The sequence below is a fragment of the Saccopteryx leptura genome, chromosome 3 (assembly GCF_036850995.1).
Source record: "Saccopteryx leptura isolate mSacLep1 chromosome 3, mSacLep1_pri_phased_curated, whole genome shotgun sequence".
In the NCBI taxonomy this organism is placed as follows: Eukaryota; Metazoa; Chordata; class Mammalia; order Chiroptera; family Emballonuridae; genus Saccopteryx; species Saccopteryx leptura.
The window spans coordinates 33295269-33439447 of NC_089505.1; the positions used below are offsets into that span (position 1 = coordinate 33295269).

A 144179-nucleotide genomic window follows, 5' to 3' on the forward strand; every position below is an offset into this window, starting at 1 on the left:
TGATTTTTGGGGGAGATTTATCGGTATCGCTTCCTACCCCGCCATTACTCTGACCTATTTTTTTATTTTTTTTTACAGAGACAAAGAGTGAGTCAGAGAGAGGGATAGACAGGGACAGACAGACAGGAAGGGAGAGAGATGAGAAGCATCAATCATCAGTTCTTCATTGCGCATTGCATCACCTTAGTTGTTCATTGATTGCCCCCTCATATGTGCCTTGACCGCGGGCCCCCAGCAGACCGAGTAACCCCTTGCTGGAGCCAGCGACCTTGGGCTCAAGCTGGTGGGCCCCTGCTCAAACCAGATGAGCCCACGCTAAAGCTGGCAACCTCAGGGTCTCAAACTCGGGCCCTCCGGATCCCAGTCCGATGCTCCATCCACTGAGCCACTGCCTGGTCAGGTGTTTCCATAAATCTTTAAGGGCCAGTTCCCTGAACTGGTTTTACATTATCTGGAATTGATTTTCTGATATGATTAGATATAGAATCATTAATGACCCCACTCTCAGTGATAACAGTTAATCAAGTGCAGCAATGAACTCAAGCTTATGGGATTCACTAGCATGATTACATCTTTTTTTATCCGAAATCAGTCAACCTGATGAAATGCTAAGAATGGCTTTTTAAAAACTCAGTTATGAATGGCAACATGAGAGCTGAGGTACTATTCTCCAGGATATGATATATGCTCTAAATCAATAACCAGTAAGTAGAGCCATTTCTTCTATAGCAAAGATGCATAGTCTGAAAACCAAAAGGCTAGAAATGGAATAGCTCTTCTCACTAGAGACTGACTAGTGAAATTTGCTTCCTATATTCATGACTTATAATAATCTGATAATCTCAGACATTTTAGTTTCTGAGTAAGAAATGCTTCTATTAGACAACATAGCACTGTTTTCACAAAACCAAAAACTGACACTGCCATTGACATTTTTAGGTAACTTGTGCCAGAAAATCACCAGAGAAAAAAGAGGTTACTGTACTTACAGGTTAAAAGTAACCTGTAAGAGGTTACTTGATCTGGATTCTTAAGGGGAAATTAGGTTGCTCTACACAAAGGTACTCAAGAAGAGTATGTCTGGGATGCTGGAGATCTCAGTGGGTGCCTCGTCAGTACTCTCATATTCTATGACTAATTCAATGAAAAACTACATCAACTAAATTCAGGCAGTGCTGATAAAGGCCCAGACCCTTCAGGAATGAAGGTTTGGGTTACCTCACAAGACAATGAATCATGACCATCTGCTGTGCTTGCTGAGGGCAAAGAAAATTGGGGAGAAGAAGATAATATAAGGTCTACCAGAAAGTTCTGTCCGTTTCTATCACAAGTTTCGACACATAAGCACATGTTTATTTGGCGCATGTGTGCCTCTCTATTTTTATCACTTAATGTATACAAACTGACGTAGCAAATTAACTAAAACAAAGTTGATTCACATTAATCTTATGTGTGAAGCGATAGTGTATCCATGACTACTGATAAAGTTCATTTACGCCACTGTAATTTTTCTGAATTTCAACATGGAAGAAATGCTACAGAAGCATGTAGAAATTTATTGAAAGTGTTCGGTGAAGGAATAATACTGACCATCACATGTTTTTGTCCTTACAAAATTTTTTGAAGGGCAAAAAATTCAAACATGAAGAAGATATCAAACAAGCACTGGTTCAATTTTTCGCATCAAAAGATAAAACATTTTTCAAAAATGGGATATACAAATTGCCCTCATGTTGGCAAGAAATCATTAATAATAATGGCAATTATGTTATTTAGTAAAGTTTATTAACAGTAAAAAAAATTTGTATTTTGTCTTATTCCAAAAACAGACAGAACTTTCCGGTAGACCTTATAGATTAAATCACCAACTATGACCACATGACCAGTTACAAAGAATGTCATAATTTGAGCATTTCTTCCTTATTTTGATATAAAAGATATATATTTGTCTTCACACTGTCCCAATCTTCTAACATCTAACATATAATAATAGAAGCTAACTTGATAATTTAGTATTTAAGTCACAGGATATCAAGAGGCAGTGTAACTCAGCTAGAAGAAGAATGTGCACCACCTAAAGATGGATCAACAGACTCAATATTTTCTTTGGGGGAGAGGGTTATGAAGTTTCAGTTATATGAGGAAATTGTTACCTTATGTTACACGTGACCATGATCTTGTCTATATTTGTAGGTTTGGTTAATGGAAGTGGGTATAGGTGGTCAGTTGGCAATGGGTAGAATGTAGAAGATTCATATTATATGAACTTAGCTGAGCTGAGACTACATTTCCCAAGATTCCTTTCTTTGCATAGTACCATTTTAGTAAGAGATGTTTTGCACAAGATTGGAAGGCAGAAGAGGGAAACATATTTTTTTAACTCTCAGAAGGTAAGTGTAGAGGCACCAAGTACTGTTACGGCCTACACACCTTGAGACTTATACATTGGCTCTCCTTGTTTGCCCGGGGCAACAAGAGACATGGAGCTGCTCCACTGTATTTCCTTCACTTTCTCTAACTGCTAGGTCAGGTTTGTGTTTAGCTCAGTCACAGTAAAATGCATCATCATCCATTTCAAGGCTTGCAGGTGCTGAGTAAGCAATATGGGTTCCAGTTCACCTGGATTCCAGTTTGAGCTTCTGGGTTCCAGCTTGTCTTCTCTTTCTCTTGCTTACCTCACATTATCTTTCCCTTCACAACTGTTTGTCCTACATTGACATCAAAGTTTAGCTCAGATATAAGAAGAACAGATTTACTTAGCCTATTTAGCCAGCTCTGGTAAATGTGTAAGGTCAAATATACATACTTATATATGATCACTAGAAGTATATGTGTGTGTATATATACTTATACACATATATAAATAATTGCAAATATGGCACCCACACATAATTAAAACCACCAGCATTAGCATAACAAGTGACAGACACTTAAAGCACATGTGCTGACCTGAGTATATTGAATAGAATTGAAAAGATAGTCTGTGTAAACATTCTTGACATTTTAAAACAATAAGATATGATCTCACAGTTCTGTCCCGTGGTTAGAAGTCCCGTGGGCTTGGCTGATTTCTCCCTTCAGAGATAAGATGGGCCTTAACTATAAGAGTGATGGTAGAAATTAACAAATGGCAATGCGTTCCAGAAATATGGGGAAAGTAAAGCTGCTAGGGGTTGGATGCGGACAGTAGGGGAGAAGAAAAGGAAGTGCTCTCAGGTGATTTCTGCATTTCTGGCTGCAGGAAGGTAACTAAGAGCGTGATGGTGGTCCTGAGACATGGAACCAGGGAGGCAGGCTGGTCCTGGAGGGATAGAAAGGCCATGAGAGCTTCCAATTTGGACAGAGGGGCTAATGTACTTGAGATTTATGGGAGAGATACAAATGTGTGCATGCGCACGTGTGCACGTGTGTGTGTGTGTGTGTGTGTGTGTGTGTGTGTGTAAAAAGAATTTTTTTAACATGGTTGTGGGGTAACAGTTTGGAAAAGAGCAAGGAGAAGATTTATTGTAGTGCTCTACTACTGGGAAATAAACAGACAGACAAAAAAATCAATAACCCTAAAATCAGTTTGTACAAATCTCATACCGATTATTGGCTGCCACTTTGTAATTAATAATGCTTAATCAGTTAGTGGGTTACAGAAATTTCAGGATGCAAATTTCATGTGCATATATTATCAAACTCTATTCAGGTGTGTTCAGCTTTCTGATGTTCATGGAGAACACTTACCTGCTCACAACTTAAATATACAGGTACTAGAAGTTAAAGGGGAGACAAAGAAGTTACTCAGCAGATAAAGAAACGGGCCATTCTTCTCTCAATACACCATATCCACCTCAGCTTCAAGGCCCTCATTTTTTTCTTTTCTGGCATTCAGAGTGTTCCATATAAAGAAAAACAGAAACTTGGCAAGGAGATTTAAAGGAAACCCACACAGCATGAACTACTGGTAGATGAGTTACAAAATTAAAAGGCAGCTGTAAAATCCCGGTACCATTACCCGTCGGCAGCTTCCTCTGAAGCAGAAAATGAATGGCAGCAGTCAAACCCCACCTTTTCCACACAGCATGATGTGTTTAATACATTTTTTGGAATTAGAATAGAAAGTGCATGTAACTTAATTAAAAACTTAATTGCAATATGAATTAATCATGTTGCATATACTGGACTTCCCTGCTGTTAAAGGCATGGTCAGAAACTTCAAGTTTTCTTGCTTTGTGCATTTTGATAACTCAGAATCAATTGTGCTATTTCAATAAAGGAAAATCTCGTAAGAATCATTGCCTCTTAACTATTTTTTCCCCCAGAAAGTTAAATAGATCATGACTATGTTATATACGGTGCACACAGTCACACACATATGCCATATGAAAGGTTTCCATGCCGACAGCATCCATTTAACCTTAACTGAGCGCAACACCTATCTCTTAATCATCAGAGAAATAAACATTTCATTGTATTTTTCCAATTTAAATTCTTATTTTTTTATTAGTCAGAAAAATTTCAATTACTACTATTAAAAATAAGCGACAAGAAAGAGTTTTACTGTGGACCAAAATGGGAAGTGATCTACTGCATTAAACATGAAACCACGAGGTGTAGTCACAGCTTGGGAGAACAGTCCAGTTCCTTTGTCCATTAACTGAAGGACTGCTGATGTGCGGTGAACAAGACCTTCGGCCAGCTGCAGGTTTTCCAACGCCTCATTAGCACTGCTACCACCCGTCCCGGGCCCTCATTATCTCTCACCTGGACTGCTGTAATAGCCTTCTAACTGTTCTCCAAATCAGTCCCCTCCTGGACCTGTGCCTTTAAAGCATCCCTGCAAGATTTGTTTTCCTTATATTTATACATTGTGCTGAGCATGTCACATGGGGTCAGAAGCCTTCATGTTCCCCCACCACAGCTCAGATTAAACCCAAGCTCCTCAGCCTGCTACTGTAATACCTGTCACAGCAATGTCCTTCCTTCCTCTTCCGGAATCCTCTCTCACTTCTCTTTACCTCTAGATATCAATCAGACTCGATCTTCTTCCTGCTCATTGAACCACCACCAATCCCTTTTTTGCCTCCATAACTGCTGTTTCTTTTCTATCAGTTGCTCTCCCTTCTTGACTCATGACAATTTTTGTTTGTCAAAAAAAAACCCCAAAAAAACAAACAAAAAAAGAAAGCTACCAGCCATGCAAAATGTCATCTCACCACAGTGACCTCTTTCCTTAAGATGATTTTTCTGTCCATCTCCTTCTTGTTCTTGAGCCAGATGAAATCTTCTGTTTATGCCCCTTTGTGGCACTTATTCTGCTTTATATAGAGTTATTTGTTCTTTCAGAAAAATGTCTCAATTTCTTCAATCCATTCCTCCCTTTTGGAAAAAAAAATCCAATACTCTCATTTTAACATTTTTGGGATTTCAAAAAAAATAAATTATCATGACTAACAAAAAAAAAATCAAAGTAATTTTAATATTGATTATGCTTTTTTAAGCTATTATGTTCCAGACAGAATCTCTCCATTAGTTGTTAATTATAACTCAGTCTAAACACTGGATTATCCTGAATGTGTATATAAAAGCTAAGCACAACACCTGTCACACAGTACACGGGCAGTATATGTCAGCAACTTTTATGATTATGATTAGCTCCTTGAGTGTACAACTGTCAGCTCCTGGTTTCAATATTCACAACTGGCTGGCTCATTAAGTGATACAATTTTTATTTCATGGCAAATTTAAAATCATGTCTTCTCCCTAATGATAATCAATAGTAACAATCCACTCCGCATTTTCTATGACATGGCTTATGAACTTGAAGAATAATGAAACAGTGGCCGAGAGGAAACGCTGGTATTAGTGCTGTGTGGGCAGTACAGTATGGCTAAGTTGATTTTAGGCATTTCTAGGCATCACTGTGGGTTCAGAATCAGATTGTTTTCACCCTGAGAGAAGTAGGTAAGATACTCTGATCAATAGTTCAGCCAGTTAAGCAAACAGTCATTCAGAACTTTAAATTGTTCAATCACTGATGTGTCATCTCAGGGCTTGGATAGGAAGTCTGTCATATGATTCAAGTAACTTGTTCAACCCACACAAGAGAAAATATCTCATTGTTTCCAACTCAGTAATTTCAAATGGGGGTTATGTAACAAAAGGGCAAGTTAATGATGTCAGACACCCATTTTAACTTAGGGGAAAAATCATCTATGGTAAAATATTTATGAGCCTAGAATCATCCAAAACATAGATTTTCTGAAATTTCCAGTTATAATTATTAGGAGAGAAGGCTAAGAGGTTGAGTCAACATTAAAAGATAAGGTTGGAGACTAAACTTAATCCCTTTTTTTGAAAAAAGCTTTAGCATTTCCTGGTCAGATAGCTTAGAAGAGCATGGTCACACAAAGCACATCATTAAATGCTGATGGAAATGCCATCGAACATTCTAGAAAATATTCCATTGTCCCATAAAATTAATTTCATTATTTGTTATTAAAAAACCAAACCAAATGCATTCTCCAAGAAACAAGCAAACAATGTAGGAGTAGCCTTTAAGTCAATGTAAAGATTAACATGGTTATGGAGCTAAATAAAGAACTAAGAGTTCAAAGCATCACATTAATTGGGTTTTGAATCTTATCAAAAAATTGAGTCCTCTACATCAATTTTTACTCCCTTATCATTAGATTGCAAAATAGTATAATAAACAACTTTCATTAGCTGGGTTAAAACTTGGCATCAAATACTCAAGGCTCTCAGAAATTTTACAATGTGTTGTCTGCATTTATGCTCTGCCCACAGAGCTGGTGGGTAATGCCTTTGTGACAACAGGCTGAGTTTGTAAAGACAGCCTCCCTTCTATGCTCTGCTCACGGAGGAGGCAATCCCGAGGTCTCTGGTTCAGAAGAATTAGCCAGGGATCTGCAGGATCAAGGAGGACTTCCAGGGGAAGAGGACCTGTGGGCTGGGGTCTCCTTGGTGCACAGGTGTGAGGGGAGAGGAGGCAGTGAAGGGTTCCCTCTGAGGAGGAAGCATGGGGAGCAGGAGGCCTGACAGGAGGCTGGTCATGAGGCTGGAAAGTGACGCAGAATCTCTCTTTTGCCAACTTTAGAGAGGCTCCACTGGCCCTCTTCTTGACTCGTCCTTGACCTGGCCTCCCTCTCCTTAGTCCTATCTGTGGCCTGGCTGGCCCATTTTCAGCAAAAATCCTGCTAAGTCAGTTTAGAAAGAATCTCCCACCTTTGCTATCTGACCACCCTGCCCACTTTCAGCAAGACTCCTGTTAAGTCGGTTGAGCAACAACCACCCCCACATCCGACTTGAATATATTTTCTTAGTCATTTTCCATCACTGACCTTCTCACTCGGCATGTTGGTGATAAATTCTCGCGGTCCTTGTTGTCCTAAAAGTTGAGGCAATCTACCGTGATATTTTATATAGTCCCCTAAAATGAATTGCATATTGGGACCTACACAATGAAGGCTGCCCCAGGGCCAGGCCCACATCACAAAGGTAAACTTACATGAGCCTGTTTCCTTGTGGGAAACACCAGTCAAGGAAAGCTATCCTATGCCAATCACAATCTCTAACTCAGCTTTAGCTAGTTTACCCTAGAAAATCGGACTTGCTAGCCTTAAATGGAAATTCCCAACCTCCTAGCCAATCATGATGTGTTTCCATGTTGCCATTTCTAATATTCATTCTATAGATTTTGCCATTGCCTAAAATCCCTTGGGAAGAGTGCTCCCCTGCTTATGAGTCACTGTGCTCTTCAATGCATGGATTGTTTTCCCTTGAATGAAAAACATCAAACTATTACTAAATTTTTAAGTTTTGTCATTTGATATACCTATTGTAATAGTCCTGAATAAAGTCTTCCTTGCCAATATAACAAGTCTCAGATCATATTTTCAGCCAGGAGTGGGAGAGCAGTGAGTTGGGGGTGGGGAGTGAGGACAGAAGCAGAGGGGAACTGGGGGAGGCAACCCAGGCCAGATCTGGCAGGGACTCCTGGGCCCTGTTAAAGATTTCGGTCTCTAATAAAAGATAACGGAAAAGCACTGAAGAGGATTAAGCCACAAAGTGACATGATCAGATATGTAGTTTTGAAAATCATGTTGGCCTGTCATAAAAAGAGCAATAATACTTGTTTAAAAATTCTTTACAATATGTTAAGGGACAGGGAGGGAAAATTAGCTTATTTATACATATGCAAATCTGGACCACAAGAGGCAAGGATTTGAACTCCTTGTCAGCCCACAGTTATTCTTGTTCCTCAAGTCCATGTTCCCTGACTTCAGTCCACCTGCAGCTAAAAGATGTTAGGAGTGATTGGCCGTGACCATCCCGGCCATAAAATTCTTTTACAGGCTGGGGGGTTGTGCTGTGGGGTGTTTGTGGTTACTCCAGCAGCCCCCCTGAGACTTGTGTGGGGGCTTAGAGGGACAGTGCTTGTTCATAGGACAATATACCCCCAGATTCTATTTTAAGATATGGTGACATTAAGATATTATTTTGAGAAAGCACTTGTTTAACTGCAAGTCAAATACCTAGTGGTAGAGGGGGTAGGGAGACAGGATGCAATAACACAGTGAAAGGACCATTAACTCTTTAGGCTAAATAGGTTCCTTGTGGTTAGCAAGATAAGAATATTTGTTGAGAAAAATAGAAGAGAAAAATCAAGTTTTGGGTGAATAAAAATAAGTTTTGGATCTAAGATGTTTCATATTATGAAACATATAAACAGGTAGGAGATGGGATGAGAGCATGCAGGTATCCAAGTAAATTCATCATGTTCATGGCTTCTTTCTGCTTTTCTTTCTTCCTTCCTTCCTTCCTTCCTCCCTCCCTCCCTCCCTCCCTCCCTCCCTCCCTCCCTTCCTTCCTTCCTTCCTTCCTTCCTTCCTTCCTTCCTTCCTTCCTTCCTTCCTTCCTTCCTCCCTCCCTTTCTCCCTCCCTCCCTCCCTCCCTCTTTCTTCCTTCCTTCCTTCCTTCCTTCCTTCCTTCCTTCCTTCCTTCCTTCCTTCCTTCCTTCCTTCCTTCCTTCCTTCCTCCCTTTCTCCCTCCCTCCCTCTTTCTTTCTTTCTTTCTTTCTTTCTTTCTTTCTTTCTTTCTTTCTTTCTTTCTTTCTTTCTTTCTTTCTTTCTTTCTTTCTTCCTTCCTTCCTTCCTTCCTTCCTTCCTTCCTTCCTTCCTTCCTTCCTTCCTTCCTCCCTCCCTTTCTCCCTCCCTCTCTCCCTCCCTCCCTCTTTCTTTCTTTCTTTCTTTCTTTCTTTCTTTCTTTCTTTCTTTCTTTCTTCCTTCCTTCCTTCCTTCCTTCCTTCCTTCCTTCCTTCCTTCCTTCCTTCCTTCCTTCCTTCCTTCCTTCCTTCCTTTCTTTCTTTCTTTCTTTCTTTCTTTCTTTCTTTCTTTCTTTCTTTCTTTCTTTTCCTTCTTTCTTTCTTTTTAAATCAAGTAATAGCAGAGGAAGAAAAGATAGACTTCCATGCCACTGACAGGGATCTACCCAGCAAGTCCCCTATGGGGAGATAGTATGCCCATCTGGGGCATTGCTTTGTTGATCTGGCAACTGAGCTATTTTTTTTTAGCAACTAAGGTAGAGGCCACAGAACCATCCTAAGTGGGTGGGGCCAACTTGCTCAAGCCAATTGAGCCATGACTGCAGGAGTAGAAGAGAGAGAGAGAGAAGGGGGAGGGAAAAGGGTGGCATATGATTGCTTCTCCTTTGTACCCTGACTGCGAATTGAACTTGGGACATCCACACACCGGATGGATATTCTACCATTCAGTGAACTGCCAGGGCTTCTTTCTGCTTTTCATAGAGCACTTTCAAGTCAATTTTTTTCTGATGTGTGGAATTTGCCTCAAAACCAATACTATCTCATTAACTAAACTTGACTCACCAACAACTACGTTTGTCTCTGATTAAGAAAATATATATGTAATCTTCCATTATGCTGTATGAGGTATTCCCATCCTCTGCTAAGTTGTGGAATGTTTCTATTTCATTCATGGTCAGCTCATTAGCTGACCAGGTAAAATTTCTAGCATGAAAAATAGGTATCTGGAGGGAAGCATTTGGTTTGATGATTTGGTTGCCAGGTCCTTTAAGATTTTAGTGTTTTATGATTTGACTGTGGTATAAAATCTTGCTCCATAAGTGTTTGAAAATAGGATTGAAATTTGACAGGCAGAAACATGAATTGTTTCTGACAATGCTTTTGCAGTGAGCACTGGATGCCTTTTAAGAAACGAAACTGGATGTACTCTCTCTGTATGACTAACTATGATAACGGCAACAAACAAAAGGACTTGCTGTCCTGTAGCTACAATCCAATATCACATTATAGCAGCTAAAAAGGCACAGTCGCTTCCAATCCATTACATAAAAATGGGCTGCAATCAAGACCTCCTGGTGTAGTCATCACATAGACACAGGTATTTTAAAAAGCTATAAAACTAGGCAATACCAGCATCACATGAATTCTTTTCCCTCCCATCACTTTTTCTGTGGGTGGCAATCAGCAGCAGATATTATTGAGCAATTGACCTTTATATAAATGAATGAGCATTAGACTGGAGCATTGATTGGTAAGAATTTTTTTATTAAGCAGTAGGAATTGTAGGTTTCCATTTGGGTCAGAAAAGCTTGATGCAATTAAGAGTTTTAATTAGAGATATGCTGGCCTTAATTACCTGTTTGTCACTCTTGTTTGATGTCAATGAAAATGGTTCTACTTTTAATTCACAGTTCCTAGTTCTACCTCCAACCTACCCGTTATGGCCAATTAAATTGTTTGGACTAAAATCTAGAACATCTAGTATTGGAAAAATATTTTAATAATAGACTGTCATAGGCTAAAAACCCAAATATTTTAATAATAGACTGTCATAGGCTAAAAACCCAGGTAATTATACCACAGATTTCAGAAAACCATCTCTTTTTGTGGGAAGTGGCTATTCTGAAGCATCGAAGGTGTCCTTTTCTGGTCCCACAGGTAGTTAGACAATAAAGTTGACTTGCACAAAGCAGAACCAGTTCCATTTCGCCACCTGGTCCCCAAATGCAGCAAGTTTCTCTCTCACTGCCTCCCAAGTTGTACTCCCTCAACCCCACCTCTCTTGAAAGTGGCATTCTTTCTGCAGTTGTTTGTAACTGTTCTTGCTCTCTCTCACTCTATGTATTTAAAATCTGTGGTTTTGAATAATGGAATTGAAGTGTACTGGTCTAAATGCATTTGTCCCTTTTACTCACGTTAAGCCATGCAAGTTAGAGCCCTGTTTTAACACTGCTCACAGAGTCTACGAGTATCAGTTAGACTGTGTTGGGCTATAAGGAACTGAATACCCAAAGCTTAAACCCATCAGGGCTTTGTCTTCCCTAGCAGGGAGACAATAGCTCAGAGATGCTATAAGGGCCCATATTCCTACTGGTTCTTCTTCCTTTCTTCAAGTATAGCCTTGGCCTCAAGATAGCAAGAGCACCACTATACCTCTCATCTGGAAGTCCATGTCTCAGATAGAAGGGAGAGGAGCCAAAGGATGGGAAAGAATGCGAGCTTTCTGTCTCTTTTATAACATTTTCCTAAAGCAGTTCTTAGTGGCTCTGCCTGAATTTCACTGGCTAGCAGTAGATCATTTTGTCAGTCCAGGTAGAAGAGAGTCTGGGGAGGTGAGTGGTATAGTTTTCTGGATTCTTGTGGTGGGGGAAAAGTAGGAAAGGTGGTCGTGAATGCAGTAGCGTCTATATTAGCATGCTCCAGGTGTCCTTTAGGGGAAATTTTTATTGAGAAAAGGGAACCCTCCTGCACTGCTGGTGGGAATGCAGACTGGTACAGCCACTGTGGAGAACTGTATGGAGTTACCTCAAAAAATTAAAAATCAAACTGCCTTTTGACCCAGCTATCCCACTTTTAGGAATGTATTACCCCAAGAACCATAGCACTGTTCCAAAAGGAGAAATTCACCCCCATGTTTATGGCAGCATTATTCACAATAGCGAAGATCTGGAAACAGCCCATGTGTCTGTCAGTGGACGAGTTGATTAAAAAGCTTTGGTACATATATACTATAAAATACAACTCAGCCATAAGAAATGATGACATCGGATCATTTACAATAACATGGATGGACCTTGATAACATTATACTGAGTGAAATAAGTAAATCAGAAAAAACTAAGAACTATAAGATTCCATACATAGATGGGACATAAAAATGAGACTCAGAGACATGGACAAGAATGTGATAGTAATGGGGGGGGGGGAAGGGAGGGGGGATGGGAGGGACACAAAGAAAACCAGATAGAAGGTGACAGAAGACAATTTGACTTTGGGTGAGGGGTATGCAACATAATCAAATGTCAAAATAATCTGGAGATGTTTTCTCTGAACATATGTACCCTGATTTATTAATGTCACCTCATTAAAATTAATTTTTTTAAAAATCTTTATTGAGACAGAGTTGCTCTGATGATGAATTCTGCCTGCATCATAGGTTTCCTGGAAAAGTTAACATTTAATTATGATTGACACAGAAGTGAGAAATTTGACAGAATCACAATCTGATGAATTAGGGAAAAGTAGAGTATATTTATACTAGAACAATATCCCTAATAAAATTTCATTTTTATCATTATTATATATTATGGCAACACAAATGGAAAAACACAGATTTAAGAACAACAAGATACAAAAGTTTTCCAGATTTATTCTTTAATTTCACACAAGAGAAAACAAACCAGAACAGGGATGGTAGGATTTTCCTGAGATTAACCCATTAGTGAGTGATACAAAAGGGCAGGCATCCAAAGCGCCTTGTCCTACCTCAAGCCACCTCATCATTAGCCCCACGAATCAGCAGTTAGAACTGCGGGGCTCCATGTCTTGTCCAGGGCCCTGCCCAGGAAGCTACAGAAAGAATGGTTAATACAATTTCAGTCTTTCCTTTCCTTCACACCAGAAACAATTCCATGCAACTATTCTTACTTATATTTTTATAAATGTAAATTTGACTTTAAGGAGAAAAAATTCTAAACTGAAAGGAAATTCCAGTGTGTGTCTGTCTGTCTTGATGACAGCTAAAATAAACTCCATAAATACTTGTTAAAAATATAAGTAGGAACATCTTGTGTCAGAGAAATGGTGCCATGAGGAGTGATACCAATAAATCTCCCCCAAATTTTAACAAATTCTTCAACCAGAGACAGAAAAATCTATCCTTGAAGTGTCTAGAAGTCCCACACACTGAACACAAAGGTATGATCGAGTGAAAAATTGACTAAATATATAATCAACTCCGAAGGAAATAAGATGGAGAAAGGAACACTCTGCCTTCCTCACTAACCTAAGCAAGGGCTGCTTTCACTTGGAACTGAGATAGAAGGCTAAGGATGTGGAGAGAACCGGGCGCTGCACAGATGTCCCAGCCAGGCTGCGGCACAGATATCCGAGCCAGGCTGCGGCACAGACATCCAAGCTGAGGAAAGAGTGTGCCTACGGAGACTCAGTCAACACGAGCTAACGCCTGCCCTGGACCCTGGCAAAGACGGGTGAGTGGCGGCCACCATTAGCCCCGATATCCTGGTCGGCGAGCGTGGATAGTGTGCGAGAGGTTCCTCCTAGCGCCCCGGGAGTGGGCGCCCGTGTTCCCAGATAGAGGGGCAGAGTCAGAGGCCTTGTGTGGGCTGTAACCAGAGTCTCAATGTGGTCCCTGCACCCTGAACAGAGGCACACAGGGAGGGCACGAAAGCGAACTTCCCCACGCCCGAACTTCTCCGAGCAGACGGGCGCCTCACCCAACCATTCAAGCTAACAGCCCTGGGAAGGGGAAAAAAAAAATACAAAGGTGTTGGGAGGAGGGGTGTGCAAGCAGCTTGCAGTCTGACTCAGGAGCAGATCTGCGGATCCAATCACTGAAATTAGCTTAACCCACAGTCTGCTCGCCTCCCAACTGACCTATGTGGCTCTAATTGACAAGATCTTTCTCAGTTCAGCGATCTAAGACAAGAGGCATGATATTTTTTAGTGCCTCTTGCTATGCACGTACGGGGGGGGGGGGGCAGAGCTTTCATACTCAGGGCTATACATTTAAAAGAGGGATTTGGCAGCTTGTAAGACCTCCTGTTTTGCAAACAGCGACTAGGGCATCTTCTACCCAGCCAAAACAGGTTACAAAGTGCAAAAAGCCTGGGGAGAGTGGTCCCACAGAGTGCTGAGGCATACTGGACACGCCTGGAGGTGCATAGAAAGGCACCTCGAGAGCAATTGGCTCCCAGCCCTGCCTGATTATGCTGGCAGCTCTGACTGACAAAGCCTTACCCAGAGCCCTGTGCTGAGTGGGGATAGAGTGGGGATTTGCCAGCTCTTTGAGCCTCTTACTCTCCAGGCAGAGGCAGCAGCAACCCCATAGCTGAATCATCAGGCTGCTAATTCAGGAAGGAGAGACTAGGAGAGAGGCTCCAGGAAAACAAATTCTCTCATTGTCAGAGCCTGCAAATGCTAACGAGCCTCGACTGCCAACGAGACTGAAGCCTAATATATGACATCACCATAGAGACTTATCAATTGCAAATCTCTACCTATGCATGCCACAGGGGCAAAGCTGGGGTACAGAGTCACCGACCAGGAAGAAGGAGAGGAAAAAAAAAGGAAGAAGATAGCCTCTCAAAATCAAGAAAAATCCACAGACTTTATAACTTTTTCCATTTTTTTTTTGTTTGTTTCTTTCATCTTCTTGTCTTGATTATTTTCTTCTTCTTCCACTTTGGTCATTTTATTCTCTGCCCATCTTAGTCTTATTCTTTCCTCTTCTTGAACTACACTACCCATAAGTATTACATTTCCAATTTTCTTTCCTTTCTTCTTCCTTTCTCTCTATGAGGGTTGCACTCCAAAACCCTTAACTCTCTATCTATCTCTTTTTGTTCTTTTTTCTTTTTTTTTGTTTTTTCCTCTTTCTTTTCTTCTTCCTTTATATTAGTTTCTTCTTTTCTCCTTTACTTTTCCTCTCATTCAATCCTCAATCACAAACAAATTATTTTATTTGGGACTCAAATTTTTTCTTTGTGGTACTTTGGGTGCTTTTTACTTCACTTTTTAACTCATTAGCATTCTTACCAACCCTGGCTCGCCATTCTATCTAGTTTTTGCTCCATTTAATACAATAGTAATTTTTTTTCCTTTTTCCTGTTTCCACTCTTATCCCTCTCATTATATCTCTTAGTCGACCATCACTTACAAGCAAATCATTTTATTCTTGACCCAGATTTTTTCCATTTTTGCATTATGTGGGTCCCTACATCCGTTTTTGCCCCTTTATCACTTCTCCCCAACTCAGGCCCTCCATTATAGGTAGTTTTTGTTCCATTTAGCACAATATAATTCAAAGTTCATCACAATTTTTTCTCAAGGAGGAGGGGAAAGGAGAGGAGAAAAAAAAGTGAAATAATATATTTTTTTCATTTTTTAAAACTTTTTATTCTTTATTAATTCTCATTAGTACTATCAACAAAACCACCCTCAGATGCCATTAAGGAAAAGGAAATTAAATATCATGGATACAAAAGACAGAGATTTAGCACAGATAGATGAGGAAAAATCTATGAAGAAAAAATTTAATATATTAGAAACCTTAAAGCTAAATGACAGAGAATTTAAAATAGAAATCCTAAAAATACTTAGAGATATACAAGAAAACACAGAAAGGCAATTTAGGGAGCTCAGAAAACAACTCAATGAACACAAAGAATATATTTCCAAGGAAATTGGAACTGTAAAAACAAATCAAAGAGATGAAAAACTCAATTCATGATCTGAAAAACAAGGTAACAAGCTTAGCTAATAGAACAGACCAGATAGAAGGTAGGATTAGTGAAATAGAAGACAAGCAACTTGAAGCACAACCAAGAGAAGAAGAAAGAGACTCAAAAATTAAAAAAAATGAGAAAGCCCTACAGGAATTGTCTGACTCCATCAAAAAGAATAACATAAGAAAAATAGATATATCAGATCATTTACAACAAAATGGTTGGATCTTGATAACATTATATAGAGTGAAATAAGTAAATCAGAAAAAACTAAGAACTGCATGATTCCATACACAGGTGGGACATAAAAACGAGATTAAAAGACATGGACAAGAGTGTGTTGGTTATGGGGGAGGGAGGAGCGGGGAAGGGGGTGGGATGGAGAGGGGAGGGGAGAGGAGGAGGGACACAAAGAAAACTAGATAGAAGGTGACGGAGGACAATCTGACTTTGGGTGATGGGCATGCAACATAATTGATTGACAAGATAACCTGGACATATTCTCTTTGAACATATGTACCCTGATTTATTGATGTGACCCCATTAAAATTAATAAAAATTTTAAAAAGAAGAATAAATGAGCAGTCACATCCTGCTCACACTGTAAAAGAACATCTTGAGATGAGTGTTTATTTTTAAATAAAAAATTGAAGATGATAATATCTTCGGTGAACCACAAAATTAACACAATTTTACTGAGTAATGTTGGCATAGTAAGTTTGGATTCAGGTTCTCATATGCTTGGATTTTTTTTCTAATAACTTTTATTGTTGACTTTTTAAAAGAAAGTGAAATTTAACACCTGTGTGACATACCATCCATCTAGCTTCCTGTCAGATATTAAACAAATAATCATAACAGTTACATATTTTCTAAAATAATGCTCCAAGCAGTGTCAAAGTACTAATGACTGCTTTGCCACATTTTTTTTTAAGCAGGCTGATTTGAAAGTCCGTAATTTAAAATATGGTTATAATCATTGTTTAAAAAAAATAGTGAAACTATAGAAGTCAGTAAGACAAGTCCTAGTTTTGTGTCTGCCAGTATGGCTATGTGACCTCAGTGATGGTGTGACATCAGTTTCCTTGTCTATAAATGAGATTGGTGGAATAGATTACCTCACAGCCATGTGATGCTCAGAGTCAGTGCTCCAAAGAGAATATCTGACTTGTATTGTTTTCTTGGTCCTGACTACTGTTCTCACTGAATCGATCCAGAAAGCAAATCCATAAGAGTTACGAGACAATTGATTGCTTTCAGGAATTTGACCTTGCACATGTGTGGGGAAGGAGAGGGCACAGGACAACTGATGGTCTCCTAAGGCTGTCGGAGGGACACCAGAGTGGCTGGCCCTTCGATGTGAGAAGTCAAAGCCATGCAGCCACAAAAGAAGCAAGCAAAGGGGGAACTCATGGAGAAGTCTACAGGAGAAGCCTGTGGGTCCATGCCAAGTGTCTAGAGATAGACTGAGGGACACTATTGGACAACAGGCTCCAAAGTCAGGAGATAGAGTTGAAAGAAGCAGAGGAGAGTCAGTTGAAATGGGAACCGCCTGCCATCTCTGACCACAGCCTTCCTGGAGAGAGGCTGCTGCTTCACTCTGCTTCCCAAATCTTGTGTAAGGTTCTCTTTTGGCCAAGTCTAACCTGGAATATAAAGGCAACTTAATTAAGTTGATAATAAAGTAATTCAGTGCAAACCCAACCCAACAACATAGTGAGATAATTGTTCTGATTCCTTCTATATTTTGAATCCTTCTACATTCTATGAATCTTCATACTCTCAAATTAAGAAAGTTAGGGAAGAAACACTTTTTTTTTTTTTTGTATTTTTCTGAAGCTGGAAACGGGGAGAGACAGTCAGACAGACTCCCGCATGCGCCCGACCGGGATCCACCCGGCACGCCCACCAGGGGGCGATGCTCTGCCCCTCCGGGGCGTCGCTCTGACGCGACCAGAGCCACTCAAGCGCCTGGGGCAGAGGCCAAGGAGCCATCCCCAGCGCCCAGGCCATCTTTGTTCCAATGGAGCCTTGGCTGCGGGAGGGGAAGAGAGAGACAGAGAGGAAGGAGGGGATGGGGGTGGAGAAGCAAATGGGCGCTTCTCCTATGTGCCCTGGCCGGGAATCGAACCTGGGTCCCCCGCACGCCAGGCCAACGCTCTACCGCTGAGCCAACCGGCCAGGGCCGGGAAGAAACACTTTTAAACGTGTATGAAAACATCTGAGGATTTAGGGACTATGCAGACAATCTTAAGGTGAAGCTTAACCTGACTGCCTGCTCGCACCAGCTCCTCCTCCTACAGATGCCTGGGCCATGGGAGGAATAGTAGGAGGTTTCGCAGAAATGAGCCAGAAGGGCAGGGCAGGAAGTGGGCAGAAGTGGCAGGTGGAGAGACAATATCAAGAAAGACAAAGAGAAAGGAGTTGGGAGAAGGGAATAAGAGTAACAAAGGAATGGGGTTTGGAAGCAAGAACAATGAAAGTGGAGAGAAAACCCTAAATGTACATCTGGCAGATCATAAGAATTATCTTGGAAACTTTTGTTTTTAATTACAATGATATATTTTCTATATCCTAAGGAATACAGGTAATACATATTTAAAAATTGCTGTATTATAGTCATATCAAGTACCCACCATACTCAGCTTATGGAAAAGAGTGTTGCCCACTGTCGACGCTCCTTGGATCTAGTCTCCGACTGCCTTTCTTGTTCTAGGAAGATAATCTCTATCCTGAACTTAAAGCCCAGAAATGTGAGGTTCTTTTTTATAATAAATGCACAGGAGAGTAAGCGGTGTGGATGAACAAAGAAACATCAGGAGTTTCCTGTGTACTCTGACCATAACCAAGCTTCTCAGTGCTGCTGAGGCCACCTGGGTGGTCTCTGGGCGTATAGATAAGGTCTTTGTGGGCTGGCAGGGGTGATTGTTCTTACTCAGACTCTAGAATGTTACACTTTAATGTCTTTTGAATATTTCCCTCCAGGCAAATTCTAGTCCTATGAGTATCACGCTTAAACTAGAACAGTAACCATATCTGCAAATAGGGGCTTACTACAAATAAGAGACATTAACTGAGATAGTTTTTGTATATAGAAATTCAATATCTAATAGGCCTACTGAAAGCTGTTACTTTGTAAATGATAAATTAGCAGAACCTTCCAATAAAGAAGCATATTGTTCTGTTGATTTTTCCAGGATTTCTAGATTGGTCTCTTTGGTCCTTTTAGCTTCGTAGGTTATAAGCAGCCAATAAAAAGAAGTAAATCATAAGGAAGATTTTTTTTTTTAAAGCAGGCAGGGAAGAAGTACACTGCAGAGAGAAGGGTGAAGGGGGCAGAGGCTGTGACTGAGGAAGAAATGGTCTTATCCGAGTTTGAAACCTTCCCTGTGTATTGTATTTTGCCTGACACGGAACCATTTGTTGACTTGTTGAGTTGAAAAGCGACCATTATCATTGTCAGCAAAGCCTCCACAGCTTCTCGTTTAATCATCGTTTCTATCATCGACTTGGATTCCAACAACAGTTTTTCAGAACTCCGAGCTGAATTGAAATCCACAGAGAAATCTCGCCAGCGTCAGTGCGTCTGCCAAATGTGGTGGTGACTCAGGAGTGGCTACCTACCAGCCAATCATCGTCCTTCAAGCCTGGGAGTGTAAATGCCCTCTAAGAGTCAGATTTAGGTGGGCATTTTCATTCCTTTATCTCTGCACTTAGGTTGTCAAAATGCTCTAGTAAACTTCTGAAACTGAGCCCACGAGGGTTGGGGAGAGTGGTAAGCAGGCACCATGGACAGGTTTGAGTCAAGGGGAAACTATAAACTAAAGTCCATGTTCTGAGTTTTGGACCCAGGTCTGACTAGGTCAGTGGCAATGGGGCAGGTTAGCTCAACCTTCGCACCATGGTGCTTTTGAACCAAATCCGCCTTTGTCATTGAGGGCAGTCCCATGCATTGTAGCACATCTACCAACATCTTTGACTTCTACCCTTACCAAACTGTGACAGTTCAAACACCTTCAGGCATTGACAAATGCTTCCTGGAGGCAAATTTATTCCCCCTCCCAATGGAGAACTGCAGTAATAGAGAATGCATCTAAAGAAGTTTTTCTCAAAACATCATTCTTATATCAGAAATGCCCTATGTGCTCATTAAAATACAGAATCCTAGAGGCCACTCCAGAATCACTGGGATGTAGCATTTGTGTGTTTGATGAGCAGCCTAAGAAATTCTTACACATAAGAAGTTTGCAACCCGTGGCTTTTGCTGGGTGCTGTGTGCCTGGTTAATTCTTGGAAGGGGCTTATGTTATCAGAGTCTTGGACGTGGTAGTTAGAGGGAATGTAGTACCCAGACATTCCTCTGGGCATTGGAAGATTGAACCTTTTCAATAAGATGTGGAATAATAGAGACAAAAGGTTAACAGAACCTGCCTTAAAATTTTTCTTAAGGCTGATTCTGCCAATAACAACAGATATTTGTAATGCACTTTCTGCATGTTTAATGGGCCTTACCTCATGTCATCTCCTCAACAGTGCTAGGAGGAAGGCACTCCATTGGAGAGGGGAAAACTCAAGTGTACAGGCAGAACCATGACTTGAACGCAGGACTCCCTTCCCTAACCCATGCTCTTACACAATGAGCTGCCTAAATTCCAAAAAAATTCAACTTGAAAATAGTCTCTCAGGGGACAAAGATTCCCAGGCCTAGCAGCTAATCTATAGCAATTTGGGCTTCTATTGTATCAGCGTCATACCCTTCTGCCATTTTGGAAGGCTGTTTGATGAAGAAGCAGAGCAGTCCTAAGGCAGGGATCAGAGGGACATAGATGGAGGGACTGGGCCATCCCCAGCAACCCAGCAGGAGAGGAAGAGCCCCCTTGCTCTGGGGGACCGGAACGGCAGTTCTCCCGGGTGGGGCAAATGTGTACTGGGGCACTTTAAACAGTTCAGCGTCATTGATTTCTTTTTCTATACTCTGTCCTTCTGCTGCATACTCCCATTCATGCTTTTTTTTTTCCCCTCCAAGACATTCTTTTTCATCTGAAGTCATTCACTTAAAAATAAAAGGGAGGTGAGAAGGATGAGTCCAAGTGATTTTTCCAGCTCTGCATCCCTATGGGGAAGATTGAGGTGCCAGAACTCTGCAGAGACCAGGAGGAGTCTGTCACCATGAGGGAGAGAGAGAGAGGGTCGGGGTTGGAAGAAAGGTAGTTTCAGAGCTGAGAATCCGAGGAAAAGAGTCAGCAAACTGGCTTTATTTAAATCAGAGAAGAGAGAGGCATAGCATTCTGATGTGATCTTAATGTCCAATCTTCTCATCATTAAGACTAATATAATCTTAATGTCCAATCACGTGTGTTAGTATCAGAATTTCTTTGTATTAACCTATTCTGTGTTTCCATGATTCTACCATCGTTGACATCTTTCCTTTTTATTTCTTCCCTTCTCACTTGGTCTGGAAAACACGGTGCCTCTGGAGGCAGAATCGAAGGCTGTGATGATGTGATTTTTAACAGCTGTTTGCACATTTTATTTGCTTATGTGTTTCCCCTAAATTCACGTTCCCAAGTCACACAGAAACTGCTGATTAAAACATAAAATTGAGCTATAGTTTGTCTTCAAACCGTATCATGCCCCTGCAGCAGGACATGCCCCCTGGGGGGAGCTAGCACTTGTCCTCAGGCCGGGCCTCAGACAAAGTGACCAGGGAATGGGACCCCCGGTTCTCCTTCTTTCCCTTCTCTCTGCTCAAGGTCATCCTGGAAGCTGTCTGCAAATCTAAGATGCTGTGACTGAGGGCTGTTTTTGGACTTACATCAAGCTGGTGCACTTAAATTCATCCTTGGGGATGAATAGGCTCTAAGTGAACCATTTAACACCTGTTTTGGCTGCGCAGGGGCAGGTCAATGGAGAGAGTGAGGCTTTCCATCCAAGATCACTGAGTTCTGTGTGTTGTAAGCGCTCCACTCCAACAACTGTTGTGTCTTTGTGCTCCTGTGTTTGGGACAGAGAAATACCCATTGCACAACAAGAAAAATGCTCAAAGTTGAATAAAAATAAAGGAAGCAGACCTCCTTTTGTTTCCACCCCAAAAGACTCATTTTACAGACACACAGACCAAACTGGACCAGTGATGTCAAGAAAGCCAAATTTCCATTCACCAGTAGAGAGTGGCTACCACTAGCCACCCAGACTCTGTAGCTGGCTTTCATAAATTTGTATGGTTTTAAAGAATCAAGCCAATCATGTCTATTTTAAAGGCTTCCCCAGAGGAATGTCCACTCTCAGAATAGCCACCTCAAAGGTAAAGGGTTCTCTGTAAGAGAATTGAGGTAATTATATTCATGTCTAATTCAAGTGATTCCTTTCATCATGATGACAGTGGGTTTTGAAATCAGTCTGAGATACTTTGGGGATTTTCCTCAATATGAACCTAAAAACAGAACAGAGAAGGAGACCTAATTACCATGTCTCAATGTTGGCAGGTTTTTTTGTTAATTCCCATCATACTCTCCCCCCCCCCAACCTTATATTAAAAACATTAAAAGAAATAAATAAAACAACTTAACTATTCAAATTTTGGAAAAAGTAATAGGGACGCAAGTAGAATTCATTCTGTTTGGTCCCACTTTTATATCTGGAGATAGCCACTGTCTCTCTACATTTAAGGAATATAGTAGAAAACGTTCAGAAGATTGGATGTATGCAACCTAAGAAAGTACTGTTTGAAACTGTGCCTTTTGGCTGGCAATAAGGCTTTTCCTACCCGGGTTTTGCAGTGTATGCCCTGAGCAGACGGGGTATAAAGATGCCTCCTGGGTGCTCAGCTTCCTGAACCTGTCTCTTCTGCACCCACCAGGCAACAGGTAGGAATCCTTCTGAACTGAGCGGGCAGCTATCATCATAGGACAAGGTAAGATTTGGTGTCCACAGCTGTGTGACCCTACTGAGTGGCCAGTCAGAGATTAGGGACTTCAGTCTGTCCATACACTTCCTCCTCTCTGTCCCCACCACACCTTTTCTTGCCTCCTTTCCCAGCGATGATAAGAACCAGTTTCTAGGAGGGCAATGTACCATTCTGCAGTACCATTCTACTTCCCGCAAAGGAGAAAGACCAGGCCAGTGTTGTGCATAGGAAGGATGAAAGATGCCTCTACGGCATGATTTTTTTTTAAGCCTATGAGAGCTAACATGTTAAAGTTTATTAGTCTGCTGTGTTCATTGGATATTTTAAAAGACCCGCAGGATGAAAAGCACTTAAAGGAATGCAACAGGGGTACAAATGCTGTTAATTCAAGGCTGCCAAGAACCTATCATTTTCCCATAGGCTATCTTTCAAAAAGGCTTTCTTCCACCTTCGAATCCACCTAGCTGTAAGACAGTCTGCCCCCTTCCATTATTCCTGGGACTCTCTCTAGGAAAATCTTGGTTTCTGGTACAATATTTATTACTTCTGATGAAGACAGAAAAGATCAGAGATATTTCCTCATTTACTGTTCACTCTAGGACTTTATTAATTTTAATGAAATTCAGGTGCTTTAACTTGATGTCAGTTCAACTTGATTAATATCTCTGTTTTGAAGACTATGTACGGCTATACTTAATAATTATTTTCGTTTTCCTTGAGGGAGTTATACTTAGACTTCCTCAGTCTATTTCCAGGTAGATGTGACTGCGATGCATTATGTATACTTGACATTATTATAAATGTTTGATGTAACCAGGAGCTTTTTCAGTCGGCAAAAACTATTTGGATCTTAAAGCCTGGTGACCTGGAACCAAGAAACAGGTTGGGTAGGAACGCCTTTGTAAAGGTTCAATTGTCTGGATGCAGATTAATAGTTGAAAGTGATGAGTTGGTATTCTAACATCAGCAATGAGAAATTTATGACTGAAGCTTATCATTTCTGGATTACCCTACCATGGGAGACCAGCCAGTGTCGTAGTGCAAAAATAAATATTACAGTTGCCATGGAAACTGAGATCACCTTGGAGATGATTAATACCAGTAGGGCTAACAGTGGAGGTTGAAATCACATCATCTGGACAAATTAATCGTGATCAAACAAAGAGCAGCAAACATTTTTATAATGACACATGAGCCAAAATCCTCTGCTCCAAACCATTTAAGAATTGTCCTCACATTTTTTTTTGTACAAATAGTCTCTCTTTTTTCTTCTTCTTCTTCTTTTTTTCCACAGAGACAGAGAGAGAGAGAGAGTCAGAGAGAGGGATAGATAGGCTCAGACAGACAGGAACGGAGAGAGATGAGAAGCATCAACCATCAGTTTTTCATTGTGATACCTTAATTGTTCATTGATTGCTTTCTCATATACGCCTTGACTGTGGGCCTTCAGCAGACCGAGCAACCCCTTGCTCGAGCCAGTGACCTTGGGTCCAATCTGGTGAGCTTTGCTCAAACCAGATGAGCCCACGCTCAAGCTGACGACCTCGGGGTTTCGAACCTGGGTCCTCCGCATCCCAGTCCAACGCTCTATCCACTGCACCACCGCCTGGTCAGGCTAGTCTCTTATTAAATAGTTACATTTTCATTTACTGAACAACATTTTACTAGCTAAGTTATAAGGTGCATTGAATGACTCTTTCAGAGAGAAGAAAGAAAGGTTGAATGATAAAATACCTCATAAAGAAAAACACAAGCAATTTTTAAATTATTTTTTAAATTTCTTTATCTTTTGAGAATGTGATGGCTCTACATTATTATAATCTTTGAGGTTTTAGATGATTGTGGCTTTTATAGGGATTACCTCACTTGAGAACTTTGCCAAACCATCAAATACATGATGTTATCAATAAAGTCTATAATTGGACAGGAAGAAATTATTATTACTTAAACAAAAGAGTTCTTAATGGAATGTCGAGGCAATAAAAAAATCTTTGTTACCTGACATTGTTGGTTGGAGATTAAAGTTGTACTGGTTTTAAAAGACAATAAAAGCATTATCAACAAGACATTTCCAGTCACATATTTCTCTCAGAAATTTTAGAATCAGACAGAGACATAATAACAGAAATAGTTATGCTTTTTAAGTAAAGAGGGCTACATTATCAAAATATTAAAAGTTGATAATGTATGCCTGAACAGGTGGTGGTGCAGTTGATAGAGCATTGGACTGGGACGCAGGTTCAAAACCCTGAGGTCGCCAGCTTGAGCAAGGGGTCACTCGCTCTGCTGTAGCCCCCGGGTCAAGGCACATATGAGAAAACAATCAATGAACAACTAAGGTGCCGAAATGAAGAACTGACGCTTCTCATTTCCCTTCCTGTCTGTTTGTCCCTATCTGTCCCTCTCTCTGTCTCTCCTTCTGTCTTTGTCACAAAAAAAGAAAAAAAAGTTGATAATGTCAAAGACAATTGTTTTGATGCCGATCACTTACTTTCTAATACTTCTGGACAAAGCGATGTTACCATAGATGCATTAATAAAGATGAGTAGCATGACTTCTATAACAGAAGATCCTAGAAATCCCAGAGGCTTAATTATATAAGAATTATATCTCAATTCCAACTCAATCCCTTTTTTAAAATTTTATGTATTCATTTTTATTAGAGAAAGAGGAGAGAGAGAGAGAAAGAGAGAGAGAGAACAGAAGGAGGAGCTGGAAGCATCAACTCCCATATGTGCCATGACTAGGCAAGCCTGGGGTTTCAAACCCACAACCTCAGCATTCCAGGTTGACGCTTTATTCACTTTATTCACCACAGGTCAGGCTCCCACTCAATTCCATTTTATGGCCCACTGAACAATTTTCGCATCACAAAAGGAGACCACAGATTTATAGTTTTTAACTTATTTTTTATGTTTATTTTATTGCTTTTAGAGAGAGGAATGGAGAGAGAGGGAGAGACTGGAACATCAATCTGTTCTTGTATGTGCTCTGACTAGGAATCGAACCAGCAACCTCTGCACTTTGAAAGGAGCTGTCCAACCAGGGCCAGACCACAGGTTTCATGTGCCTCCTCAGATCCAGTAAGAAGCACACAATATGATCTACTAAATTCTCTGACCAAAAAAATCTCACTGACCCGACAAACCAAACACAGGACATATGAGGAAGAGGAACATGTCAGATAACACCAGCGCAATGCTACCATTAAACTAGAACGTGGAAAATGATAGCATTCTGGGTTTCTCAATAAAGTACTTTCAAGGGAAAAAAAAGGAAGAGGAACATAAATACTAAAAGAGATGTAAGAGGCATGTTAACCAACTGTAATGTGTAAACCTTATTTATATTCTGATATGAATAAACCAACAGAAAAAATTATAAAACAATTGGAGAAATTTTAATATAAGTATTTAATAATATTAAAAAGTTAATATTACAAATGGTGACAGAAGGAGATCTGATTTAGGGTGGTGAACACACAGTACAATATACAGATGATATATTATGAAATTGTATACCTGAAACATATACTTTTATTAACCAATGTCACTCCAATAAATTCAACTAAAAATAATATATTTTTGGTATGATAATGGTGTTTTGATTAAATTAATATGAAGAAAGATTTTTTTAGGAATAATTGTTGAAACATTTATAGATGAAATGGTGTATCTAGTATCTATCTGCTCCAATAGAATTCAATGGGTGGTGGTAGTTAAGGTGAGACCTTTACTTTTTTGATTTTTTAAATCATTCAGCAACAAACAAGACTTGACCAATTAGTATAATGCTATGAGAAATGACTGCGTTGCTAAAATTTGTGGCTTTCTAACAACAAAACAGTTGTGAGAGATAGAGGCTTCCACTGTAAAATCTGTGGTATTCAAGCGACAATAAGATTGGCTAAAATGCTTTGGCGGTATCCCTACCATTACATGAACAGATTTAAAAACTCTGGGATTGCTTTGAATTTATTATTTTTCATTTGTAGAATTGGTGCCTGGAGGTTTTATCTCTAAATTGCTCTACATCCAGATATTGGTTCAGAGGATTCTAGTTGCATCTGCTAATTTTTGAATAACTGAATCCTGATTCTAGATCAGTGAATCTGAAAGTAAGTTTCTGGGATCTCCAGGGACCCCCAAAGACTTTACAGAGGTTCATGAGGTTAACATTGTTTTTTTTTAGTACGGAGGCTATGTTTGTTTTGCTCACTCTCATTCTCCCAGGAGTGCACAGTGAAGCTGTCCAGAGACTACAGGCTGCCCAAAAATCATCATTGCACTGGCTGCTAGTGTATTTAGGGATGCGTGTTTATTTCGTAAGTTTATTTTCCAATATAACAAATAGCCATGGATATAAAACATAACAAAACCTTTTTTGGAGTCTAATAAAATTTAAGAGCAAAAGATTCCTGAGCCCAAAAATGTTAGAGTACCACTACTTTTTAGATTGTTATGTTTACCTGAAATGAAATTGTCATTCAAGGAGTCGGTGGGGCTCAGAACATGCTACCCCCAAATATGGCAGCTTGGCATATTGAATATCTTAAGCTGAAAAAGTGCGAGAAAACAACAGAAGCAGGAAAATCACTCTGATCTCCCCCACACTTGCCCTTTTCTCCTGAGAGCAGGAGATAAATATGCCATGTGAAAGGTACCATCTCTGTAAAAGGAGGAAGAGAGGCATCCTTATCACTAGAGGAAACTTAGGGTCAAGAAGGCTGTATAAACAAACCTTGTTACTTTCTCATCATTTACTGCTCTGAGCCCAAATCTTTTTGCCTTATCAATTCTTCACAAATTTATTGAGTTTTTTGTTTGTTTGTTTCTTTCTTTCTTTCTTTTTGTCTAAAAGGTATAAATCCTTCCTGTTCTGATCACTTCTTCGGGTCTTTACTCTTTCTGAAGACTTCCATGTACATAAAAAAATTCAATAAAATGTGTATGCTTTTCTCCTGTTAATCTATCTTTGTCATTTTCATTTTTAGACACAGGCAGGGACTCCAAGAGGTTCAAGGAAAATTGTTTTCTCCTACAGTGTAATAGACACTTACAAATTTTTGGAGAATTATGATTTTATCAAGCTTATAGAACAGTTCTTCTCCTACTTGCTAATAAATGTCTTTATTTCACAGAATTTGGTTGGAGACTTGTCTTCATTATAACCTAGTAACAAAGTGGCACTGATCTGTAATTACTTGTGAGTATTATAATTAATAATAATAAAAAAAAAAACAACCAAAAGCTTAATGGTTATTTGTGCCGCGTGGGCTTAGATCACTTTGTACCAGTAATTAAAACTATACAGAGCCCTGGCCAGTTGGCTCAGTGGTAGAGCGTCGGCCTGGCGTGCGGAAGTCCCGGATTCGATTCCCGGCCAGGGCACACAGGAGAGGTGCCCATCTGCTTCTCCACCCCTCCCCCTCTCCTTCCTCTCTGTCTCCCTCTTTTTCCCTTCCGCAGCCGAAGCTCCATTGGAGCAAAAGATGACCCAGGCGCTGGGGATGGCTCCTTGGCCTCTGCCCCAGGCGCTAGAGTGGCTCTGGTCGCGACAGAGCGATGCCCCGGATGGGCAGAGCATCGCCCCCTGTTAGGCGTGCCGGGTGGATCCCGGTCGGGCGCATGCGGGAGTCTGTCTGACTGTCTCTCCCCATTTCCAGCTTCAGAAAAATATAAAAACAAAACAACAACAACAACAAAAAAAAACAAAAAAAACTATACAGAATATATGCCCAGGGGGTTGAAAGTTGGAAGAGGAATAAATTCCGGCAGAGAAGAGAGCAGGCAGCATTAGGGGAAAGGCTGGTGTGGAGAGAATGGAAAAGACCCGGGTGGAGAGGTTCGAGGTCCGAGAAGAAGCCGGAGAGATGGGCTTAGACTCCTCCAGTCCCCGCAGGTCCTGAGAGTCCTCTGGAGCTAAGCCAGACCTGGTTTTTCCTTCTTGAGATGGGAGTTTTCAGAAGAGTAGAACTTACAGAAATATAAATTCCCCATGACCCACCTGCTTGGAAAGAGAACAAAGATATTTATGCCACAGTTAGAGATAAAAGGCTTAAACTCAAAGTATGAGCAATTAATTAATTAACAAGCCCGAATGATTAGTTTAGATCTTTTCCTCATGGGAGCTCAGAGGATGGAAGAAGTTGATCACAAAGAGCCACGTGAAGATAGGAAAGGTTGAGTAGTGAAGGCTGAAATGTAAGCAAGCATATAGTCAACATTTCCTTAGGGTCTCCCCTGGCGGGGTCAAGTATTCCTTGCCTGGCTGCTTTCTCAAGTGTGGTTAAGATTATGTGCCACTCTGTTTCCCAAGTTTTGAAAGACTTTTTCTTTTTTTTAAATAATGATTTTAGTTCTGAGAAGATCTATCACTGAAAAAGCAAGAAACTTAGAATCTACTTAAATTCAATCAATTATAGGTGACATGACTTAATAAGTTTTGAGTTTCTGGATCATCTCAGAAACAGTCTGTTCAAAAGTATTTGCCTTTGGCCTTCCTGGTCTCATCCAGCATCTTCATTGTGAATCCACTGTTTCCACCTCTTCATCCCTCATACTGTCAGCAGGGAGTTCTGTGCATCCACAGAGCTAGAGAAGGCTGGAGAGCAGGAGGACCAGTCCAGAATTAATGGTTTGTGTCTAGAGCGAGGTGTGAGAGAAAGGTCATAGCACAGTGACTATGTCCATGCAGGAAAAGGAGATTCAGTTATTTGACTTTTATAAGCTGCTTAAAATACAGGCTATGTCTCACTTGGCTTTGTTTTGTAGCACCTAACTCAGTGCCTAGTACACAGTGGCTCTCAAAAAGTTATTGTTTCAGTGGCTCAAAAAGTATACGTTACAGGGTGGAAATGTGAGAGACAATTCACTTTGTAAGTTATACAGGTCCATTTTGGGGGGATGTGTTTGTTTTTTATAGTGACCACAAATTTCTGTAACCAGTAATGTTATGCAAATAATTTTATACGTATGAATAATAGCTGAAGAAAGTCCTGAAAGCAAAGGTGAAGTAGTAGCTTAGAAGGTCAAGTTGAAAGGGAAATCCTAGACCTGGCTAAGAGACTAAATAGACATGGTCTAATTAATGGCAGGAAGAGCAAAGGAGGGATTTGTGAAAGACATAGGTCTGGTAAGAAGCAGTGTCATGGTCCAAATGAGGCAGGACCCACATTCAGGGTTCAGGCTCTGCCTTGGGGAACTGAAAGAGGGAGACGAAACTAGAAATGCTATCTCAGCCTCAAAAATGAGGAAGGTATATCACTTGATCTAGCACATGGGAAGCTATCTGGAGGAATAATAATCTAGGTTAAAAAAAAAGGCACACAAGGTAGAAAGCTTTAAGGCAGGAGAATGTGTGTTTTGTTCAATGAACAGCATAAATATTGAATGGTTAGAGCTAAATAAAGGGGAAGTAATAGATGAAGTTAGAGGCATAACAGGGGACAAATTATGGCGAGTCCTGCCAGGGATGAGAAGCCATTAGAAGGCTTGAGAAGATAAGAAGTACAGTTGATCTGGTTGCCATGTTGAGAACAAACTACATGGAAGCAAGGAAGGAAGGAAGGAGACTAGTTAGGTGGGTATTTCAGAATTCCAAGTGAGATAAGATGAAGGGCAGAATCAGTGGAAATGGTAAGAGATGTGAAGCTTGTGGACATATTTTGAAAGCAGAGCCAATGGAATTTGCTGAAAGACTGGATAGATATGGGAGGTAAAAGAAAAGTCAGAGTCAATGATGATGCTACAGTTGTGGGCTGAGCAATTGGAATGTTGAAATTGCCATCAACTGAGAAGGGGAACAAGCTCGTAGGGATAGAGAACAGACTGGTAATTGCCAGAGGTGGGTGTGATGGATGGGACAAAGAAAAAATTTTTTTTAAATCAAAGATTGCAATGAGTAATGAGAGACTGCCTAATCAAGTTGCTACTTCTGACTCGTCATGGAGAAATACAAAACCTTTCTCTCTTCTGTCCTTTTTCTATCTTCTTCTTGTTTCTCTTAGGTCAAATAGGTGGAGGATGCATAGTAAGTAACTTAAATTTAAAAAGAAAAAAAAAAACCATAAGAGGCTGCTTATTCCAGTAAGTCACAGAGCAATATTTGGTTAAGTTATTAGATAGGTAGACATATAAACAGAGATAAATAAATAAATTTTTATATTAATATATGAGAGTTTCAGTTACTCCACATCTTCTTCACCATGTTTTATTTTGTGTCTTTTTGATTACTGACATTCTAATGGGTGTGAAGTGTTATCTCCTTGTGGTTTTGATATGCAGTTCCTTGATGACCAGTGCTGTTGAGCATTTTTTTCAGATGATTATTGGCTATTTCCATAGCTTCTTCTGTGAAGTGTTTATTCACATTTTTTCAAATCTTTATTAGGTTGCTTTTCTTCTTATTGAGTTGTAGGAGCACTTTATAAGTAAAATGTAAAATTAAATAAAAGTCATGAGTTCTCCGAGTGAATGAGAGTAGATATGGAAGAAAGGAGAAGCAAGGACTGAGCCCTAGAACTCTCCAACATGAAGTTAGCCATGTTGGCTGAGAAGACAGGGCTAGTAAAGTAAAAAAAAAAAAAATATCCAGGAGAATGTGGTGTCTTGAAAACCAAGATAACAGAGAAAAAAACAGCTAAACGAAGTTGATAAATTAAGATGACAACTGGAGCCTGACTAGGCAATGGCACAGTGGAGAGAGCATCAACCTGAGATGCTGAGGACCCAAGTTTGAAACTCCAAGGTTGCAGGCTTGAGCTCAGACTCACCAGCTTGAGCACAAGGTTGCCAGCTTAAACATAGGATCATAGACATAACCCCATGGTTTCTAGCTTGAACCCAAAGGTCACTGGCTCAAAGCCCAGGGTCGCTGACTTGAGCCCAAGTGTGCTGACTTGAGCAAGGGGTCACTGGCTCAGCTGGAGGACCCTGGTAAAGGCATATATAAAAAAGTAATCAATGAACAACTAAGGTGCTACAACTACGAGTTGATGCTTCTCATCTCTCTCCCTTCCTGTCTGTCTGTCCCTGTCTGTTCCTCTCTCTCTCTCTAAAAAAAAAAAAAAAAAAAAGATAACTGGGAATCAAAGATCTTTCTATCTTCCTTGCTACTACCTTAATCCAGGTCCCAACTAATTTTTTTTTCTCCTTTCTTCCAATATTCCCTAACCACTCTACAGATCACCATCAAGATTAGATTCCTAGAAAATCTCTACCATTGTATCTCTCTTATGCTTAAGAAGTCTTACCAAAAGTACCACTGTGTTATTTCTTCCTTTGCCTTTTACAATCGGTTTATAAGCCAGTCCATGCCTTATAGTCCAGTAAAACTTAAAATTTTATAAGCAGGCACATACGTTCTTTCTATATTATCATAGAATAATTTGCAAATTAACGCATAAGTGTAAGACAATAAAATATAGACCGTATTTTTCATCATGAGATAAAAAGTAAACAATGTGTACCAGTACTGTGCAATACTCTAAGGCAGGGGTAGTCAACCCTTTTATACCTACCGCCCACTTTTGTATCTCTGTTAGTAGTAAAATTTTCTAACTGCCCACTGGTTCCACAGTAATAGTGAGTTATAAAGTAGGGAAGTAACTTTACTTTATACAATTTATAAAGCAGAGTTACAGCAAGTTAAAGCATATAATATTAATTACTTGCCAAGTACTTTAGGTCAAATTTTCACTAAGTTTGGCAAAATAAATCTTTATAAAACTACTTACTACAGTTAAATCTATCTATTTATTTATACTGTGGTTGCTCTGCTACTGCCCACCATGAAAGCTGGAATACCCACTAGTGGGCAGTAGGGACCAGGTTGACTACCACTGCTCTAAGACATCTTGATGAATAAATTCTGAGGTTTAGAACAATAGAGATATTGAGAAGGGAGTTTACAAAAAATATGCTAAAATCAATTCCAGAACTTCCCAGACTTTCCAATATACAAGTATTTCATTGACATTCTTGAATTACCAATAACCTTTATTAAGACCAAGGATCAACTCTTGGTTTACTATGGCAACAGGAATGAGAGAACAGAGCTAGCATATATAAAGTATACGTAGAAGTATCCCACATCACACCTTCTTAGATATTCTTTTTTTTCCATTATCAGCCCATGGCAATGTTACCATTATGTTGCAGAACGGTCAGTACTGAATTGTACCTCACCTTTAGCTTATCAATCAGAGAACATAACCATAAACCTGTCAGAACAAAAGTAAATAAGTATATATTCAATACTTGTCATAACTCCTTCTTCCTAAGAGCACCTCCAGGAGCATTTGGGCAAACTCCCAGGCACGGTGGCAGCTAGTGCCCAGAAGCATGTGACATAGGCTTAGCAATTGGGTGCTTTCTCCAGAAACTGATCTTTACAAAAGGGCCTAGAAATGGTTGGTTGATTGGTTGGTTGGTTGGTTGGTTGGTTACTGTCTTTCCCAGGAGCAGTGGTGGTGCTGTGTGAACCAGATAGCCTGCTGCCCAGTCTGTGCTGTGACCACAGTAACCCTGCCCCCAGGACCTTTGCTGCCCTTCCTGTTTCCCAGGCCTTGTCTTCCTGCCTCACATCCAATCTGTGACACCATATATATCAAACAATTTCTCTTTTTTTTGTTTAAGATGTCCAGAGTTAGTTTCTTTAACTTATTTATTAAAATTTTGGCTGAAAACAATTATAATACAGTGTGTCTGTAAAGTCATGGTGCACTTTTGACCGGTCACAGGAAAGCAACAAAAGACGATAGAAATGTGAAATCTGCACCAAATAAAGGAAAACCCTCCCAGTTTCTGTAGGATGATGTGGCAGCATGTGCGCATGCACAGATGATGATGTAACACCGTGTATACAGCGGAGCAGCCCACGGCCATGCCAGTCAAGATGTGAATGGTACAGAGGAAAGTTCAGTGTGTTCTGTGGCTCGCTAAATTTGAATCCGTGACCAAAGGGCAATGTGAATATTGGCGCATTGTATAACGACACGCCACCACACAGGAATAACATTACTTGGTGGGATAAGCAGTTGAAGGAAACCGGCAGTTTGGTGGAGAAACCCCGTTCTGGTAGGCCATCAGTCAGTGACAAGTCTGTAGAGGCTATACGGGATAGCTACCTAAGGAGCCCTAAAAATTCTGTGTGTGAGCCCACATCGAACTGCACTGAATAGGTATGAAACTGGGAGAGTTTTCCTTTTATTTGGTGCAGATTTCACATTTCTATCGTCTTTTGTTGCTTTCCTATGACCGGTCAAAAGTGCACCATGACTTTACAGACACACTGTAGTAATAATAATCACTATCATTTTTGTAACCAAAAAACTAACAATAATTGAGAACATTCAATATCTATGAAGTTGAAAGAGAAGAGCCTGAACGATCTACAGATCAAATACCAAATGTTTAAATATTTGAGAACAGACTATACTTTTAGGAATAAGCTCTTTTGGTGTGATTTTATAAACAGAATAATTTTGTATCAGAATTTCTTTGTGCCTGTCATTGCTAGAACCCTAGAGTAAAAAAAGAATGGCTTATATTGAATTTACTTTGTAAGATCCTAAAATTCTGCTGACCAGTATTAAACACAATGTAGTGTTCACAAGCCAAAGAGAATATATTTTATTTAGATTATTCATAAGAAAATGTTTGTCTTGTCTGCTAAATGGTAATAAGCGTGGTACACTATATGGAATAATTAATTATAGCCCATATTGAACATGACAAAGTTTCTAAATGTTCTTTGTATTTTTTGCTCGTATGCATTTTATTTGACCCTTTTAAGGCTCTGAAACAGTAATAAAATATAATAACAAACTCATAAAACCCAAGAGCCTTTGAAATATATTTCCTGAATTCTTCAACTAACTAGCTGAAAAGTTTTTTAGACTTCTAAGGTTATGAACATTGTAAATAATAACACAAGGTAATACATTTAGAATTTGGAAATGCTTTAGTTAAAAAAAAAATATATATATATATATATTAACGAACACAGAAAACATCTGAGTACAAAAAAAGTAACTTCATTTTTTAAAAAGCAACCTCTGAATAGCTTTGAACTATGACTCATTAGTTGACAACCTCAAATTAATGATTAATTCACTAACCCTTAGGGTGACTGACCTAGATAAGCTGGATAATAAACACTGTTAATGTATTTTAAAATCAACTAAAAATATTTCTTTCACTGCTTCAGGGATTAATAATAATGAGCTTGGTTTTATTCCAAAATAATATATAAATGGAATGCCTTTTGCTGTACATGGTTTTTCAATAAGCGAGAAAAACATATGTCATTCTTTTCTTTATTCCCCAAACACACACTTCTTCCTTCCCTCCTCCTCGTCTTCCTGCCTTCCTACTAGTACATGTGGTTTATTGAATATGGATGTAAGTGACTCATTTTAGTTCCATAGATCATGTTCAAATATAACATAATGGCTCAGAAGGGCATAATGGCATAATTTTCATGGCAGTTACATAGGCAATATATTAAAACACAGGAGACCAATGTATAAAATAAATACTAATAACTCCCATTTCAAATTTTGTGCCATCTCTAATGTCAGTCTATTGTATACCATGCCTTCCCCCCCCAGTCATCCCCCGCACACCTCCAAGATGTGATAAAAATCTCAACACTATATTTTCCACCTGTAATTTTAGATTTTTCTCTTTAACAGTCTCAATAGAGTCAAATTTATTCATCAGATTTTAAATATATATATATTTATTTTTATTTTTATTTTTTGTATTTTTCTGAAGCTGGAAACGGGGAGGCAGTCAGACAGACTCCCGCATGCGCCTGACCGGGATCCACCCGGCATGCCCACCAGGGGGCGATGCTCTGCCCATCCGGGGCGTTGCTCTGTCGCGACCAGAGCCACTCTAGCGCCTGGGGCAGAGGCCAAGGAGCCATCCCCAGCGCCCGGGCCATCCTTGCTCCAATGGAGCATCGGCTGAGGGAGGGAAAGAGAGAGACAGAGAGGAAGAAGAGGGGGAGGGGTGGAAAAGCAGATGGGCACCTCTCCTGTGTGCCCTGTCTGGGAATCGACCCCGGGTCCCCCGCACGCCAGGCTGACGCTCTACCACTGAGCCACCGGCCAGGGCTTAAATATATTTTTTAAAACTCTTTTTTAAAAACCTGGTTTGGTTTTAATTGATATAAATACTGAGAATCAGCTGTCCCAGATTCAAATGCTAATTCTTCCACTAACTTGTATGTTCCACTGGGTGTCAACTCTAATGGCCTTATAGCTTCTAAATTACGGATTTTTATGTTTCTTTTAGCAAGTATTCAATTTTTTGTACCACATATACTGTGGCCTTCTCTAGATTATAAACAATTGTACTGAAAAATAAGATTGCTAAATTTAATGTGTAGAGTTCATAGGTTCCTGAGACACAATCTATACTATTTGGTGCTGAGAAAGAATTAGAGCATTATTAGCATTATTATCAATGTGTTAATAGGGGGGGGTGAATTAATAGGGGAGGAGACAACAGTAAGTCATTTTCTTAATCATCTCTATAATAAAACAACTACTGAACCAACTAGTAGTAAAGAAAGCACTAAGAAAATAGTACATGAAGTTTAAGATTACACAGTATAATAAAAACCAACTTGATGTTGTGAGAATGACTAAATCCTATGTATAGAGATTTCCTGTATCCTCTTTACTACTTATTTCTCTCACACTGTCAGCAAGAGAAGACATACAAACATTAATAATTCTACCAAGGGTGTGTTTCAACAACAGGAATTGACCTGCTGACATATAAAGGTTGAATGACTTCATTCATTCACTTTAATGAGCCCTGTTGTTGAGCAGGCTTGAATTTTAAATTACTATCTCAAGATAGTATCAATGAGTAAAGGGCACCTCAGGGAAGGTTTTTGCCTTGTGATTCCATCCTGAGAGAAACAGAATACAGAGAGAAACGAACTGGATTACTTCAGCTTGAATTCCAATCACCAAGGACTTTGATCAGTAAATAAGGATCTGATCCCAAGGTTATATATCCTGTTATTAATATCAATTCTAAAATAGAATTGCATATAGGGTGGGAAAAGGGTCAAGTTACTGAAAGTTAGAGACAGAATAATCCATGTATGGCTACTTCCTACTTAATGAACAAGTGATTAAGATCTTTGAACAATCTGAATACCATAGCAACTGAATAATATCACCGGGAAGGCTACAGCTTTAGTATTTAGAACACTATAGTTAATGTTTGGGTAAAACTGGTGCATTTTTAAATGTTTATTTTGCTTCATTTAGTCATTCATGGTATGTTTCTGTAAGGATTGAAATGGGTTAAATTTGAACTGCTAAAGCAAGTACTAAAATTTATCTTTATCTAGCAAATTGTTAAATGGTTGTATAATATCCATTTTTATACAAAGTTGTGCTAAAAGCGTTTTTTCTTTTTACTTATACTACCACTGTGGATTCTAAAATTATATAAACAGAAATACTCATTTGAGCCTGAAAGCTTTTACAACTGATGGCTACTCTTAAACCAACTGTGGGCTTTTATATTTTTTATTATTCATCAAAATCAGTATTTCCTGCTTCAAAGAAGCCTTACTTCCTTTGTTTAAATGGTCATTTTACTTTAAGATTATCAGTGCTAAAGTTAATGTAAAGGGAATCATACAACCTGCTCTGGGCCACATGTTGTCACCTGGTTTGGATGCCTTTCACCTTGCTTACAGTTGTGTTGACAACTGGCTCACTACTCTAAAAAAGCTCCTTGGGTTTGGAAAAATGTATTAGTTCCTTATGGCTGCTATTATAAATTACAAAAACTTAGTGGGTTAAAATGGCACATATTTATTCTCCTGCAGTTCTGGAGGCCAGAAGTCCAAAATTAGTTTCACTGGGCTAAGGTCAAGGTGTCAGCAGGTCTGGTTCTTGTAGAGGCTCTGACGGGAGAATCCTCTTTCTTGCAATAAGAACTTTGTTGTTTACATTTCTTGGCTCATGGCTCCTCCCCCATCATCAGAGCCAGGATCATAGCATCATACATTCTTTTGCTGCTTTGGTCGCATCATCTCTTCTGTAGTCAAGTCTTCCTCTGCTTCCTAATAGTAAGGACTCGTGTTTTCATTTTTATCTATTTATGTATTTATTTGAGAAACATTGATTTGCTCTTCCACTTATTTATGCATTCATTGTTTGATTCTTGTGTGTGCCCTGACCGGGGATCAAACCTATACATAACCTTGGCATAATGGTATGACAATCTAACCAACTGAGTGACCCAGCTAGGGCTAATTAGGATGCTTATAATTTCATTGGGCCCACCTGAATAATTCAGGATAACCTCCCTCATCTCAAGATTCTTAATTTAGAGTTATAAGTCTATTTTCTGTATAAGGTAGCATTCACAGGTTCCAGAGATTATGGACATGGGTAGATATTTTTAGGGGTCTTTATTCACCCTCCCACAGGTACAATACTTGGGGTTGTGTAGGAGATAAGGTGAAGGTTGGAAATCTCTTAGTGACACTTTCAGATAGTAATAACATATATATGTGGAATGCTCACTATATGCCAACCCAGGTACCCTCTTGGACCTTCTATGAACACCAACTCATTTCATCTATGTCAGCTAAAGAGTAGGGCTAGCACTCAGTTGTGACACACTAAGGGTCCTGTTTCCATAGTTCTCAGCACCTCTGATGGGTCAGTGCCCAAGGCCACATGACCAGAAAGTGGAAGAGCCAGGTTTAAATCTTTGTCCAATGGCTCCAACATCCATGAGTTTAACCAGCTCCTGTCCCTCATTTGAAAAGCAAACTGCTGCAGAGACAGTGACAGGCTACAGAGATCTTCATCCCAGGACATCAAGAACTGTGAACCTTTAGAGGTAGGACTTTACAGTTTATGTTCTTACTAATCTCATTTCACAGTTGAGGAAGCGAAAGGCCTGAAATTAAAATAGTAATTGAAATTGAATCAGTTTAAAATTGAGAGAGTAAGTGATTTGCTCAAGGCTACAGTGAGGGTGGTAAAACCACAGGGGCGTCTTGTGGTCCTCTCACCTGCTGTACGCTAAGAACACACCCAGCTCTCCCACTTCTCAATAGCACACCTCATGTTTGGGGCTTCAATGTATCTTTCCGAATGTCTGCATTGAAGCCCTAACCCCCTGTACCACATAATGCAACTATATTTGGAAACAAGAAAGGCCTTTAAAAATGGTGATTAAGGTAAAAATAAGACTACAGATGGGGCTCTAACCCAGTATGACTGGTGTCCTTATAAGAAGGAGATACCAGAAATATTCATGCACAAAAGGAAGGCCACGTGAGGATACAGAGAAGAAAGCCACCCACAAGCCAAAGAGAGAGGCCTCAGGAGAAACCAACCACCTGGATTTTGGACTTCTAGCCCCCATATTTCTGAAAAAAACAACAACAAAAAACCCAAATTTTAGGATGTAAGCCACTCACTGTGTGGCATTTTGTTATGACAGCCCCAGCAAACCAATATACCCCAAGAGAGGCCTTAGGAATCTAACATGGTAGCCAGCCCATGATCCCAAATCTTGAAGTTTCCCACAAGAAGAAATGGAATTTGAATAATTTTTAATATTTACAAAAGCCTAAGGGAAATGTACAAAATAGTCTAATTAAAATTCCAATATAGTAACATCAATTATCTTGTATTCATCTGAAGCTTTAATTACAGCATGTGTGTTTGATTAATTTAAAATGAGAAAATTGTTTATCATTTAATAAATTTGATTTGTTTAGTAAATGAAAAAACTCCATTTTTTTGACGGAGAGAGGTTGAACAAGAATCACAACTTTAAGCCCTAATTTCTTTGACTTAGACCCTCTAAGGCCCATGCAGTTTAATCCTCTTCAAATTGATAGAGCTCTTTCAGGAGTAAACGGAGCAAATTACATGGTTTTAGTGATTTGTCACATCAGGGGTATTGAGAGACATTGTTTTTAAATCTGTATCAATGACTTTTGCTAGATACTATATATCTGGTTATTTTTCTGAAAGTCCAAGAAGTTTTACATGAAAATGATCCAAAGTGTATTAAGGTTCTCCATAGGAACTGAGCCAATAGGGTACATCTAGATATATACAGGAGATTATTATAAGGGATTGGCTCATGTGATTGTAGAGGTCAAGAAGTGCCATGAACTTCCATCTGCAAGCTAGAGATCCAGGAACAAAGATGTTATAATTCCATTTCAAACCTGAATATTGAGAATCCGGGGAGCCAATGGTGCATTCTCTAGTCCAAGGGCAAGAGACAATGGATGCTCCAGTTTACATTTGCTCTTTCTCTGCCTTTTTATTCTATTTGGTCCCTTAATACCTTGGATGATGTTCATTCAAAATGGTGAGGACAATCTTCTTTACTCAGTCATGAATTAAAATGCTCATCTTTTCTGGAAACACCCTCACAAACACACTTAGAAATATAGGAATCCCTTAGCTTAGTCAAGATGACACGTGAAATTAACCATCACACCAAGGGAACAAAATATGGAAATAGCCTAATTAAATAGGTGAATGGACCTACCTCTCTAATCTAACAGAGGCAAAATAGAAAAGCCACAGCACCCAATACATGTAGTAGGGTATTCACCACCTTCTATAGAATGTCTGAAAATTTGAAAAACAATATTTTAAACAGAAATCTATATGCATTTTGTTTTTAAAAAATTATAGCAAATGTTTGAAGAACACAAATTTCTATTAAGAACAGAAGTTTAATAAATGCTTTATAGTAAAATATTGAGCCCGCTCTATTATAATACACAGGCTTGATGTTCTAACAAGTAACACTGTGCCTCAGATTCATGATGCCAACGCAAGATGAAATTGTGCAAACCTACAAATAGAAATACATCTTCCTCCTCTTCTTCCACAACTGCAATACTGATGATCAGAAATCTTTAGGCATTGGGCAAAACCTGCAAAGTTTCCTGAGTATTCCATTAAACAATTTTTATATATTACCTTAATGGAAAACATGAAAAAATCCCAATGGAAACTCCATTTTAATATTTATTATTTTCAATAACTGAGAACCACAATCCCCCAAAATGTATTATACCATAAGAAAGTCTTTGGAGTATAAGACTCTCCAGCACAAGGTAAATTTCAAGGCAATTTATCAAAGACTGAATTTTCTTAAATCACCAAACTAGGGATATGCAAAGATCAAAAGAAATGTCAAAGTAAACTGACAATTTTCCAAATGACAAAATCTAAAAAAATATTGGGAAAAATAAGAATGTGAAAATGACTGGCTATTGAATGATAATAGAGATGGCTAGCAAAAGGTACTGAGACTAGTTAGCATTAACTAGCATATAATGTATTCCCATTCATTCGTCAACATTTTCCTCATTACATTATAATTTAAGGTAACATTTCTAAAAACTTAATAGGTCTATTTATTTTTCAAGTCATTTGCAAGGAAATTTCGATTTTGGATTACCTAAAGTTATAGCTGATAGCGTTTTTATTATCTACCTCTAAGAATATCTCGCATTCTCAGCCATGGCTCTTAACTATATGGTTTCTTGATGAAACATTGCTAAACTAGAAATGATGTTGAAAAAGAATACCTAACTACCAGCATAACAAGTTCATATCAATTAGCTCATATAGAACTAAACCAATTCCTATTATTTAGCTTGCACAGAAGTTAGATCTTTTTTTCCTTCTAAATAATCTAACCAATCCCATATAAAAAGTAATTATTCAGAACAGCACACCTAAGATTTTCACTCCTACTCACTTATAAATATATACTGAGGCTTGGGCCTGGATTTGGTACTTCTAGTCCACACTGTGGCTCCCCACCTTTTCCAAACTGGACACTTCATTTCATGAATACGAAATGAGAGAACTTAAAAGTAAAGAAAATCAGCTTTAATTCAGGTAGATGTATTTTGTATTCATATTAATAAAAGAGATCATGCTTTCAAAGGAATGGGGGGGAAAAACTATATGTGATAATACAGAGTACTGCAATCTTAGAAACCCAAACACACAACTATCTCCATTACAGAATTAAGCAGCCAGGTCTAACACACTACGAACCATTTGATAAAAATGCTTATAACCAATGCTTTAACAAGGAAACACTGCTGAAAATAGTTTTAAAATATATAGCCTTTAAAATATGTTTGTTTGTTTTTACATTAAAACCTTGTTTCAGAAGTTCCCCGCTTTAGGTTGTTACTCAAAAACTCATCATGTTCAAAACTCAAATTATTGTGAGATCTTGAAATCATAAGCAGCTTCTCCTTATTGGTAAAGTCTTTTCTGATGGCAGCCTGGGGCACAAGCAACCTCTCCATCGGGTCCTCCTTGTTCTCTAGTTTCACGTACCCTTTGCTGTTGCTTCGATCCAACCGAGGCCAGCTTGGATGTTTCCGTTGTTCAGCCTGAACAACAGTGAGGGTGGAGGGACGTCGGTCTAAGTCTAAAGATTTTGAATGGGATGAAAGCAAATGCAAGGATGTGTTGGACCCAAACTGTCTTCTAGCCGCCCCAGGAGACAAGAGCTGTCCAGCCCCGGGTCCCAGGGCCACGGAGGACTTGTACTGACTGGACAGCGCCTCCCCAATGGAATTATTCCTCGGGAGCGCCATGCTGACCATGCTGACTGGCTGGAAGGACGCACCGGCGTTGGGCAGAGGGACCGCCAGGGAATCCATGGACAAATTCCGCGACCGGCTTTTGAGGTGGTCGGCGTCCTCGGTGATGTTATCTATACTGGGCTCATCGATGACACAGTTATTAAGTTTGATCACAGGCAGCGTGAAAGCGCTGACGGATGACGACACGATGGACTTGGTTTCACATTTTTTAGAGCCGCCGGTCTTATTCTCATCGGTTGTCTTGGAAGGAGGTGGACAGAGGCCAAAGACGGAGACAGAGCTGTCGGAGAGCAAAGGGGGCCTAAGGGGGCCCAGACTCTCGTTTTCATTCAGCCCAAGCTCATCCTCTTCCACAGAGCTGTCCATCCGGAAACTGCCCCTGAAGCCCGAGAAGGAGGTGACGGTGTTGGCCGCCAGGTGGGAGGCACAGGGGCTCCCGTTCTGCCTCGCGTCCGCGTCTCCCAGCACGCCGGTGTAGACGCCGGTGTAGACGCCGTTCACGAGCTTCTGCTCCTTGACTCGCAGCGTGTGGATGTCGATGACGGTGGAGTAGATGTCGCGCATGTGTATGATCTTGGTTTCTTTGTCACGGTTCTCGTGAAGAATGGCGTTCGCGCAGATGAAAATGAAAATGCCAATCCCCATGGTGAAGGGGCCGAGCATTTTCATCTTGTCGGAGTGTAAATGCTGCTCGAAGAAGCGGACCACCACGCCGCTCTGGTTCTGAAGGGCCCGCGTCGCGTTGGTTGTCAGCGTCGTCTCGGCATCGATGAAATGTTCTTTTTGGGGCCAATAACCAAGGACTGCCATGGCAATGCCTACAATGGAAATAAGCACTCCTAAAATGAGGAAAAAACCAGAGGGGGAATAAAGGCGGATTTTGCCTCGGACAACCACGACGTCAGCCCGCGGCCGACGCCGGACCGGCTTCTGCTCCTGGGCAGCGGGCGAAGGGCTGAGGTTGACGTGCTGCTGCGATCGGGCGGAGTCTTGCCTTTTCAAGGCGGCCAGGCCGGTGATCACTCCCCCAGTCGCTATCATGGCTCGTCTTTTATTCTGAAAAGAAGGGAAAAAGGTCATCTAAACATATTTTGAGGTGTGCTCATCAATTCAACAATTGTTTATATATTTTTGTTGCTATTTCATATAATGAAATGTAGCAGAAGAATAGCTTTTTAACTGAGATAGTTTAGGTAAAAGTCTTATTTATTGACTTCTATAAAATCCTGGAGGTTTCCTTTTTTGGCTCAGTTAGTGTTTCTATTATTAATAAAATGTAAGCTCAAGATATATTCTTCTTATAAAATTATTATTTATTATATAAAATAGTTCCCTGGTCAAAATCATAAAAACCTCTCTCTTTCTCTCTCTCTCTCACACACACAATATCTTCATTATCTGTGTTATTTGAAAAAAATGGAAAAATCCAGAACACTTAATAGGCCCAATGCAAACAAGCACTAGACTTAAAAGGAGAATATATTCCAGCAGCTCATGGTCCTAAGATCACTTTTGTGAAAGTCACCTATGTACTCTTTTTTTTTTTTTTTGTATTTTTCTGAAGCTGGAAACGGGGAGAGACAGTCAGACTCCCGCATGCGCCCCACCGGGATCCACCCGGCACGCCCACCAGGGGCGATCTAGCGCCTGGGGCAGAGGCCAAGGAGCCATCCCCAGCGCCCGGGCCATCTTTGCTCCAATGGGGCCTTGGCTGTGGGAGGGGAAGAGAGAGACAGAGAGGAAGGAGGGGGGGCGTGGAGAAGCAAATGGGCGCTTCTCCTATGTGCCCTGGCCGGGAATCGAACCCGGGTCCCCCACACGCCAGGCCGACGCTCTACCGCTAAGCCAACCGGCCAGGGCCACCTATGTACTCTTAAACTCCCACATTTAATTTTTTAATTCTCATCTTCCTTACTTCTCTGTTTCCATGGATATTACTGACTCCTCCTTTCTTGAACCTTTTGTCCAGGCCTTCAGGGTCCTGTCTTCTGGCCCTGCCCTGACCACACTAATTCCATTTTGGCTCATCTTTCCTCATCTAAAAGTAGACCACCATCCCCTGAGGGTTCTGTCCTTGGCCATCTCCTCTATACACTCTCCCTTGGCATTCATATCCACTCCTACACCTTCCACCACCATACTAATGATTCCCAAGTCTGTATTTCAAATTATAGCCTGAGTTTCAATTTCACATTTCCAGCTCTCTGGTGGGGAACATTCATGCACCACTAGCAAAGCTGAACTCGCCTTCTACCAGCACTACTTATCTTTTTCAATGGTGTCAGTTATCAGGCTTGATTCTTCATTGTTATTTTAACTCCTCCCTTTCTTCTTCCTCCCATCTTCTAATCAAGTTCTAAATCTTGAAATTTTTACTACATGACCTCTCTTAATTCTACCCTCCACCCCATTCCAACCTACTCTTCCCAGCTCAAAGCAGCTCTTACTAACTCCTAACTCTTACTAGACCATGGTAATAACCTCTCAACTGGTCTTCCAAACTCTAGCTTCTCTTCCTCCACAGTCAAGCTTGCACACTGAAAGCAGATTAATTACCCTAAAACACAGGTCTGAAGTTGTTTAAAGAGTAGGATAATGGATAAGATATTCTCTACCACCTACCAAAGTTTAATCTGGGATCTGGGATTTCAAACCCCTGGAATTTAGCTTTAACTGTAACTGCTCCTTCTCATTTACATAAAACTAAAACCCAACTATTTCTACATTATACTATTTCTTAATCCTTTTTTATTTAATTTATTCATTTTAGAGAGGAGACAGAGAGAGAGAGAGAAAGGGGGGAGGAGCAGGAAGCATCAACTCCCATAAGTGCCTTGACCAGACAAGTGCAGGGTTTTGAACCGGCAACCTCAGCATTCTAGGTCAATGCTTTATCCACTGCGCCACCACAGGTCAGGCCTTATACTATTTCCCGGACTTTGTTAATAACGTTTCATCCCCTTACCACTCCCCCACAATTTCCCATATTGACATCTAGCTAGTCATCAAAGCTCTTATTCCACTCCCTTTGTAAAACCTTTTCTGACTGACTCAGCAAACCTCACATGAGCTCTCATTCCTCAGAGCTTTTTAGCGAGTTTTCTACAGCACTAACTATATTAGAAGGTCTTAGTTCTTCCATGTTTTTTAGTCAAACATCAAGTTTAATTCACAATTTTATCACCAGGAAAAATTACTACAGTACCTTGCACATAGCCACTGTTCAAGACATATTTGCTAACATGCTCAATAAGGAAGTAATTCTTCTGAGATCTGCTGAATGATCATCATATTAGGATACTAAATTCCCTAGTTAAAAACATCAACAAAATTAATACCAAAACAAAAACTAGCATTTTTTGAGCTCTTAAAATATTTGTCATTATTTGTCTTGAAGAGTTCTCAAACTGCCAAATCTGGCTGGTAGGAAACAGAGGATATTTTAAGACCCACAAGGTCTCTGGCAAATTTCTGAGAGGGTTTCTTCATGGCATCAAATGTCTTGCAAAATCAAGCTCTTCTTCTAAATTTCTATTTATGATTTCTGACTTATGTTTAAATGACAGCATTGTGGATGGTATCTATAAAGTTTTAGCTAGCTGACCAAGCTGGTGACTAAATCCAGCCTTCATTAGAGCTGTCTGTAACAAGGACAAAAACAGTTTAATATTCAAAGAACAAATTGTATTGCAACCCACAGCTCTAGTCTATAAAATTTATCAAAGTATATGTATTCCAGTTTAAAACTTTTCTTAGACCTTGGCTGAAATAAAACGTACTGTCAGCTCATGATTTCTTAAATCAAAACCGTTTTAAATGTTTGAATGAAATGCTTAGATTAGATAGCGGCCATCTCACTCAGCTATTCCCATATGGCAGGATAAGGATTTACTCCAAAATCCTTCTGAATAGAATGAAAACAAGGGCATCAGGCTTTCATCTGGTTTAATAACAACAACCCCCATAAATTATCATTCCACACCCATCCTTAGTCCTCTCCCACTTGTTAAAGCATTTTCTGCAGGCTGTGCCATTTTCCATTCCTGAGGCTGACAGAGGAAAGGGCTGAAAATGATATATATATATATATATATATTTTTTATTTTTGAAAGATAATGGAACTGGGAGGTGGAAAAGAGTGACGAGAGACTGAGCTCCTTTTTGAACAAGCAAAGCAGGTTAGACCAGGCATAAAGAAAAAGCAAGGGTGGTTTAAGAGTATGAAAACTTATAAAAAATAAAACGAGAAAAGACTCCTGGAGGAGTTTAGAAATAAAAAAATCAAATTGGGAGAAATCAAAGCATCTCACAGCTTCTTCAACCAGTATACCCTGGCTAGTCCTGGCAGGGGCGCCCAGACACGCAGGATTAGCGAAATTGGGTGGGGAGCTCTTGTCCTCCTTTGATTCCATCGGGAGGCAATTCAACACTGTGAACCTCTATTGTGACTCAAGGACCCAGCTAGGAGGGGAAAGCCGAGGAGTGCAAACTCAAGTCACTGCTTCAAAGAGCTTAGAACCAAGGGAAGGAGCTATTATATCTACTTAAAACACAATGAGAGAACTCCTAATATGAAATTTTCAATTAGGGAGGACCTTTGCAACGGGCTTCAAGGCAGGCAATAGCATTCTAACTCTTAAAAATGAAGTGAATAGGGTTTCAGGTAAGAAAGGCAGGATAAGAGAGCTCTGGCCTGCCTTAAGCACATAGCTCAGCATTGGGGGAGGCAACCAGATAAGGCTAGAAAGGAAAAGAGGGACAGGTTTGGAAGTTGAGAAGTGTCACATGGCAAGGCTTGAAATGTACACTCATATGCGACGGAGTTGGGGTAAGACACAAATTAATCTCAATTTGTAGATAAAAGCAGTCATGCAGGACTGATCCTGGGAACCAGCACAAGGACACTAAGGGCAGTTAGTTATACAATATGAAACCTAGTGAAATTTTATAGCCTAGAGGAAGTGAATGCACGGGCCTCTGCATCTTCAAACTGTAACTATCGTCCACTTGGTCCAGTTTGTTCACAATAAGCAAAAACAGCCTAAACCTACTTTTTAGTTTATACTGCAAGGCATATCCGATACATTTACCACTTTTTTTTAGGAGAGGGGGAGGAACATAGGGACCCAGTTAACTACAGTCTCCTATTGTAATGTGTGGTCAAATTTTTAGTTCAGAACTCGGATGAAATGCTAAGAAAACTTAGCATTCTTCCAAGTTTTAATAATAACTAACAGTAATGACACTGACACAGAGACACACATTGCTTATGGTCAGGCATGGCTCTAAGTGCTTTAGGTATCAGAACATACATATTCTCACAATGCTGGCGGTTGCTATAATCATTGTGATCTCCACTTTGCGGATGAGAGAGCTGAAGCTGAATGAGGTTAGATCACACCCCTCAGGTCACAAAGCTCAGGGCTGACCTCCATGTTGGCTTTCACTGATGCTTTCCTTTCCCAGTCAGTTCTATTTATTTTGATTCCTGTTTCCATCAGAACACTGGATTATTTATTTATTTATTTATTTATTTTACAGAGACAGAGAGAGAGTCAGAGAGAGGGATAGATAGGGACAAACAGACAGGAACAGAGAGAGATGAGAAGCATCAATCATCAGTTTTTCTTTGCAAAATCTTAGTTGTTCATTGATTGATTTCTCATATGTGCCTTGATCATGGGGCTCAGCAGACCGAGTAACCCCTTGCTCGAGCCAGTGACCTTGAGTCCAAGCTGGTGAGCTTTGCTCAAACCAGGTGAGCCCACACTGAAGCTGGCGACCTCGGGGTCTCGAACCTGGATCCTCTGCATCCCAGTTCGACGCTCTATCCACTGCGCCACTGCCTGGTCAGGCAGAACACTGGATCTTAAGGAATGTTCTTCACCTTTAAAACTTTGACTATGGACCAATGAACTGCTATTTCTCAAATCACACCAACCACGTGGGAAAAACCACTGGAGGAAGATCAGGTTAAAGGCTGTCCCTGGGAGAGCAGCGGGCCCCTCCCATATGCTGTAGGCTCATAGCAGATGCTCCACCCCCACACTCCCCCTCTTCACTCTCCACCATTCCTGACAGGGCCTGGCCAAGACTTATTTCATCCCAGTTCTGAACGAAAAATTTAACTACACCGACTTTCATTTTGTTAAATCAAGCAGAATTTTTGCTGCTCAATCTCTGGATTCAAAGCTTCACCCAAATTTTTGGGACTTGAGGAAAGCTCTGTGGCATTCCACTTAGAGATATTCTCCCAGGTGGACATTGTCAATTTGTGTAAATATTCATTCATATAAAGGTAAAAACTGATGTCTGCTGGTGCAATAGATAGAGGGCTCCAAATGTGTTTCCTGGCCCAAAGAATATAATGATCAGCAACTATCTTTCTGAGGAGGTAATTTGACTAGTTATAAATAAACCTAACTAGGGGGTCAGCCATACTGTTTCCACATTCTCATGATTCTTATGATTTTATCAAAAGCCAAATGAGAAAACAGATATGCATATATTCTTATGTCAACAACCAAAAAATAAAGTAATTTAGGTTAAGTCTTGGCTACTTATTAATCATCCTATTTCCCATTCCCAGTGTCCATAAAACAGCCACAGTTTTGCTAGCAACAGCCATCAAAACTGGCAGCTTAAACTTTGCACGACACTCCTTGCTCACTGTGCAAAGCAGGGTCCTTCAGGACTGTCCCGGGGCCTTTGCCATCGAACCCGTTTATCACAGAGCTCAGAAATCATCACTAGGAATTCACCCTCATTTGTTGCCTTTCTCGGGGCAGTGGTGAACCCTTGCAGTCATTCAAGTGCTCTGTAACAGTCTACTCTCCTACCTCGGGCTCACCTTCCCTCTGGACCATGTTTCTCTTACTCCTTTCAGCCAAACAGCTCTTTCTTTGAGAAACCTTCTGCCTGTGTGTCAAGTGTTGACTACACCATCCCACCTAATCCTCAGGCTTAGTCTCTCCTATTCCCGCTCTAATAACAAGTTTTAAAGCCTTATTGTTGTTGTCCTTTACCCTTTTTACAAGCATAAGCACAGTCTGGAATTTGCTTTTCATGACATTAATCCATACCAGTTGTTAGAATTCACACTCATGGAACTTTATTCCTGTACACTTAGGTCCTCTGCTGACCACACTGTAAGTCTACTATACATCAGGCATGGTTCCAGATTCATTCACACACTTATATCTGAGTTGATGCTAAGTCAATGTGTTCATAGAGTTAAGAGACTTTAAGGAGGTTTTGAATTGGACACTTCTGTTATCCAAGTTAAGGACCAGGAATGTTGTCTAAGTTTCAAGTTTTCAGGGTTCTGGCACAATTTTCATTTTTGGTTAAATTGTCCTCTTTCTATTCTTTTTATGCAATCCCAATGCCTTGCAGAGTGACTAAATGTAATAAATGCTAGGGCCCTGGCCGGTTGGCTCAGTGGTAGAGTGTCAGCCTGGCCGTGCAGGAGTCCCGGGTTCGATTCCCGGCCAGGGCACACAGGAGAGGCGCCCATCTGCTTTTTCACCCCTCCCCCTCTCCTTCCTCTCTGTCTCTCTCTTCCCCTCCTGCAGCCAAGGCTCCATTGGAGCAAAGTTGGCCCGGGCGCTGAGGATGGCTCTGTGGCCTCTGCCTCAGGCACTAGAATGGCTCTGTTTGCAACACAGCAACGCCCCAGATGGGCAGAGCATCGCCCCCTGGTGGGCATGCTGGGTGGATCCCGGTCGGGCGCATGCGGGAGTCTGTCTGACTACCTCCTCGTTTCCAACTTCAGAAAAATACAAAAAAAACAACAATAAAAAACTAACCTCTGGGGAAAAAAAAATAAATGCTCAGTAAGTTTATCTGTTGACTGTGAATTGACTTAAATATCACTGATTTGTGCTAGAAATGAGGAACACTGATTTCATGGGGTCTAGAGTCCAATGGGAAAGCAGTCAAAGTGCACATGTAAAGAAAACTGTTTTCTATGAATGAGTTATGGAAATACTGAAGAGTGTTCTTCCACACAGTCTGGAGGTATCGAGGGAGACTTCCAAGAAGCAGCAATAATTCTTGAAGGCTTGGCGCCATCAGTGAGGGTCTGCCATGCAGACAGATTCTAATTCATCCTTATCCCTGAGTCTTTCTTCAGAGTCCTTGCCCTATGCTTTATGTTTTCAGTTAAAATGTGCCAATTATTTTTAATATATATGACATTGTATTACTTATGTTTGAATTTTTATTCTTATCTCAAAGTTTTAAAAATTGCCAGAATGTAAGGCTTTCTGCCAAATGGAAGAGGAAATTAATCTATGCCTTCAGGACCAAACAAAAACATTATATAAAAATTTCCATGTGGTACTCACAAATGTTACACATGGAACGATTTTCTGTTCAAGCTAGAACAGTTCTAAGAATTTCTCCCCGATAGACATATTTTCAACTTTCAGAATAGGATTTCTAGTCTATATCCTTTTTTAAAAATTTTTATTGCTTGATTTTAAAGAGAGAGAGGAAGGAAGAGGGAGATAGAGACAAAGAAAGAAACACTGCTTTGTTGTTCCACTCATTTACACATTCACTGGTTAATTCTTTATGTCCCCTGAGTTCCCCCCGCCCCCCCATCAGATCCATAAACGTGAGGTATCACGACAACACTCTAACCAACTGACCTACCTAGCCATAGCTTCTAGTCTAGATCTTTGCCAGGGTTCAAAGAGAAAATGCCTATGGTGACCACCAGTTGAATCATACTGAAGTTGAAAAGATAAGTTAGAATAGAAATCATTTTTCTATGTGTAGTATATGGTTTTGCGCATGGCCACTGAAATCAGAGAAACGGTCACATCTTTGCCTCATCATTTGATAGCCACGCAATCTTGGCCAAGTTGTTTGAAACTCTTCTTGTCTCAGTTCTTCCACCTGTAAGATGTCAAAACTCTCTTTAATATGCAGGATATAGTACGCCCCACTTAATAACCACACTTGAACAAATGACTCCACCTCTTAGAGCCTTCATTTCCTCATCTATAAAATGAGGACAGTAACATAAGATTGTTGTAGAGCAAAGGAAATAATGAATGCAAATCACAGCTCAGTTTCTGGGAACTAAGGTCTACATTAGTGACATCAGCTATTTTTGATTTTAGGTCTTTTTAAGGACAAAATTAAGTAATATATATATATATAATGTTATATATATATATATATATATATATATATATATATATATATATATATATATATATATATATATATAATGTTTATAGTGTTGATTACAGTAAGGTCTCAATAACCAAGCTGCTATTATTAACTCTTCATTGCTCAGTTTTAACTCTTTCATTGCTCAGCTAGACAAACCAAAAATATGTTAAGTAAAAAAATTAATGATGGCTCACTGTATTTGGAAAGGAAGTTATGACTGCAAGTTTGTACTGGGATTTAGAGTCAAAAACTATTTGCGTGGAATGTTTATTTTAGTGGCAGAGCATGAATAATTTGGCAGTTGTGAAAAGGACTTGAGTTTACACAAGAGAGGAGACAGGTGGGGAATATATTATAGAAAGAATAAAGCGTGCCTTTCTTTTTAATTCATTTAACCTGATCAATTCTGCAAAGACCATCCTGTTTCCATTGGGACACCTGGGCATAAAACAGGCTGGAAACAAAGAGGATTACGGGGACTGGGGATATGGGGAGAACAGAAGGTGCCATAAGTGTGATATAAAGTAAAAATATGCAAAATAGTAAAATTTTGTGAAAGAAAGTTTAAGCTATGATTTTATGTACATTCTGAAGGCCTTTGCTGGTCTGTTTTGGAGAGAATGGTTTCTTGATATTCAGTAGTTCTACATTTACATGAATGCTAGAATTCAATGGAGGTATAGAATTTTTTGATAATTAGCACAATGGTAGTTAAGTCATTAAATATAAAATACTGTATCATTTATGGTCAAGTGCCTCCTAAGCATACAGGAAATGCTAGGAGTAGAGCATTCACCTGGAAATCTACACTGTACCTGTTCTTTGTTACTCATGCCTTTCAAACCTGCCACCTTGACAAACTATAAAACAGGGGCCCACACCAGTAATGAGCCAGGTAACAATGATGTGGAGCAATTGTTTTTCAAGGACTAAACCCCCTAACGTCCACAGAACAAAGAAGTCTTCAGGAGGGAAAAGAACAGGTCCATAATGAGCTATCAGACAGAACCTGCTGAGACCCAGTGAGAGACATTTTCCACAGGAGGATATAGAAGAAGTTAGAAGGCTATTACCCCCAAAGTGGAAATATACTTCCCGACTCATGTCCTAATTCTTCAAATCTGGACAAGCTCTTAAAATGACTGTCACTCTCTCTTTTCACTGCATTTCCAGGAATATATCAACTTGAAAGTGGTATCGAGAAGCTACTCCTAAAAAAGTTACATATTTACTAAATGCAGGAAAATAACTGAAATATCCCTGAATAAAGAGCTGAAGCATTTAAAATCACAAATTGAAATTTTTATACAGATCCTTCCTCTGCAGAACACATATAGGAAATTCACTTAGAAGTATGATGACCATGTTTATGGAGACAATATTGGAAAGAGAGATATTAGAAATATTAATATTCATTCTAGTAATTTCAAATGCCTGGAATATTGAAACACACAGTCGACATTCTTAAAGGACAAAGGAAAAAGATGGTGGGCAGTAGTTAGTAATTTTCAATTCCAGTTCCTCCATTTTCTATCAAACACCTTGGATAAGTCTTATCAGTTTTGCAATCACCCAGCTGTGCCAATACTGTTAAAGATGCAACAGATCTTTTTTCTTTATCACAAATAAGGAATCATCTTTAAACAGAGCAGAAACACCATCAAAATGATCAACGAGCTATGTCATTTTTAATCCATAGTAACATACATCAAATTTATTTTTAACTTTTCCACCCAATAGCAGCTCAAGGCTACCACTAGCATGTTTAGAACCCTAGAAAAATATTAGGAAATAGTTCAAGCTACATCATTTCCACTGGAGAATTTTACTTTATTTTTCCATATGTAAAATCTGAGCAAGATTGACCTTAAAGCAAGGTAGAAAGAAAGTGTAAGGGAGAGGCTTATGAGGAATGGCAAGACCAAATTCCTCATCCCTCATAAAATAGAATGAGTCTATTAAGCCTAAAAATACAAAAGTCTACTAGCATTTAAGGGACGTATTCTACAGGTTCTTTAGAGAAAACCTAACAAGGAGGCTGTGGGATGCATGTGACTATTTCTAGTTTCCTCTTCTTCCTTCTCTTCTCCTACTTGTATATGTCAGTAGCAGCAAGGAAAACTCAGGAAAACAAATTGTTACACTTCCAATTTTAAAACATGTATTTGTTGGTCAGTTTGTCTGCCTCTCTTCTCTCTCTTTTTATATGAAGAACTCCTTGTGCTCATGGTAAAATCCCATGTCTCTTCACCCATGGCTTTCCTAGTGCCCTTCCCGAGGTAAACACAGCTTAGAGTTTCCTATATCTATTTCCAGAGAAGACGGAAATGCTTTCTCAGTTGGTTTTAAAATTGATTTATAAAAGCACTTTACATATTGAATAAATATGCTCTCTAGGGGTAATATGTCTGCCAAACATATTTAATTTATATTTTTACCTTTTTAGATTGTATTTTTTTATGAAACAGAAAAATTCAATTGTATGTGTTTAACCTTATCAGTATATTGGTTAATAACTTCATATAACCATTAAAAAAAATTTTTTACAATCTTATATTTTTAAAAATTCCATGTGTTCTTGCAATAAATTTTATGGTCTAACTGCTTACATTCTAATTTTTTGATGTATCTGGAATTTCTTTTTGCATAAGAATCAAGGCTGGTATCTAACAAGTTTATGGGTAATCAATCTCTCCTCCCTGGGTATGGATGCTACTTTCACTACATATCAATTTCATGTATTTGTACTATCTACCAAATCTCATATACATTTGGATAAATATTAAGACCATTCTTTATTTTTTTAATTATTATTTTTTAAATGTATTGGGGCAACATCGGTTAAAAATAGAAACAAACTCATAGATTTAGAGAAAAGACTGACAGCTATCAGAGAGGAGGGGGGTTGGGATGCTGAGTGAAAAAGGTGAAGGGATTTAAGCCCCCCAAAAAACAACACCTCATCTCATAGACACAGACAACAGTATGCTGATTACCAGAGGGAAAGGGGGGTAGAAGAGGGTGAAGGGGAGATAAATGGTGATGGAAGAACACTGAACTCTGGGGGGTGAACACACAACACAGCATACAGATGATGTACTATAGAAGTCTCACCACTTTGTTCTATTAATCTACTAATTTTCCAGAACCAAACTGATTCATAATATGACTATTCATATTGTAGTACATATCTGAATATCTAATAAGATTAGACTATTCTTATTTTCCTTTGTCATAAGTTTCTTATTTATTCTTACACATTTTATGTTGCTTATAAACTTCAGAATTGATTTTCTAAGTCTTGCTAGTATTTTTATTGGGATCATGCCAACTCTCTACATAAACATAAGGAGAACTGACATTGTTATACCAGTGCAGCATTCTTTTATGTCAGTTTTTTAAAACAAGGTCTTTCACATTTTTTGTTTCTTTTTGTTTCCTGGGTTTTTTCCTCACCGGGTTTCCAGTGTCTATTGGTATGTTTTCTTTCACTATCATTTCTGTCTTCAAGTGGTTGTTGTTTGGATGTAGAAAGGCTACTGATTTTTGTGCATTAATTTTGTACTAAGCGACTTTCTTAAACTTGACGGATGTTTTTGTAAAAAACAAGTTTTCAGTTCATTCTCTTACGTGTTCTAGAAATAAAATTATGTCATCCAAGTATAATAATATTCCATTCCCTAATTTTAAATCTACTATTGGTTTTTATCCAGCTGTTCTCACATATTACCCAGAGAGCAAAGGTAAACAAGTAAACAGGAATGACGAGGACGTCCTTGACTCTCTCCTAAATATAATGGGAGCGCCAACTGATTCACCACTGAAGAAGTAGCAATCAATGTCTACTTCACTGTGTTTCGCCATGTATAAGATGCACCTGTTTTGAAAAATTGGGGTCTAAAAACTAGATGCATCTTATACAGTGATTGTAGATTTTTTTTTTTTTACCTGCATTTCCTGCTTCTTTGCTCGAATAAGGAGTTGTATGATTTTTATGATGGATAAAACTTGAGTTCAATAACTTTATGTAATACATTTTTTTTCAAATTTCGGGCCCCAAAATTAAAGTGCGTCTTATACAGGGGAGCATCTTATACATGGAGAAATATGGTATTTAGAGGTTTTACCTAGAATTCCAGGAGATGAAATTAATTGATTCAGAGTTGCTCCTGGAGAGGAGGACAAAGGAAGTGAAGGGAAGAGCAGAAGGGCAAGAGCAGAAAGGGAGAGACAGGGAAAAGCTAGGGACAAAGCAGAGGGAGAGAAGAAGGACCATGCATTGGGGGGAGAAATTATGGATTATCATCGCAAACATTAACTATATGAAATGGTGAATAACTTCTATACATTTTCTATAAAGTCTTTATTTCATCTCTTCTTCTTTTTTTTTACAGGGACAGAGAGAGAGTCAGAGAGAGGGATAGACAGGGATAGACAGATAGGAATGAAGAGAGATGAGAAGCATCAATCATCAGTTTTTTTCGTTGTGACACCTTAGTTGTTCATTGACTGCTTTCTCATATGTGCCTTGACCGCGGGCCTTCAGCAGACGGAGCAACCCCTTGCTCGAGCCAGCAACCTTGGGTCCAAGCTGGTGAGCTTTTTGCTTGAACCAGATGAGCCCGCACTCAAGCTGGCGACCTTGGGGTCTCAAACCTGGTTCCCTCCGCATCCCAGTCCAATGCTCTATTCACTGCGCCACCGCCTGGTCAGGCCATCTCTTCTTTTCAGAAACATTTATAGAAGGACAGAAATTGTCTCCTGGGATGACAAACTCATCTACCAAATCCTGACTCTAACTATGTTAGCTGAAAGAGAATCATTGAGAAGAGGGATAAACTGCATGAGATAGCAGGAAAATAATACAGACAGGAAAGAATGCTCAGCAGTAAAAACAGTTTCAAGGGAGGCCCAACCTAACAACGCAGAGGATAAAACCATGTCTCCAGAAGACCTTATGCAGGATACCACTTTCTTCTAGGGGTCAGTATTTTGGGGTCATGCCTGAGATATTTTTAGTTTCAAATACCTCATAGACTTTATAATGGTTTGCTTCACTGGTCATGTCCTATGAGAGAGAGCTATCAAGAGAAAAACAGAGCAAGACGTTAATAGCCAATTCAAAGAAAAAAAAATACAACTGTCCAGCTAATAAATGAAAAACAGTAAATCAGTATTAAGCAAAGAAATGCAAACTAAAATAATTTCAAAAGTGAAAATATAGCTTCAGGCCCTGGCCGGTTGGCTCAGCAGTAGAGCATCAGCTCGGCATGTGAAAGTCCGGGGTTCAATTCCTAGTCAAGGCACACAGGAGAAGCGCCCATCTGCTTCTCCACCCTTCCACCCCCCCTTTCTCTGTCTCTCTCTTCCCCACCTGCAGCGAAGGCTCCATTGGAGCAAGGTTGGCCTGGGCGCTGAAAGTGGCTCCATGGCCTCCGCCTCAGGTGCTAAAATGGCTTCATTGCAATGAAGCAATGCCCCAGAGAGGCTGCGCATTGCCCCCTGGTGGGCATGCCGGGTAGATCCCGGTCAGGCGCATGTGAGAGTCTGTCTGTCTGCCTCGCCCCCCCCTTCTCATTTTGGAAAAATAAAAAAAAAAAAAAATATATATATATATATATATATATATATATTAGCTTCACCTATTAATTGACAAATATGAATAAAAGAAGGATTGACTATGCTTATTACTGGTGAGGTATAAGGAAATAAACTCTAATAAGCTGTCAATAAGAGGACAAATTGGTACTTTTTTTAAGTTAATTTGGGAATGACTTGTAAAAGTTGAAATGCTCACTCCCTCTCCCCCATTTCACGTCTATGAATGCAGCCTGTAAAGAAACTGATAGTCATGTACATAAAATTATGCACTTCACGCTGTAGTATGGCAACAACTTGGAAACAACTTAAATGCACATCAATGGAAGGCTGGCTAAATCAGTTATGCTGCATCTATATAATGGAAGATGATATAGATATTTAAAGGAATTAGGCCTGGCCTGTGGTGGTGCTGTGGATAAAGAATCGACTTGGAATGCTGAGGTCGCCAGTTCAAAACCCTGGCCTTGCCTGGTCAAGGCACATATGGGAGTTGATGCTTCCTGCTCCTCCCTTCTTCTCTCTTTCTCTTTTTCTCTCCTCTCTCTAAAAATGAATAAAAATCTTTAAAAAATGTTTAATATATGATAAGAAAAAATTTTTACATCATATTTCATAGCCTTTAGAACAAAAAGAAAAGTTGTGTTTATGTCAAGCATGCAGAACACATGTTTGAATATGTACTGAAGTGATGTGGAAGGCAATATCACTCTCTTAACAGTGCTTATGTATTATAAAGAGTGACATTGTGGGCGATTGGTAACACAACACTGCACTATTCACCTTTTTGAAGGAGAATGCCCTGCTTTATTCATTTCCACTTTGAAACTCTAATTAAATACAGAGCAAAAAGGAGGCTGAAGTTGGGAAAATCAGAACAAAAGGCAGACCAACCTGATGCACATTTGGGTAATTAGGTGGGCTGGTTCATTTAAAAACGTGAGAAAAGAGCAAATGGCTAAAATCATTAGACTAAATCAGAAATTCAGGAAGGAGAGACTTACTACCTAAGATACATCATAATCTTAAACACAGAGAACAATTCTGCCTACCTGGGCAACAGCTGTATTTACCGGACACGGGGTAACACAGGATGAATAAAGAATTGGTATCTGCCTTTAGGTAATTTATATCTAGAATGTGCTCAAGGATAATGCTGTGCATTGTGAAGCAAACCCTTTGTCAGGATTGATAAACTTCATCTGTCTGGGTTGCCTGACTTACACAGAGCCCTCCTGGCCTTCAGAGGGGTGTGGCTTTCTTTCCTTAGAGCTCAGTCCTCACTGATGACCTTCAGTTACTCTCGTGTTACAACTTAGACTCATTTATGGACAAGCTCTTCCTTTAGAGAATATCCCGCAACGTTAACATTATTATTCTCACAAAGCATGCAGCCACAGAGGCTGCACGGAGACCTTCAGCTTCACTGTGAGAGAGAAACTGGGCTGGGGCTCAGGAAAGGGAGCTTCCTTGTAACCTGACGCACATCGATGACCTCATCAGGATGACAAAGCAAGACTACATTTTATTTGATTTTCATGTCCTGAAATTTAAGGTGACCAATCGTCCTCCTTTACGGAGGACAGTCCTTCTTTTGTAAGTTTTGTCCTCCCTCGAAAAGTGTCCTCCTACATGTCCTCCTTTTTGATATTGGAAGACTAATCTGTAAATGTCCGTATTCGATTGAAGCTGAGTGATCCATTGCGTGTGATGTGACATATTTGTATCTAAATAAGTACTTTTTTCTTACAATTATTATTAAAAATTAATAGGCATGTAATCATAATTATAATATAAAATATTACAAATGTTTTTATTATGCATTTATCATATTATAGTATATTATGGTTGTAATGAATAAAATGTTTCTTTTATTTACGATATTGTTTTCTTCAATTTAGTTTTGTCCTCCTTTTCATTGTAAACAGTTGGTCACCTTATGAAATTAAATCTCCCCCCTCCATTGACCCTGTTTCATCTGCTGTGTGTAGCACCGGCTGGTGTCCACAGGGACCCAATGGCCACCCCAGGGGTGAGGGTCTGTTGGGCAGGGTCTATGGCAGGAGCAGGTGGAGCCATGGGAGGGAGAGGTCCCTGCACTCAAGGGTTACCCATGCATGCCATTTCCAGGCTTAATCTGAACCTAAAGAAGGTATACTTGCAATGCACTGTTATTGAAGGCATTAACATCCCTGGGGCCTATTTAAGAGTTTAAGTTAAGATTGAGCTGTCTTCTAAATTCACTTGACTTCAACCTGATTTTTGAATGCCTTCAATCTTGATTTTTTTTTCCATCTAAATCAAAACCTATTAGGCTTATAATGAGTTTTGATATATGTATGCTTTATAAAAAACCTACTTAGCATTCTTTTATATTCTTGTGTCTCAGTGGTATCAGATCCACAGACAAACATTACTAAAATTTTCTAAGCATTTTTAAGGTTTGCTATAGTTACATGCTAAACCATAGATTTAATTTGTAGGCTTTTGGAGGTTAAGCAGACATTTGTTGGCTTGTTCACATATTGGCTCATTAAATCCTCAGAACTCTGAGAATTACTTATCAACATCCCCCACATACTGTTGAACTAAGAGTCCAAGAAGATATGTAATTTGTATGCAAGTAACTGTTTTACAGGCCTTCTGACTCAAGTTCTGATTATGCAACTTCTGTAGCCATTACGCTATTCTGAACTGGCAGTATTTTCAAAATGGAAGTGATGTGGAGAATTGAAACTGCTCAGCTTGTTCAGGCTTCAGTACCTTTTGCTTTAAACCATGTATTTTTAGGGTGATTGGATTTTTGTATTACTTTTTAAATGATGACAAGCGCTCTTCTTTTTCCTCAAATCTCCATTAGATCATAAAGTCAAGTAATTAAATAAATCAAACCACATTCTTAATTCTTCCAGAAGGATGTTGATAATTGATTCAAATTTCTAGTTTACTTCGAAAAGCAGAGAATTTCTCTCATCTCCTTTTAGCTCTGCTTGGGCCGTTTTTAATCTGGATCATCATTTATAATCATTTTAACCTTCTACGCTCCGTTGTCTGAGCAATCCCTGCCTGTGATGTTTAACATCTACTTCTGCATTCAACAGATATTTGTTGAACACCGAGTAGGTGCCAGAGCTCCAAAAGTAAAGCCAAACCCCTGTCATCTTAGCAGGCTGAGAGCCTGGAAGCAAGGAGACAGGCCAGTACCAACAATGATGGAAGGATTCACGGGACGAGAAGGTCAAAAGGCGACAGTGATGTTAGGGGTTGGGGGTAGGGGTAGGAATAAGCAGGAGAGATTTCATAAAGAAGGTGATCCTAGAGCTGTCTTCAAAGAAGGGAAGAAGACAGAGACAGAAGGGAATTTCCAGCAAACAGAGGTTACATGAACCACCAGTGTAGCATAAACAGACTCACATGAATTCAGACTGGTTGGGGGTTTAGAGCTAAGAAGCGGAACTTTCTATCCACAATCCCCAAGAAGAGACTGAATTCAGTAGTGAAATCTCTAAGTCTTAATTGCTGGCCAGACCCGTCACTATCCTAGCTTCCCGCACCCAGCGCTGCCTGCTCAATCCATAATCTTGGGTAGTAATTCCTCTCATAAAATAATTGAAGACTATGTTCCTCTCAAAAGGTCATTTTAGGATCTGTTTAGGTTTCAGTGGAATCAGTTGACTAAACTAAAGTGTACAGCTTTACTGAGATCAAAGTAAATATTAGTTAAATAGTGACTTTTTAATAATGACGAATTCCAGAAAGAAAGAAAAAAGTTTTTTCTTGAATCTTTTCTAAGAGAACTGCCAAGGGGTTCAAATTATTTATCTAGAAACTTTAGGGAAAAGAATGAAAATTGAGAAGAAAGAATAAAAAGATCAAAAAGGAGAAAGGAACTAGTGTTTACTGAATTCTCATTTTTTTTTTGTGTGTGACAGAGACAGAGAGAGAGACAGATAGGGACAGACAGACAGGAAGGGAAGAGAGATGAGAAGCATCAATTCTTTGTTGCAGCACCTTAGTTGTTCATTGATTGCTTTCTAATATGTGCCTTGACTGGGGGGCTACAGCAGAGTGAGTGACCCCTTGCTCAAGCTAGCGATCATGGGGTCAAGTCTATGATCCCACGCTCAAGCCAGTGACCCCGTGCTCAAACTGATGAGCCAGTGCTCAAGCAGATGAGCCCGGGCTCAAGCTGGCAACCTTGGGATTTCAAACCTGAATCCTTTGCATCCCAGTCTGATGCTCTATCCACTGCACCACCGCCTGGTCAGGCTGAATTTTTATATTTTTAAGGAACATCTATAATCATGTTTAATCTCCAGTAAAATTCTGTAAAGGAGAAAAAATATTGCCATTTCTTTGAGTTTCAGAAAGGGTAAGTAATTTTCTCAATGCCACACAGCTAATAAGAAAAAGAAGAATGTTTCAAATTAAAGAATATGTGATTTCTCCTTTAGTCACACTGCACACGAACAGAAATAGGAATAAAGGCAGAAGGCATAATTGGAAATGTTGAGAGAAAACAAACAGATGAGGGTGAGAAAAAAAAAGAGTTTATGATTATGAATTTAGAATGCAGTGAGAAAAAAATGTTATTTAAATAAGGACAAAGTATGTCATCTCTGAACTGCATAGCATAGTGCCACACCCTCAGTAACTTGCAGTTGTTGGTTATGGCAAAATGAGTTAAAGAAGGTGACAAAAGGAAGGAAAATGCCAAAACCAATCAATGTAAGAGTAACCACAATGGATGCTGAGCTAGAATTTGCCATCCAGCCCAAATCAACGGGCAAACAACTTTTTGACCAGGTGGTGAAAACAGTAGGTTTGCGTGAGGTCTGGTTTTTTGGGCTGCAGTACGTGGACAGCAAAGGTTATTCTACATGGCTTAAACTAAATAAAAAGGTGACACAGCAAGATGTTAAAAAAGAGAATTCTTTACAGTTCAAATTTAGAGCTAAGTTCTTTCCTGAAGATGTTTCTGAAGAATTAATTCAAGAAATAACCCAGAGACTTTTCTTCTTGCAAGTTAAAGAAGCTATCTTAAATGATGAGATATATTGCCCACCAGAAACTGCAGTCCTTTTGGCTTCCTATGCTGTCCAAGCCAAGTATGGAAATTATAACAAAGAGATTCACAAACCGGGCTACCTGGCTAATGATAGACTCCTACCCCAGCGTGTTTTGGAACAACACAAATTGACAAAAGAACAGTGGGAAAAAAGAATACAGAGCTGGCATGAAGAGCATAGCGGAATGCTAAGGGAAGATTCAATGATGGAATACCTGAAGATTGCACAAGATCTAGAAATGTATGGAGTCAACTATTGTGAAATAAAAAATAAAAAAGGAACTAAATCGTGGTTAGGTGTTGATGCTTTGGGCCTTAATATTTATGAACATGATGACAAGTTAACACCTAAAATTGGTTTTCCCTGGAGTGAAATCAGAAATATTTCATTTAATGATAAAAAATTTGTTATAAAGCCGATTGGCAAAAAGGCACCTGATTTTGTATTTTATGCACCTTGCCTGAGAATCAGTAAGCGGATTTTGGCTTTGTGTATGGGAAACCATGAAATGTACATGCGAAGAAGGAAGCCTGATACTATTGAAGTACAGCAGATGAAGGCTCAGGCCAGAGGGGAGAAGCATCAGAAGCAGTTGGAAAGGGCACAGTTAGAGAATGAAAAGAAGAAAAGAGAAAGAGCAGAAAAGGAAAAGGAAAGAATAGAACAAGAAAAGGAAGAGCTAATGGAACTAATATAGGACATACTTCTTTAAAAATTATCAAATCCCCTCCCCCTCCCTAGGCTATAACGACCCTGCCTTACAGCCTGTCCCCCACACCCAATACAAACTATAAGCAAGCAAACATATATATCATATTTACAAACTTATTTGACCAACACCGAGGTACTGGGATGCAAATAAGAATTCATCAGATAGGCCTGGAATTGTTCAGCAAATTCAGTCTGTGTGCATGGAGCGCCAGGGCCGTGGGGAACGGATCAGTCCTAAAGATAGATGTAAAAGCTGCAATGGAAGAAAGATAGTTAGAGAGAAGAAGATTCTAGAAGTTCATATTGACAAAGGCATGAAAGATGGCCAGAGGATAACATTTCATGGTGAAGGAGACCAACAACCAGGACTGGAACCAGGAAATATTATCATTGTTTTAGATCAAAAAGACCATGCTGTTTTCACTTGGCGAGGGGAAGACCTCTTCATGTGTATGGACATACAGCTGGTTGAAGCACTGTGTGGCTTCCAAAAGCCAGTATCAACTCTTGACAACCGAACCATAGTCATCACCATTCACCCAGGTCAGATTGTCAAGCAAGGAGATATCAAGTGTGTGCTAAATAAAGGCATGCCAGTTTATCGTAGACCATATGAAAGGGTCGCTTAATCATCGAATTTAAGGTAAACTTTCCTGAGAATGGCTCTCTCTCTCCTGATAAACTTTCTTTGCTGGAAAAACTCCTACCTGCAAGGAAGGAAGGTAGAAGAGACTGATGATGAAATGGACCAGGTAGAACTGGTGGACTTGGATCCAAATCAGGAAAGACAGCACCATTACAAGAGAGAAGCATATGAGGATGATGAGCGTCATCCTAGGGGTGGTGTTCAGTGTCAGACATCTTAATAGGGCCAGTGAATAACACTCACTGCTGGCCTACTGAATGAGTGGAGGACTATAATCATAATATGCTCACTACTTGCTATTGTTTTTGTTTTAATATTCAACTATAGTAGTGTTTTAAAAGTAAAATGAAGAATAAACTCAAAAAAACCCAATCAGTTGAAGATTACATTTTCATCTATAAGCATCCTATGAGAAGTATAACTGAGAAAACAACAGCAAAGCTTTTTTTTGTTTGTTAACAATGTTTATATAAAAGTTTTCTCGGTATTTCCAAAGAGCAATTTGGAAACATGTATGTTTTTCTTTAAGTTTTCACACAATGATTTGACTAGTTAAGATATATTCAAATATAGAAACACTACGTAGTCATTTTAAATGTAGGAAATCATTTGTTGACAGGAAGAAATGGTCAATAAATAAGTTAATTGAATATAAAAACATACAATAGAGTAAGCAATTTCATTTGGAGACTATTTTTCCACACACAAACACAGAACTAGAGAACACACACCAAAATGTATACAGCTTTCTATAGTCTACTACTCACTGACCTACATAAATAGTCTTGTTGTAACTAAAGGCCCACAGAAAAATATATACATAAAGAAAATAATCCTGTTAAGCCACTTGGACAAAAGCTCTGTCTATGGTCCAGCTAAATATAATTTTTCTTTGTTCATCAGCTAAAAAAAATTCAAATAGATTACTTAAAATGTGGACTTTTATTTCTTTCAGCTAATGTGTGTCTTTATTTTCAAAAGTTAAATTACTTTGTTGTTACATCAAGAGCAATTTAAGAGCTACACCAATGACTCTATAGCTCGAATAAGTCAGCTAAGTGATAAAATTCCTTGTGAAAAATTGCAGGCACCCTAACTAGCTTTATCTCCCACCAATATAGCTGAAGTAACTCTTTTTTAATGATTTCAAAAAGGCCAACCGGCTAGCTAGCTAGATACTAGGATACCGAGTACAATAAAAACGCTAATAGATTTCTCGAATAGTTGGTTAAAAGGTCCAAATGTCTCTGCTACAAAGAAGCGACCCCTTTACCCTTGTAAGGTGCCCAGCATTGTGCTTAGTGGGCACAAGACCAATACACTAAGACCAAATTCAGCCTTCATAAGTTCTGGGCAGGCAATGCCCTTGGCTTTCTCTCTCTGTAAGGTCTTCCGGGACAAAATAGTTCCAATGTGCAGGAATTCATAATCCGTAACAATCAAAACATTCTGGAGATATATAAAAGGGAGCACGCGTATTATGATGTCATAAAGGGAGAGAAATAAGATCATGCCAACAGTTCAAAAGCAGCATGAGGAACTAAGCAAAACCAGTACCTGAAAATAGCATCACAAGTCTTTGAGCAAGGGGAGCAAGGGGCACGGAAGAGTTCATTCTGACAGAGTACGCTGCTCAAAATGTGGCAACGTCGGTGTGACCTTTGGCCTTGTTAAAGAAAAATATCACATGACCTCACTCATTTGAGGAATCCAATGAACAATGTAAACTGAGGAATGGAATAAAGACAGAGGAGGAATCAAAGGGACCAGAGGAAAAGAGGGCAGAGGGAAAGGGGATGATAGGATGGGATAAACCTGAAGGGAAGGGGGAGGGCGCTGTGGGGAGGAGGGCTAGGGAGATTTTGAGGGGAATATGGGGCAGGGGGGATGCATTCGGGCAACACTAGAATCTATGTAAACACAGTAAACTAAAATCAATAAAAAAATGCAAATACAAGGGCCCACTGCCACCTACTGAGTCACAAATCAGGGGGCTGGGCCCGCCCTTGTGTTTTAAGAGCCCTCCAGGTATTCTGATCTGATGCCTGCAGGGGTTTGTGGGCCACAGACCTGGAGCAATTTCCTCAACAGACCCAACAGTCTACTCAGATGACACAGGGGGAGGGAACTGTGACTGCCTTTCTTCTAAAACAGAACTCTTTTTCAGGAGTTGAGGGAGTTGGGGGAGGGAACGCTGTTCTTAGAGAATATGGCTGGAGACAAGTTTCCAGCAATGCAAGCAGGATTAGCAAGACTCTTTCTTGCTTCCGCAGGGGTCAGCATCTGACACTGAAGGATAGAAGAAATGACTAGCAAGGAAGAGACAGCATAGGCTTTCAGAGGCTCCTGCACTGAGAAAATGTATGTATCCCTGCGCTGTCCCTCTTCCTGGAACTCCTTAAAACAGGACAGTATCTTTGCTGCACATTCACTCTGTTCTTCATTCACAGTCAGTGAAGACTCATTAAGTTCCAGATGCTGCTGGGCACTGGGGACCCAGGAATAAAAGACCTTTTCTCTAGAGGGGCTCCCAGGCCAGAATAACACAGTAAAGATGAACGTGCCCCGTGACATAACACTGTGGTTACATGTATCCATCAAACATCAATCACAATGGCTGAGAGTTCCTCCTTAGAAGGAAAGAATAAAGAAATAAGGCATAAGAATGGTCTCCTACCAAGGAAAGAAAGAGAGAAGAGTGGCCCTGGCCGGTTGGCTCAGCGGTAGAGCGTCGGCCTGGCGTGCGGGGGACCCGGGTTCGATTCCCGGCCAGGGCACATAGGAGAAGCGCCCATTTGCTTCTCCACCCCCCCTCCTTCCTCTCTGTCTCTCTCTTCCCCTCCCGCAGCCAAGGCTCCATTGGAGCAAAGATGGCCCGGGCGCTGGGGATGGCTCCTTGGCCTCTGCCTCAGGCACTAGAGTGGCTCTGGTCGAGGCAGAGCGACGCCCCGGAGGGGCAGAGCATCGCCCCTTGGTGGGCAGAGCGTCGCCCCTGGTGGGCGTGCCGGATGGATCCCGGTCGGGTGCATGCGGGAGTCTGTCTGACTGTCTCTCCCCGTTTCCAGCTTCAGAAAAATACAAAAAAAAAAAAAAAAAAAAAAAAAAAAAAAAAAGAAAGAAAGAAAGAGAGAAGAGGACTCTGAAAAAACAAACAAACAAACAACCCCAAAGGACCTATTTTTGCCTAAAATGCTCTGACTACAATCTGACCTGGTTCCCATCATCCTGGAACAATCCGTAAATGATAAACAGTGCTGTGGGTTCTGCAGCTTAACATCGTACAAAGGCACATGCAGAAATAAGGTCAGACACTGAAAAATAATGAACCTGGCTCCATAAAATGAAAGGTAGAATTCTAATCCTCTTTGTTCTTTAGCAGTTTATAAATCACCAGTTCCCCATCTGGATAGAAAAGAATAGCTGATCACTGTTACCCATAAGTCATCCGAGTCATTATGCTATGTCTGCGTACTACCCTGAGATATTTCTGTCATGCAAGGGTATGGTTATGCAGCCCTACTTTTTCTAGACAGGCTTTATTTTAGAGCAGTGGTCCCCAATCCCCGGGCTGCGGACCAGTAATGGTCTGTGGGCCATTTGGTACCGGTCCGCAGAGAAAGACAATAACTTACATTATTTCCATTTTATTTATATTTAAGTCTGAATGATGCTTTATTTTTAAAAAATGACCAGATTTCCTCTGTTACATTCATCTAAGACTCACTCTTGACACTTGTCTTGTAAGTTTGACAATTATATTTAAAAATACCAGTTTTTATGCCGGTCGCATAATTTTATTTTGTGCATTTATCCGTCCCACCCTAAAGGCCGGTCCGTGAAAATATTTTCTGACATTAAACCGGTCCACGGCCCAGAAAAGGTTGGGGACCACTGTTTTAGAGGTTTCAAAGGGACACTAGATGCAACAGGCTGAAATAAGTTTCTAACAACCATTATTAATAAAGATAACCAATGGAGTCATAACTATTCCTACTATTTACTTCAGGGGTCCCCAAACTACGGCCCGCGGGCCACATGCGGCCCCCTGAAGCCATTTATCCGGCCCCCACCGCACTTTCAGAAGGGGCACCTCTTTCATTGGTGGTCAGTGAGAGGAGCACATTGACCATCTCATTAGCCAAAAGCAGGCCCGTAGTTCCCATTGAAATACTGGTCAGTTTGTTGATTTAAATTTACTTGTTCTTTATTTTAAATATTGTATTTGTTCCCGTTTTGTTTTTTTACTTTAAAATAAGATATGTGCAGTGTGCATAGGGATTTGTTCATAGTTTTTTTTATAGTCCGGCCCTCCAATGGTCTGAGGGACAGTGAACTGGCCCCCTGTGTAAAAAGTTTGGGGGCCCCTGATTTACTTAGTTCTTATAAGGTGCCAGATATGGTGCTTTGTGGTTTTTTTGTTGTTGCTGTTTTTGTATTTTGTGTGTGTGTGTGTGTGTGTGTGTGACAGAGATGGAAAGAGAGGGACAGATAGGGACAGACAGACAGGAAAGAGAGAGATGAGAAGTATCAATTCTTCATTGCAGCTCCTTAGTCATTCATTGATTGCTTTCTCATCTGTGCCTTGACCAGGGGATGGGGGGGCTACAGCAGAGCGAGTGACCCCTTGCTCAAGCGAGCAACCTTGGTCTCAAGCCAGCAACCTTTAGCTCAAGCCAGCAACCCTGTGCTCAAATTCGTTAGCCCACATTCAAGCTGGATGAGCCTGCACTCAAGTTGGCAACCTCAGGGTTATGAATCTATGTCCTCTGTGTCCCAGATTGATGTTCTATTCACTGTGCCACCATCTGGTTAGGTTTTAATTCACTAACTTAACTCTCCTGACAACCATAATAGGACCAAGTGATGGTCATTAGGGCTGTTTACCAATATTCCAGTTCTTCCAGGCCCATTGTTGGGTTGCAATTTCTTGACCCCATGAAGTTAGGCAAGAGAAGTGGATTGCTTTGGTCAGTGAGATGTGAGTGAAGAGATGTATGTCTCTTTTCTGCAAAAATCTTTAAGAGGCTGTGTGTGATTTGCTATGATCCCTTCCCCTTGCCATGGTGACCAACATCCTTCCAGATAGTAAACTCAGTCATCCTAGGTTCTCATAGAAAGATGCAATAGAAGAGCCACTGGTCAACCCACAATGGACATACATGAATGAGAAATACATTCTGTTATTTTAATTCACTGAGATTTAAGGGTTGTTTGTTTTGGCACATAACCTATTTTGACTGATGTAGCTTGGTACTATTATTATTCCAATGTTATATATAAAGAAACTGAGAGTCAGAGAGGCTAAAAATAACTTAGCAAAACACAAAGAGGTAATATCACCAGGTAAAAGTATTTTTGTTGAATGCCTGATCTTTTAGTTTTAGGAACCAAGGGGAATGAGTTAACTGATTTCTCAAAGATTCCTTCTCATGATTCCAGCTTAATCTTTGCCAAACTGATACATGATAATATCACATGACCAAACATTTCTCAGAGACTGTCTTCATGTAAAGAGATTGAGCACGTTGCCCACTGTGAATCACCTGGTACGGAGACAAAGGAAGGGTCCAAACCTAGATCTTTCTGACCCCAGAGCTTGGGATTTTATTACAAAGCTACATTGCTTTTATGGCTAAATATATCCAAAAAGACTAAAACTTCTGGTCTTTATTGGCTGTAATCTTGAGGTCATAACTGAAGTTATGGCTTCAGGTTTTTATTTCTAGAGTGAGAATACTTATCCTCTTTTCCTTGTAGGTTGCTATGAGCTAAATTCAGTTTAAAGGGTTCACAACCTATACAGAAACAGAATTAGAACTAGTAAATAGTAAAACTTCAGTTCTAGGACATTCCTTGGTTTATGAGTGGCTCTAAAAATTAGGAGTAGTGCTTTGTAGTCACCTCTTTTAGAAGAAAAGCTTTCCCTGGCCAGTTGGCGTATGGACATCCCGGATTTGATTCCCGGTCAGGGCACAATAAGAAACAGCCATCTGTTTCTCTTCTTCTCCCTCTCCCTCTTCTCTCCCTCTTTCCCTCTCACAGCCAGTGGCTCAGCTGGTTTGAGCATGGGCCCCAGACACTGAGGGTAACTCAGCTGGTCCAAGTGTCGGCTTCAGGCACTGAGGACAGTTCAGTTGATTCAAGCATCTTCCCCAGACAGGGGTTGTCAGGTAAATCCCAGTTAGGGTGCATGCAGGAGTCTGTCTCTCTATCTCCCATCATTTCACTTAAAAAAAAAGAAGAAGAAGAAAAGCTTTTTACTTTCGTTATTAGGGATAAATATATTTCATTACGGATTCCTCAAACAATATTAAACATAATTTAATTTTGTCTTGATGACTCAGAGTTGTTTTGATTTGAATATCAACTAGGAGTCATGGTTTTGTGCGATACTCTGAAAACCTTGTGAAAGCCAAGGTCTTTTCTTTAGAAGCTTAAGATCAAGAACGGGAAATGACTTTTTCAAAGCATAATCATACCACTAGGCAAATGTGATCAGTGCTGTCATACAAGTAAAGGTCCACACAAGTCTGGGGGAGGGCGAGACAACTCTGCTGACAACGGATGCAGCCGTTGGGAACAGTGGGTCACTGCAACAACTTCCCCTGTCCAGCTTGTCCTGTCTGGGGGCCTTAGAAATGAGAGAAACAAGTGAATAGGTTTATCGATATTAGGTGACAATTAAGAGCAGGGAAAGTTGAAGTGAAGACTTTGGGTATGACATCTATTTAACTTTTTTTTTTCACTTTTTCAGTATGTGTCTATTTCTTGGTTTTGCTGCATTCTTAGTAGGTCTGCAAATTTCCAGTGAGTATAAAGTTATATATGTTTGATTAGCCTTTAGGTTAAAGAGTTGTTTAGATATGTTGTAGCATAAATACAAGAAAGTAATATCTTCTACATTTTATATTCTTTTACATTTTCATAAAGAATCTTTTTCACTAGTTCAGGACTTACCAATATATTTAAATTGCTTCACCTGAAAGACTCTATATGTAGCTATGCATTGCAAAGTCTACTGAACCTAAGTAGACAAGACTGCTTAATGATGATACTTTCAAACAAATTTTTAAAAATTACACTCATTTGTGCTCAAGTTTTCATTACCTGGGTTTTTTTTTTAGCTCCATTATCATAATAACTCAACGCCAAAAGCAAGTATCAGTTCATTTATTTATTATAATCCATCCAACAAATATTGACTGAGCATTTGCTATGTCTAAAGTGTCTTGCTGGGGACCAGGGATAAAATGATAAACAATTCACGCCCATACTAAACAATTCATCTCTTCAGGTTCCAACTTGTTCTTACTGTTTATAGGGTGCATGGGGAATTGTGGTGAGGAGGGGTTCCCTTACTCTCTTCGGCTCATCCTTCCACCTTAGCACCTTATCATGAACTTAGTAGGAAGAAAAAAGACCTTCCCCCTTAAACCAAACCTCAGTTCTTTCCATCCACCATGGTCCCTAACTCCCAGCTTGCTTCCCGACTTCCTCCTGCTTCCTGAAAGGCTAAATTTCCAAGTCCTTAATGCCAAGGAATTCTCTTCTAGATAGGGTGATTGATAGTGGACAGATGATCTACAAAACAATAAAATCTTTTATACTGCCCCAAATAATTTATATCTTATGAGTTAATATGCCAAGAGTCTCTGACTCTCCCTTTCCTTTGTATTTCATTTCCAAAGGTTGGTCAGGAAGTTTGGTATGTTCCTGGCTACAGAAAAACTGTATGAGCAAGAAAACATATCCCTCCAACCCCATATTTGTATTTGCTGGCTTACTTGTTTGTTACATGTCTTCTCCATTAGATCAGGAACTCTAAGTGAACATTTTTGTTCCCAAAATTCCTAGCATAGTGCTTGATGCATAGTATATTCCCAACACTTATTAAATGAAGGTAGAATCTTAGTCAAGAGGTGCCACACAAGTCATTTCTCTGTGCCCATAAGGTTGGCAATTCAAGAGAGACAATGCATGCACACATTCTTGTACAATGAACCAATATGTACATAGGAGGAATTATTATAGTATTTACAAACACCATTAATAAAAATATATCATCTTTACTGAAGCAAATATGTGAATATTAAACTAGTAATAATTTTATAAAAATAATACTTTGAATTTCATTTTCTTTCAGGTTTCAAAGTAATTCATATACTGAATATTATATAAATACCATGGCTTCTTTTCCTTTTTATATTTTAAATGTTATAATTACGTTGATTTTTACTAAGGCATTTATTTTAGAAGCAGTTGGAAGCAAGCTCTTCCTTGTTGTTTTCTTAATAATAAATTAAATTTAACAACTATTTCACACTAATTGCCATTGAAATTCTCCTTCAAGTACAAAATAAATAATATTGTAAGAGAACAGGAATGAGTCCCCAAATCATACTCTTCAGTAAGCATTAGGCTCTAGTGTGAAGATTAAAAGTTCTTTTTGGAATAGAAAAGTTTGTCATATTTTAGGTGGATGATCTTCAAAAGCTCTAAGATGGCAAAACGTTGATATGTTCCAGAAACAGAAAAAAATGGCCAAGTGCTTGAGGCATAGTGAGGGCTAAATAGCACAAGATGAGACTGCATGAATGGATAGGCTTTGCTCATGTGTCTATACATAAGAACCATGGAATTGATGAAAAGTGTTTAAGCAGGTTAGTGACATGATTCGACATGCAGACACCACTTTGGCAGCTGTGAAGATAATGAAGTTCAAGGTGACAAGAATCAAGGTGATTTCCAGGGGTAGGATGAAGGAGGGTATAGGGGAAATAAACAATAATGGACAAAGACTTGATCTAGTGGAGGGTGAACACACAATAGGGTGTACAGAGATATGTTGTAGAATTGGCACCTGAAACTTGTATAACTATATTAACCAGTGTCACTCCAATATATTCAAGGAGGAGGAGGAGGAGGAGGAGGAGGAGGAGGAGGAGGAAGAGGAGAAGGAAGAAGAAGAAGAAGAAGAAGAAGAAGAAGAAGAAGAAGAAGAAGAAGAAGAAGAAGAAGAAGAAGAAGAAGAAGGAGAAGAAGAAGGAGGAGGAGGAGGGGGAGGAGGAGGAGGAGGAGGAGGAGGGGAGGAGGAGGAGGAAGAGGAGGAAGAGGAGGAGGAGGAAGAAAAAGAAGAAGGAGATCAGATAAAAGATGTTGGTGGGACAGGAGGTGTTGAAAAGAATAGAACAAATCACAGAATGCACAGAGCTATTCTACATAAGGAATAAAGGAGAAGAACCACGGACATGTGTAGATCTCTCTCACTAAGAGAATATTTGTGCCATTCATTGGGATAGAGGAGACTGGGAAGATTATGTGTGTTTAAGAGGGTAATGTTGAAAATCAAGAGTTTGGGTGTGAGTATGCTTAGTTTGAGAAGCCTGTGAGACACCAAAACAAAAACATCATAGAGGCACTGGCTATAGGAGCAGTGGGACCCAGGTATTGGCTACTTGGCATATCTATTTGGATATCTCGCAAACATCTCAATGAGAAAGTTGTGGCACAATTGAGATAAAGAGGCAGTCCAAAGTAGAGGACTTTGAAGGCAATTCCAAAATTAAATTCTAGGCTGGAACTATAAATTCAGAGTCATCAGTATACATCCTCATATATAAAATGGGGAGGACCTTTGTTTAATTTAAAAGACCACAGATGTGATGGAATGTAAAAGAGGACCTTCTGGTACTTGATTCTGAAGTTTTCATCATTCAATGGATTTCTCTAGATACAAAATGCTCTGCAGATAACTTACTTCTAAGTAATTAGATAGCACATGTCTATTTTGAAGAAGGCATGTTATTAATGTTTGTTTCTCAATGAATGCAGAATCAATTAAATGTCAAAGCTTTGCCTTATTAAAATATGTGCCTTCACATTAAAAAATAAATTGGCATGTGTAGACATGAGCAATCATTTTTCTGCAATTATATGTTCCACAATCTTGGTGAAAAAATATGACTACAGAACTTTCAAGTTTAGAAAGTTGTTAGGTAACTTCTAAAGCAACATTTAAAAATGGAATTGAGCCCCATTCTCCTTCATGAATAATTCATTCCTAAAGCCATTTGGTGGGGCTGAACAAGGGAGAAATCCAGGCAAGAGTAAGGGAGCCATGGTAATGGGAAATGGGATGTTAGAACTTGGTTAGCATGAGGAAGATGTTCACTCAGAAGGGTGGCAACCCGAACCAGGGTGTCAAAATCTGAGCATCCCCACCAGGAGGAGGTGGGGAGGCCCAGTGAGAGTCTCAGAAGCCAAGCAAAACAAGAGATATTTTCATGTGGGGCTGTAGTCTGGCACAAGGTATCAGAGCCTGAGCCAGGTGAGATAGGACTCCCATGGGCGGGCACGGCAGCCTGACATGGTTCTGGACACCTCAGCAGCATGAAGAAGGAACGCTACGGTACAGTAGCCCAACACAGAGGATCAGGGCACTAACGCTGAGGATGGAAACCTCCTGGGGTGGGATGGGAGCAGTTTGATGAAAGGCTGTTTATCTACCGAGCAGCGGCAATACCCTGAGAACAGGGAGCACATATACCTTCCTGGTCTTGGTTCCTTTTTTTTTTTTTTTGCATTTTTCCAAAGCTGGAAACGGGGAGAGACAGTCAGACTCCCGCATGCGCCCGACCCGGATCCACCGGGCACGCCCACCAGGGACGACGCTCTGCCCCTCTGGGGCGTCTCTCTGCCGCGACCAGAGCCACTCTAGCGCCTGGGGCAGAGGCCAAGGAGCCATCCCCAGCGCCCGGGCCATCTTTGCTCCAATGGAGCCTTGGCTGCGGAGGGGAAGAGAGAGACAGAGAGGAAGGAGGGGGGCGGGAGAAGCAAATGGGCGCCTCTCCCGTGTGCCCTGGCCGGGAATCGAACCCGGGTCCCCCGCACACCAGGCCGACGCTCCACCGCTGAGCCAACCGGCCAGGGCCCAGGTCTTGGTTTCTAAATACCATTCTCCACGAAAAGGAATCAGGGCATCTGGGAAAAATGGGCATTTCAGTGCAAGGGCAGGAAAAGTATAAGATGATCTCAGAACATGTACCCTGCTCCCCACCCCCACACAAAAAGGCAAGAAAATGCTCAAAGAGTAACAGGAGTATATATAAAAAAAGACATAAAATCCAGCTTGAATTATCTGCCACTGGACAAATACGGGATAACAGATCATCAAAATAAATGATAGTAACAAACTATGACCTATTAAACCACAAGACCATAATAATGTAAATTAACAAATGAATAAAATGAAAGTTTAAGAAGGAACAAGATACTTGGATAAATTCAAAGTATCCCTTCACAGAATACTTAATTAAAAATGGAAAACAATGTGAAAATTGGCAGTAGCAGACCACCCTTAATTAAGTGATCAAAGTGATCATCCTTATCATGGGATGAAGTGACATCATGCACTAACTGACACAGTGAAAATACAGCACTATGAAGGCATCCAGAATAAGCCACTGTAGCATAAAAAAGTGTTTTAAGCTAAAATCATTTGCATTCTTGAAACCCCTTATTTGCTTAAAAGCAGGACCTCTCAAAACAACTCAAAAAAATTTAATTTTCATAAGTCCCACCCTTGGGAACAACTCTTCTCTTTCAGAGAGAGAAATTGGTACCACATCCAAATAGATACTGTCACAAGACTATCATATTTCCCATCTATTCTCCTAAGGGCCCATTCATCTTTCCAAAAAATCATTTGTTCTCCCAGAAGTGCCCCTCTGGCCCGCCCATTCCCTATTAAGGTGGTAATATAAACCCCAAATTTTAGGTGCCTCTTTGAATCACTTTTTTTTTGTGAACGCCTATGCATACACAATTAAATGTTTTTTTTCCTCTTGCTAATCTGTCTTTCATCAGTTTAATTTGCAGGCCTTCAAACACTAAACCAAAGAAGAGAGAGGAAAAGTTATTTTATTTCCCAACAACCTCTTCTGGGAAACTACTGCTAAACCAGAATCTAACAACAAGAAAGCATCAGAGAAAGCCACATTGAGAGACATCCTACAATAACTGACCTTTCAAGATCATGAAAATCTAAGAAGGACTAAGGAAACATTTTAGACTGAAGGAGACTGAAGAAATATGACCACTGAATCCAACATGTGATTCTGAACTAGATCCTTTTATTATAGAAACCCTTATTGAGATAACTGAAAACACTTGCGTGGTGTCTGCATAGTAGATGGTAGCAATATACCAATATTGTTTTGAATTTGATGGTTATATTGTAGAGAATGTCTGTGCATGTAAGAAATACACACTGGAAGTTTAGAGTATTGTGCCAACAAGTTATTTTCAAATGGTTTAGAAAAAAAAATTTTGTACTATCCTTGCAAAATTACTATAAGCATCAGTTTAAAAAAAGAAACACTTGACAAAAGGGCACTGATTTGCTTTAGCACCATATCCACTCACCCCAGCATACTCAATTAACTACACATTTGAAACAAATCTCCAGTGTCAACTGAGATGCCACACTGATTTTCTGAAACTTCTGTTTAACGTAGGTAGCCTCCCTGTTGTAGCCAAGCGTACATCCGCTGTGGTTTTCCCAGCACTGCGACACCACCAACAACGCGTTCGTAATGAAATAAGAAGGTTATGCCCCCAAAATTCAACCTTATAAGAATTAAGACATTAGTTCTTCAATATTTCACTTGGGCTTTTAAATTAATCATTTTTGTCATGTACACAATTATCATTTAGCTTTATTCAAACAAGAGATATGCCACACTGAACAGGAGCAACATCTCATTTGTACCCGCCTTCTAAAAACTGTAAAATTATAAAATCATATGAATTTCATATGAAATAGACTTTTTAGCACTATTAGATAATTTCACAGAATTAAGAGGTTTTTCTTTACCTGGTTCTTTTCACATTTAAGCAACTACTTATGTATTCTCTTTTAATGAAAACCTACTAGAAAATGCCCACAATCACAATTATGTCCTTTGGATTTAAAAAAAAAATTTAATGGAAAAATTAATGTTACAGGCAGCTAACATTTTACCACTCTACCGATTTTGAATCCCCTTGAATTTTGGTCAGAGTTTTAATTGTCTGAGCAGATAATAATGTGCAAGATGAAAGCAAAGCAGTGCAGCCAAACTGAGGTTGGTCCTCAGTTTCTCCTTAAATCCTGGAGCAAACAGAGGGAATTCCCACTCACAGAGAACTCAGGAAGGAGCTCTGATCACAGGGACACCGAGAAGTCCGCCCAGGAGAGTCGATAAGGCTCAATTCAATTCCGCAACTCAACTCAAACACATTCATTTTAGTTCCAAAAAACATGATGCTCAACCTAGCATTTTATTTTAAATAAATGTAGTATAAAATTTTGCTATTAGCCAGGTTCTATAAACTGCAATAAATATGACAGACCTTCTAAAAACTAAAAATTAACTCCCATAATTTTCTGATGTTTGAAGATTATAACCTACTTCAGAAACACGACTCACTGTTTTTACTTAAAAAGTGAATTTTTATTAAAAAGAGAGAGAACGAGTCTTACTGTATAAGGCACAATATTCCATAGAGAAAAACTGCCTTAAAAATTACAGGGTGACTGAATATAATTAATTCTGTCCTCTCAAATGCTAAACCACAGGCTTTTAAGACATGGAATTATCTTTTTTTTAAAAAAATCTAACCACCTGCTAGTCATGAGATATCAAAATACTTTATAAGAGTGACGGGGAAAATCCTATCCATCTGAAGCATTTCCTGTCCATCAACTCTTTGAACTTGAGCCAGCTGTGCCACGAGGAGAAGTGAGAATTGCATTGCTTAAGTAGAGCTAAGCAAGGCTGGCGGCCCTGCACTCGGCCTCCAGAACCCTGCCGGATCCCAGGTAAACATGTGAGAAGAAGCTTGGAATCACTCAATCTGTCCTGTGTTAATTTACTTAAGAGTACCACTGACTTCATAAAACAGTTTACTTCATATAAAGGCAAACATGTTAGTTCACAGGGTAAAGCATAACCACTTAAAAATATACACTAAAATTTAAAAATAAACTTTGAGGTACCACGTCAGTTTATGTCCTGTGGGAAGCAGATGTCAAGACCAAATTAGAGATATAAGAGATTATTGGTGGAAATGCCTGTGATAAATAAAGGGAATAGGGTGCAGAAATAGGCAGAGAAAGCCTCAGCTCACCACAAACTCTTGGCAGCCGTGAACGGAAAGGGAGAAAGAGGGTCAAGTAGGAGGAGCGTCAGATGCGTGAGGGTCTGATGAAGTCTCTGCCAGCCCAAACCCAAGCAAAGACTTCCCACTAGCAGACTCCTGCATTGGTCAGAACTGGTGCCTTAATGGTACCCTGCCACTCAGTCATTGCTGAGAGCAGCCCAGAGGAAGTGTGCCCCTGTGGTAATGCTGTGGTAGGTAAGAAGGCGTGGCACTTGCTGGCTGTTGGCCACCTACTGCGTCTGGTTCCCTCACAAAGAGAGATGGGATGGCACACCTCATCAATGGCTTTAATGTAGAAATGATAAAACTAGCTAAACAGTGTGCATTTACTTCACAGTCTCTTCATGTCACTCTGCTACTTGAAAACTTTTCAGGATCACCCCCTCCCATTATCCACATAATATGCAAACTCAACAAAGCACGTGTCTGACTTTCCTGGTCAACCCATCTCCTACCTCTTCCCCATAAGCATCCCGCCTTTGCTCAGCCACACACATTTACTCCCTCACCCACATGCCTCATGCCTTGTTGGCCTCCCTGGCTGTTCTCATGCTTCTTTCTTTGCCTGTGTCTGATTCCCCCACTCATTCTGAGCTACAACACCTGTCCAATCCATTCTGGGCTCTGGGTCCATGCAGAGCCTGGAGACAGAGATCACGGAAGGTAGAAGATGATGGAAGGCAAAGATTCATCATAGACTTTCTCCAGCTCCAAGTGTGGAAGAAAAATCCTCCAAAGGTGGCCACCTGGGCGGTAAAGCTAGAATGTTCTCCTGTGTCCTAAAGGCTGTGCAATCTGCTCTACCTGAGCAGGGCTCATGCCAATCTCCTTTGGGCCATTACAGTCCTGTGCACAATGGGGCAAGAGTTGTACTATACTGGGAATACAGTTTCCACATTTCCCTCTTTACACTCTGCATTTCTCAACTATGTCTTACCACCTTTGTATGCCCACAATTTGCAGAGGAGCATTACTCAATGCAGGTCTGATGAATGCACTTATCACAAATATCAGGATACTCGTGGTACATAATTAACATCAATACAGTCATTATATAAAAATAAAAAAGGATAGATGATAAAAAAATTCATGGATCGGGTCTGAGACATAGTCTCTTAAGCCTGTTTCAAAAGAGAATAAATTTCACATTTTTGAGAATTGCACTCCCTTTTCATATGGACCTTTTTATACCTTTTCTGTCTCTTCAATGCCCTTTATCATCTGAGTTGCAAATATAAATATTTTTGTCTACTATGTTTTTTTCTCTGCTAGAGTGGAAACAATTTGAGGGCTGTATCTCCCATTCATCTCTTAGTTTCTTGCAGCACCAATCAGTGTTTCAAACATAGTAAACATTTATGATATGGACCAAGTCAAGTATCTTCATGTACATAAGTGTAAAGCAACAGGGGTAATCAGTGCTAGATTACTTGGATAATCCTTTAAATAGAGATAATTGAGGCAACAAAGTTCTGGTTTTGAATTACCTAGACAGCCAACTAAATGGGAAATGATATTTTCAAACAACAGCTCAGATAAGGGCCTAATATCCAAAATTTACAAAGAACTCATAAAACTCAACAACAAACAAACAAACAATCCAATAAAAAAATGGGGAGAGGACATGAACAGACACTTCTCCCAGGAAGAAATACAAATGGCCAACAGATATATGAAAAGATGCTCATCTTCATTAGTTATTAGAGAAATGCAAATCAAAACTACAATGAGATACCACCTCACACCTGTTAGATTAGCTATTATCAACAAGATAGGTAATAGCAAATGCTGGAGAGGCTGTGGAGAAAAAGGAACCCTCATTCATTGTTGGTGGGACTGTAAAGTAGTACAACCATTATGGAAGAAAGTATGGTGGTTCTTCAAAAAACTGAAAATAGAACTACCTTATGACCCAGCAATCCCTCTACTGGGTATAAACCCCCAAAACTCAGAAACATTGATACGTAAAGACACATGTAGCCCCATGTTCACTGCAGCATTGTTCACAGTGGCCAAGACATGGAAACAACTAAAAAGCCCTTCAATAGAAGACTGGATAAAGAAGATGTGGCACATATACACTATGAAATACTACTCAGCCATAAGAAATGATGACATTGGATCATTTACCACAAAATGGTGGGATCTTAATAACATTATAGAGAGTGAAATAAGTAAATCAGAAAAAACCAAGAACTATATGATTCCATACATTGGTGGGACATAAAAACAAGACTAAGAGACATGGACAAGAGTGTGGTGGTTACTGGGGGGGGGGGAGAGGGGAAGGGGGGCGCGGGAGGGAAGGAGAGAGAGGGGGAGGGGGAGGGGGAGGGGCACAAAGAAAACTAGATAGAGAGTGACGGAGGACAATCTGATTTTGGGTGATGGGTATGCAACATAATTGAATGACAAGAAAACCTGGACATGTTTTCTTTGAATATATGTACCCTGATTTATTGATGTCACCCCATTAACATTAATAAAAATTTATATTAAAAAAAAAAAGAATTACCTAGATCCTTATTTCAATTCTCTTTGCTAAACTTTGCAAATACAAACAAAATATATCTGCTGAACACCACCAATCCTACTACAGGAAAAGCCTTTCCCAGATGAGAAAAAGCTATTGATCCTGCTGCCAAGCAAGTGTGATTATTTCACAACCTTGACGCCTGAATCACATCTAAAGTGAACTGAATCCCTAAATAAAAGGAAACATTATGGTAGATGTTTTTCCAATTAATTTTGCTTCTATCACTGTTCTTCAGAAGGAACTTAAAATACATTCAAGCATTCTCAGATGCAAGATCAAGTCTCTCCGCCTTCTCCCACCCCCTAATCCACACAGGCTTGATGCAGCCTCGTGAGACTGATAGAGAACACAATTAGAATTCCAGGAGGCTTTCACAGTGTGTAAGGAAGTCTTCACTCTATCCACATGAATATAAAAGGAATGTTACCTTAAAATCAGGTACAATGTGCTCAAAACTTAGAAAACCAGATTATAAACCTTTAGAGGCTTATGTTTAATAATGAGGTAGGGAGAAGAGCCTGTCGGAAGCTCTGTCCAGAAAGCCAACAGAGAAAGTTTAAAAAAAATGGAGAAGTCGAGGCCCTGGCCGGTTGGCTCAGTGGTAGAGCATCAGCCCACATGTGGAAGTCCCGGGTTTGATTCCCAGTCAGGGCACACAGGAGAAGCGCCCATCTACTTCTCCACTCTTCCCCCTCTCCTTCCTCTCTGTCTCTCCCTTCCCCTCCTGGCAGCCAAGGCTCCATTGGAACAAAGTTGGTCTGGTGCTGAGGATGGCTCCTTGGCCTCCGCCTCAGGTGCTAGAATGGCTCTGGCTGCAACAGGGCAACGCCTCAGATGAGCGAGCATTGCTCCTTGGTGGGCATGCCGGGTAGATCCCGGTCAGCGTATGACTGCCTCCCTGCTTCTAACTTCAGAAAAAATACAAAAACAAACAAACAAAAAATAAAAAACATGGAAAAGTCAAAGATCAAGAGGGTATATAAAGCATGGACTAGAGACTAAGGCATAGAGAGTCAGTATGAACTAGTCTCTCTAAGATTTCAGTCTTGAGAAAAGGAGGAAGACAGCATTAGTTACAGATGGATACACAATTAAGGAGTGAAAACTCTTTTTATGATTAAGACAGAAAAGTTTTGCGTCTGGCAACAAGGCTGCTAAAATGAAACAAAATAAGCCCTTTCCAGGGACTAAAAATTGAGAAGTCATTTGTTTGAAATTTAGTACACTATGCATCAAGTCACATATAGAGTCTACAACAATGCACCTGGAAATAGGAATCAGATAAGAAGAAACTGAACATGTCACCAGAGATTAATCTTGTAAACATAACTGTGAGTGAAAAAGCTAGTTTCAGAAAACAGCATGTATTATGATGTTAAAGTGGCGACAGACGGAGACTTGATGTTGGGTGGTGAAAACACAGTACAATATACAGATGATGTACTATAGAATTGTACACCTAAAACCTGTATTTTTTATTAACCAATGTCACCCCAATAAATTACACAAAGAAAAATAAAAGAAAAAAAATGCATAAAAATATATGACACTAAAGAAAAGATTTTTAAAGGATATAAATCCATGTAATTAAACTATAGAGAATAACAAGGATGGAAATAATATTATATTCAGGAATTATTTGGGGGAAGGAGGGGAAAATCAGAGCACATAAGACCTGTAAAAATAAAGGGTCTAGTTTAAGCTAGATAGTTTTTGTTATATTGAATACTATTATTCTCTAACCTGCACAAATAATTTATATTTTCCCTTATTCATGTGGTATGCTATAGGTAGTTTTCAAAATCAATCACTTGGCTATATTTCATAAAAAGGAGCCAAGTTAGAAATGAAAGATTTGAAATGACAAGGATCACTGAGGGAGTCGGATCCGGGAAGGGGAAGGTTTATGGGCTCCTGCGGTGGAAGAATTAACTGTGGAGAAGAGGGTCATCTATTCTGAGAATTCAGGGAATGAAGAAGGAGGAAGATAAGCAGGCGTTCACCTGACCAGGCGGTGTCACAGTGGATAGGATCGTCAGGCTGGGATGCGGAGGACCCAGGTTCGAAACCCCAAGGTCTCCAGTTTGAGCGTGGGCTGATCTGGTTTGAGCAAGGCTCACCAGCTTGAGCCCAAGGTCATTGGCTTGAGCAAGGGGTCACTCGGTCTGCTGTTACCCTCTACCCCCAGCCGTCAAGGCACATATGAGAAAGCAATCAATGAAAAACTAAGGTGCCGCAACAAAGAATTGATGCTTCTCATCTCTCTCCCTTCCTGTCTGTCTGTCCCTATCTGTCCCTCTCTCTGTCTCTCTCTATTTTGTCACAAAAATTAAAAATAAAAATAAAGTAAAAACAAAAAGGATAAGCATGCATTCTCTTGAAGCAGATGCAATTGCTGGTTTTGCGAGTTGGAACCAGCCAAACATGGGTCTGTCCCATCTGTGGAGAGGCAACAGTGCAGTGAGGTGTTAACCAGTGCGGGTCTGTCATCTGGATCCAGACACAGTAGGTAAGGAGACCTGAGCAGCACAGGGAGGGGACAGCTGAGTAGCACTGAAAGAACACCGGAAACCACACTGCGTAATGGCCAGTCCACGAAGCTGCGCCTTTTCCTCAGCAGCACTGAGCCATTCACTGGTCAGAGGTGAGTGACCGTTCACCTGGAAATAAGTGCACATCATTTCTCATTTTCAGTTAGAATGACTCATCTACCTGACACAAAGTCAACTAATGGAGAGGGAACCATAAGAAGGAATCAAAACCAACGGGGCCAGTAGATTTATTTGGTAAGAGCAATTTTCTTAAAAGTTTCTCATATAAAGATTCACTCAAAAATGATAGAATGATCCATGCTTTTTCTCTTAGAAACACAAGCTATACAGATTATACATCTCTCATTCAAAATTCTGGAATTTAAAACATGTAATTTGCTTCTTTTAATACTTCTCTAACTATATAAATGATCACCAATGTAAAAGAGCATGAAAACATTTTCTTGAAGTTAAAAAGAGAGCAAGAACTATTTCTGGAGATCATTAATGAAAATAATAACAGTAACAGAGAAGAATTTCATCGTTGCAGGATCTAGAATTTACTTTGGTAATGAAAATGGTATCCTCTTTGGTCCGACATTCTTTGAACAACTAAAAAAGAAATCAAAAATGAATTATAAAACATTCTTGGGAATGTTTTGGTACATTCATCAATGGAGTTCAAATTAGTAATCAGTGATCACTAATGCAGTCACAGGTCAGATACCTCTCAGTGGAGGGGACCGTTTGTATGAGGAATCAAAGACAGAACTTTCCATACATGTGCTTTTCCCAGCAGTTTTTACTTGGTGGGGCTGCACCTAACGATAGAGGGAGAGGAGCAGGTCTACCAGTGACAGAAATAATATAAAATTAAGCCACTGCATATTCAGAAGACAGAAGATGGTCAACAGGACCAAGAAGTAAAAATTATAGTAAAAGTGGCACGGGAAGATAAAGAGGTAAGAACGGTTTTTGTATATAAGTAGAAAATTCACATGGGCAATGTTTTTACAATAACTTAAGAAAGTATCATATAAATAACATTTCTAATAGGTGGGGTATTTAACTTCATCTAATATGTACATTTAATAAACTTTGGCCTGACCTGTGGTGGTGCAGTGGATAAAGCATCGACCTGGAACACTAAGGTCGCCAGTTCAAAACCCTGGGCTTATCTGGTCAAGGCACATATAGGAGTTGAAGCTTTCTGCTCCCCCCCCTCCCCACCATCTCACTAAAAATGAATGTAAAAAAATCTAAAAAAGTTTAATAGACTTTGTATCAATTTTTTGTAAACTTAAATAAATTGTAAATCAACGATTTATAGAAATTCCTTGAGTTCATCAACTGCACACAGGTACATTTCTCTTTTGTTAATGCAATATATTTCACAATAAATTATATATTTTTGAAAAATCTTAGCTATGTTATATACGTTGAAGGATGGGAGCCAAAGGGACAAGGAAATATCAAAGATACAGAAAGGTATGGATAATTGATGGAGTCAAATTCTGAAAAGAAAGGAAATTATAGAATCTTGAGGTAGATAAATGAACCTTATAGGGCCCCTCCGTTCTCGCAGCTGGAGGTGGAGGAGACAGGAGGCCAGAGGAAAGAAGGACGGGGCTAAGATGGCAGTAGGCGGAACCAGGTGAAACTGCTGACTTTGCAGGGGGAAAAAAGGTCAAACGTCAGCAATTTCATAGGGATCAATCTAATAAGCCACAGATTATTTTTCTGGAACATAGCAGGTAATCAATACGGGTTTACTAAATAATAAACACTAAAATTAAGTTTCTTTAAAATTGAATAGATGCCCAAATAACTCTCATAACAAAAAGTTCCACTGTATATCCGTTTCAGTTAATAAAGTCCTAATAACATATAAAGAGAAAAGTCAACTGTGGGATTTATGCTCAGTTAATCAAATCTACTGAGTTTCTTAACTGTTTTACCATTTTTTAATCAGCCTATTCCTATTTTCCATGAAGAGTGGTATAGTGCACAGTGTCTTAATTTTTATGCCTTAAATTTTTTTTGGTATTTCATTGTCAAGTATTATGATTTTAATTATTTAAATACATTTTGCCCCTGTTTATTTTGGGAAACATTATTTTACATAATATTCCATTTTTCTTATTATTCCAATTACTCTAATGGCAAGTTAAAAAATTTTTTTCTGAAAACAGTACTTCATAAATCCCTTCTTTCGAGTATTTTAGTCATAGTAACAAAGCCAAAAGTCACCAAGTTAAAAAAAAGAAAGGAAGCAAAATACTATATAAAATTTAAAACTTGTAAGGCAAAGCCACTGTCAAATTTAGAAGAGAATCTGCAAACAAAAAATTGCAACACATATGACAGGCAAAGAAATACTGTCCTTTTATATAAAGAGTTCTTAAAAATCAATGGCTTAGAAAATAAACAACACCCCAATGGGAAAATAAGACATAAATAGGCAATTTACAAAAAAATGAAAGAATATTAACACAAAAAAAATGCTCAACCATATTAATGAAGAAATGCAGCCTGACCAGGCAGTGGCGCAGTGGATAGAGTGTCGGACTGGGATGTGGAGGACCCAGGTTTGAGACCCTGAGGTCGCCAGTTTGAGCGCAGGCTCATCTGGTTTGAGCAAAGCTCACCAGCTTGGACCCAAGGTTGCTGGCTCGAGCAAGGGGTTACTCGGTCTGCTGTAGCCCCACAGTCAAGGCACATATGAGAAAGCAATCAATGAACAACTAAAGTGCCACAACGAAAAACTGATGATTGATGCTTCTCATCTCTCTCCATTCCCATCTGTCTGTCCCTATCTATCCCTCTCTCTGACTCTTTCTCTGTCTCTGTAAAAAAAAATAAAATAAAATAAATTAAAAAAGGAAATGCTAAGTAAATCAATGACATATATTTTACCTATAAAATTTACACAGTTAAAGTAATTAAAAAGACCTAGTGAAGGCAAAGTGTAGAGTAATCATGCACTTGGAGTATAACTGGTATAACCTTTCAGGATAACAGGCTTGCAGTACCTATTTAATTCTTTAAAATGTGCATACCTTTAGGCCCTGGCTGGTTGGCTCAATGGTAGAGTGTCAGCTCAGCTTGTGGAAGTCCCGGATTCGATTCCCGACTAGGGCACACAGAAGAAGCACCCATCTGCTTCTCCACCCCTCCCCCTCTCCTTCCTCTCTGTCTCTCTCTTCCCCTCCCGCAGCCAAGGCTCCATTGGAGCAAAGATGGCCCGGGCGCTGGGGATGGCTCCTTGGCCTCTGCCTCAGGTGCTAGAGTGGCTCTGGTCGCAACATGGCGACGTCCAGGATGGGCAGAGCATCACTCCCTGGTGGGCAGAGCTTCGCCCCGGTGGGCGTGCGGGGTGGATCCCGGTAGGGCGCATGCGGGAGTCTGTCTGACTGTCTCTCCCTGTTTCCAGCTTCAGAAAAATGCAAAAAAAAAAAAAATAAAGAAAAAAAAAATCAAACTACACTGATTTTGCACACCAGCCCACAACTAAAGTATTCCTGACAATTTTCTTTGAAAATGAATCCAACACCAAATATCCTTTCTCGCTATTTTCATATTTACTCCAGGAAGATGGGGATGTTAAGTGGTAGCCACTGAGGATACCATCACAAGCTTGATATCCCGCCAGGTTTAGAACTGCTGTCAAAAAACCATTATTATCTTAAATGACCACACTGTTATGGTCTCCATATTTCAACAGCTATTATCTGCAGCTTTTGCTATAAATCCAATCAGACTTTGATCCAGCCTGAGTTAATTTCTTGGCTACATAACACAGTTTAGTCAAGGAAGTGTGTGGTGAGCCTGCTCTGTCATCATTACCAAAACCCCCATCTGACCAGCGAATTTAAAAGCAATTGTTACGACAAAACAGACACAAACTGCTAAATACAGAAAATGAACTGAGGGGGGTTGGGAGCTGGGAGAAAAAGATGAAGAATTAAAAAGTACAAATTGACCGTTACAAACTAGTCATGAGGATGTAAAGTACAGCCTGGGGAATATAGTCAGTAATATTGTAATAACTATGTATGGTACCAGCTGGGTACTGGGCTTATCAGGAGAATCACTCCGTTAGTTCTACCAATGTCTAACCACTATGCTGTCCACCTGACATTGATATAATATTGAATGTCAACTGTAACTGAAAAATTTTAAAGTAAAAGCAATTTTTATAAACAGAAACTTAAATCATTAACCTTTTATTTTTTAAAAAAAAAAATGCCTTCCTGCCTGACCAGGGGGTGGTGCAGTGGATACAGTGTTGGCCTGGAACATTGAGGACCCAGGTTTAAAACCCCAATGTCGCTGGCTTGAGCAAGGGGTCACTGGCTCATCTGAAGCCCCCCGTCAAGGTCACAAAAATAAAAATTAATTGCGTCTTCGCCCATCGCTATTTATTCTCCCTATAGCTTCCTCCTCTTCCCTCCACCACAACAATCACCACACTGTTGTTCATGTGCATGAGGTTTTCTTTTTTGTCCTTTTTTGCTCAATCCTTCTATTCCACTCATCCAGCCCCTTCCAGCTGTCAGCCTGCTCTCTAGGCTTCTGTCTCTACTTTGCTTATGGGGGGAGGGGGCTGAACACACAATATGATGTACAGAGATGTGTTGTAGAATTGGGCACCTAAAACCTGTATAACTGTGTTAACCAGTGTCACCCCAATACATTCAACTGAAAAATTAATTGAGCACTTAAGATAACCATAACCTGAAAGATTTTCTGAGCTACTTTCACGCCAACAGTTGTTTATACATCATCCCCTCTGAAGAAATAACTTGTGAAATCTGTTCTTCCTGAGTGTGTCTTCACAAATCAGCTATTAACATTTCAGATCGTATACTAGAACAGACAGTCCAAGGCAGGTGATTGGAACTGCTTTTCCGCCGCCTCCAAAATTACAGATTGACTTTGACATGTTTCAGCTAGCTGGCATTTCAACTAAAGGTTCCAAACACTTGAGAGGGAAGACTATTGAAGTGGCCCCTTTTTTTCCAGGCAATTCAATCTAGCTGCAAGAATTAGAGTCAATCCATCCAACATGGCTATGTAGCTATCAAACTTTTTTTGAAGGGGAAAAAGGAGAGGTGGTTTCTTTTTTCCATACTGTGCTCAGAAAGAACTATGAAGACAGATATTCGATATACCTAATACAATTTACTGAATGCCTGCTGCTTTCAAAACATTGTAATATAGAAAAAGTAATACAGGACAAAGAGAGGCCAGAATTCTGGCACAGGCTCCAGCATTGGCCAGCCGAGTAGCCTTGGACAAGTCACGTAAGTGTTCCGGGCCTCAATTTCCTCAGCTGGAAAATGAAGGCAATAGATCACCCGAACTTTCAAATCCCTACCCTCTTCCAAGTTGGAGACTCTGTGATTCACTGTTCACTAGACGGTCTTGAGACTTTTGCAAGAAGGCAAGTAAATCACACCCACTATGCTCTTGGTGCCCAGGACTGTAACCTCTGCTCCAAAGAAATGCTTCTAATATCTCAGGCCTACTAGAAGCCCCAGAATGTAAATTCAACCTTCACTCCAATGCTTTGTACATACCATTGACATCTTAACAAATGCATATGGAATGCCAAAAAATAAATTAGCAAGGGCGCTGTCAGCCAGACATGAAGGGAAGAATGTAAACTGTGCCAAAAAATGTCCTCCCACATGTGAGGAAACTGGTAATTGGAAGTCAGAGGAATCCCCCACCTCCCCGAGCAGACGGTGCAGAGGCGGGGCGCCCCTGCCAATCCCCGAAACTTTGCCAGAAGCAGAAGCAGCAGGGGAAGAGAAGAAAGCTCCTGCACCCCTGCTACCCCGCATATCTGCAGGGAGTCATTCCAGTTCCCCGCAGGCACCTGCTGGCAGAATTCCCTTCCATAGGAATGGAAGGGAATTTCAATATGACAGGTGTCAAACAGAAGCATCATACCAAGCCTTGATCAAAGCTCTTTCTTGCTCATCAGTTCAGCATTTTCCTTTTAGCAGCCTCAGGCTTACAGACTCCAGCCTGGGTTTAGCCGAAGGGTGTTGAATCCGTGGATACAGAACAGTCAAAAGCCACATCTTCTGGGGCTGGCATCAAGTTTTTGAGAAATGGACACATAATGATTTGAACCCGAACAACTGGCTCACAAGTACGGTTTATTGAATCACTAAGTACAACCCGGGATGTGATTCACTGCTATTTCGCCTCAACAGCAAAGCAGTGTACAAATAATGGGAACGGAAACTCATTTATTATTCCAGTTGAAGGGCAATGTGCATTACTCAATTTGTAAGATCAAGAAAGAAAGTCCTTTCTCAGAAGCAGAGATGAGATTCCAAAAGATAAAATGCAGTTAGAGATTTTTTCAAATGTAATTTATAAAAGCACATATTAAGATAATGTAGAAACATGTTCCTTTCAAAAAAATAACAGATTAAAATGGTTAAGGATGGCACTAAGCGACGTTTCGGTCATCTCCTCAGTGCTGAGAAAGTGGATGCCGTGTTTTCCTGCTTTATATGAAACTCCTGAAAAATAATCTTCCTGAAAAAAGGACACTGGAGACTATTGCTTTTAGCAGCAAACTAATCTAAAAACACTTAAACGGAAAATGACAAACAGTGGCACCTTTTATGGTTGAAGCCATGTGATCCCAAGACAGTCTGATCTGTTGAACGTGATATTTGATCAAGCCCTTTATGTGAAGCCTTTATAGACACTGGAGGCTTGAAACTGATGTAAAACATATGCTCACTGCACATCTGCCTTTGATGTCTGAGCTGATCATTTCTGGCCCCCAGGCAAGGACGTGACTCCACTTGTTGAAAAATTACTTTGTCTCTAATGCCATGACACTAGGTTCCTACCTTTTTAAATAGCCCTCTATTGTAAGAATTGATTTATTTTCCCTCTGGTGTTTCTCCCTTGAATTCTTTAAAGTCAAATTCCTTAAAGTCAGGGGTAATAAAAGGAGGGAAAGTGCCTTAACACCCAGACCTTTCTGTATTCTGTCAACTTATTCTGACTCAGTTTTGTTCCTACAATTTGTTAGTTTATGCTGCCAAACTCAATCTTATGAAAGCTTAAGCTTAATTCAACAGTGAAGAGTTATTAAACACCTACTATGTACTAAGAAATTAGCTACTCACTACAGAAACTGCAATGAATTCAATGTAAAGAAAATATCACAAGTTAGTGGGAGACACAATCAAGAAGCCACAGTTATGCACAGTAAGTGCTCAAAGGTACGTACACACAGAATGTTGGCATGGTAAAGCACAGCCTGACCAGGTGGTGGTGCAGTGGATAGAGCATCAGACTGGGATGCGGAGGACCCTGGTTTGAAACCCCAAGGTCACCAGCTTGAGCGTGGGCTCATCTGGTTTGAGCAAGGCCCACCAGCTTGAGCCCAAGGTCACTGGCTTGAGCAAGGGGTCACTCAGTCTGCTGTAGCCCCCTGGTCAAGGCTCATATGAGAAAGCCATCAATGAACAACTAAGGTGCCACAACGAAGAATTGATGCTTCTCATTTCTCTCCCTTCTTGTCTGTCTATCCCTATTTGTCCCTTTCTTTGTCTCTCTCTGTCTCTGTCACACACATACACAAAAAAGGACAAACACAGTGGAGTAATGGCCAAGAACTGCTTCTAAGATGAAGAGATAATGGAATGTTGTCTTAAAGATGGACAGATGTTCACCCAACAAAAAAAAAGGGAAGGAAAACAAGGAAGAGGGACAGCAGGTGCAAAGGCATGGAAGCATGGGATCTGACTGCTAAAGCATGTCGATGGTGAGACTGAAAGGTAGGCAGGAGGCAGGTCACAAAGGGCCATCTATATCTCGTTTGAGAGGCTAACTGCCACTATAAGGGCAATAGCAGACCCTGAGGATATCTCTGTCCAGGCAGCAAGACAATGGACTGATAGGTGGAAGATGAAACTTCAGAACGCTTCTTGGTTAAAACTAGAGGATGGATAAGGATAATAAGACCCTGTTTCTCCAGGATTCAAACAACAGAGATAAAATAAACAAAACTGTATGATTTATAATCATGTCTATCAGCCTGTGAGATTTTATAATTGAAGAAAAATTGAATTATAGTTGAAAATAGTTTGGGGGCTGTTGGAAATTCCATTTTTTCATAGTTTTTTGGCAATTGATAAAGCATTTATAGTAATTCTTAGTTAACCAGAACATCCAAGACAACAAAACATTCATTTCTGGCCATTCTTCACAAGTGCTTAATACACCTAGAAGCAGAATAACCTTTCCTAGTAACTATTAAGTGTCAATATGAACAGTTTTCACATGGCTAACCTTTCTTAAACAAAGCATATTAACAAAGAAGTGGGTGGAGGACTCCATAGCTTTACTATAACATTGAGAGACCACTTAATGAAATGAGACTATGAAACTTTGAATGTACATCCCTTTCTTAGTACAACTGACTTGGAAATTTTATTGAGAAATTTGGAAGTTCCTGAGAAAAAATCTGAAATTCAGTGAATCATCGGAATCAACTGATAGCGTTACAAACCTGGGATGTGATCTTCTGTATCTAAAATGAATGGTTTTCAAAATTAAAAAAAAAATGTATCATTGCTTTCCTCCTATCATATGAATTATTTTGAGGGGTGGAGGGCCCTGGAGCCATATAAGTTACAAGTTTATAACATCTATACTTTAAAAAAATCAAGTATACACTTACAAATATAAAAATTAATAGTCATCATTTCTGGTGTCAAGATGGAGAAAGCATGATTACCTAATTATGTCACTCACTAAAAAAACCAACCACCTTATCAGAAATGTAAAAAGCAGGGATACATAAATTTAAATTATGTAATATTATTCATGAATGAAAACATACATAAGCATATAACATCAACAGAAACAGAACTTACTTAAGCAATGAATTGTCATAACAGGGGAGAGGCCCCATTTTCTCTAAGGACAAATATAATACCTCTCTTGAGAATTCATTCTGGGAGTTATCAACTTAGTTTGGAAGCATCTATATATAGCTAATTCCCTAATGTTGTAGTTTAAGCACAATTTCTTTTAAACTTGCTTTTCCCTAAAGAGGGAGATAGCATTCCAACATCTGAAAACCATTAATACAAGCCTTCTCGTTTCCAGAATAGTCCTAGCTCCTTTCACATGTTCCACTTCTTAATCAAGCCTTTTTGTTCACTTAAATCAACTCCTTCACTTCCTTCTTGATATGGAAATTACTGAAGTGGATGTGATAACCCCCAAGGGGCCTTGGCTAGCGTATATTGTATAATGAAGTTAATGAATTTTAAAATTTTGCTTTTCTTTTTCTTGAGTGGTACTTGCCACCCTCCTTCCTACTCTCATACTACTCACTGTGAAAACTTCCACCTGTGAAAAGAAAATTACTTTAAAAAGCAGAAACTCACTGTAAATTTCCAATTCTCCAAATCATTAAAATATCTACTCTCGTATTTTTATGTTATTTCCTCCCTTCAGAACAAGCCAACAGGACTTGAAGAGCTTCCAAAGAGAAAACCCCAGAAATTGGATAGAGCTCTAAAACACTTTAGACAGAAAGCTTAAACTTATTTATTCCCAAGTCCAGTTGCCCAAGAGCCTCACGCATGACTGTTCCAGGGAGATACACTTATGGGTGAGGAAACTGTCATGTTCTTGGTCTAGAAGGGGTCTTCAAACTTTTTATAAAAACCGCCCACTTTTGCAGTGCTGGTCAACCTGGTCCCTACCGCGCAACCAAACAGTGCTGCGATTGGCCCACCATGAAAGCTGGACCGCCCACTAGTGGGCAGTAGGGACCAGGTCGACCAGCACTGCAAAAGTGGGCGGTTTTTATAAAAAGTTTGACGACCTCTGGTTGAGAAATCAGATAGTCAAGTCCACAGGATCCAGGGCTGCCTTCCTTTTAAAAACTCAACCCAAACAAAAACATTTGTCCTGATACAAAGGAATTATGGGAGTTTTTACAAGAGTCTTTGATGTTGTTTATACTATTTCTATGATAAACACTAGAGGGCCACGGGACAGTTACAGACAGGTGGTCCCTCATCCTTTCTTTCCAAGCATTGCATCGTCTCGCACTGGCACCTTGTATAAGACACACTGTCACCAAATAAAAGAGCTAGAAGGAGTCTTAAAGGTCAGCTCCTCTTAGAATTGATCATTTAAAAAAGGGCCTTCTTCTATTCACTCACTTTAATAGCGTTAAAGGATGATTGATGAAGGGAAAAGTTTAGAAACAGGTATGGGAGTTCTACAGGGTCTTGTATAAAAGGACCTGGCTTTCAAATGCTGCTGATAAAAAAAAATTTTTTTAATTAAAAAAAAAAAGGAATGTTGTCTTTCAACAGTTTTAAAATAATGGTATTATAATAGTATTGTAATGTAAAAAAATGTGTTATATTAGAAAATGTTTCAAGGTCATATCTGTTGAGATTATTTTTTATTAGTTTCTTCTTTTTTCTGTGTGTGTGTGTGAAAAAGTATATCAATGTTAATCACTGGAGTAGCTTTTAAACACTGATGGTTTCCTTAATGTTTGAAAGAGAGAGAGATTGATCAATGTTAAATCCTTTGAGGGCTGGTGTGAGGGAGGTTGAAATAATATCTAAGATGAAGTAGAAACCTTCTCTCAACTTCCCAAATTCTCTCTATTGGTCTGAAGAGATCTTCGATTCCCATGTTCCAGTCTTTATGGTTGACAATAACATGGTTTCTTTTAGTACTCTACAAGCAGAGAGTAAAAAGTACACCATCAGAGCAACCCTCACGTGCTCTGACGGGCAGAAACTCAGGCCAGAGCAGCTGCCAGCTCTGCCCAGAGCAAACGCAGCTGCAACCCTTTCAGCAGAGACTTCCAAACACTCAAGCGTTGCCACGTAGATATGGCTTACCCTTCCTCTGAGTTCAGAGAACGGGACTGGCCCCTGTGTGAGCTCCTGTTTTGCTTTGTGAGAGGTCATCTACCTCTTCAGAATACGGCTGGAATGACCTCCGACCATGAAAACCAGAAAGCTCTTTTATTCTTCAGATATTATTAGCAATAACTGTGTTTCCATTGTTGTATAAACCCAGATCTATACACAGAAGTAAAATAAAGACTATAAAAAAGTTCTAGATAATTCAAGTTTAAGAACCCTACTCTCACAAATATATAAAAAATTTCCCCCAGAAATCAATATGATTTCATAAAAAGGGGTGATTCTCCCTCAACTGGAAGATAATTGTTCATTTGCATTTCAAAGCATGGCCAAAGGACAAAAGGTCACCCCTAAAAACTCATCTGAAAGTTCTTCCAGTGGTTTATTTATAATAATATGAGATTACACAGCATTATGAGTCAGTTGATGCTCAGATTCTTTGAAAAGGTTTTCAAAATGGCAAATGGTATGAGTGATGACTGGTTACAAAGTTTATTCCAAGCAGAACATGAAGTAATTAAAAATTATAGAACTGCAAAGAATTAAATTTTTCTTTAGACAATGACTTCTCAATATGGGCATTTTCTTTGGGGTATTTGAGTGGAAATGAAAGAACTAGAAGGATGAGGAACAATCTTGTTAAATAACCTCCTCTACAGAATGATCTATAAACTTACGCGGTACGTATTTAACCAGGGTAGTGGCTTAATCTTTCTCGTGCATTAAAAGTATTTATTGTAAAAACTGATTTGGCAAAATAAGACTACTGCCTTAGGTGATAAGGGTAGCAAGAAGAGTAACTGGGAAAATCTAAAATAATCAAATCTTTAGAATTTGAAGGAACTCAGATCACTGGAAGAACAAACAGATTAAGAAAATGATCATAAAAAGCCTTCTTCCAGGTGACAATCAGTCCCCTAGAACCTTGATATCATCCCTCCTTGTCACTCACTCACCTCCAGGCACAGGATCCCAGTCGGGAGCCCTGGTTCCCTCCGTCCTTGCAGTCCATGCCATAAGAAATGTAAAGTTTTATTATGTAATCTCCATCATTATTAATGCCCCAAAGTGCATGCATAACATAATGCTAAACAAATTATTCCCCTTTCTAGATAAACATTGTGGGGTTTTTTCTGACTACTTTCTTCCACATTTTTATCCAAAAGATTGTAAGGAGGGATCAGCAAAACACACACACACACACAAAAGAGAGAGAGAAAAACTCATGAACACAAGGACAACAGTGTAGTGATTGTCAGGGAGGAGACGGGAGAGGAGAAGACGGAGGAGGGTATAGGGTTATATATGGCGACGGACACAGACATGACTTGGGGTGGCGAACACACAATATGGTGTACAGACGATGTGATGCAGAACTATGCACCTAAAACCTCTATAATCTTGTTAAACCGTGTCACCCCAATAAATTCAATTAGAAAAGTGAATGGTCTTCCTGTGTTTCCCTCTATCACTTATGCTAGAGATAAACCCTTTTTCAAAGAGATAATAAATAAATGTACTCCAAATGTAAATTTTTCTAATATTTAAAGAAAAAAGCCAATAATCCTAAACTGTCTGATACTGTGAAGCTTCTAAAGAAAAAAAAAAAGAACAAAATCTGTCAGAAAAGATTACAGAAGAGTTATCTGCCCATTGATAACTTCACTTCAGTGTAATTTGATCATCACTTCAAATTGATAGAAGGTGCCAAACTTTCCAACAATACATTCAGAAAACATGTTTTTCTTTCCTTAATCAAGGAGCTTGCAAAGGAAAGTCTTAATGTCACAAGAATTAATGTTAGCATTTTTATTAATTAAAAACTGTAATTCAAAAACATAGGTAATAGAATATCATGTGTCCTTTAGAAAGGTGACATTACAAGAAATTTCAGAATAATGACAAATGTTTATAATAAAGTAAAAAACACATTCATAAATTTACTTTATATGAAATACTGATAAAACCAACTTATAATGTTGACAAAATACTTACAAAGTGATATATATATATATATATATATATATATATATTATGAAAATAAATTATTCCTAGAGACTTTTTTGGATTGATTGGCCCTCAAAGTTTTAATGTCAGAATTAATCAAAAAAACTTTTAAAGGGAAAAACTGTCCTTTGTACTCATTCTGAGGACAATATTCACCACTCTTTGATATTTATTTTTATCCCTATACCAACCAAATGTGATTTATTAAAACATTAAACATTAAAAGAAAACCGAGAACTCTTACTGGGTTTTGAGCGTGACAGCTCATAATTTATTGATCAGTATTTCCAGGGAGACTTGGAAAGCAATATCTAGAGACGTGGCTGAGTTATGAGTTATGGGAACCAGAGTATTTGTCACCGCCAGGCATTCAAGTGTTCAATATTAAATTGCATTGGAATAGCTTCAAGGATGTTTCAAAACATCAAAATGAGTAAGACCAAGAAAAGAAGTTGGATTATCTATTTTCATTTAATACTCCTCACCTGGGTATGTTTTGGAATGCCAGCATGCCCCAATCTGGTTGCCTCATTCTGTTCAGGATGGCTCTTCCTCTGAACTACTTAATATCCTTTCCTGGTAAGACCAAAACCTCAATCAAGGTGACAGTACCATACCCAATGATACATCAATGAACCCTGCAGAGCTGCTGTCCTAATTCAGTTTAATTCAACAATTCAATAACCGCTGAGAGGAGTCATAAACACACGAGAACACCACACCTAAGTGGAAGGAGCTGACACAATTCATCAGGGGGAGAGTGTTTGCTTCTGGTCTGGAGTCACCAGGGGGCCAGAGCAGGTGCCTTAAAGAGCTGGGTCTCAGAAGAACGACTCAATGGAAGAAACTCAGTAAGAGACACTTGGCAGACTTATTTGCAGAAGCTTCCTGCTTAGTGTAGCTGCCTTGCCCCTTCCTTAAGAAGATGGAGAGAAAATTTCCCTGGGGGCAGAGAGGAGTTACTTCTTGGAGGGCTGCAGCCTTTCTTCAGAACCCTGTCCACTGGTCTCAAAATGGCAACTGCCCAAGTCCGCATCCACAGAGCTGAAGTGGGCTCTGTTTCTGTAACACTCAGTGGTAACACCACTAACGGAAAACAACAGCCCCAACAGCAAAAAACTCTCCTTCCTGACTTCATCCAACTCTTCTGGTTGTCCTGAGGGATATGTTAGTACATTTTTTGTTTTTTGTTTTTGTATTTTTCTGAAGCTGGAAACGGGGAGAGACAGTCAGACAGACTCCCGCATGCGCCCGACCAGGATCCACCCGGCACGCCCACCAGGGGCGACGCTCTGCCCACCAGGGGGCGATGCTCTGCCCCTGGGGGGGGGGGAGCGTCGCTCTGCCGCGACCAGAGCCACTCTAGCGCCTGGGGCAGAGGCCAAGGAGCCATCCCCAGCGCCCGGGCCATCCCTGCTCCAATGGAGCCCTGGCTGCGGGAGGGGAAGAGAGAGACAGAGAGGAAGGAGGGGGTGGGGGGTGGAGAAGCAAATGGGTGCTTCCCTGTGTGCCCTGGCCGGGAATCGAACCTGGGTCCCCCGCACGCCAGGCCGACGCTTTACCGCTGAGCCAACCGGCCAGGGCCTATTAGTACATTTTTACTATTTATATCTCTGGGTATCAGATAGAAGCAGAAGTTAGACAGGTCACTTTCAGAGCACCAGGCTTAACTGCTGGCATGAGCAGAGCACCTCAAAAGTGCTAGAGGTACAGTCCACTCTCCCAGGAGAGGCAGGGGAAGACTAAACAAAAGAGGTGCAATCAAGGTGGATCTAGGAAAATGAAAAGCGATCCCCCTAGCAAGGATTTCAGCTTAGGTCACAGGCAGTGGTGACAGCTGGTTCACACTGAGCGCATGTGCTGAGGGCATCCTGGTGGGAGTGACCGGGAGAAGGGAGTGGGGGTGAAGGGAATGCACCAGGCAGTGTTCCCTCAGTGCCACACTCGTGCCAGATCCTTTACTTGCAGGACCTTTCATAATTCTCCACAGGTCATGTTGTACCATGAGTGACATAGAGCCCAGCAAAAAACAAACAAAACAAGGTCACATAGCTCTTCAGTGGTAACGCTCACATTCTCCAGAGATTTTCAAATTACCACTGGTAATGGGACTCTTTTTTCAAACCAAATCTCAGTTAAATCATAAATAGCCCAAAGAATCAAAAGTTGACTATATAGTTTTAAAAATATCTTTGAAGGAGAGCGACTTCAGCTAGACAGCCAGATGGCAGCGGGTTCTGGTGAGCATGGTGCTAACTCCCAAAGGACTCCAAGTCCAGGGAGCTTTTCCTCTATACTTTTCAAACATAACTTTAAAAAGGACTATGGACAGAATAAGCACTATTAAATACTCTGATAACTTCATTTGATAAATAAGGTGACTTCTGAATCTTAATGTTTTAATGTAGTGAAAACTATAAAAAAATGAAAAGGCTATTACCCTAAGACCAGAGAAAATGTAAAGTAAATTTAGTTAATCACCTCTAATTTGACAATGCTTCACACAAGGATGACTGTCGTCTTTGCACATTAGTTGTGTGTGCTCTGCAACATGTCTTTCTCTGTAAGGAAAACAAGATCAAGGATGTCATTCTCCCTCCGGGTCCACCATCACATACAGCCTTCAATAACAGGTTCTTTTTTTTTTCTCTTTGAGTTTAATGAGCTAAAATGCATTTATAATAAAAGCCAGGGTAATCCTCTGAGTCTTCTGATAGCTGTTCAAGCACTTCCCTTTTAAATTATACACTCTCCTTGCAGTGTCCTGGAAAAAGGAAATAGCTTAATCCTCTATTTGAGGTTTTAGAAACGTCTGTCGCAGAGATGATATATGACCTAGTAATGCTTTAAAATAAGTTTATGAGACAAATAAGTCCTGGAGATGTAATGTACAGCACGGTGACTGCAGTTAAGAATACTGTATTGTATATTTAAAAGTTGATAAGAAAGTAGAGCTTAAGAGTTCTCATTACAAAAAAAAAATATATTAACTCAGTATGGTGATGGATGTTAATTAGACTTACTGTGGTAATCATTTTGCAATATATACATGGTATAGCAAATCATTATGTTGTACACCTAAACTAATACAGTGTTATATGTCAATTATGTCCCATTAAAAAAAATATTTAAATGCTGTAAAATATAAAAGACCTACTAAACTGGAAGGCAGCAATAAAGTTGATAGTAATAAAAAATAGGTTAGTAATCAGCATGATGAAATTGACCTGCAGATGTGCTATTCTTTCATTATTTTATAGTGAAAGTGACTCGTGCTTCTATTCTGCTCTAATGCATCACTAGCAACTGTGATACAAAATTTAAAACAAATTTTTCAGTAGTTTCTAATTTCATTTCACCCAGAAGTTTGAAGGCTACACTATATCAGGGTTTCACTGTTTTGTTAAATTAAAGAAAGAAACTGAACCCAAATCTTCAATTGATGAGGGCCCATCAAGGAGCATGTGCAAAGCTTTACTGCTAATGCCATGTACAACTTTCATGAATGACATCACACCACTGGCTCTTCTCTCCCCTGTGGGGCTGCTACATCTCCATAGGCTTTTCTATCCACTGATAAATGCGGACATCTCCCAAGTATGCTCCTAAGTCACCATCTTGCTTAGTCTCCACTCTCTCCCCAGCTTTATTACCAACTACATGCTAATGACTCTCAAATTTATGTCTCCATTTCAAATTTCTCATCTGAGCTCCCAATCCATCCATCCAAATGTCTACTTGCTCTTTCCCCTGGGATGTCTCACAGGCACCCCAAATGTAACATACGCAAAACTGGACTTTACGATCTGAACTTAGGTAGAGCCTTCCTCGCCTATGCAAATGCTGCCGCAGCATCCATCTACTTGCTCATGCTAAAATCTTGGTTGGCATGTCCTGGACCACAGTTTCCCGTATGCTGTCAGTGACCTTTGCCTGCTGATGTTGTCTTAAAAACCTCTTTGCCTTGTCCTTCTCTCCATTATCATTGTTGCCTCCAAGTTAAAGCTCTGTTTTCTCTTCCTTCATGCATTCTCGCCACCTCCAACTCTTACACCACAAAATTGCCAGAGTGGTGTGTAAATGTAGATAAGTTCACGTCATTCCTGATTTTTGCAAAGCCTGCTCTTTGGGTCAAGTTTCAAGCCCTTATCATTTCCTTTACATCACCACACGGTGAGCCCTGCCCAGCTTATCACCTTTCCTTCTAATCTCCCTCCCTGCTCACTGAGATCCAATAACAGGGCTTCCTCTCTGTCCCTCAAAAAAAAAACAAACTCTTCAACCTTCCTGCATGGATTTTCCTCTCTGGCACACATCTTCTGCAGACAAGCTCCTCTGGTTTCTGGTCTCATCTTACAAGACATTTCCCGGGAAAGTCATCACTAACCTTCTGACTCACAACCCTCCTTCTTAGCAACCTGTAAGTCTCAGTGGAACTAATTACGCTTATTACTTATGATATCATTGTTTTGCCCCCATTACCAAAGTCTAAGCTCCCTCTCCACCCCATTCATAGCTCTTCCCCAGCATCACACAGTCAGTGCTTAATCATCATAGATGCTCCATGAGTATCTGTTGACCAAAAGAATGCTGATATGTAAGGAGGTTTTCTGGAAATGCTCCGAGTCACTGACCCTGGCAACCCTGGTTCTTATTAGGTGCCTAATTTCAGTCCAAATTTCATAGCTTTCCTTTTCCTTAATAGATGTGCGTCACCTCCATTACGCAAGGGCTAGGATGAGGAGGTGAAAAGCCTAATTTTAATCCTGCATCTGCACCTAGTACTCAGTAAATGGACTTGAGAAAAAGTGAACTGCCTCTCCAGGCCTCATACTTCTCACTGTTTTGTGCAAAAGTCTCCTCTCGGCTTTCATACTCTGAATCCAAGAACGCACACTTTTCAAACTCACAACAAAATTTTGTGTGTGCCCAAAGTAAACTACTTCCCGTTGGCTTTGGAATTCTCTGGGCTATACTTGCTTCAAAGTATTTATCAATGTCACTTTTGTTTGACCACATGGCTTCCGAGAACATTGAATTAAGAGTTCAGGCCCATCAGGCAGGGCCTACAGTTGGTTAATGCAGGGACTCTGCTCACTGCATATTTCCTTCTGTGACTAGTAATGACCTTGAGGATGGGGCCCAACTAAGCTTTCACTGTAGGTTAGAAGCCACCAGATGCTTCCCATGGTACTCCGAATAAAGTTCAAATTTCCCTGCGGCCCCAGAGCTCTCTATAAGCTCCTGCACCTGCAGCTTTGTCTAGGCCTCTGCACATCCTGTTCCTACTGCCTGGTACTCCCCTCCCCAGGCAGTCCAATGAGTCCTTCCCTCCCCTCATTCGAACTCTGCTCAATGTCAGCCCTTATCAGAGGGTCTTCTTTGACTATTCCTCACTAGTCCCCATCCCATTTGCTCTCTGTCCCAGAGTCCTGCTTCATTTTTTTATTATTATTTATCACAACAAATTATATGTGTATTGTCCATCTCCTCCAACTGAAACACAAAGATCATAAGGAGAGGAATTCTGTTTTGTTTCCTGTTACATATCCAGTGCCAAAAATAGTACGAGGTAGGTTCTCAGAAAATATTTACTGAATGAATAAAGGAATGAATGAGTGATGCTCTACAAGAGGGGTCAGGAACCTATGGCTCGCGAGCCAGATGTGGCTCTTTTGATGGCTGCATCTGGCTTGCAGACAAATCTTTAATAAAAAAATAATAACGTTAAAAATATAATACATTCTCATGTATTACAATCCATTCATTTCCTGCCGTTCATGTTCATGGTTGTGGGTGGCTGGAGCCAATCACAGCTGTCCTTCAGGACAACACCAAATTTTTATTGGATAATGCCTAACGTAGACAGGTCATTGTATGGCTCTCATGGAATCATTTTTTTTTTCTCAAGGAATTACATTTTAAAATATTTGGCGTTCATGGCTCTCTCAGCCAAAAAGTTTCCTGACCCCTGCTCTACAAGAAATCAAGAAGAAAGCAGGCCTGAGAGTCTTCCAACCTGAAGCTGTAGGAGTACGTGAAGGCCAGGGAGAGTGGTGCTGATGCAGGCTGGGAAGAAGAGCTCAGGTCCCTGGACCACAGGCAGGAGAGTCAAGATGCAGCGTCTCCATCTCCCATCCCTTTCAGGAGGCTGGAGAAAGGAGGGTTGGGTATATGGTGTGCCAGGTGGAGTTGGGTCTCCCAGGGCCTGCTAGTCAGCGGGTCTCCTGCCAAATGAGCACTGAGCCTCTAGCAGTTGGGGCAGGAAAACAGAGAATTCTTAGGGTAGTGTCTGTAGAAACAAGAATCAGGATGCAGGTGGCCTTGTTACCTGGAGATAGATGGCGTGTGCTGCCTTTTTCATCTTTGTCTTCCTTCTGTATCGTCTCCTAAAAACTACTTAACCAAATTCTGAGTGTAAGGCCCCTGTGAATTGATCCACAATTTTACCAACTACCATTTCCTTTCCCCAAACACAGACTCAGGGGACCTATATATCATCTTATTTCAAAACTCACAGCCTCACGCTAACCATGCGTGTGTTGGCAGAAGAGCTCTGATTAGAGGTTAGTGCAAGGATTGGGAGACTCACAAAATAAGAAAGGAACTTCCACATGCATGAAAATAGGGTGTGAGAAAACTAACCGAAGGTAATAAAACCTTTTTCTAACAGGTGGATTTTCCAGTTCTATCTATACTGGAAAATAGAGGTGGGGGTGAAATAGAATATACTATAAATAGAATAGAATATACAAGGAGGTAAGGGGTGAAAAAATATGTAAATGTAATTAAAGCTGTATATTACATTTTCAATATTTCAATGTTTAACATTTTGAGTATAATTTAAAAATATTATTAATATTCAGAGTACATTTAATGTTTTATCTAAATGTTTTCAAATAAAAAGTTTTTTAATAAAAACATTGCATCCTAAATGTGATTTTATATACTAGAGTGACTTTTTCCTGACATTATAGAAATTCCAATACAATTAATTCAGCAAACATTTACTGAATACACGTGATATGCAAGTTAAAAAAAATAAGCTTCACATAACAAAAAACTTTGCAGTGAACTGCAAATGTAGACTAAGCTGTCTACATTCTCCCGAGAGGACAATACTTGCATTAATATTTATATGTATATTAAAAACCCTTTGAAGGTAGATATACTCTATATGGAATGTCTTCAGCCACATAGTGATGTACGCCACATCGTGAGCGTAACGACACAGGGAGTTTCTCATGCAAATATTGCATTTGCTCCCAACCCCAACACTATCTTAGCAGTGAGGAGTGCACTACTCTGCCTTCTTAACCTCAATTCCTATTTTAAATAAATGACCTCAACCATCATGCTCCAAAAAAAAAAAAAAAAGAACTCCTAATAGCTTTCCACTGTACTGAGAATAAAGCTGACTTCCCTCTCCCACCCAAATATGCAAGACTGGCTCCTTACTATTTTAAAGGTCTCAGCTCAAACGCCTCAAACATGGAGAAGGCTTCCCGAGCATCTGACTACAGAGGCCCCGGCAACTCCATTACATCCGACTCCTTTACTTTCCTCCTAGCTCTTCCCCCCATCTGAAACTAACCGGCTCATTTATCTCTCCTCTTCCCCAACGAGAATATATGCTAGAATATACTACCTCATTCGGTTTGTTCCCTACTGTATTTCCAGCTGCACAAGATTTATTAAATCAATTATTAATTAGTAAACTTCCTATAATGCTTGAGTTCTCTATTTTATGCAGGTTATGAGAACTTTTACATGTCTAATCAGAAAGCAAATAATACATGTATAGGCCTATACTTTCCTACACGGTTTTCTATATTATCATTGTGTACAGTGTGCCTCACATTTGACAAAACAGCTAATTAGTATAATTTAATAGCAACTACTGAAAAGACTCTCACTGAATAATGATTTGGTGAACAAATGAATGAAAACAAATTTGTTCAGAATTATTGGCTGAGACCCATAAAAGAAAATGGAGTTATAATGATATAATATTCTCCTTCAACATTTAAAAGGAAGCCAACATTATTTTTATTTTGTGGATTATTTTTGTAGAAAAAGAGCAGTTGTGGAAAAATTGAAACTGGCACTCAAAATCCACCTCAGATTGACTGCTAAAGAAAGTTTAATAGTTCCCTTGTCATCTCAAGCAATGTTTTGAGAAAACAACAACAAAAAACCTCCCAAGGTTTAAATGAGCTCCAAGTTCCTTCTTCTTGCAGAATGAAGCAAAGTTCACCAGTATGAAATCTAGAAACTATGATGTGGTAGCTTTTCTTTGGAAAGGGGAGTACAGTCAGAAGGTTCGAAGTTCAAGTTTGTTGGTGTGTGTAGGGGAGTCAGGGATTAACCGGAGAGAGGTCCTCAGGGTGGGGTGATTTCAAGGGCAGGGGTCCCCAAACTACGGCCCACGGGCCGCATGCGGCCCCCTGAGGCCATTTATCCGGCCCCTGCCGCACTTCCGGAAGGGGCACCTCTTTCATTGGTGGTCAGTGAGAGGAGCATAGTTCCCATTGAAATACTGGTCAGTTTGTTGATTTAAATTTACTTGTTCTTTATTTTAAATATTGTATTTGTTCCCATTTTGTTTTTTTACTTTAAAATAAGATATGTGCAGTGTGCATAGGGATTTGTTCATAGTTTTTTTATAGTCTGGCCCTCCAACGGTCTGAGGGACAGTGAACTGGCCCCCTGTGAAAAAAGTTTAGGGACCCCTGCTCTAGGGTTTTACATTCTCCATTAGAGCACGTCTTGCCTTACAATCTTCCTACCGGCGCCCCCTGGTCCTGGCTGACCTGCTGCGGATACACCCGGAAATAGGTTACAGGCCCTTCAGGTACCTAGGGACCAGGAGCACAGCAGTTAACCGCGACTCCGAGGACCTCCCCACCAAGCCAAAGAGGTGGGCTGAGCAGAGCTTCCGCTCCACAAAGGGCGGTGTATGCCGCACATCATTTCTTCTTCATGATCAGCAATATTTAATTCAAATGTGAAAGTTCACTACCAGCCTCCCACAGGTTCTCGGCACGATGATCTGAAAAGTGCCCTCACAGGATGTGCATATTACTGGCTTTACCACTCATTCTACTCTTCTCTCTGTCACGGATCCCTATCTGCTTGTCAGGAGCACTTGGAAATACACTTTTAAAACTGGAGTGGTTCATCCCAAGATTTTAGCAGTCCATATTCTGAAAGAGTTTTTGGTAACAAAGAAACAAAATCGGCAGTGAACATAAACTGTTTCTTGTTTTGAAATGGTGGTTTTTTAAAAAATATATAAGTAAACCCTTAGTGCATAGTGAATGGGCATGTCTGTGCACTGTCAATCACAAATTCACCCACTCTGGAAACCAGTTTTGCATTAAAGCATCAAGTGTCTTAAGACATTCATTATCTTTGACTCAAGAATTACTTTTCCATGGATCTTTCTTAAAAAAGTAATCTGAAATTTGAACAAAGATTTCATCTAAGTGCCATTTATAATACCAGATATTTGGAAATGTCTGGTATTATAGGTCTGATTTTAAAGAAATGGCTAATAAATTATGGTGTACTCATGCAATAAAACATTATACAGACATTAATAAAGCTTGCCTGGAAGTTGGAAAATATTTAGGACATAAAGTTAAGCAAACAGAGCAGGTTTTAATATGTTATTACTCAGGAGAAATTCATTAAAAATAAGGAGGAAGAAAATGTCAAAATGTTATGGGTGCCTTTGGTTCATGTGATTATAGGCAAATATTCCTATAGGCCCTGATTTTTTACACTTAATATAGTTTACAAAGTGTTTATTGGGAGTATGTATTTTTTTCATGATTAGGAGTAATAACATCTCTTCAGAAATGCTAACTCTACTGCATTACAAATACTTGCGCATGTATGTCGACTAAATTGATCTGATATGTGGTTCACTAAAATGAGTGCAAAGTTGTGTCTCTCCTATGCAAAAATTAGTATTGAGATTTTTTTGGATTCACCCTGCATTTCAGCCCAAAGATTCTGATTCTCAAAAAGGAAACTATTCCTTAGCAGCTGCCAACCTTATCAGCACTGCCGTGATTAGCTCACTATTTCCAGAAGAGCCTGCTCCTGCTCAACATGACTTTATCCCAAGGGACTTGAACATTCTTTGCCTATTCTCATATCTCTACCACCTTTATTTCAATGTATTGTGATCACTGGTTTACATCAGGCTCCTCCATTTAGATAATGAGATTCTTGAGATCGCCGTCATCCCGACATCCCCAGAATCTAACACAGTTACCTGGTAATCAGTGGCCATTTAATAAATGTTGTTAAATAAATTATTAAAGTATAAGGGGGAAAATCACCTCACTGAACCCCAAGAGAAACATTCATTAGGAGGACCCTATTGGAATGGAAGTCTTGGTTGGTGCATGGGATAAAATATGCTCTGGAGAATCGTTTCCAGTTTAGAACAGAGCAGGGCAGCCCTGACACCACAGAGCTGGCCTGTCGCTCACAGCTACGTCCTGGTGTGCTCCTGGCAGATGGAAATGACACCCCAGAACATCAGCATCAGACAGGGACAGTTCGTGACCATGGTGGATCAGAACAGAAACAAGACCACTATGTAGTCATATCTGAACACAAACAAAGACATGAACATGGTCCAATGTCCCATAATCTGGCTGAGAGCCTGCTGCTTCGTTGCCAATTATCGTGTTAGATTCTCTAGTCTTGCTTTCTTCTAGGTAAGATTTATAAAGACACAAAAATCATAGGATTATCCCTGCTCCAATCCATAGCAAAGCCCTGTTTCTTTAAACTCTCTCCCAAAGCACTGAGTACGAACCCAAATCCCATAATAACTAATTCCTAACACCCTCTTACTGAGATGCCCTTCTTTTCCCTATGGAATGGGTGCCCATTGCGGCACTCACCACAATGGTTAGCACACCCTGCTTGACTACATGTAATTTCCTGCTGGTTTCTGGCTGGAGGGCACTGATAAGTTCTTAGTTCTACCTGGAATGCCCTCCTTACATGTCTCTGCCCATACATATTCAATAGAACATACCTCCTCCTGCAAGCCTTCCCTGTTGGCCTTCCAGGTTTAAGATGCCTCCATTTCATTTAGATTCCATAACACTTACATTCCGCTGCTATTATTAAGTTTGTGTTTCATTATACTAGGTAGCATTATAATCTTGATTACTCTCTAAAAGATCCTCCCAACTCTAAAAATCATATTATTCCATTGTGTTGTTTTAAAAGTTTTATGCATGGCTGTTCACCTCCCCAGATAAGCTATGAGTTCTCACAAATGTGTCTCAAATATATTTTTTCACATATCTCCTCATTCCCCTTCCTCTTATCATATAAAAACACAATCCATTGCACATGATGAAGACCTACATCCAGTCATACATCTAAGCAGATACAAATTTGACCTTGCATTTGTTAGGGAGAGATATGATGTTCCATTAGCAAATAGTCCTATGTAGGGCAGCTTCAAGAACAGACCTTTACAGCTGGAATGGGTTCCATATACCTATTACACTGAATATGTGTTAGTGCTTTAGCCCTCCCACCGACCTCCACCCCCATCTCTCTGTCTCTCTTTCTTTCTCTCTCCATATCTGTTTCTTATTGATCATATTTCAGAGCAAAGTACCATTCACACAAAGGTAAATCCAGGCCATGGCAACTGGCAGAGGTCCCTGCTCTTGAACTAAAATCACTGACTAAAGTTAAGCCTTCCAAACATCTGACTTGCTGACGTATGTGTCCTGCATAATGATAGAGATCCTGTACTGAGGGGGAAAAAAACCTACCAGATTATTAGGTTTCCTGCCAACACTGGATATAATCCTGCCGGACAACTGTCTTCAGATGACCTGCTCTCACCTCGTATCCAGATGTCTAAAAGTTAACTCTCGGTCTCCCTTCATAGATATATGCTCCTGCTGACTTTCCCATTTCTGTGGCCCAGATTTGAAACTGGCCTTGCCCTGCCAGGTCCAGGATGAGTCCCTGAAGACCCAGGATGAGGTCTAGATTCAGATAAATCTGGGTTTCCGTGACTGCTCCCGTCTTCTGTTCCAGCTTCAGAAGCTCAGGCAAGTAACTTAACCTCTCTAAGCCCTCATTTCCTGGCAAAAATAAGCTCTAATATTTACCCTCCCAGGACTCTAATAAAGATTGGTGAGATTACGCATCTGGAGCATGGCAGACACTCTACGAATGTTAGCTCTCTTCCTTAATAGTGCCTGGGAACTAACAGGACCCAGTTTCCCTCCTGAGGAGGTAGTCGCCTATTGCATATTCTTAGTGACTTACACCAGAAAGAATATTGGAAGCCAGAGCAAATGGTAGAGTTCCTGTTCTCAGATCAACAGCCAAGCACTGGTTGTTCTATTGAACTGCCCACCTGTTCCCGTTCCACTTCTATCCACTCTCCTTGCTACATCCCAAACCCCAAACCAGACGTCTGCTCTTAGCCGGCATTCCTGTCCAGTTTGCCTCCGAGCAGGTGCTCTGCACCTTCACGCTGACAGCCTCTATTCCATCCTCTCTGGCTGCCCTGAACTTCGGGCATTCTCGTTGCCTACTAGACGGCACAGCACTGCACCTGTCCCTCATTTGGCCTGCGATCCTGGAGTCTGATCTTGAGCTGGAGAGGGAGTGCTGCACGGTGTCTCAGAGCACAGGCTTTTGTTTCAGACTGCCAGGGTTGGAATCCCAACTCTACCATTTCATGACCACATAACCTTAAGCAAACTACTTCCCTTCCTAATTTTCCGTTTTCTCACCTTAGAGGACTATTAGGAGATTTAATACAATGTAACGTGTAACGTTACACATGTAACTTAAAACATGTAATGTGGAGCTTGGCGTATTAGGTAGGTCTTCAATAAATGTCAATGTTGCACATATAAAGGTTTTTGTCCTTAGGACTCCTGGTGGCCACAGGCCTCCTTTATACACACTCCGGTGCCATGAACCTACCCACAGCACGCAGCCATTTCACCTACTGGCCCAGCCTATCTACTTGGTCTTGTCACTCCCGATCTGTTTCATCCCACAAATGCTTCTGTCAACACAGATCCTCCTTCATCCTGACATGCAACCGCACCAGGCTTCCATAATGTTGTCCACATATGGCAGTATTCTATATAATTCGGGACCTACTGCCTATGCCTTCTAAGTTATAACCCTAACCTGAGCCTGCTGCCTCCCCTCTGCCATCTCCCCAAAACCCCATGAACTTGGATAAACAATTATTTCTGTCTTCGTCACTTCCCTGTTCAAATTTTCGATAATCTCTAATGCCCAAAGCAGGGGTCTCTAATTTCATGATCTCTAGATGACCAGGGCTTCTCGAAATGAAATCCTTAGGCTGGAAATAAGGCACAGGGATATTTGCTAAAAGTACACAGATATAAATGGTGGGTTGCTCCTCATTCAGCAGGAATTCTGATCCACAGTCCTCTTAGCAAAGTCTAGACATGATAGGCATTATTTCATCACCAAGCTTTGCCTTGGCTGGGAGGAGGGTACACTTCTGCAGTTTGTATAGCATCTGAGTTGTCTCCAAGTACAAATTTGACATCATAGTGCAGGGGACTTTCCCAAAAACAGAAGGGCCAATTTTCCTTAACAGCAGACAGTTGTTTTGATTGGCAGCATTGTTAGCTTGGGAGAACCACACCTCTATGTGATGAGACAGAACTGTCCATCATGGTGTCCCTAACAGCCTCCTCCACTCTACCCCACCACTAGCAGCACACACACACAGTGTTGGGCACATGATCCAGTCTAAGATTGTCATGATATATACCTTCATTTGGCAAATAGTCCTATGTCCACGTTACAGTGGATACATATTCTGGATTTATAGTAACCTCTGTCAGAACAGGAGAGGCTGCTAAGCATGTTATAGCTCATTGTCTGTATGCATTGTTCTATTATTGAATTTCCTAAACTGGTTAAACTGACAATGCCCCTGCATATGGAGCAAAAGCATTTACTGTATTTTGTCAAACCTTTTGAATTATGTGTTTTTCTTACAATCTTTAAAGTCAAGATATTTGTCTTTTTCCAAATAACTCCAGATATATGGAAAAGATTTATATAGGTGGATGGGGATCCTCAAACCCCTCAGCAAGATATTCTGAGCATGGCTTTTAAGATACAAAGAGGCAGAAAAAGCCCAATAGAGATCAGGGGAACTACCAGCTTTTAGGATATGCCCTTAAAGGCTCCAACGCCCCAAAGGGGTCTCATAGGATGCCATCTGGGTCCTGCTTCAATAGTGGAAAGGAAGGTCATTGAGCTAAAGCCTGCCAGACTTACATGCCTCTGCTGTGAGGAAACAGGGACACTGGAAGGTAGGCTTCCCCCTCGCTCCTCTAAGGGAGGGTTCAGTCTCTTCCAGCCCTGCTCCAGCCACCTATGACCTAACCTTGCCCAGAATGCTGGGGTTTGCCACTGAAGGCTGAAGGTGCCCAGGGCTGTTGGCCCCATCTACGACACTGTGGACAAGCCTAGGGTATTTCTTCCAAGAAGCAGGTAAACTGATCTCATTTGCACAAATGTCTTGTCTGAATAGTCAGGTTTTTTATTCTTCCCTTGAAGATCTCTGTTGTGGGTGTTAATAGTCCTATTTTCTGCTGCTTTGTTTAATATATAGTGTTTTCTTTATTCCTCCTACCTCAATGCCCCACTCATATTTCAGGCTGGGACATACTCCTAATTTAGAGCTCTCTTTCCCCCTTTTGCCAACTTCTATTATGAATCTACCTTTGCCACCCAGCTTAGTGTATCCCAAGATTCTCTTTACCAAGCCACAGTTGCAGAGTTCCAGAGAAAAGCAACCTGGTCTCATCTCTCCAGGCAGAGGAGAATAGAAGCTCCATCTCCACACATGCTGCAGATGGCTTTTCCACTCTACCTGAATCATTACCAGCTAGAAGCAGTGGTCATTGGGATTTGGACATGAGCTGCAAAGTATAGAATTGTGACAACAATTCCAGTGCCATGCGGACTTTTCCTGGATGTGGACTTTTCCTGGACTCCTGCTCCTTGTGACAGCTCCTAACAGACTGAACTGGGGTTGGGTTGCATTTTTCAGGGATTTGGCATGGTGTTGGGGCCAACTTGGACTTGGTGAACATGTTAAGGACACCACTCTTTTATGGATTCTTGCTGTATTGGCCAAGAGTTTGCTTAAAGGCTTTAGTCACTGTAAAAAAAAAAATAGAAGACTGGATAAAGAAGATGGGGCACATATACACCATGGTATACTATTCAGCCATAAGAAATGATGACATCGGATCACTTACGGCAAAATGGTGGGATCTTGATAACATTATATGGGGTGAAATAAGTAAATCAGAAAAAAACAAGAACTGCAGGATTCCATACATTGGTGGGACATAAAAACGAGACTAAGAGTCATGGACAAGAGTGTGGGTGGTTATGGGAGGCAGGGGGAAGGAAGAAGGGAGAGGGGGGGAGGGGGAGAGGCACAAAGAAAACTAGATAGAAGGTGACAGAGGACAATCTGACTTTGGGTGATGGGTATGTAACAGAACTGAATGACAAGATAACCTGGATATGTTTTCTTTGAATATATGTACCTTGATTTATTGATGTCACCCCATTAAATTTAATAAAAATTATTTATTAAAAAAAAGATTGTCATGATATTCTTCTCTCCTGGACGCAGACACTGATTCAATGACCCCCGAAGCAGGGCCAATCCAAGCCCTTCCAGGAGATTTGTATAAATGGAACCTAGAAGAGTCAAGAACTCTATTTCTTATGCATCAAAAGCCCAGAGATGCCAGCTTGGAACTATTGACAATCATCTTTCTCAGCATGTGGAAAAGGGTCTCAGAAGGAAGCTCACTCAGAGAGAGGAGGAGCTGAGAAACGGGGAGAGCAGGAATCCAGACAAACTGTATGTCTCTGGCATCCAGTTAGGACTGAAGCAAAGTCCACCTTTGGACTTTTCAGTCACATATGCCAATAAATCTTCCTGTCTGTTTAACCTGATTAAATGCAGGTTCCTTGCATGTATAACCAGGTGAATTCTGATCAACACCCATAGGAACGTAAGGTGGGTGGGTTGAGGGGACTTGTCCCCCTTGCTACAGTTAATGCTTTGAGAGGATCATGAGGACACTACAGGAAGGAAGGTAAGGATCTACATCTCACTTTCTATGTAATTCACATGACTGCTGTGTAATTTCACCTCTGGTGACGAAGTTTCCAAAGCACAACCTGCTATGGAAACATAGTCCATTAATTCATAGCACAATGGCCCAAGAATCCACACCTTTCTATGAGCATTTCCTCTTACCAGCTACGCCGAAAGCTCTTGGAAGTCTTATCAATGACTCTGTAGTAATCAAATCCCCAGAATTCCTGCTGGGGATGGAGAGGGGGGTGAGCTGAGAGGAAGCACAGACAGGAGTCACCAGACTAAACATCAACAATCGGCTCAAGACATTTCAGGAGACCTCTATGTCATAATTCGAGATTCTTCTCTTCTAGAATGTAACCTAACTTTTTACTCAGAAATTTGAGCCTTTGTGAAAATCTGACACCAACACTATTTCTCTCTCCCATTTCAGTGGGGTTTCTATCTAGCTTATCTCTACAAATCCTGCAGAAAGGCATGGAGGTTAGTGATGTAAAACTTAAGTCTGTTTACAGTGTTGTCTTAGTTTCATCACCTTTTCTCTCTAATTATTTCTAGGGTTGTTATGAAAGTCAATTGCTATTATTTGTGCAAATTCACTGAAAACCATCAAGTACTAAGCAAATGGGTTGGTATTTACTTCATTAGTTTGTGAACAAAGGCAATCAATGACAGGCCCGTCGCCCCAGGTCAGATGTCCTTACCACCTACTATCATGATATTACCTTTTCCCCAGGTCAGCCCTCAACCCAAACTCTACTAAGGGCACCAACACTATGCACTACATTCTGATTTCTCCTTCTCCTTCGTTCTCCTAACACTCATCATGCAGCACTTTAAAATGAGAATGGGAAGGTCACAGTCTAAAGGCTTTGATCTGTCAATGATGGCAGAGAGGTACAGAAAGGTCAAGCAATGCATTCAGAGCCCGCTAATCAGTGGCTTGGTCAGGATGACAACTTGGTTTTCCGATTTTCCCATCCAATGCCTTTCTCAACCAGTGATGCCCAAGGACCTCCCCAGGTCCTCAGTGATCGTGGCGCATTTTCCAATCCCCTCCCCACCAGCCTACAAGTGCCCATAAGAGAAGTTACGTTGCCGTCCAGAGCATAGTACACCTTAGCGCAGTGGTCCCCAACTCCCAGGCCATGGACCAGTACCGGTCCGTGGGCCATTTGGTACCGGTCCATAGAGAAAGAATAAATAACTTACATTATTTCCGTTTTCTTTATATTTAAGTCTGAACAATGTTTTATTTTTAAAAAATGACCAGATTCCTTCTGTTACATCCATCTAAGACTCACTCTTGACGCTTGTCTCGGTCACGTGATACATTTATCCGTCCCACCTAAAGGCTGGCCCGTGACAATATTTCCTGACATTAAACCGGTCCGTGGCCCAAAAAAGGTTGGGACCACTGGCTTAGCAGACAAAACAGATATAAGTCTTAAATGGATACACTTGACAAAACTGCAATTTACTTATTGTTTAATAAAATACAAGATCCATCTCACTTCAGATTTGTTTGTTTCATCTCTACACAAGTTCTTCAAATGTCTTTTGCTTGATGAAGACTGCCCATGCTGTTTCCTATTTAGGGAGAGTAGCATTAAATAAAGTTTATTTTTAAATTGCTTCCTCTTTTAACTTCTACATTCTATTTGGTAAGTAATATGCACTGCCAGGAGGACTTATTTTACCTTCTATTTTGCTTAAGAAATATAAAAGTGACATTTGCTTTTATCTTTGTTCTTATCTAATTCCCTAAGCTAAAGCTTAAGTTTTTTTTTCCTTTAAGCTTAGAGTTGCTGTGAGAATGAGAGAATTTAAACAAACAGTTCAGAGTCACTCCCCTGTAAACCAGTAGTTATGCCCAATGAGCTGTTGTCAAAATTCTGAAACTACACACATTCAACTATTACAATCTTGGAGCATTCAAAAGCTGCATTAAAAATTTCTCCGAGTTAAAATAACAAGTAAAGCTACCCTCCTTTACAATGACCTTTCTTGCAGAACCCTTTCTGATTACGGGATTCTTTAGGATACTACATGCATTTACCTGGACCTGGCACGGAAGCAACAGGTAAATCCTTCCTGTGCCAACCACGGGGAAGTTGTACACAAAGACTTCCCATGTAGCAACCCTCTCACTGAAGGCTTCCTCCGGCCTAGGATACAAAACTATATATAACCAGGGTTGCAAATTATAGCTAAATCATCTCACAGTTATGAGCTCTCTATTACAATTTCTTAGAGAAATCATTCCTAACACCTCAGAATGTATTTTAAAGAGTAAAAAAAATAATCTCATAAAGTTAAATTGCTAAAGCATTTAACTCTAGTTTCCACTTAGTGGAAATATTTTTTTAGAAGGACCCTTACTCTTCACCTAAGCTGTTTGAAAAGCATGAGACTATGAGCAGACGGTTTTGTATGGGTAAAGAGTACAAGAAAAATACGGTATGGTTCAAGTTTCAGAACATAGCCTACTCTTCACAAAATGGTAATATATTCCAGTATCATTAGTCAAATGACCAATTGAAAGTCCTTTTATATAATAAGTGTCACCATAATGCGAGATGTGACAAACCATCAAAGTGAATAGCTTTTACCGGAGCTGGTAATGATTGTGCACAAAACACTACAGAAAGTGTACCACTGAACTTGCTTTGACTGCAAAATCAGAAAAGTTTAATATTCTCACAATTAAGAACAGTTGTGGCCTCTTGAAATGTTTTCAATATATACAGTTGTCTACTACGACTTCTGAAGGTCTTCTGAAGAAATAACAAGGTAAGAGACACTAGTTCAACACACTTTAGTTCTTAGATACACCAGACCCAGGTGTACCAGGATTGACTACAATTAGTAGATTACATAGATGTGAAGCATATGACTTTCTGGCATTACCAGTGCCTTCAACTGAATAATGAATTGTTTTTATCACAGATTCTTTCTCTCTCTCTCTCTCTCTCTCTCTCTCTCTCTCTCTCTCTCACACACACACACACACACACACACACACACACACACACCTCAATCTAAATCTAAAGGCAGGAAATACAGAGAGCTTACAACTACAATATGAAATGCTGGCTTGGACAATTAATTACAGCCGAAAAATGATCAATGAAGCAAATCTTGCAGACCGACTACATAGAAAGAATACTGCTGAATTTGGCGAATAATTGCTTCGCCTCTCCATTTTGCCTATGTAGATGCTACCCCATGCAGATACTGCTTTAGGAATCCCTAAGCACAGTTTGCTCCTGCCAAGGACTACCATAAATGAACGCTGTGAACATCTTTACAGAGAATGCTGACTCTCTGGAACGGAAACAAAGGAGGGTGTAGCTTGGAGAAACCCAGCCAGGCGCGCCCAGGCTCCGGGATCTCAGAGGCTGCTCAGCACCGCAAGTCTTGCGCTCCACTGGGGAGTCCGGAACTGAGGGCTGACTTGGTTTATTTCCCAAACTTCAGAGGACAGTGTTTACCCTAACTCCGGAGGCTGAAGCAGGGGAGGTGCGGGCGGTGAAAAGAGCCCCGTTTCGGGGCTGCAACGGTTGCCCACCCGCGTCCCTCCCCCCATAGCACCCTTTCCTCCCTCCTCACCTGTCCTGAGCGCAGGGACTCGGAGGTCCAGTTGCCGCTCCCGGCTCTCACTCCAGGCGCTGTTGGGACGTCTGGAGTCCCCGGAGACAAGCGAAGGAGGCGGCGGCGGCGGCGGCGGGGTCGGGGGCGTCAGCAGGAATCTCGGTAGCCGCGGGCAGTCGCTGTCTCCTTCCCCATCCCGGCGGGGCTCGGGCCACGCGGCGCGGCCACCGAGGACGGATGAGTCAGGCGAGGGGGCGGGCGGCAAGTGCTGCGGGACAGTGGAGGGGGCGAGGACACCCCTACTCCCGCACGGGCAGGGCAGAGGCGGCGCCTTGGGGGCGCGCGCGCCGCTGCCTGTGCCCCGCACGAGGCGCGGGGCCGCCGGCCGCCGCCATAGGGCGCACGGAATCCCAGCGCTCCTGCCCTCGGTGGTCACCAGGCGCGGCGCGCTGGGCCGGGGCCAGGGACTCGCAGCTCAGGCGTCGCCGCGGCCAAGAAAGACAAAAGGAACCTGGAATCGGGAAGGGAAAAGTTTTCTGCTCGGCTCCAGATAGATCCAAACGAAACCTCACGCCCTAAGCGCGTACAAGGTGGGTCGGGGCTAGGGCGCGGGCGCGGGTGCGGGAAGGCTCTCCGGAGCGGCGCCGCACGACCGCTGCCCGGGTAGGAGCCAATCTCGCCGCCTCCCACGGCCCGTGGGCTCTCCCCCAGCCCTGCCCCTTCCACTCTCCCCTCCCGCCTCCTCTTGGAGGATGCGGAGGAGATCTGCTCCTCCCCCTCCTGGGCCCCCAACCTTCAGACCCGCATCCCAGCCTCAAAGTTGCACTTCTAGAGCCGGGATCACGACAGACAAAATCTATCTTTCGGAACAAAATACCCGCTTGCAGGAGTTCCTCTTTGGGCTGGAAGGCCAGAGGGTGGAAACGGACACACCCACCTCAGGGCGCACCCTTTCGGCCGTGGAACCCAGGGTCCCAGAACCGGGGATCCGGCCCCGCCAGTCCCCAAAGCAGGAGCGGAGCCCAGGCTGATTCCGGTTTTCCTGGAGCAGGCGCTTCGGCTCCACGCCCCTCGGCGTGTTTCTTATCAAACGTCGCCTGGGCGGGTCGGGGTCCCCCTGGCGGGCTGTGCGGGCCCTGCGCGAGCGGAGCCAAACTGGCTGCTAACACCTGCTCTGTCTACACCGGTCTGGAATGCCCGACGGATAAACCGCCTGTCTGGCCCGGAACGAGCGGCGGGTATGAAGTGCTTCCATGAACGGCGCTGAGGTTCAACTCCAAACATCAAAGTCAACGAAAGATACAGGTTCCTCCTTGACCCCAAACATCAAATTCGTGGAGACTACGCTATTCACAGAGTAAATCAATATGATAGTGACCTCCAATTGGACACAGACAGAGTGATTATTGTATATATGCAGGCCAATTCAGCCAATAAAGTTTCATGTAAAACTGGAATACCACCTACTCCAGCCACGGCACAGAGCATGTCAGAACACGTCAACTCCCAGTTCTCGGTGCTTAGGAACGAGGTGTGCCCGTGTGTCTCCTGAATGTATTTTAGGTGGACTAGAAGAGCGATCTTCAGCCGGTGTATGGCATCAATATTTAAAACATGCAATAATACCTCATTATTTAGGCAGGGGCACTAACCTCTTTTCCCTTAGATTGCCAAATTTTTAAAAAATGGCAATAGCCAACACCAATAGCCATCTGGTATAAATGAATCAAAACTATACCTATTTTTTTTCTCTGCCAGATTGGCAAAAAAATATGTATATTTTTGGTGTGCCACAGAGTTTTAGTAACTAGTTTATGTGTGCCATGGGATGAAGAAGATTGAAAATCGCTGTCTAGAAGGCAAGTATAGCATTCTAGTGCAGTGTACTGTGTATTTCAATGTGTGATGTACTGAATTCATTTCCAAGAGGAGTTTGTTTCTGGAGGTGGAAAACGTATGAGAAGGAGGAAGAGAAGGTAAGAGAAAGAGAGAGAGAGAGAGAGAAAATTCCAAGAAAAACTTTCCAATTAAAAAAAAATCTTGAAAATCAGGTAAGAGACCGTAGAAATGGACTGCTCATCATACAATCTTCCTGTCTTGACTAGAGAAATTTGGAGATTTGGCACTTTTAGTAAACATTTCACAATCAAAATGTTTTTTTAACAAACTAAAGGGGTTGGGATGGAGGTGGAGAAATGAGTCACTCCTGTAAACCATCTGCACATAGTTTTATTTTTACCCCACCTGCTTCTAGTACTTTTTAGCCCACATCCACCTGCTCAACTCTCTTAGATTTTCTTACACGTTTGTCCAGGCACCACATCAAAGGGGTGCTTCTAGTGGTAGCCTGTACATTTTATAAAGAAATACCCTGAAGCCCCTGTCCTTATAAAGCCCCTAAGAGTGGCCACCTCCAGGGTACGATCACTAACTTCCCAAGGAATGAGGAAATGGCTTATAGTGTCCTTAGATATTATTAAACAAGGCATCTTCCTAAGACAAGCAATGAAATATTCAAAATGCACATGTAACCATGTTAGACATTGAATGACTGAACCTTCCTCAAAGAGGGACTGATGAAAGAGTTGATACATTTTTATGGTCACAGATATTGATGATTCCTCACTTCTGAACTCAAATTTCAGTGATTCAGCCATGAAAGAAACAGCAGAAAGGTTGATGTAAGACCACCATAGGAAATTATTTACATTTCTTTTAACCCTTTGAGTAATACAAACATTCATATATGTCCTTGTGCCTCCTGACCATTCAGAGTATGATTGATTTATTTTAAAATGTGTAAGGCAATATTTTTTTTTCATTTTTTCTGAAGCTGGAAACAGGGAGAGACAGTCAGACAGACTCCCGCATGCGCCCAACCGGGATCCACCCGGCACACCCACCAGGGGCGAGGCTCTACCCACCAGGGGGTAATGCTCTGCCCATCCTGGGCGTCGCCATGTTGCAACCAGAGCCACTCTAGCGCCTGAGGCAGAGGCCACAGAGCCATCCCCAGCGCCCAGGCCATCTTTGCTCCAATGGAGCCTTGGCTGCGGGAGGGGAAGAGAGAGACAGAGAGGAAAGCACTGCGGAGGGGTGGAGAAGCAAATGGGCACTTCTCCTGTGTGCCCTGGCCGGGAATCGAACCCGGGTCCTCCGCACGCTAGGCCGACGCTCTACTGCTGAGCCAACCGGCCAGGGCTGTAAGGCAATATTTAAAAATGCAAATGTATGTTCTTTTTGTTTCCATAAATTGGTTATCAAACAAACATGATTTTAAGTTAACAAAACTGTAACTAGAACTAATTTCATTTTTTGAAGGAAAAAAAACTCACTCCCGGGGGTCAGCGATCATGAAAAAATTCACTACTCAAGGGGTTAAAAAGAATTATTATTAGTCTCAGAAAAGACTAGGGTAGCATGTCCTCTAAATAAAGGATTATCTACAATTCAGTAGATCAAGCAACTCCCAAGATATTAGTTATAAATTCTTTCCTGATATTGAGTGCTCAAGGCAAGTTTAGGTAAATTATTTAATCTCTGCTAATGGCCAGGTCTGAAAAAAATCCCAGTGAATATACTATGCCAGTAACAGATATAGAATTTAGCTTTTAAAGTAATGGATGGGACCTCTCACCATCAAGTAGTACTGCACTTCACACAGTTTTTGCTGTATCCTTCTGAGATGTGTAAATTTCCACTAGAACAAGCCCATCTTATGAGAGTGCATAGTGGAAAGAGAGCCCTCCTCCTTATGATTCAAGCTCAACTACCTAGTAAGAGAGGCTTTGAAGCCTGTTTCTCTTATCCCTTAAGTAGAAACAAAGTACCCATTTCAAAGTGTTTTTGTGCAAACTGAATGAAATAATACATTCAAGACTCTTTTCTGGTGATAGATCCTCAACACATAGTTACACACACAACTTGTTTTAATCCTATTAACATAGCAGAAAGAAAGACTATTCCTCTGGAATCAAGAGTTGATTTGAGAAAAATGTTGAAATGTGAAGAGTTACATTTTCACTGTGCCATCACCAAATTAAATGTACTAAAAAGGTAGCACTGAGGCTGCACCTCCAGAGGAGACTGATATGAGGTGATATAAACAGAGCACTAGGAAAGTCACAAGGCAACATGAATGGCGTCCTAGTATAGTACTTCTCAAATTTTAACAAGCACCTGAATCATACAAAGATGTTGTCAATTGCAGAGTATGATACAGTAGCTTTGGGCTGGGGCCTGAGATCCTGCTATTCTAACAACTCTCCAGTGATGGCAATATTGCCAACCCTGAGTCCACACTTCTAGTAGTCGAAAGCTAATGTCCAGCGACTGATTCAGCACCACGGACAGCGAAACAGGTGCCATACCACCATCACCTCCTCTGCCATTTCATTCAAATCTCTTAATATAAATATCTTCTGTGGTTAGATTATGGTAACAAAACAGGCAATTTGATTTTTTTTAAATTTCTTCTTGGATTTCTACTAACTATGTGGTGATTCTTTCCTTCATATAGGTACAAATCTGTGCAGAGAAGAAAACTGGGGTTTAGAGAGGGCGAAGGGTGCTTCTTTTGCATTTTTAAAAGGTATGCTGCCAGTGCTCCTCGGGTAAGAAGAATTTAATCAAGTTTATTACCAAATAACGTTAATACAGATTCATAAAATATTTAAGTAATATTACCAACCTAAATATTATAAAATATCTACTTGAGAGGGGTAGCACTCTAACTTGCACATTTGATGAGCAGGAATTAGCAACATTTTTATGCTGCTAAATCTACTAAATTACTAGTCAGTTGTACATAATCAAAGAAAAAATATGTCAAAGTGATAGTCAAAATCTGAGTGGAATAAAAATGACATTAAAACTTAGTTTTAAATGTTTCTGCTACCTTTCTTTTTCTCCTGTATTCCTTCCACCAAATTTCATATTTTAAGCATAAAATCAAGCAGATCATTTCCTTTGATTAACACTGTTATTCTTTACCCCTACTTTGAAACAGCACTTTTGCTGCCAGCAGAGATACCTCCTGGGCTTTAAGACTATCAATCTATTTCACAGCTGGAGCACAGTAATTCAGATAAAAGTCTGGCAAACAATTCAACTTGTTTTCCTCTGAAGATATTTTTATTTTCTGCTTGAGGACCCCCTTCTCAAGTCTGAAGATGCTATGGGCAATGCTATGGCAAAAATAAATGGGTCTATTCCTACATAATTTTTTTGTATTTTCTTCATTTCTAAGTGAGAAGAGGGGAAAGAGAGAGAGACAGACTCCTTCATGTGCTTCAACTGGGATCCACCTGGCAATCTCCATCTGGGGCCAATGCTTTGCCCACCTAGAGCCATGCTCACAATCAAGCTATTTTTAGCACCTGAAGCAGAAGCTCCGTGGAGCCATCCTCAGCATCCAGGGCCAAAGCACTTGAACCAGTCGAGCTATGGCTGCAGGAGGGGGAGAGAGAGAGAGAGAGAGAGAGAGAGAGAGAGAGAGAGAGAGAGAGAGAAGGGGAAGGGGGAGAGGTGGAGAAGCAGATGATTGCTCCTCCTGTGTGCTCTGACCAAGAACTTCCACACACCAGGCCAATGCTCTAACACTGAGCCAATGGCTAGGGTCCCCATAAATTTTCTAATAGGCTTTCCCTTAGCCTTGTTACATGATCTACTTAAGAATAACTACTGTTGCCTGACCAAATCATAGCACAGTGGAGAAAGTATCATCCTGGAACACAGAGGACCCAGGTTTGAAACCCTAAGGTCAACAGTTTGAGCACAGGTTCATTTGGCCCATGTGAGAGTTAGTTTCTGCCTCCCTACCTCTCATTTAATAATTATAAGAGAGAGAGAGAGAGAGAGAGAGAGAGAGAGAAGAAGAAGAAGAAGAAGAAGAAGAAGAAGAAGAAGAAGAAGAAGAAGATGGAGGAAGAGGAGGAGGAGGAGAAGGAGGAGGAGGAGGAGAACTTGGCTCATCAGCTTAAGTGTGGGGTCACTGGCTTGAACATGGTATGTAGACATAATGCCATGGCTGCTGGCTAGAGCCCAAATGCTGCTGGCGTGAAGCCCAAGGTCCCAGGTGTGAATCCAAGGTTGCTGGCTTGAACAAGGGGTCACTGGCTGGGCTACAGCCTCCTGGTCAAGGCACATATGAAAAAGCAAACAATGAACAACTAAGGTTCCACAATAAAGAATTGATGCTTCTCATCTCTCTCCTTTCCTGTCTCTCTGTCTGTCTCTCTCTCTCCAGAAAATAAATAAATAAATACTGTTTATTATTTCAATGTGTATTTTCAAAATTAATTAATTAAAAATTTATTGCAGCCCTGGCCAATGGCTCAATGGATAGAGCATCAGCCTGACATCTGGACATCCCAGGTTCGATTCTGGGTCAAGGCACACAGGGTAAGCGACCATTTGCTTCTTCCCCTCTTCCTCTCCCCCTCTTTCCCTCTTCCCCTCCTGCAGCTAGTGGCTTGATTGGTTGGAGCTTGACTTTGGGTACTGAGAATAACTCTGTTGGAGCACATCAGCCTCAGGTATTAAAAACAGCTCAGTACTCAAGCATTTTCCCCAAATAGGGTTGCCGGGTGAACTCTGGTTGGGGCACATGCGGGAGTCTGACTCACTATCTCCCTTCCTCTCACCTAAAAAAAAATATTACCGTTCACTGACACTAGGATCATTGCCTATTGCTGATCTGGAAACACTTGTTTCTATAAGGGAATGAGCTGTAATAAAACTTGAGTAAATCAATTTTAAGTACTATGTTCAGTTTTTAAAGTTTGTAGAAAATAATCTTTAAAATGCCTTAGATATCATTTCTTTAAACTAAAGCTAAAAAAAAAAGAGGCTAGAGAATTATCCTGGGGTTGGGTTTGAATCAAAGGGGTATCAGTTAAGTCCTGTGCAGCAGCGGATGTTTGAGCAGATAATTCAATATATTAAGACAGGGAGGTGCCTTGCAAATTTGCAAATATCTACAGTGGGGGCAGACCAGAATGAGGGAGTGGTAACTGTATAAATGCAGAAAGACTCTGAGCTAGAATGGTCTTGCAGTATGGCAACGCAGATGGGAGAGAGTGTGCCTAGTAAAAGACGACCAAGGAAGAGGAGGCGGGGCCCAGCCCTCCAGAACCTATCAGACTCAAAATCTCATTCTAGTGTGACAGAAAACCAGTGAAGAGTTTAAAACAGTAAAGTGATTGCTATTTTACACAGTCTGGTTTTGCATCAGGAAGATTCTGAGAATTTAGGAAGATTTTCAAAAAATGACAGCAAAAAAAAGAAAGAAAGAAACAAACAAACAAACAAAAAAAGGAATGAAAATAGACTGAATCTCTGGGAGCCTCTGGCAAGAAAACTGGAATGGATGGGAGAGAGTCTCAAAGTGAACAAGACACAGCAGAAACTTAAATTGGCGTAAATTGTTTGTGGTTTCTCCAGGTATTTGTCACCCCCTGTGGCTCCACACCTTGTGTGGGATGCTTTTCTGAGAGCCACCAGGCTGAAGTTATCCTCCTCCTCCTCCTCCTCCTCCTCCTCCTTCTTCTTTCTCTCTCTCTCTCTCATTCTCTCTCTCTCTCACTCTCTTATAATTATTAAATGAGAGGTAGGGAGGCAGAAACTAACTCTCACATGGGCCCTGACCAGGATCCACCTGGCAAGCCCCCTATCAGGCAATGCTCTGCCCTTTTCTGCTGCTGCTCTATTGCTCGGCAACCAAGCTATTTTAGTGCCTGATGTGAAGCCAGGGAGCCATCCTCAGAACCTGGAGCTAACTTTGCTTGAACCATTTGAGCCATAGCTGCAGAAGGAAAAGAGAGAAAGAGAGAGATGGGCTTGGGGGGAGAAGCAGATGATCACTTCTCCTGTGTGCCCTGACCGGGAACAAACCCCAGAATTTCCACATGCCCGGCTGACGCTCTACCACTGAGCCAGGGCTCTTTTTCTTTTTTTGCTCATGGCCTTTCTGCTAATGTCCCTCTGGATTCTGACCCTTCTGGCTCATGCTGCTTCTTTTCTCATATCTGTTACATCATCTGTACCACTAGGGATGGATGCCTGAGCTGTCCCACTAAAACACAGTATCCTTCCACTGCCTGGTGGGCTCAGCACTTTCCTTTTCAAAAATGGAATTCTTCGACACTTAGAATTCAAGTGACCTCAAGCGTTCTCCACTAGAGAAGAGGTTATGTCCTTTCACAGCTTTTCAGAGTCTTTGAAAACACCTGGACAAACAAAAACTTGAATTGAAGGAGTCATGCCCATCAGCCAAGTTTAGAAGCAAAGGTTACACCAACCTAGGTTGCATCCCCTTTGGAGACATGCCCGCCAGTGGCTGATGGCATCTAGGGTGCAAAGTTCTGCAATACAATTTATCTGGGAAATCTACACCTGACTGATTGTTGAGGCCAGAGTTTTTAAAGGTAGGCTTCCGGGTTTTTAATAAGCTGTTTAATCCCCAATTGCCTAGAGAGGGGTAGTTCTAGAATACTGTTACTTTAAAGAGAAACTGATATCTGAAAGACCACTGACAGCCTAGGAACTCGTAGGTGTCATTCGATTGTATGTTACTGTATGAATCTCAGGTTTTTCAGGAAGGTTATTCTGAGCTCTTTTCTGGCCTCATCACCTTCTCATTTTTTTTTTACCCCTTTGTTATCTAAAATAGTGTGAGATGACTGACCTAAGTAGTAAAAGGTCACTTTGGGTAACTGATTTTATTTTGTAATAAATGTGAAGATTCTAAAATCTGGACTAAAGAGAAGATAGGAAATTACACAGTTGACACCCTAATTTGCTACTGGAAGGTGATTGTAAATCATGTCACTGTAAGTTGTACTCTGAAAAGACAGAAATTGGGGTTTTATTTCTGGAAGCCCATATCAATCTATAGTGTCTTTCTGTTGTCTTCAGACTTATCCATCACACACAACACACACACACACACACACACACACACACACACACACACGGAAAAGAAAAGAAGAAAAGAGAAAGAAAAAAACAAAATTCAAATCAATCCAGCACTCATTTATTAAGTGCTTATCAACTGCTGGGCCACTTGATCATTGCATTACCTTAAGAAGTTTAGAACAAACAGATTGAATAATTTGAGCGTAATGAAGCATCCCTTTCCCCTCTATTTGTGCACTATTTTGTGTTTCTGGCATAAACAAGTTGTGCAGAAATTTTGATAGAGAAGGTGGAGGGGGTGAGTGGGCAGAGTGGTGGCCCCTGTCCTCAAATGGCAGACGGCAAGTTTCCTAGGTCCAGAAAAATCGCCCCCAGCTCTCTCCCTCTTGCTCTCCCCCCCCCTCCTTCCTTCAGAATCTGTACATATGGGGAGGCGGTGAGGACAATAGGGAGAGACTGCCCATCAGGGCCAGGAAAGTCAGAAGTCGGCATCTCTAGAAAAACATGTAAGCGTAAAACATTAAGAGATTAAAGTCGGATTACCAGTTAGGGTCTGAGATTTTGTCAGAGTGCAATTATATACAGATATACACGTAAGAAAAACACTCAGAGGGAAAATAACAGCTTCAGTCATTGTTCTTACTAGTTGGGTTGGTTCAATTTGAGCTTCTTTTTTATGTTATTACCAAATTTTCTACAATAAACATTTGTTTTCCTATAAGAAAAATAAATTGTCAATAAGACAAAAAAGTACCAGAAACAAAATCAGAAATATTTTTCTCCCTGAGCGCTGCTTGTTGCTTTGGGGGCCCAGCAAGCCCCTCCCTCAGGGGACCTGCTCTCTCTCAGGGTGGAAGGGCTGCCCATATCCCTTTGTCAGTGGTTTCCTGTTGGACCTGCCTTCCTGTCCTGCCATTCTCTCTGGACTGCCAGCCTCTGTCCCACAGAGCTCTCACTGTGACCCTCGTCCTTCGCCCTGAGAGCTGTGTGCTCCCCACAGTGACCCAGCACTCATCCTCCAGCCCTGAGGAGAGGAGCGTGTGAACAATGTGTAAATCAGAGCAATACCAGGGAACTGGGACTAGAGAATGCATTTAGTTTTGCTGCAACACTATAGAGATATGACTTTAATTAATTAATTAATTAATTAATTTAAATATCTTATTGGCTTTATTAGGGTTGCGACATTGGTTAATAAAATGTTATATATATAGGTTTCAGGTGTGCAATTCTATAATATGTCATTTGTATATTGTATTGTGTGTCCACCACCCCAAGTCAAGTCTCCTTCCGTTACCATTCCCCCTTTACTGTCTTCTGCCTCCCCCCACACTGCTTTCCCTCTGGTAATCACCACACTGTTGTCTCTCTATGAGAGTTTTGCTTTGGGGGTTTTTTCTTCTTCCTTTTTTTTTAAATTGTTTTTTTTTATTTTTTATTTTTTGCTTAATCCCTTCACCTTTTTTTACCCAGCTTCCCAGCCCTTCCCTCTGATGTGCCTTTTTGTTATTTGGTCATTTCTCCACCCATGCATCGGTATGTTATTTTTGTGCTGGCCAGAAGTTTCTGACAAAGTCCCGTGTGAGTGGAAAGCACCCTTTTCATTCTCCTGGTCATGACGCATGAAAGAGGCTCTTCACTCAAGACCCCAAAGTGTACAGATTTGGGGCTGACGAGAGGGCAGGGAACATGTCTGAGCTTTCCGTAAAATAAAGTCTTTGCTAAGTTAAAACATTATTTTAAAAGACTCGCCCTGGCCGGTTGGCTCAGCGGTAGAGCGTCGGCCTAGCGTGCGGAGGACCCGGGGTTCTATTCCCGGCCAGGGCACATAGGAGAAGCGCCCATTTGCTTCTCCACCCCTCCGCCGCGCTTTCCTCTCTGTCTCTCTCTTCCCCTCCCGCAGCCGAGGCTCCATTGGAGCAAAGATGGCCCGGGCGCTGGGCATGGCTCTGTGGCCTCTGCCTCAGGCGCTAGAGTGGCTCTGGTCGCAATATGGCGACGCCCAGGATGGGCAGAGCATCGCCCCCTGGGGGGCAGAGCACCGCCCCTGGTGGATGTGCCGGGTGGATCCCGGTCGGGCGCATGCGGGAGTCTGTCTGACTGTCTCTCCCTGTTTCCAGCTTCAGAAAAAAAAATAATAATAAAAAAAAAAAAAAAAAAAAAAAAATTAAAAGACTCTGAGAGCATCCCTGAAATTGTCATTTATACTGGAGTCAACAAAAGTACATGAAAATCAATAAAAATAATCCTCAAAGTAATTAAATTTCATTGTCATTTCTATAAAGTTAAATCTTCTTTCAGAAGTTTTCTAAAATTACTTAGTTGACTACTTTCTAGAAAAGTCAAATTTTGTTTCTAGTAGTTTTGAATCAAGGTCTCTCAACATGGTTTAAATTTTAGGTTCACCAGCTGTGCTGTTTATCAAAGCATGTAACATTTCCTTTTCTTTATAATGAAACCATTTAATAATTTTATAAAATTTTAATAATATTTGTTACCGCTAGCTTTCAAGGAATCTTCTTACTGTAGGTGAAGAACAGTTAAAATCACTTAAAATATTGAGTTACATATAAAACGTATTGTATAATGCAGTATTAGGTAAAGTAATTAATTGGGTAAAATTATTTTTAACAATAGAGTTTCACATTTTCAAGCTATTATTAAAGAAAATGATGTGTATATTTGCAATATTATGAAATTCTGTCAAGATGAGATTTTTTTTTAATATTTTTAAAGGAGAGAAATCCTTGAAAAAACAAAATCACATTATGGTTTTTAAGCTCCTAAAGTTTTTTAAAGTAATTAACATTAAATAATTGAAAATGTGATTGTAATTTAATAAAATTAATAGCCTAATTCTTAGCTAAAATGAATTGAAAGTGATGCCTAACTCACAGGTTGCTTAGCAATTACATTTTTATGTTTTTATATTAAATTTCCAAAGCTGCTTCTTTATGCATGATAGCCAAAACCAGCTCATTACGATTCTAAACAATTTTTTTCCTGAGGTTTATAAGCAGCATCTTGTATTTTTTTTTTTAAAAAAAAACCCTCTAAATCTCTGGTCCTGAACCATGTTGTTGTTGTTGGTGGTGGTGGTGTTGCTTATTTATTAGATACACGGTTGTCTGAGAATCTGATGAAAGCTATGGCTCCTCATTGCAGAAAAGGACAGTTGCACTCATATCCGCAATTTTTCCTGTGCTTGCAGAGAATTCACTGTTGGCCTGACATCCTTTCGGATCATCCAATTATCTCAAAACCCGAAGTTAAGAACCGCCATTGAAAAGCCCAGTCAACATTGTATAGCAGGGGTCCCCAAACTTTTTACACAGGGGGCCAGTTCACTGTCCCTCAGACCATTGGAGGGCCAGACTATAAAAAAAACTATGAACAAATCCCTATGCACACTGCACAGATCTTATTTTAAAGTAAAAAAAACAAAACGGGAACAAATACAATATTTAAAATAAAGAACAAGTAAATTTAAATCAACCAACTAACCAGTATTTCAATGGGAACTATGCTCCTCTCACTGACCACCAATGAAAGAGGTGCCCCTTCTGGATGTGCAGCGGGGGCCGGATAAATGGCCTCAGGGGGCCGCATGTGGCCCGCGGGCCGTAGTTTGGGGACCCCTGTTGTATAGTATGGTCAAGAGACCTATCTATGTTTTAGCTTTGTAGTGACTCTTATTCTCCTGCCAAGTTTAATTAATTGATAGATTAACAAACATGAATACTTTATGAATACTTGAAATTTTTTTAAGCTGAATTTACAGAAATTATTTTAAGCTGTTTGGGTGTGAAAAGCCCATGATTACACATTTTAAAAAGTTATCCAATCAGCAGGGTCGGAGAAAGGAAAGAAGACACAGTGAATTGACATCCTTTCATCAATCGTTTCCTGAAAGGATCCCAAAGTGTGTGTTCAAATGTGTTTAACAACTTGCTATGATAACCACAAACTTCCCACTCAGAAGTGCTTACATCCATACCGCTCTTAGGGCACCAATTCCAAGATGTTCCTTATCTTCACTCATTGACAGATAAAGTCACTCCTCACCAGCATAAAGTTCTCACTACAAATGCACCCCTATCGCATGTGCCACAGAATGTACTGTTCCAGAATATCTTCATTTGCCTATCTATAATGGAAATGTTATTGGAATTTTTAAGCCACAGTAGGCTTCAGCTGCTAGAGTGAACCTCATTAATTATGAGAAAAGTGAAACCTGATTTAATTTTATTTCTCATTCAACAAATCTTAGTAGGTTTTTTTTTTTTGGTTTTTTTTTTTTTTTTTGACAGAGACACAGAGAGTCAGAAAGAGGGATAAACAGGAACAGACAGACAGGAATGGAGAGATGAGAAGTATCAATCATTAGTTTTCCATTGCGTGTTGCGACCTTAGTTGTTAATTGATTGCTTTCTCAAAAGTGCCTTGACCACGGGTCTTCAGCAGACCGAGTAACCCCTTGCTCAAGCCATCAACCTTGGGTCCAAGCTGGTGAGCTTTTGCTCAAACCAGATGAGCCCGCGCTCAAGCTGGCGACCTCAGGATCTCGAACCTGGGTCCTCGGCATCCCAGTCCGATGCTCTATCCACTGCACCACCGCCTGGTCAGGCTTTAGTAGGTTCTTAAGGGAGAGAAAACAACAAGCAAAACTAAAACCTGAATTAAAAACAAAATATAAGAGCAAGCATTTCTATTGTACCTTTATCTTAAAAGTCATTAATGTTTGACTATTTTGCATTGTTCATAGAATAATCTAAGATGTCAATTAGCTGAAGAATTCTGGTGTCATATGATGTGTTAAAGCATGGTAGAACTACAGACAATATTAGTTAAAATAACTTCCTTTCTTTCTTCTTTCCTTCCCTCTTTTCTCCCTCCCTCCCTCCCTCCCTTCCTTCCTTCCTTCCTTCCTTCCTTCCTTCCTTCCTTCCTTCCTTCCTCCCTCCCTCCCTCCCTCCCTCCCTTCCTTCTTTCTCTTTCTTTCTTTCTTTCTTTCTTTCTTTCTTTCTTTCTTTCTTTCTTTCTTTCTGTGTTGTTTAAAATAAGTGTTTGGTAATTTGTTATAAAAGCAATAGAAAACAAGTACATACAAGGTAGGGCAAAAGTAGGCTAACAGTTGTTTATGTGGAAAATAATACAATAATTAATTAATAACTCAATTACAGTTTTGTGTACTCACAACTGTAAACTTAATTTTGCCCCATCTTGTATTACTGAACACATATGTGTGACCACCTCTGCATTACAGACTGGGTACACTTTGTGGTATAAATCACGGTCCTTACCCTCAATAAGTTAGTGAAGAATAAGATTATGTTTTCAAAATATCCCCTCTGTATTTAATGTAGTGAGCCCTATGAGGGAACTTCTATGGTATTGAGTCCTCTGATGTTTTTTTTTCAGTTATAGTTTATATTCAATATTATTTTGTATGAGCCCCCTAACTTTTGAGAATCCTCATTAAGAGGGTAAACTTAATGATATAAAAGGAAAGAAATAGACTTAGAAATTTATGTAGAGAAGAGTGACATCAGAGAAATGGCACCATAAGGAGCGATACCGATAAATCTCCCCCAAAACTCAACAAGATCTTCAATCAGAGACAGAAAAATCTATCCTTGGGGCCTCCAGCAGTTCCACACTAAACTCAAAGGCAGAGGCAGCAGCAACCCCATAGCTGGATCATCAAGCTGCTAATTCAGGAAGGAAAGACTAGGAGAGACGCTCCGGGAAAACGGACTCTCTCATTGGCGGAGCCTGCAAATGCTAATGAGCCTCGACTGCCAACGAGACTGAAGTCCAATATATGACATCGCCATAGAGACTTATCAACTGCAAACCTCTACCTAAACGTGCCACAGGGCAGAACCCAGAGTACAGAGTCACCGACCAGGAAGAGGGAGAGAAAAGAAAGAGCAAGAAGATAACCTCTCAAAATCAAGAATAATCCACAGACTTTATAACCTATCCTATTTTATTATATTTGTTTGTTTGTTTCTCTTATCTTCTTGTCTTGATTATTTTCTTCCTTTTCCAATTTGGTCGTTTAATTCTTTGCCAGTCTTACTCTCTCCTCTCCTTGAACTACACTACCCATAACTGTTACATATCTCATTATCTTTCCTTTCCTCTTCCTTTCTCTCTATGAGGGTTGCACTCCAAAACCCTTAACTCTCTCTCTCTCTCCTTTTGTTCTTTTTTCTTCTTTTTGTGTTTTCCTCTTTCTTTTTTTCTCCCTCTATATTAGTTTCTTTTTTTCTCCTTTACTTTTCCTCTCATTCAATCCTCAAGCACAAACAAATTATTTTATTTGGGACTCAAATTTCTCTTTGTGATGCTTTGGGGGTTTTTTACTTCACTTTTTTAATTCACTAGCACTGCTCCCAACCGTGGCTCTCCATTTTATCTAGATTTTGCTCCACTAAATACAATAGAAAATTTTTAACTTTTTTTCCATTCTTCCTGTTTCTCTCTTATTCCTCTCATTACATCTCTCAGTCAACCATCACCTAAAAGCAAATCATTTTATTCTTGACCCAAATTTTTTACTTTTTTGCATTTTGTGGGTCCATACCCCCTTTTTCTGCCCCTTTATCACTTCTCCCCAACTCAGACCCTCTATTATGGGTAGTTTTGTTCTATTTAGCACAATATAATTCACAGTGCACCACAAGATTTTCTCAAGAAGGAGGGGAGAGGAGAGGAGTGAAAAAAAAAAGGAAAATAATTTTTTTATTTTTTTAACTTTTTATTCTTTATTAATTCTCATTAGTACTATCAACAAAACCACCCTCAGATGCCATTAAGAAAAAAGAAATCGAATATCATGGATACAAAAGAGAGAGGTAGCACAGATAGATGAGGAAAAATCTATGGAGAAAAAATTTAATATATTGGAAACCTTGGAGCTAAATGACAGAGAATTTAAAATAAAAATCCTAAAAATACTCAGAGATATACAAGAAAACACAGAAAGGCAATTTAGGGAGCTCAGAAAACAACTCAATGAATACAAAGAATATATTACCAAGGAAACTGAAACTATAAAAACAAATCAAAGAGATGAAAAACTCAATTCATGAACTGAAAAACAAGGTAACAAGCTTAGCTAATAGAACAGACCAGATAGAAGGTAGGATTAGTGACATAGAAGACAAGCAACTTGAGGCACAACAGAGAGAAGAAAGAGACTCAAAAATTAAAAAAAAAAATGAGAAAGCCCTACAGGAATTGTCTGACTCTATCAAAAAGAATAACATAAGAATAATAGGTATATCAGAGGGAGAAGAGAGAGAAAATGGAATGGAGAACATATTCAAACAAATAATAAATGAGAACTTCCCAAGCCTGTGGAAAGAACTAAAGCCTCAAATTCAAGAAGCAAACAGAACTCCAAGTTTTCTTAACCCCAACAAACCTATTCCAAGGCACATCATAATGAAATTGGCACAAACCAAAGACAAAGAAAAAATTCTCAAGGCAGCCAGGGAAAAGAAGAATACAACATATAAAGAAAGGCCCATTAGATTATCATCAGATTTCTTAACAATTACTCTACAAGCTAGAAGAGAGTGGACCCCAATATTTAAAGTCCTGAAAGACAGAAACTTTCAGCCAAGAATACTATACCCATCAAAGCTATCCTTCAAATACAAAGGAGAAATAAAAACATTCACAGATACAGAAAAGATGAGGGAATTTATCATCAGAAAACCCTGACTCCAAGAATTACTAAAGGAGTTTTTCCAACCAGATACAAAGAACAAAACAAAACAAAACCACAAGTAAAAGCTCCACCAAGAACACAATAAAACCAAAATTAAACTGTGACAACAAAAACAAAAAAAAGGGGGGGGAGAGAGGACAGAAATTAACAGTAGCAAAGGATGATGGAGTGCAGAAGTACTCACAAGATAGTGCATTACAATAAACAGGGTAGGAACCCTTTTCATTACTTAATGGTAACCACCCTTGAAAAAACTACCACAGAAGCACATGATTTAAAAAAGATAGCAACAGAGGAAAGAAGTATGGAATACAACCAAACAAAAACAAAGGATAGAAAAACAAAAGAGAAGAATCAAATAAGACACAAAACTGACAGAAAGCAATGTATAAAATGGCAATAGGAAACCCACAAGTGTCAATAATTACACTAAATGTAAATGGATTAAACTAACCAATAAAAAGGCACAGAGTAGCAGAATGGATTAAAAAAAAAAATCCAACTGTATGCTGCCTACAAGAAACTCATCTAAGCAACAAGTATAAAAACAAAATCAAAGTGAAAGGCTGGAAAACAATACTCCAAGCAAATAAAATCCAAAAAAAGCCGGCTTAGCAATACTCATATCTGATAATGCTGACTACAAGACAGCAAATGTACTCAGAGACAAAAATGGTCATTTCATAATGATTAAGGGGATGCTGAATCAAGAAGACATAACAGTTCTTAATATATATGCACCAAACCAAGGAGCACCAAAATATATAAGACAGCTACTTATTGACCTTAAAACAAAAACTGACAAAAATACAATCATACTGGGAGACCTCAATACACCGCTGACAGCTCTAGATTGGTCATCCAAACAGAGAATCAATAAAGATATATTGGCTTTAAACAAAACACTAGAGCACCTGGATATGATAGACATATACAGGACATTTCATCCCAAAGTGACAGAGTATACATTTTTCTCCAGTGTACATGGATCATTCTTAAGAATTGACTATATGTTGGGTCACAAAAATAACATCAGCAAATTCAGAAAAATCAAAGTTGTACCAAGCATATTTTTTGATCATAAAGCCTTGAAACTAGAATTCAACTGCAAAAAAGAGGAAAAAAAACCCACAAAAATGTTGAAACTAACCAACATACTTTTAAAAAATGAATAGGTCAAAGAAGAAATAAGCACAGAGATTAAAAGATATATACAGACAAATGAAAATGACAATACAACATATCAGAATTTATGGGATGCAGCAAAAGCAATGATAAGAGGGAAGTTCATATCACTTCAGGCCTTTATGAACAAACAAGAGAGAGCCCAAGTGAACCACTTAACTTCACACCTTAATGAACTGGAAAAAGAAGAACAAAGACAACCCAAAACCAGCCTAAGAAAGGAGATAATAAAAATCAGAGCAGAAATAAATGAAATGGAGAACAGAAAAACTATAGAAAAAATTAATAGAACAAGGAGCTGGTTCTTTGAAAAGATCAACAAAATTGACAAACTCTTGGCAAGACTTACCAAGTAAAAAAGAGAAAGGACTCATATAAACAAAATCCAAAATGAAATAGGAGAAATCACTACGGATATCATAGATATACAAAGAATTATTGTAGAATATTATGAAAAACTTTATGCCACTGAATTCAACAATCTAGAAATGGATAAATTTCTAGAATAATACAACCTTCCTAGACTGAGTCAAGAAGAATCAGAAAGCCTAAACAGACCAATTAGTAGGGAAGAAATATAAAAAACTATTAAAAACCTCCCCAAAAATAGAAGTCCAGGCCCAGACGGTTATACTAGTGAACTATATCAAACATTCAAAGAAGACTTGGTTCTCATTCTACTCAAAGTCTTCCAAAAAATTGAAGAAGAAGCAATACTTCCAAACACATTTTATGAGGCCAACATAACCCTCATACTGAAACCGAGCAAGGAGAGCACAAAAAAAGAAAACTACAGACGAATATCTCCAATGAATACAAATGCTAAAATACTAAACAAAATACTAACAAATCGAATACAACAACATATTAAAAAAATAATACATCATGATCAAGTGGGATTCATCCCAGAATCTCAAGGATGGTTCAACATATGTAAAACGGTTAACATAATACACCATATCAACAAAACAAAGAACAAAAACCACATGATCTTATCAATAGACACAGAAAAGGCATTCAATAAAATACAACACAATTTTATGTTTAAGACTCTCAAGAAAATGGGTATAGAAGGAAAATATTTCAACATGATAAAGGCCATATATGATAAACCATCAGCTAACATCATATTAAATGGCACAGAACTGAAGGCTTTCCCCCTTAAATCAGGAACAAGACAGGGTTGTCCACTCTCTCCACTCTTATTTAATGTGGTGCTAGAGGTTCTAGCCAGAGCAATCAGACAAGACAAAGAAATAAAAGGCATCCATATCGGAAAAGATGAAGTAAAGGTATCACTTTTTGCAGATGACATGATCCTATACATCGAAAACCCCAAAGAATCTACTAAAAGACTACTAGAAACAATAAGCCAATATAGTAAGGTCGCAGGATACAAAATTAACATACAAAAGTCCATAGCCTTTCTATATGCCAACAATGAAACATTCGACCTTATGACCCAGCAATCCCTCTACTGGGTATATACTCCCAAAATTCAGAAACATTGATACTTAAAGACACATGCAGCCCCATGTTCATTGCAGCATTGTTCACAGTGGCCAAGACATGGAAACAACCAAAAAACCCTTCAATAGAAGACTGGATAAAGAAGATGTGGCACATATACACTATGAAATACTACTCAGCCATAAGAAATGATGACATCGGATCATTTACAACAAAATGGTGGGATCTTGATAACATTATATGGAGTGAAATAAGTAAATCAGAAAAAAACAAGAACTGTATTATTCCATACATAGGTGGGACATAAAAATGAGACTAAGAGACATTGAGAAGAGTGTGGTGGTTACTAGGGGGAGGAGGGAGAGGGGAAGGGGGAAGGGGAGGGGCACAAAGAAAACTAGATAGAGGGTGACGGAGGACAATCTGACTTTGGGTGATGGGTATGCAACATAATTGATTGACAAGATAACCTGGACATGTTTCTTTGAACATATGTACCCTGATTTATTGATGTCACCCTAGTAAAATTAATAAAAAAAAGAAAGAAAGAAATTTATGTAGAATATTTGAGTTGGAAAGGCCAGCATCTTACATTATCTTGGGATTGGAACCTGAAACACAGACTATTGATGTTCTTTCTTCTACGACCAACCACTCGCTAAGGAGGATAACAGAGGTAGTTAAGTTTTAGAAGTCCTATTTTGTGAAAGAAGGCTGTGAAAAGGAGAAAGTGTAATTGTGGATTTAGGTGCCCAATTGTCCTCAGTGCAAGTGGCAGATGGTGAATGCTTGTGGCACTGAGAGTCCGCATTCCCCAACCTATGGTTTGCTCCGGGCTGGTTTTACAGCCTTTGCTGATGATGTGAAGAATTGGTGGCCTGGTTAAGATTTGATTATGACTTACATTCAGGACTTTATAGCTGAGCCATAACACTTTTCATAAACCTTCCATGAGTATAAACATTTTCTCACACATGGGGTTGCCGAAAACCAGTCCTGTGGAAATTCCTTCTCCAGCAAGTTTCAAATTCCACATCGTGTACGGAGGGGTTGAGATTTGAAGAAGAGTGCATTGCACATTTAGATTCTGACATAAGTTAGAGGAAACATTACCTTCCCTTTAAAGGGTCACAGTTTAGAGTGACTACCTTTCCCTTCTGGGATAGAGACCCCAGGAATCCTCAAAGAGCTTTTTATCAGGTATCTGGGCACAATAAATGGATGTGAGGAAGAGTAGGGGCAAGTGTTCACCCATTATTAATGCAAGCAGCTGAATTTTTAGGTGCTACTCTAACTTGAAAATTACCAGCATTTTAGATAATGAGTTTTCCAATTTAAGAAGGAATATACCCACATTTTCAAGCACTTATAGAGTACTACCTACTATAGCAAGATCAATTACTCCAGCTTCTGATAGAAAATGACTGTCTTATAATATTTGCTCCCACAAGACTACTAATTTGCAGCATGTAGGAAAATAAGATAAATTTTTTCCTCTAAGTATTTCAGAATAGAAATCATTGTGAGATGCCATTTTACTTATGGGAAATGTGCAAACACAAAATCAGTTATCAAAAATGTTACTTCCTATCACCTAGTATTTCCTCTAGAATAATAACGAATATTTTTCTTTTCTGTCTTTGAATGTAAATTTCCTACAGATAATCCTATACACTAGATTGGAGCCCTTGAAGGTAGCATTACACAAACATTAAACACAGAGAAATCAGAATTCAAATCCCACGAACTAATCCCACTAACACTGTCTGAACCCTTAGCAGTCTGAACCTCATTTTCCTCATCTGTAAAACAGGGATACTAGAAAATACCTCACAGGTATTTTTTTTTATAATGAAAGTGATAATTTATATAATGTGTTTAGTATATACATTGTATTAATATTAGCTTTTATTTTAATAGCTGAAGCCCAGAAATCTACTAACACAGGGGATATGTTTGATAATGTTTGTTTATAAAACCCCAGCTTTAGTAATGTTGGTTGAGTAAATAAATGAATTAATGAATGTGTATCTGCTTTGCTTAAGTCTATAACATGTAATAAGAATGAGTACACTTTTCTTTACTTATCAGGATATGAGCAGTCCTCCACCAGGAAGCTTAACTAATGGGAATGTCTCCTTGGTAGTGACTGTCTTGGGCTGAGAGCTGTGACATTCTTTGATATATTCGTCCTGGTCATGAGTCATACACACTGGAGAGTTTCTTGGTAAGAATCAGGTCCAGACTCATGAGTTTTGGCACACTGGTTTCCTTTAAGACATATACCTATCCATGAGGGGAGAGAACTCACAACATTGGCCTCATTTCCATTCACCCTGGAGCATGACAAACGCTGCTTATCAATGCCCGCTGACCACTTGGCTTGTCTTTGGGACTAGGAAAGCCACCTTGAGAAAGAAGCAGCTGGGAACCTGGCTCTTTGCTACTGTCTGGCCTTGGCCCATCTCCTGCAGCTCAGCGACCAAGGAGGTCAATGTTGCCCAGTGCTTATGCAAATATTGTAAACCTTTTAAATGAAAAGGGTTATTGATCAGTGATATGTTGCCCTTTTCACACTGAGCATGCATACCTCCTGTCCTGTCTGTGGGTAACAGATTTGTCTATTGTTAATAGGACTTGACAGCCCATATTTTACCTCCTTTCTTAGATGACCACACTGATTGTACCATATGAAAAGAATGGAAGTAGGGGAGCCGAGGCATTCATTCGCGATCTGCCACACATTGCATATGTGACTTCGAGCAAGGGGGAAGAAAACAGCGTGGCTGGGTAAGATACCATGTCTCTGGGTAAGATACCATGTATGCATGTAAGCTCTTTAAATCTTTCATCAACCCTGTAAGGTAAGTAGAATGATCCCCATTTTATTGATGAAGAAGTTGATTCGCAGATAGACTGTATAACTTGCCCACGCTTACTAAACTGAAAAGTAACAGAATAAGGATGCTTAGTTTTCTTTTAATTGAAATATATTTAATATGTATAACAATGTGTAGATTTAAGGTGTGCCACATGATGATTTGATACACTTATATATAGTAATATGATAGTTAGCACCTCTATCATGTCACATAATTATTATTTCTTTAGTCTCTTAGTAAGTGGGATGATTATAACACAATATCACAATATCATTGTCTATATTTACTATGCTATGTATTAAATCTCCAGGACGTGTCTATTAGTTGTAATTTTATACCCTTAAACAACATCTCTCTTATTTTCACTCCCAGCCCCTAGTAACCACCATTTCATTATGTCTTTATAAGTTTGGCTTTTTTTTTTAGATTTTACATATAAGTGATGTCACACAGTATTTGTCTGTCTCTGTCTGACGTATCTCATTAACATAATGTCTCCAAGTTTCACTCACGTTGTTGCAGATGGCAGGATTTCCTTTTTCTCCCAGCTGAATAAGTCCCTTTTATGGTATGTATATATCACCTCTCCTTTATCCATTGACAGGCATGCCTGTTGTTTCCATATCTTGGCTACTGTGATTATGTTACAACTTAGTCCTGCTAATTGCAAAGCCTTCACAGTTTGCTATGCCACACTGCCTCTGGAACCCAGTCCTCTCATCCAAGAAAGGAAGGAGCTGCACTAGATGGGACAGCCACACGTTCTCAGCGGGGAACCACACAGGATCCAAATCCAATGCAATGTGCTCCTTTGTTTTTCTATTTCTTTTAAAAACATTAAAAAAAATAACATGCCCATGCATTCTATAGAAATGTCCCAGGATTATTCACTAAGACAGGACTCTGTTTAAATGTGTTTCCCTCCTCCCATTGCCAAGTTCTAGCAATGAGTAGGGCTGTGTTCCTTTGATGCAAAGAATATTTGTGGCAGGATGGAAAACAGAAGCTACTTGAAATCAGAGAATTTTCTTAGTTTTTGTAAAAGATTAAACTCCTTGACATTATTATGGTAAGTGCTCCAGAGGAAGAAAAAAAGAAAAAAACCCAGTAAGTACCTTTGAAGTCAACAGAGGGGGGTGGGAAGATTTCAGTGGAGAAGGGAAAGAGGGAGTTCTGTGTGCAGGACCTGGAGCACAGCTCTGGGACAGAGTCCAGGGCAGGGCAGCCCCAAGGCGGGCTCTAGCTGTCCTCCAGTGTAAGGGAGGCTGGTCTTATGCATCGGCTTTGCAGTTTCCCCGTGGGATGAAAGCAGACAGTGCAGGGGCTTAAAAGCGTGAGAATAGATGGCTCAGATGAACTGGAGAAAACCATCTTCCCTCAGTCACTCAGTCCCATATACACTCCTTTGATTGTCACGCAGCCTTAATGACTATAATGCTGGATTTCTCACTTGCCTGACAGTAAAAAAGCTTAGAGCAGATTTTAAGTGGATTTAAAATAATAAATAAACATGATATTTTGCCACCAAAATTTATGGATTTAATCACACCTGCTCTACAATATTGGATGTGACTCAGACATGAGCAAAGTAATAGGGAAGCTTTACTCAAACCCATTTTCTGTTTATAATGTCTCATAAGACATACTTTCCATGGTTTTAATTTTAAAAGAATTAAATCTAAGCTACTCAAAATTCTATATTAAATGCTTCTCAGCTTTCATTAGAATTGCTAACTGATCTAAGTTCATTTGTCAATATGTCACTAGTAGTCAGTCATGAAACAATCGTGCAGGAAGGGGTTAAGATGCACTAGACCACTAGTTCATTCTTAGGCTACAGCACCTACGTCAGAATCTTGGTTACTTCTGGGGAGGAGGCAGAGATATGGGATCAGGGATGGGCACGTAGGGTCGTGAGTGATTACGGTTAAGTTCTAAAGTCTAGACCTTAAGTGGGCAGTAGAAGCATAAGGCTTTCCTTTATTATGTATACTTCTTAACTTACATATGTGTAACGTATACTCTTTTGCATGTATCAAATACACATTATTTTGAATGTTGAAAACTTCTAGCAAGAACCAGGGTATGATTTTAATACAGATCTCTAGTAGGTTTGTTTTCCTACTCTACCAGAAGGCTGTTTCACCCCTTTGTATCACTCCACAAACTTGTCACCCTCTTTACACACGCACACACGTGTACACACACACACACAACTGTGGCGGCCTGGTGCTTCATTGAGGAACTATCATATTTACCCCATGTATAAGAAATACCTCTTTTCGAAAAATTTGGGGTCTAAAAACTGGGTGCGTTTTATACAGTGGTTGTAGCTCTTTTTACTTGCATTTCCCAATTTTTCGCGCTTGTTTTTGCGCTCATTGTTGAGACATTGATTTGTCATCAGATACAGATGAGGGCAAGCTAATGGTGGGGGAGTTTTGACAGTGATAAGGAATTGTATAAATTTTATGATGAATAAAACTTGAGTTCAATAATTTTTTGTAATACATTTTTTTTTTCAAATTTCGGGCCCCAAATTTAAGGTATGTCTTATATATGGGGAAATATGGTAAGCACAATGATTATACTCCAATCACTACATCTACCAAACTGCTTGCTTCTGACCTTTATTTTTTCCCTCTCTTCTGCTGCCATGGATAATGTATATAGTAAAACCTGTCTCCTCAATCACACCAAATATTTCCCCATATCAGCCTCCAGGAACACGCTAGTATCTCCATCCCACTCAAACAACCGCCCATGACCTCAGGTCCCCCTAAACTATTTCTCTTTTTCTCCTCAGGGGATCTTCTTTCTACAAACCCATCTATCTTCACAGCCTGCATTTTCTCATCTCCTAGTTGCTCCTGGCCCGCTTGTGTTCGCACCACTGAGACCACTCACATCGAGTTTCTTTTCCAACCACCTCAATCAGTGTTTTCTTTCCTGATCGTTTCTCTGGGTAATCTGAAAGGCTGGACTGCCTGTGGGAATCTTCCAAGGGCCCACTTATACTCTGTAATCCTTCCTTAAATGATCAACTCCCATCTCTGGTTTCATAGTACCTGTTTCTGATGACCCCCAATTATAGAACTCTACATCTGAGCTCTCATATTTCTCCTGAATCATATATACAAATGCCTTCTTGGCATCTCCACATGAATATGTAATATAGCTCTCAAACTCAACATGTCTAAAACCTAACTCCAGCTTCCACTCCAAACTGTTTCATATCTTGTTTTTTTCCTTCACAGCAAGTAGCACCACCTCCAACAACCTTAGTCGCTTAACACAGAAGCCAAGGGACCATACCTTATTTTTCTCTTTTTCCCCCTCAATACCCAAATCTTCAAGTTCTGACAAGTTTATCTCCTAAGCACACTCAAAGACTGTCAGCTCTGTTCCGTTTCTCCTTCTGCCATTTTAATTCAGTCATCACCATATTTTGGTTTAGCCCCTGCAGTAGGGGCTCAACAGGTCTCTTGCTTTCATTGTTACATCCTCATAATCACCCTCTGTGTAGCAATCAGAGATACTGCTCATATCATAAATCAGGTCACATCTCCGACACCAGCAAGGCCTCCTGATCTGCTCCTGACCATCTCTGCAACTGCATTCCAACCACTCTTCCCCGCTTTGTTTTCAGGTTCCTCATCATGTTAAACTTTTCTTACCTGTAGGTCTTCACTCTTACTGTTTTCTCCATCTGGCATGATTGACTCCTAATCATTGTAGGGCCACTTCACCTTGTCATGTGCACATCTGGTCACAAATGTCTTCTCCTAAAAGAGGACATACTTTGCCACATCATGTAACATGGGGGGGAGTTTGGGGTTGAAGTAAAACTCTAGCCAGTGCCTTTAGGAAGGCAACAAAGTTCAGTTCAGCCCACCAGGAAGCAAGCATTGCTCAGGGCTGAGCCGTTGTATGGCCGCAGCCAGCAGTCAGAGCTGAAAGCACATAGCTCCAGGCCCAGTAGGTCCTGCAATATTAATCAGAATTCTATTCATGGGACATGAATTCTATCACACAACAAGGCCTAACAATAGCAATTATGAAAAGGGTAGCAGTTAGTAGGCACGTGACTTCCAGGGACGCACACCAGATCTTCAGTGTAGAGCAGCTGTAAAATTTCAGACCTCAGTTTCTGTGGAAAACTAAACAAACAAAAAAAAATAGTTGGAAGATAAGCAAGAACAGACAGGAGTTGAACGAACTGTATTGGAGAGTTACCGCCTCCTGGGTTGGTCAACATTTAAACCCATTTTTAGGATTAGATGATGACATTCTCATTAATGTAATGCTCACTGTTGGTTTGAAAATATTTATTTTTTGGCCCTGGCCGGTTGGCTCAGCAGTAGAGCATCGGCCCTATGTGTGGAAGTCCCAGGTTCGATTCCCATTCAGGGCACACAGGAGAAACAACCATCTGCTTTTCTACCCTTCCACCTCTTCTTCTCTCTTTTCTCTTCTTTCTTCTCTCTTCTCTCTTTCTCTCTCTCTCTCTCTCTCTCTCTCTCTTTCTCTCTCCCTCTCTCTCTCTCTCTCTCTTCTCATCCCCTCTTGCAGCATGGCTTGAATGAGCAAGTTGGCACTGGGCTCTGAGGATAGCTCCATGGCCTCCACCTCAGATGCTAAAATAGTTCAGCTGCCAGCAACAGAGCAGCAGCTCCACATTGGCAGAGCATCACCCCTAGTGGGTTTTCTGGGTGGATCCCAGTCAGGGCACATGTGGTCTGTCTCTGCCTCCCTGCTTCACTTAATAATAAATATATATATATATTTACTTTTTGATTAATATTTTATTTACTCTTTCCTTATTTTCTTTCTTTACCTCTCTACATGTATTTCCTCAATCATAATATGGGTATTGTAATCATTTTTATCTTATAAATTCTTTTGGGAATTAAATGACAAAAGGTTAAAAGCATAACATTTAGTATAGTACCTGACACATAACCCTCAATATGTGGTTATTATAATTATTAATATCAATATCCATTCCATACAGGTTATAAATACCAGCTGTCACTTTGATAAGCCTGCATTAGGCTTTATGCCAATCCAACTATTTACCTAGGTTTTATTTGCTACTTTTTAATGCACAAAGCTAATGGGTATATTTTTACTAGCTTCATTTTTTTTTAAAGCGTTGTCTGTTTTATTGTCCATTAATTTATAATTTGCCCTAGACATGTTGGAAACATTTATAATTAATGGCAACATTAAATTCCTGTTTGTTCTTTCCACAGAAGGATAAATACAAGTGTCCACATTTCAAACTAACAAACATTTATAGACTGCCTTCTGTGAACCATTGAAGTTACCACAGTGTCAAAGAAAGAGTTCCTACCCTAAAGGAGCATGGAAGGAAAGCCACAAAATAAAGTGTGATACATGTAATCGGTTAGGAAAGTGTACAAGGTACAATGGGACAAAACTAAGGGGCATTTAGTACAGTCTGGAGCTGAAGAAAAGAATTGATGGAAATGTGGCAAAGGGACTGAGCAGTGAGAATGAGCAGGAATGTGCACATAAAAAAAATCCAAGCATGCCCTGGCTGGTTGGCTCAGCGGTAGAGCGTCGGCCTAGCGTGCGGAGGACCCGGGTTCGATTCCCGGCCAGGGCACACAGGAGAGGCGCCCATTTGCTTCTCCACCCCTCCGCCGCGCTTTCCTCTCTGTCTCTCTCTTCCCCTCCCGCAACCAGGGCTCCATTGGAGCGGGGATGGCCCGGGCGCTGGGGATGGCTCCTTGGCCTCTGCCCCGGGCGCTGGAGTGGCTCTGGTCGCGGCGGAGCGACGCCCCGGAGGGGCAGAGCATCGCCCCCTGGTGGGCAGAGCGTCGCCCCATGGTGGGCGTGCCGGGTGGATCCCGGTCGGGCGCATGCGGGAGTCTGTCTTACTGTCTCTCCCTGTTTCCAGCTTCAGAAAAATGAAAAAAAAAATTATAAAAAAAAAAAAAAAAACAAGCATTTCTAGAGAGAAAAGCATCATGGATAAAGTAACAGATGCAAGAAATCAAATTGAATATGCCAGGAGACATAACTAGATCAATACTATTTAAGCATAAAATATAAGGTCAGGGGTCAAGAACAATGAGGCTAGATTTAAAGGCAGATGCAGTAAGATATGAATAGAATCAAAAGGTCCAAATTAGATGCTACTACAACTACCAGAAAAGACTATGGTGAATGCTGAAGCTAGGGTTGAGATGTCAGAAGTGGAGAGGAAGGCATAGATTAAATATTCGTCATTTATTCACTTATTCCTCAAATATTTATTGAGCATCAGAGACTGGGCTAGTCTCTGAATGTATAGGCCAAATCCCTGTCCCCATGGCTACTGCCAAAGTCCATAGTTAAGGTGTCCGATAAACATTAAGTGAGTAGAAGAA

At 40.2% G+C, this 144179-nt stretch overlaps 1 protein-coding gene and 2 pseudogenes across 3 annotated transcripts; 2 read left to right on the forward strand and 1 right to left on the reverse strand.

Annotated features, from left to right (window-relative positions):
* Positions 1 to 40474: 40474 nt before the first annotated feature.
* Positions 40475 to 116694, reverse strand: TMEM200A (transmembrane protein 200A). Of its 3 annotated transcripts, none has more exons than XM_066373246.1 (3): positions 116522 to 116694; positions 115603 to 116095; positions 40475 to 43419 (listed from the first exon to the last, which is right to left on the reverse strand). In XM_066373246.1, the coding sequence occupies exon 3, from the start codon at positions 43402 to 43404 to the stop codon at positions 41902 to 41904; it is 1503 nt and encodes a 500-aa protein (XP_066229343.1). In that variant the 5' UTR covers positions 43405 to 43419; positions 115603 to 116095; positions 116522 to 116694; the 3' UTR covers positions 40475 to 41901. The 3 variants fall into 3 exon arrangements, with proteins under 3 accessions (XP_066229343.1, XP_066229342.1, XP_066229344.1); XM_066373245.1 differs by having other exon boundaries at positions 116462 to 116694; XM_066373247.1 differs by lacking the exons at positions 115603 to 116095; positions 116522 to 116694 and adding an exon at positions 94748 to 94774.
* On the forward strand, positions 61837 to 62913 carry LOC136398143 (radixin pseudogene; annotated as a pseudogene).
* LOC136397218 (dnaJ homolog subfamily A member 1 pseudogene) lies at positions 63063 to 63793 on the forward strand (annotated as a pseudogene).
* Positions 116695 to 144179: the final 27485 nt, after the last annotated feature.

Coding starts and splice junctions, on each gene's coding strand:
- TMEM200A (XM_066373246.1), bottom strand. CDS start 43,404: ATGATAGCGACTGGGGGAGTGATCACCGGCCTGGCCGCCTTGAAAAGG.